The 130,754-nt window shown below is 44.1% G+C and overlaps 2 protein-coding genes across 2 annotated transcripts; one reads left to right on the top strand and one right to left on the bottom strand.

Annotated features, from left to right (window-relative positions):
- Nucleotides 1-44,024: 44,024 nt before the first annotated feature.
- LOC120985610 (SH2 domain-containing protein 2A-like) lies at nucleotides 44,025-64,044 on the top strand. Its single transcript, XM_040413642.1, has 6 exons — nucleotides 44,025-44,146; nucleotides 53,744-53,833; nucleotides 54,849-55,014; nucleotides 56,829-56,957; nucleotides 58,738-59,451; nucleotides 63,465-64,044. Exons 1-6 carry the CDS (start codon nucleotides 44,034-44,036, stop codon nucleotides 63,507-63,509), a joined length of 1,257 nt encoding a protein of 418 aa, XP_040269576.1. The 5' UTR covers nucleotides 44,025-44,033; the 3' UTR covers nucleotides 63,510-64,044.
- A 5,098-nt stretch (nucleotides 64,045-69,142) lies between these two features.
- On the bottom strand, nucleotides 69,143-125,950 carry CIB2 (calcium and integrin binding family member 2). The gene is made up of 6 exons (XM_040413641.1): nucleotides 125,627-125,950; nucleotides 104,531-104,565; nucleotides 99,477-99,588; nucleotides 87,602-87,749; nucleotides 78,756-78,951; nucleotides 69,143-70,319 (listed from the first exon to the last, which is right to left on the bottom strand). The coding sequence occupies exons 1-6, from the start codon at nucleotides 125,675-125,677 to the stop codon at nucleotides 70,298-70,300; spliced, it is 564 nt and encodes a 187-aa protein (XP_040269575.1). The 5' UTR covers nucleotides 125,678-125,950; the 3' UTR covers nucleotides 69,143-70,297.
- Between the last annotated feature and the right edge of the window lie 4,804 nt (nucleotides 125,951-130,754).

The raw sequence follows: 130,754 nt of genomic DNA, 5'->3' as shown, positions 1-130,754 counted from the left end.
GGATACACTCTTTTTTTTTAGAACTTATGTCTGCAAAGTCGGATTCAAGGATCTTGATTACTTTTGCTGGACTTACAGTTTGTAACTCTTGGACAGATATTCGATGACACAATCCTGTGACCTGTCTTGAGTTTGCGATCTGCTGTTTTCCTCCAACAACACCCCATCCTAGATCAGTTTGAACAGCGTAGGGTTCACCCTTTCCTCCTGTGATTACCTTTTCGTGGTACCAAGGCTTCTGGACAATCGTAGCCTATCAACAGTCCAACACCAAACTCCTTCAGCAGAGACATTTCATAAGATATAACAGATAGGTGCTCCCATTCATTGGCTGTTTCACAGTTAGGTATGCGATCTCCATCTAGAGCAGTGGTTCTCAACCTTTCTAAAGCTGTGACCCCTTAATACAGTTCCTCATGTTGTGGTGACCCCCAACCATTACATTTTTTTCCTTGCTACGTCATAACTAATTTTGCTACTGTTATGATGACCCACCAAAAACACGCACAGACACCAATACACCAAATGTTAAAGGGAACCTGTCACCGGGATTTTGGGTATAGAGCTGAGGATATGGGTTGCTAGATGGCCGCTAGCACATCCACAATATCCAGTTCCCATAGCTCTGTGTGCTTTTATTGTGTAAAAAAAAACGATTTGATACATATGCAAATTACCCTGAGATGAGTCCTGTCCCTGACTCATCTCACTGACAGGACTCATCTCAGGTTAATTTGCATATGTATCAAATCGGTTTTTTTTACACAATAAAAGCACACAGAGCTATGGGGACTGGGTATCGAGGATGTGCTAGCGGCCATCTAGCTACCCATGTCCTCAGCTCTATACACAAAATCCCGGTGATAGGTTCCCTTTAAATCAAATACACAAGTATTCATTCATAACCACAGAACTTTAGCATAAATACAAAATATTTGTAAACCAAATAAATAACTTTAAAATAAATAATAAACAACAAATACCCCCTCAAATAAATAACTCAGTGGTGCTTCAAGTCCCCCCCAAATAAATAAATCAGAAGTGCTCAGGGTCCCCCAAATAAATAAATCAGCGGTGCTTCAGGTCTCCCCCAAATAAATAAATCAGCGGTGCTCAGGGTACCCCCAAATAAATAAATCAGCGGTGCTTCAGGTCCCCCCCAAATAAATAAATCAATGGTGCTCAGGGTCCCCCAAATAAATAAATCAGAAGTGCTCAGGGTCCCCCAAATAAATAAATCAGCGGTGCTTCATGTCCCCCCAAATAAATTAAGCCTTGCTCAGCCAAATAATTAGAATAAAATTAGCCAGGCTCAGCCAGGCTCAATTAAATCATTGGTGGCAGTGGTGCTCAGCGGCGGTGTCATTAACGAAAAAACTCGGACCTCAGCAGACAGGCGGCCCGACTTACCCGTCCAGACGTCAGGCTCCTTCAAGCACAGGCAGTGATAGGACATCACTTCCTGTGCGCGAGGATAAGGGGCCGCTGCCGTTGTGCGGGCGACCCACAATAGGAAGCCTCAGACGACCCCCCCGGAAAGGGCCGATCGACCCCCAAAGGGGTCGCGACCCCTAGGTTGAGAACCGCTGATCTAGAGGTATATCGTCTTTTGTATAAGCTGGAGGTAGATCTAATATACAGTTTGAATGAAGTCCTCTAACTCTCAGTCCTTTGACCCTTTGACTGTTCACTAATGTGTCTCTCCCCATCATTGTTGTGAGTTTGAGCATCACTGATTCTGTAGCCACTTGTAATTTCTTGCAGATTTCTTGATCAATGAAGGTGACGTCACTCTGGGCATCCAGTAGCGCATAGGCATATACCTTCTTGTTCCTCCTTTTAGGATTTTAAATGCACACTGGTACAACCATTGATGTGCCATTGCTTTCTCCTTCCCTCACTCTGCAAGAGAATACAGATACTTTATTTTCTTCCTTAGTATCTTTAGGTATTGAGGATTTATCCTTCTTTGGACGTTCTTCATGTAGTGGTGTAGGATGGTGTCCTGTATGTGGCCTTTATCTTACACTCCTTAGTAACATGGCCTTTTCTTAGGCATCCGAAACACAGTTGGTTATCCAGCACAAATTTTTTCTTTTCTTCTGGGGACTTCGCCTTCAATTGTTGGCACTTATGTATGGAGTGGTTCTCTCCACTTGAAGGTAGACTGAAGATTTGTCGGTTCTGTCTCTCTACTGATCCCAGTAGTGACTTTGGACTTGCTCTCGTAGCTATCTGGACCTTTAGCTGCTGTGTTGGTTGCAAAGCTAGTTGCTCTTGCACGTCTTATCTCTCTTGCAGGCCTTTCTTCTAAGGATTTTAAGACGTAAGATGATGTTACTGGATTACATGCTATCCGTGCTTCCTTATTGGTGAACTATTTAAAACTTGGGAAATTCTTGCCTAGATCTAACTGTTCAGTCACATAGCGATTCAATCTAGAAGCCACTTCTTCAGGTAGCTTAGTTAGCATCCTGTGGTTTTCTAGATAGTCGTTCAGTACTTCCAGTCCTTGAACATGTGGGATGGCATTGCTGCATGCTTGCAGGAAGTCACCGTACTCTTGGAGTCTGAAGTGTTCTTTAGGACCTATTTTAGGCCAGTTATTATATTTCTCTCTAAAAGCTTTTTGTATTAAAAAAGGATGACCATATCTTGCATTTCATTTTTCCCAAACTTGCTTGTAGGCTTCTTCGTCTTTTCTATAGAAGTTACCTTCAAGAACTTTCTTTGCTTCCCCACCAACATATCTCTGAAGGTAGAATAACTTGTCGATTGGACTGAAGCAATGATGCTCAATGATCATTTTAAAGCTTGCCTTCCACTCTATGAACTTCAGTACATCTCCTGAAAATACAGTGGGTTCCGGAACAGGAAGTCTAGCTAGGACTGTTCTCTGTGGTCCTGCTGGGACAATGGTTGTAACACTCTCCTGAGCATTGTCATGACATCTAGGAATCAGGGGCGTAACGATCGCGGTCGCAGGGGGTGTGACTGCAACCAGGCCCGGCGGGGGGAGGGGCTCGCTGTACTAACATGTGATGAAGAGCTGTGACGGGGCCTGGCATGAAGTACAGTGACAATTCCGGGCCCCGTCAGGGCGCTCCTATACATGTTTAATATGAGGCAAGGTGGGGGAGGTCTGCGCAGAGGGGGGGGGGGGAAGAGGGGGGACGCGCAAACTCACTCACATACACTCGGCCCGGCAGTTCTTGTTCTTGTCTCCAGATCATCAGTGAAGCAGGAGCTCTAGCGCTCCCTCTGCTGGCAGCACATCGCGCTGCTGGCTGTGGGAGGAGCTCTGAAGGCCCGGGAAACTGTCTTCAGTACAGCCAGCAGCGCGATGTGAGTGTGGCAGCACAACATCAGGGAAGAGGGTAAGTATGTGTTTTTTTTTCTTTTCCTAACACTGCAGACTGGGGGCAAAGGGGAAGGTTGATGGGCACAACTAGAGTGAGGGGGCAGAAAAGTGGGCATCTCTACTGCCATAACTACTGTGATGGGGGCACATATAAAGGCATAACTATGAGGGGGCACATATATCAACTACTGTGAGGGGGGCACATAATCTGGCATAACCACTGTGAGGGGCACATATGTGGGCATATCTAATGTGAGGGGCACATAATCTGGCATAACCACTGTAGGGAGGCACATATCTGGCATAACTACTGTGAGGGGGGCACATATAAAGGCATAACTATGAGAGGGCACATATGAAGGCATAACTACTGTGAGGGGGGCATATAATATGGCATAACCACTGTGAGGGGCACATATGTGGGCATATTTAATGTGAGGGGCATGTAGAGGGAAGTCAGGTGGGCGTATGACACTTGGGTGTCACATGCCTGAGGTGGGGGGGGGGGGGGGGGTGTTTCTGAGGCTGATATATCAGCCCCAAGCCAGGAACAGGGGGCTCTTGGAACTGGACTACAAGGGAGAGAGCAGCTCCATGACGTGCCCCTGGAGAAGGAGCCTGCAGCCCGGATCAGAAGGACCCCCCTAGAGACGAGCACCCCCCCCCCCCATGGAAAACGAGCATAAGTATCATTAACCCCTAACTACCCTATCCCACCAACGAATACCTACCCTATACCTGTAGCCCCCACGGACATATATACCCCTATTCCCTATACCACCAACCCTCCCTATACCACCAACGATTTAACCCTATACCAACCCTTACCTGTGGCCCCTACCTACCCCTATTACCCCTGTTCCCTGATATACCCTTATCCCTGTCACCTGTACCCCTGTTCTGCACCCCTACCCTTAACCCCTGGACCACCAATCCCCCACCCTAACCCTATAGGAGCATCTCCGCTCCCTATTCTGGGTTAATCCCTGCAACCCTGTGTCTGTGGCCTGCATTTACCCTTGCAGCGCCACTGTAAACCCTTCGTTCTTAGGGATAGTTTTTAGTCCAGGTTGGGTGGGCTGCTAATGTGTGTGTGTGTGTGTAAGTGTATTGTATAGTTAGTTTGTGGGTGGAACTTGGGATTGTGTAGTGTAGTTTAGTACTGTATATTTAGTGCTGTATTGTTAGTACTGTATTGTTAGTCCTGTATTGTTAGTGCTTTGCGTACGTTGTGTACTGTAGGTTAATAAATGCTGTGTGTTATTTGTACCTACTGTGTAACGTGTTGTTATTAGCGGTAGCTAGCTCAGTTAGGCGCTTGCAGCTAGCTTAGTGATTAGCGTAAGGCAAGGTGAAAGTAGTGTTATTAGTTTAATATAAAGGTATAAATAGGCGGAGTCATCTGTAGACGGCTCCTCCTATTTATGAATATGAATTATTGATATTTGCATAAATATTGGTAATTAATATTCCCCCTTTACAGGGCACATAATCTGGCATAACTACTGTGAGGGGGCACATAACTGGCCATAACTACTGTGAGGGGGCACATATCTGGCCATATCCACTGTGAGGGGCACATATCTGGGCATAACCACTGTGAGCGGGCACATATCTGGGCATAACCACTGTGAGCGGGCACATATCTGGGCATATCCACTGTGAGCGGCACATATCTGGCCATAACTACTGTGAGGGGGCATATATCTGGCATAAATACCGTGAGGGGCACATATTTGGCATAACTACTGTTAGGGGGCACATATTTGGCATAACTACTGCGAGGGGCACATATCTGGGCATAACTACTGTGACAGGAACAAAGGTGGGCATAACTGCTGTGAGGGGCCACAAGAAGGACATAACTTTTGTGAAGGGACCACAAGGTGGGCTTAATTACTGTGAAAGGCAACAAGGTGGGCATTAGTACTGTGAGGGCCACAATGTGGACATTAGTACTGTGTGGTTTCACTTAGGGGAAATGTCCTAAATTACCCTGCTATACATTGGCATTGCTCAGTCTTACAGGCCAGCACAGCGCCCCCTGCTGGTAGTTTCATAGGGGCAGTCACCATCCCTTCCTTATGTGATTATTCTTTTTCTCTATCACCACAGGGACCTTGTTCTGGATCCAGCGGACATCACGCCGACGCCAGCGACACCCTGGATGAGGTAGGACCAGATTTTATTAGGACTGGGTGAGTGTAGCCATGCATTGGTCTTAGGGCTCTTTCACATGAGCGGATCCTGTGTGGGTAATACGCTGCGTGAAAGAGAGCCAAGCCCCGCTCCGGACAGCAGAGACACGGAGCAGTAACATGATTGATAATGCTCCGTGCCTCTCTGTGATCTTTTTACTACAAAATTCTTACAGGCCAGCACAGCGCCCCCTGCTGGTAGTTTCATAGGGGCAGTCACCATCCCTTCCTTATGTGATTATTCTTTTTCTCTATCACCACAGGGACCTTGTTCTGGATCCAGCGGACATCACGCCGACGCCAGCGACACCCTGGATGAGGTAGGACCAGATTTTATTAGGACTGGGTGAGTGTAGCCATGCATTGGGCTTAGGGCTCTTTCACATGAGCGGATCCTGTGTGGGTAATACGCTGCGTGAAAGAGAGCCAAGCCCCGCTCCGGACAGCAGAGACACGAAGCAGTAACATGATTGATAATGCTCCGTGCCTCTCTGTGATCTTTTTACTACAAAATCACGATGACAACTTTATCTCACTGTGATTTTGTAGTAAAAAGGTCACAGAGAGGCAAAGAGCATTATCAATCATGTCTCTGCTGTCCGGAGTGGGGCTTGGCACTCATTCACGCAGCGGACTAGCCGCACGGGAAAGAGCCCTTAGTAAGAAAATCTGCCGCTTCTTTGTAAAAATGAGGGGGGGGGCCCCGATCCAAAGTTTGCACTGGGGCCCATAACACTCTAGTTACGCCACTGCTAGGAATAGAATCACCGAGTTTTATTTTCTCACTTAGTTCTGAATTCGGTGAGTCCTTTTCTTCATCTTTTCAGGTAGCGATAGAGGGTAAATTCACACACCTTTTTCCTAACACTGGACTAGGCCTCTTTGTTTTTCTGAGCAGAGATGGAAGGATAATAACTTATTCTCTCACTTAATCCTGGATATTCCCTTCCATTCTCATGGGCATAAGTAGGAAAGTAGGAGTCTGCTTCTTCACTTAGAACAGATCTAAACCTATGACTACTCTGATTCATATCCTCTTCGTGTACTCTGAGTCTGGCTTCTATAATCTTAATTTCTTTTTGCCTTTCCAGACTTTTTATCTGTTGGCGCTGTGCATCCATTTCAGCTTCTATCTTATGGCATTGTGCATCCTTTTCAGCTTCCTTTTCAGCGATCAGTTGGCGCTGCGCCTCGATGGCAGCTTCCATTTAAATTTCTGACAAAAAAAGAGGGTCAGACAGGATAGGCAGTGGAGCCCACCTGAATACTGCTCCAAAGAATGCAAAAAAACTTATTGTAAGGGGGCAGTGAACTAGAATAAAATATCACTTTTAATAAGATAGGATATAAAAAAGCCCCTACAGACAAACAAACATATAAGGCTGGGTTCACACCTGAGCGTTTTACAGCGCATTCCTACACGCTGTAGTACGCTCAACAGGCAAGAACCAATGATTCCCTATGGGCATGGTTCTCACCTGAGCGTTTTACAGCGCGTATGAACGCGCTGTAAAACGCCCTACGCCCAAAGAAGTACAGGAGCTTCTTTGGGGCGTATTGTCGCGCGTTCCCGCCCATAGACTTCAGCGGGAACGCGCCTAAATGGGCGTTTCTTGTTTGCTCATTTAAAAACGTGCGTACGTACGCTTGATTATATATGAAGTGGCCCCGCGCACATAACTGGCTTTGTGTGTAAAGTATTTTACTACTGTCTGAAACAAGCTCTCTCCTATTGATAAAATTGCCAGCCTCTGTACTCACTTTCACTATGAATGCACTGCAGCGAGCGGTAGCGAGCTGGCCGGCCGGCGCGTGACTGACGTCACTTAGTAACGCTCCTGATTCCTGAATTAAAGAGGACCTTTCACCTATTATGACATTGTGAACTAAGTATACAGACATGGAGAGCGGCGCCCGGGGATCTCACTGCACTTACTATTATCCCTGGGCGCCGCTCCGTTCTCCCGCTATGCCCTCCGGTATCTGTCACGGAACCATGAACCAGACGTACAACAAGAGATAAGTGAAAATAAGAAGGCTTTATTGAAAATAAAGCTGTAAAGCAAAAGTCCAAACGGATGGTGAAACCGAGCAGAGTCTTTGCGAAGCCAGAGGTCAGGAACCAGAAGGGTAGTCAGACGAAGCCAGGATCAGGAACCAGCAGGGTAGTCAGACGAAGCCAGGATCAGGAACCAGCAGGGTAGTCAGACGAAGCCAGGATCAGGAACCAGCAGGGTAGTCAGACGAAGCCAGGATCAGGAACCAGAAGCAGCAGCAGTCTTAGAAGCATGTGAACACAAGAGGACCAAGCAAGGAACTGAAGCCACAGACCTCCTATATATATGAGCTAGGCATCTAGCTCCTCCCAGGGGAAGGAGGAGCCGCAGGGTGGAAGGCTACAAGAAACCCAGAAACCAAGATGGCCGCCAGCACATGTCAAACGAAGGAGAGCAGCAAGCAGGTAAGACCATGACAGTACCTCCCCCTCAAGGGCCCCTCCTCCGCGGAGCACAAAACGGTTTCTGAGGGAAGCGTGCGTGGAAGGCTCGGAGCAAGGCAGGAGCATGGACATCTGCGGAGGGAACCCAGGAACGCTCCTCTGGACCATAACCACGCCAATGGACCAAAAACTGCAACCGACCGCGGACCAGGCGTGAGTCCAGGATATTGCTCACCTCATATTCCTCACGATTGCCCACTTGGACCGGACGAGGCCGAGGAACCGAGGAAGTGAAACGATTACACACCAGTGGCTTCAACAGGGAGACATGAAACACGTTGGAGATCCGCATGCCAGGAGGAAGCGCAAGGGCATAGGCTACCGGGTTTACCCTGCGAAGCACTCGGAAGGGACCAACAAAGCGAGGCGCCAGCTTGGGAGTGGGCACTCGAAGGTTGAGGTTGCGGGTGGACAACCATACACGGTCTCCGACCTGGTAGGAAGGAGCAGGCGCTCGTCTGCGATCAGCCTGGAGTCTCTGGCGCTGCGCAGAGACCTCAAGGGACTTCTGGATCTGTACCCAAGAAGCACGTAGGACGGAAAGGTGATCCTCCACAGCCGGAATATCCTGGGGAGAGAATACCTCCGGTAACACGGCAGGTTGGAACCCATAATTGGCCATGAAGGGAGACGTCCCAGAGGAAGAGTTCACCGCCGTGTTCCTGGCAAACTCAGCCCAAGGCAGGAGGTCAACCCAATTGTCTTGGTGATCGGAGACATAGCAACGAAGGAATTGCTCCAAGGCCTGATTGGATCGTTCTGCGGCCCCATTGGACTGAGGGTGGTAGGCCGAGGAGAAGGAGAGATGAATCCCCAACTGGGAGCAAAAGGCGCGCCAGAACCTGGACACAAACTGACTCCCCCGATCCGACACAATCTCCTTAGGCAAACCGTGCAACCGGAAGACCTCCCTGGCAAAAATCGTGGCCAACTCTTGTGCAGAGGGTAACTTCTTGAGAGGAACACAGTGGCACATTTTGGAAAACCGATCCACAATCATGAGAATGACCGTATGGCCTCGGGATGCAGGGAGGTCCACAATGAAATCCATCCCCAGGTGTGACCATGGGCGCTCCCCGGTGGCTATGGGTTGCAGAAGGCCCAACGGAAGGTGCCGAGGGGACTTACTCTGGGCACAAACGGAGCATGCCGCTACATATGCGGCGATGTCGGAACGTAGGGAAGGCCACCAGAACAGACGTGAAACAGCCCAGGACAGCTGATTCTTTCCAGGATGCCCCGCGGTCTTGGAGTTATGGTAGGTTCGCAACAACCGAGTGCGCAACTCCTCAGGCACAAAACATCTGCCGTTGGGTCTCCCAGAGGGAGCACCAGATTGAGCCGCCAAAATCTGCTCACCCAGGGGAGAGGTCAGGCTGGTGCGAATGGCGGCCAGGATCTGATTCGGAGGTATGACCGAAGTCGGAATCGACTCCTCCCTGGACAGCTCGGAGTACTGCCGTGATAAGGCATCCGCCCTGATGTTCTTGGAACCGGGTAGGTAGGAGACCACGTAATTAAAACGTGACAAGAACAGAGCCCATCTGGCCTGACGTGGTGTCAATCTCTTGGCCTCAGAAAGGTAGGTCAGATTCTTGTGGTCCGTCAGGATGAGAACCGGAACCACCGAACCCTCGAGCAAGTGCCTCCATTCTTTAAGGGCCTGCACGATGGCCAATAACTCCCTGTCACCAATCTGATAGTTGCACTCCGCGGAAGACAGTTTCCGGGAGTAAAACCCACAAGGAAGCAGAGGACCCTCTGGTGTTCTACGCTGAGACAGAAGGGCGCCTACTCCCGTCTCAGACGCGTCCACCTCGAGGACAAAGGGCAACCCAGGGTTGGGATGCGACAGAATCGGAGCCGACACAAAGGCGGACTTTAGGGCCTCAAAAGCTCGGATGGCCTCGAGCGGCCAGACCTGGGAATTACTGCCCTTCCTGGTCAGATCCGTGAGAGGCTTGGCCAGCATGGAAAAGTCCCTGATGAACTTCCGATAATAATTGGCGAAGCCCAAAAAGCGCTGCAGGGAACGAAGACCACTGGGCTGGGGCCACTGTAAGACAGCCGAAACCTTCTCAGGATCCATGGAGAACCCCTCAGCGGAAATGATGTAACCTAAGAAGGTTACCTGGGATCGGTGAAATTCGCATTTCTCAAGCTTACCGAACAGCTTGTTCTCTCGTAACCGTTGCAACACTCGTCTGACATCCAGAATGTGGGCCTCCATGGATTCAGAATATACCAAGATGTCATCCAAATAGACTACCACACACTGCTGCAACAGGTCACGGAAAACATCGTTGATGAATTCCTGAAAGACTGCGGGCGCATTGCACAACCCAAAGGGCATAACCAAGGATTCGTAATGACCGGTCCTGGTGTTAAACGCGGTCTTCCACTCATCGCCCGCCTTGATCCTTACCAGGTTATATGCCGCCCTCAGGTCGAGTTTGGTAAAGACCGTGGCCCCTTTAAGGCGATCGAACAGCTCGGAAATCAAGGGTATCGGGTAAGCGTTCTTGATCGTGATGCGATTGAGACCCCTGTAATCGATGCAAGGCCTCAACTCACTGCCCTTCTTTTTCACAAAGAAAAATCCAGCCCCTGCCGGGGACGAAGATTTGCGAATGTGTCCGCGTGAAAGCGCCTCCCTCACGTACTCCTCCATGGCCTCATTCTCCGCTACCGACAGTGGATAGACTTTGCCACGAGGAGGAACGGCACCAGATTGTAACTCTATGGCACAATCGTATGGGCGGTGCGGAGGTAGGGCAACCGCGCGCACCTTATCGAATACATCCCGGTACTCCTCGTATTCAGGAGGCAACAGAGAGTCCGAGGAAGTACACAGCAACTTGACAGACCCATGGATGCAACTAGCCCCACACTGCGGTGACCACGAGAGGATCTCGACCGATCTCCAATCGAAAGTCGGATTATGCTTCTGGAGCCAGGGGTACCCCAAGACCACCGAGTAGTGTGGAGACGAAATAACCTGGAGGCAGACCGACTCTCTGTGAACGGCACCAATGGCTATCCCCACTGGAAGGGTCTCATGAGTCACGTGTGGCGGCAGAAGGGGTCTGCCGTCTATCGCCTCAAGAGCCAGTGGGGAACCTCGAGCCTGCAGAGAAATGGAATTGGCGGCAGCGAACACACTATCAATGAACAAACCACCAGCACCAGAGTCCACCAACGCCTGGGTCGTCACCGAGCCCCCGACCCAGGAGAGGACAACAGTGATCAGTGGTTTGTCAACACGGGAAACCGGGGACGAGGAGACTCCACCCAAGATCTGCCCCCGACAGGATCTCAGGGTACGAGCGTTTCCCGGACGGTTCGGACATGCCAACCGAAAATGCCCACCGAGACCACAGTACATGCATCGGCCCTCGCGTCTCCGGAGTGCCCTCTCCCCCTCGGACAGGCGAGCAAACCCCAGCTGCATGGGTTCACCCCCAGACAAGTCATCCCCAGGAGGCGTGGGAGGAGAGGGAGGCACGGGTGGGACAGCAAACGTAGGCACCAATCTGTTAGAAGACCTCCGCAGGTTCTCCTTAAAGGAAGGTCTCTCCCTGAGTCTGGTGTCAATCAAAATCAGGAAAGAAATAAGAGACTCGAGCTCAACTGGTAGGTCCTTAGCTGCAACCTCATCCTTCAAGGCATCCGAGAGACCATGAGAGAAAGCAGCGACCAGAGCCTCATTATTCCAGCCCACCTCTGCTGCCAGGGTACGAAACTCAATGGCGTATTCAGCTACGGATCGTGAACCCTGTCTGATGGACATAAGGAGCTTCGCAGCAGAGGCAGCACGAGCCGGCACATCGAATACCTTCCGAAGAGAAGCAACAAAACCGGAAAACTCGGCAACCACCGGATTGTTGTTCTCCCATAAAGGGCTGGCCCAGGCCAAGGCCTTGTCCGAGAGCAGCGAGATCAAGAAGCCCACCTTTGATCTCTCAGTAGGAAAGGCATGTGGCAGCAACTCAAAATAAATGCCCACCTGGTTAAGGAAACCTCGGCACTGAGTTGGCTCTCCCCCAAAGCGCTGTGGAAGAGGGGCAGAACCGGTCATACCCCGAAACACCGCAGGCACAACAACAGGTGTCGGGGTAGACTCTGGCGCAACAACCGGAGCGGCAGTAGGAGCGAGCCCAGGAGCGACAACCGACCCATCGGCAACGGGAGCGAAATGAGCCGTGCGTTCAAGCAGGGTTTACAACGCCACAGCGAACCGACCCAACAGGTGATCCTGCTGATCAAGTCTGGCAACCAGCGTGGGTAGCGAGGATGGCCCTGTACCGTCAGAATTCATGGCTTGGTCCTAATGTCACGGAACCATGAACCAGACGTACAACAAGAGATAAGTGAAAATAAGAAGGCTTTATTGAAAATAAAGCTGTAAAGCAAAAGTCCAAACGGATGGTGAAACCGAGCAGAGTCTTTGCGAAGCCAGAGGTCAGGAACCAGAAGGGTAGTCAGACGAAGCCAGGATCAGGAACCAGCAGGGTAGTCAGACGAAGCCAGGATCAGGAACCAGCAGGGTAGTCAGACGAAGCCAGGATCAGGAACCAGCAGGGTAGTCAGACGAAGCCAGGATCAGGAACCAGAAGCAGCAGCAGTCTTAGAAGCATGTGAACACAAGAGGACCAAGCAAGGAACTGAAGCCACAGACCTCCTATATATATGAGCTAGGCATCTAGCTCCTCCCAGGGGAAGGAGGAGCCGCAGGGTGGAAGGCTACAAGAAACCCAGAAACCAAGATGGCCGCCAGCACATGTCAAACGAAGGAGAGCAGCAAGCAGGTAAGACCATGACAGTATCTTCGCTCAGTAAGTTATGGTAGGCGGAGATTTCAGTCACTAAGTTATAGTAGGCGGAGTCTGCCCATGGTCTGCTGTAGCGCTGGCCAATCGCAGCGCAGAGCTCACAGCCTGGGAGGTTATTTTCTCCCAGGCTGTGAGCTCTGCGCTGCGATTGGCCAGCTCTACAGCAAAACAAGGGCAGACTCCGCCTACCATAACTTAGTCTCCGCCTACCATAACTTGTGACCGAAGATACCGGAGGGCATAGCGGCAGAACGGAGCGGCGCCCAGGGATAATAGTAAGTGCAGTGAGATCCCCGGGCGCCGCTCTCCATGTCTGTATACTTAGTTCACAATGTCATAATAGGTGAAAGATCCTCTTAAGGTGGGAGGAGCGTTACTAAGTGACGTCAGTCACGCTCCGGCCGGCCAGCTCGCTACCGCTCGCTGCAGTGCATTCATAGTGAAAGTGAGTACAGAGGCTGGCCATTTTATCAATAGGAGAGAGCTTGTTTTAGACAGTAGTAAAATACTTTACACACAAAGCCAGTTATGTGCGCAGTTTAGGACACATGAGGGGACACATAGGGCCATGAGGGGGACCAGCATAAAATGCTATATGTGTGTCTTATGCTGGCCCCCCTCATGGCCCTATGTGTCATAGCACACATCCCCTATAACAGTGCCATCCACAGATCCACCCTATAACAGCGTCATCCACAGGTCCCCCATAAGTGTCCTCCACAGATCCCCCATAACACTGTCCTCCACAGATCCCCCATAACACTGTCCTCCACAGATCCCCCATAACACTGTCCTCCACAGATCCCCATAACAGTGTCCTCCACAGATCCCCCATAACAGCGTCCTCCACAGATCCCCCACATAACAGCATTATCCACAGATCCCCCACATAACAGCGTCATCCACAGATCCCCCACATAACAGCGTCATCCACAGATCCCCCACATAACAGCGTCATCCACAGATCCCCCACATAACAGCGTCATCCACAGATCCCCCACATAAAAGAGTCATCCACAGATCCCCCACATAACAGCGTCATCCACAGATCCCCCACATAACAGCGTCATCCACAGATCCCCCACATAACAGCGTCATCCACAGATCCCCCACAACAGTGCCATCCACAGATCCCCCATAACAGTGCATCATCCACAGATCCCCCATAATAGTGCATCATCCACAGATCCCCCAAAACAGTGCCATCCACAGATCTCTCAAAACTATGTCATACCCAGCTGCGTCAGCTACACAGGAAATAGCTCCGCAGGAAGTCTCTTTTCATTGGACACCTCAAGGCAGTTTTTCATTGGATGCCTCTGTTGTCAATCACAGAAACGCGCATATTACGAGCGTTTCCTAAATACAAAAACGCCCCAAAATACGCCTCAAAAACGCCTGAAAAAACGCCTGTAAAATGCGCATACCCAATACGCTCAGGTGTGAACCCAGCCTAAGACACACACACCCTCAGCCTGGTATCAACCGATACCATGTAGGGCTGGGATATCAACGTTGGTGCTAGTGGTGTGCTAGGCAAGAATAAAAACATGAGGGATAGAGTAGGGTATTCTCATGGTAAGTGTGCTGACCCTAGTAAATCCCTACTTGTCCTAGTCCACCCTATTAGTGTATCCAAAGGACGGGGTCCAAAAAGCCCCGCAAGGGGTGGCCCAGACTGGAACTCTGATCCTCCGCTGGAAGCCCTAATACGGCCCTAACCAGCGATAAAAAGACCAAGTATCCAATGGATAATACAAAATTGTAACCATACATTGATTAGGGCTGTAGGAAAAAAGAAAACCCCAACCAGACCCAATCAAGTGAAACAAGAGAATACTCAAGTGTCCCGACGCGTTTCCTCAACATAAAGCCCCAAGATTCTTCAGGGGACACGGGGCGTAGTGATGGTTGCCCCAGCTGGCATATGGCCCAACAGCCAGTGTGTGGCTGAGCCTGAGCACTGACTGCAGCCACTATACAGTTATTCTCTAGCTGTTGGGCCATATGCCAGCTGGGGCAACCATCACTACGCCCCGTGTCCCCTGAAGAATCTTGGGGCTTTATGTTGAGGAAACGTGTCGGGACACTTGAGTATTCTCTTGTTTCACTTGATTGGGTCTGGTTGGGGTTTTTCCTACAGCCCTAATCAATGTGTGGTTACAATTTTGTATTATCCATTGGATACTTGGTCTTTTTATCGCTGGTTAGGGCCGTATTAGGGCTTCCAGCGGAGGATCAGAGTTCCAGTCTGGGCCACCCCTTGCGCGGCTTTTTGGACCCTGTCCTTTGGATACACTAATAGGTGGACTAGGACAAGTAGGGATTTACTAGGGTCAGCACGCTTACCATGAGAATACCCTACTCTATCCTTCATGTTTTTATTCTTGCCTAGCCCACCACTAGCACCAACGTTGATATCCCAGCCCTACATGGTATCGGTTGATACCAGGCTGAGGGTGTGTGTGTCCTATATGTTTGTTTGTCTGTAGGGGCTTTTTTTATCTCCTATCTTATTAAAAGTGATATTTTATTCTAGTTCACTGCCCCCTTACAATAAGTTTTTTTGCATTTCAATTTCTGCTCTCTTGACAGCAAGTTGTTCAGCTAATTCCTTGCTTGCAATTTTTGCTGGAAATGTAAAGGCTATTTATTTTGCGGTTTGTACCACAATAAAGTGGAACCTTATTTGAACTTTATCCTGTTGTCTGCACAAGAATCTGTCATCGCCACCCTGCTTGAGAGAGCAATCCCTGACCGGGGACAATTGTGCCATATTCCTTCCATTTTCAGATGATGGATTGAACAGTGCTCCGTGAGATGTTCAGAGCTTGGGATACTTTTTTATAACCTAACCATACTTTACATTTATCCACAACTTAATCCCTGTCCTGTCTGGTGTGTTCCTTGGTTTTCATGATGCTGTTTGATCACTAATGTGTGTGTGATGCGATGTCGCGCCACTGTCCGGACCTTACTCATAAAAATGTCTTTATGACTGAGGTCCGATTGACCGTCCGTTTAATATGAACCACTTCCAGTGAGAATTAGAGTTCTACCTTAGCCAGGGAACAGGATGTCCATATATGGTCATTCCTGTAGCTATGATTACTCTATTACCCCGCTGCTGAGACTATCTGACACTCGGGGCAAGCTTAAAAGGAGAGAATCGACACCTAGACTACACGTTAAGTGTAGAATCAAAGGAAACCCTCAGACATGTGTCTCCCAACTGCTTTGATAGGCACCCAGGGTAAATGAATGCTCATTCCCCACTCCCCTCCACTGTCCACTTTAAAGGAATGGCATGTGATGTCCGCAGGGAGGGCCTGGGAGCCAATCTCTTAGTCACCCAGGAAAACATATTTGGCCATAACTCGGGCTGGAATTAGATTAACGGCATGGGAGCCCACTCAAAACGATTCAAGGGGAGCAGACAGAACGCAGACATGACAGAGCTAGGGCCCCCCTCATATGAGAAATGGGGAACCGGTCTCCTGTAGGGCAGTGGGGTGGCATGTCACCCACGGAATTGTTCATAAATTCATGGGGAACCCAGCCCAAGCTCCCGATTTTCCATAACTATTGCGCAGGCGAAATTATGGGCCCTTTTGGTAAAAATTGCAAAATTGTGTCCGGGGCCGGCAGGGAGGCGAAACAGACCCGCCTTAGGAAACACCCACTGAACAGCCTCCCCTGTTCAGTGACTGGCCGGGCCAAACCCCTGCCACTCCCAGAATATGGAGCTTAAAAGGAGAGAATCGACACCTAGACTACACGTTCAGTGTAGAATCAAAGGAAACCCTCAGACATGTGTCTCCCAACTGCTTTGATAGGCACCCAGGGTAAACGAATGCTCATTCCCTACTCCCCTCCACTGTCCACTTCAAAGGAATGGCATGTGATGTGCGCAGGGAGGGCCAGGGAGCCAATCTCTGAGGCTACTTTCGCACCTGCGTTAGGTGCGGATACTTCTGGTATCTGCACAGACGGATCTGCACCTATAATGTAAATGATTGTATCCGTTCAGAACCGGGGCTGATCTGTGAGTTCCCTCACAAACGTGGTGGCAGCAGAAAATAAGGGGGGTCCAGGATTGACTGTTTGGGTAATTCTGTACCCCCCCCCCCCAGTCTCGGTCCACCGCCGGTTGGGCTTTTCTCCCTGCTGGGGCGTCCTGGTGGTCGTAAGTCTGAATTAAGCAAGGGTGGTCGTGACAACTAATGTTCACTAACAAACCTCTGAGGCCTTCACAGAACAGCTGTAGTTATACTAAGAAGAAATTACACACCGTTGGACTCTATTTACTAATTAGGTGACTTCTTAAAGGGGTATTCTCATCTTAATGATCACTGTTAAATCTGTTAATGATTTGACAGTGATCATTTTTCTAAATACATTTTATTACCCAATTCCCACCCTTTTTTAGAAAATAAGTCACCTCTTACCTGATGTTGTCTTTGGTCTCCCCTGGTTACGGCCACCTCTCCTGTCGTATCCCGCCAGGCCGCGCTTGCGCAGAAGACTGAAGATTCTCTCCCAGCCGGGTCGCGCAATGCGCCATGATGACTTCCTCCTGGCCAGTATAGTACAGAGCCGCGAACGCGCACGCCGACCCTGTAATATACAGGCCAGGAATAAGTCACCATGGCACATGCGCGGCGGCGTGTGCGTTCAGGACATTGAGCGGCCCGGCCGGGAGAAAATCTTCAGTCTTCTGTGCAAGCACGGCCCGGCCGGGAGAAGAATCCAGGAAGTGAACGTCGCGCTCAAGGAAGGCAAGTATGAAAAGGGAAGATGAGAATACCCCTTTAAGGCAATTGGTCACACTGGATTTTAATAAGGTGTCTCAGAGTACAGGGGGCTTAATACAAATGCACACCACACTTTCCAGATTTTTAGTTATTAAACATTTTAAAAACCATGTATCTTTTTCTTTTCACTTCACACATACTTGCTACTTTATGCTGATCTGTTACATAAACCACTTTTAACCACTTAATGACTAGAAAAATTTCCATTTTTTCATTTTTGTGTTTTACTCCCAGCCTTCCCAAAGCCATAACTTTTTTATTTTTCCACTTACATAGCCATATAAGGGCTTGTTTTTTTGCAGCACAATTTTTACTTACAATGTATTGGGAAGCGGGAAAAGAATTCCAAATGGGGTGGAATTATAAAAAACACACAATTCCGCCATTATTTTTATTGGTTTTGTTTTTAGGGTGTTTCCTATGCGGTAAAACTAACCTGGTACTTTCATTCTCTGGGTCAGTATGATTTTAACGATAACCCACATGTATAGTTTTCATGTTTTTTTTATACTGAAAAAAAAAAAACTTTGGAAAAAGTAAAAAAAAAAAAAACACAAATATTAAAAGTTTAACCACCTCAGCCCCCAGTGCTTAAACACCCTGAAAGACCAGGCCACTTTTTACACTTCTGACCTACACTACTTTCACCGTTTATTGCTCGGTCATGCAACTTACCACCCAAATGAATTTTACCTCCTTTTCTTCTCACTAATAGAGCTTTCATTTGGTGGTATTTCATTGCTGCTGACATTTTTACTTTTTTTGTTATTAATCGAAATTTAACGATTTTTTTGCAAAAAAATGACATTTTTTCACTTTCAGTTGTAAAATTTTGCAAAAAAAACGAGATCCATATATAAATTTTGCTCTAAATTTATTGTTCTACATGTCTTTGATAAAAAAAAATGTTTGGGTAAAAAAAAAAATGGTTTGGGTAAAAGTTATAGCGTTTACAAACTATGGTACAAAAATTTGAATTTCCGCTTTTTGAAGCAGCTCTGACTTTCTGAGCACCTGTCATGTTTCCTGAGGTTCTACAATGGCCAGACAGTACAAACACCCCACAAGTGACCACATTTTGGAAAGAAGACACCCCAAGGTATTCGCTGATGGGCATAGCGAGTTCCTAGAACTTTTTATTTTTTGTCACAAGTTAGTGGAAAATGATGATTTTTTTTTTCCTTACAAAGTCTCATATTCCACTAACTTGTGACAAAAAATAAAAACTTCCATGAACTCACTATGCCCATCAGCGAATACCTTGGGGTGTCTTCTTTCCAAAATGGGGTCACTTGTGGGGTAGTTATACTGCCCTGGCATTCTAGGGGCCCAAATGTGTGGTAAGGAGTTTGAAATCAAATTCTGTAAAAAATGGCCTGTGAAATCCGAAAGGTGCTCTTTGGAATGTGGGCCCCTTTGCCCACCTAGGCTGCAAAAAAGTGTCACACATGTGGTATCTCCGTATTCAGGAGAAGTTGGGGAATGTGTTTTGGGGTGTCATTTTACATATACCCATGCTGGGTGAGATAAATATCTTGGTCAAATGCCAACCTTGTATAAAAAAAATGGGAAAAGTTGTCTTTTGCCAAGATATATCTCTCACCCAGCATGGGTATATGTAAAATGACACCCCAAAACACATTCCCCAACTTCTCCTGAGTACGGCGATACCACATGTGTGACACTTTTTTGCAGCCTAGGTGGGCAAAGGGGCCCACATTCCAAAGAGCACCTTTCGGATTTCACCAGTCATTTTTTACAGAATTTGATTTCAAACTCCTTACCACACATTTGGGCCCCTAGAATGCCAGGGCAGTATAACTACCCCACAAGTGACCCCATTTTGGAAAGAAGACACCCCAAGGTATTCGCTGATGGGCATAGTGAGTTCATGGAAGTTTTTATTTTTTGTCACAAGTTAGTGAAATATGAGACTTTGTAAGAAAAAAAAAAAAATCATCATTTTCCACTAACTTGTGACAAAAAATAAAAAATTCTAGGAACTCGCCATGCCCCTCACGGAATACCTTGGGGTGTCTTCTTTCCAAAATGGGGTCACTTGTGGGGTAGTTATACTGCCCTGGCATTCTAGGGGCCCAAATGTGTGGTAAGGAGTTTGAAATCAAATTCTGTAAAAAATGGCCTGTGAAATCCGAAAGGTGCTCTTTGGAATGTGGGCCCCTTTGCCCACCTAGGCTGCAAAAAAGTGTCACACATGTGGTATCTCCGTATTCAGGAGAAGTTGGGGAATGTGTTTTGGGGTGTCATTTTACATATACCCATGCTGGGTGAGATAAATATCTTGGTCAAATGCCAACTTTGTATAAAAAAATGGGAAAAGTTGTCTTTTGTCACAAGTTAGTGGAATATGAGACTTTGTAAGAAAAAAAAAAAATAAATCATCATTTTCCACTAACTTGTGACAAAAAATAAAAAATTCTAGGAACTCGCTATGCCCATCAGCGAATACCTTGGGGTGTCTTCTTTCCAAAATGGGGTCACTTGTGGGGTAGTTATACTGCCCTGGCATTTTCCAGGGGCCCAAATGTGTGGTAAGTAGGTAAATGACCTGTGAAATCCGAAAGGTGCTCTTTGGAATGTGGGCCCCTTTGCCCACCTAGGCTGCAAAAAAGTGTCACACATGGGGTATCGCCGTATTCAGGAGAAGTTGGGGAATGTGTTTTGGGGTGTCATTTTACATATACCCATGCTGGGTGAGAGAAATATCTTGGCAAAAGACAACTTTTCCCATTTTTTTATACAAAGTTGGCATTTGACCAAGATATTTATCTCACCCAGCATGGGTATATGCAAAATGACACCCCAAAACACATTCCCCAACTTCTCCTGAATACGGAGATACCACATGTGTGACACTTTTTTGCAGCCTAGGTGGGCAAAGGGGCCCAAATTCCTTTTTAGGATGGCATTTTTAGACATTTGGATACCAGACTTCTTCTCACGCTTTGGGGCCCCTAAAATGCCAGGGCAGTATAAATACCCCACATGTGACCCCATTTTGGAAAGAAGACACCCCAAGGTATTCAATGAGGGGCAAGGCGAGTTCATAGAAAAAAAAATTTTTTGGCACAAGTTAGCGGAAATTGATTTTTTTGATTTTTTTCTCACAAAGTCTCCCTTTCCGCTAACTTGGGACAAAAATTTCAATCTTTCATGGACTCAATATGCCCCTCAGCGAATACCTTGGGGTGTCTTCTTTCCAAAATGGTGTTATTTGTGGGGTGTTTGTACTGCCCTGGCATTTGAGGGTCTCCGCAATCATTACATGTATGCCCAGCATTAGGAGTTTCTGCTATTCTCCTTATATTGAGCATACGGGTAATGAGATTTTTTTTTTCCGTTCAGCCTCTGGGCTGAAAGAAAAAAATGAACGGCACAGATTTCTTCATTCGCATCGATCAATGTGGATGAAAAAATCTCTGCCAAAAAAAGAAAAAGGAGGGGAAAGGCGTCTGCCAGGACATAGGAGCTCCGCCCAACATCCATACCCACTTAGCTCGTATGCCCTGGCAAACCAGATTTCTCCATTCACATCAATCGATAGCCAAAGTATATGAACACCGCCACCTCCTCAGCTCATATGCCTCGGCAAACGTATCTTTTACTGCAGAGGAGAAATCTCGTCTTGCTGCGCCGCATACACCGACTTGCGTGTAATCTGACAGCAGCGCAATGCTTCTGTCAGAATGCACATCAGTGCTGCAGCTAGTCGATCGGTTGGTCCTCCTGGAAGGTAAAAAAAAAAAAAGAAAAAACCAGGCCGCAACGCAATAAATTTATTAACTTTGGAAGAGAACATCTAAACTTTAACTTTTTGAACTGAACATTAACCTTTTTGCTTACTGGTGTTTTTTTTTTTTTTTTTTTACCTTTATAGAGCAAACCTCTCCTTCCCCATGGGACAATGTGCAAAGCGCAAATCGCCCAAAGATGTGGCGAAGTACGTTATGCACTTTATCCCAGGTGAAAGGAGAGGTTTGCAGCAGCTGTGAGAGAAAGGGCCCTAATAGCCCTGTGTGCCTGTCCTGGTGAGATGTGATCCCTATGCTAGGTGTACCTGTGTGTGGTACTTCCGGAAACACTCTCCTAAGCATAGGGCAGGGTGGTCAGGACAGTCAGGACAGAAATAGCGGGTGTCACGCCTTATTCCACTCCTGCTACAGACACGACATTTTTTTTGGGGTGGCGGTTGGGTTGAGGTACCAGCAACGACACTGGGGAAATGTCACTCGTGTAGACGGCTAACTACACTGGTGGATGGGGCCACGGAACCTCCTGGATAAAGGAGGTTCTCGATGATCTCTTCCTGGAATTTGAGGAAGGATCGTGTTCTCCCAGCCTTACTGTAGAGAACAAAACTATTATACAGCGCCAATTGAATTAAATATACAGACACCTTCTTATACCAGCGTCGGGTTCTGCGGGAAACTAAATAGGGAGCCAACATCTGGTCATTGAAGTCCACCCCTCCCATGAGCGCATTATAGTCGTGGACTGAGAGGGGCTTTTCAATGACACGGGTTGCCCTTTCAATTTGGATTGTCGTGTCTGCGTGAATGGAGGAGAGCATGTAAACGTCACGCTTGTCTCTCCATTTCACCGCGAGCAGTTCTTCGTTACACAAGGCAGCCTTCTCCCCCCTTGCAAGACGGGTGGTTACAAGCCGTTGGGGGAAGCCCACGCGACTAGTTCGCGCGGTGCCACAGGCGCAAATCCGTTCTATAAACAAATGCCTAAAGAGGGCCACACTTGTGTAAAAATTGTCCACATAAAGATGGTACCCCTTGCCGAATAAGGGTGACACCAAGTCCCAGACTGTCTTCCCACTGCTCCCCAGGTAGTCAGGGCAACCGACCGGCTCCAGGGTCTGATCTTTTCGCTCATAGATCCGAAATTTGTGGGTATAGCCTGTGGCCCTTTCACAGAGCTTATACAATTTGACCCCATACCGGGCACGCTAGCTTGGGATGTATTGTTTGAAGCCAAGGCGCCCGGTAAAATGTATTAGGGACTCGTCTACGCAGATGTTTTGCTCAGGGGTATACAAATCTGCAAATTTCTGGTTGAAATGGTCTATGAGGGGCCGAATTTTGTGGAGCCGGTCAAAAGCTGGGTGGCCTCTGGGACGGGAGGTGGTGTTGTCGCTAAAGTGCAGGAAACGCAGGATGGTCTCAAAACGTGCCCTAGACATAGCAGCAGAGAACATGGGCATGTGATGAATCGGGTTCCTGGACCAATATGACCGCAATTCATGCTTTTTGGTTAGACCCATGTTGAGGAGAAGGCCCAGAAAAATTTTAAGTTCGGAAACTTGGACTGGTTTCCACCGGAAAGGCTGGGCATAATAGCTTCCCGGGTTTGCGGTTATAAATTGTGTGGCATACCGGTTTGTCTCTGCCACGACTAAGTCCAAGAGCTCCGCAGTCAAGAACAGCTTTAAAAATCCCAGGGCCGTATTGATCTGAGCCGTCTCAACCCGAACTCCAGACTGGGCGGTGAAAGGGGGAACTAATGGTGCGGCTGAAGTTGGTGACTGCCAATCAGGGTTTGCCAGCACCTCAGGGATTCTAGGGGCTCTACGGGCCTGTCTGTGCGGTGGCTGCGACGGGGTAACTACTGCACGTGCCACCGTACCAGCTTCAACTGCCCTTCTGGTGCTCGCTACTTCGCCATGTTGTACGGCAGTGCTGGTACTAGGTCCAGGGAGGGCTGCGCTGCTGGTGTATGCCTCACCACGTGATCCGGCAGCGACAGCCCCACTCTGCTGCTCTTGAAGCGGATCCTGCGTAACCTGTGGTCTAGCGACACGGGGCCGGGTACGCCTGGTGCTGCCAGTGACCTCAACCTCCTCGTCCGAACTTTGGGTCAGAGAGCCACTGCTTTCTACAGGTTCATATTCTGACCCGCTAGATTCGTCAGATGAGGGTTCCCATTCCTCATCCGACTGGGTCAGAATCCTGTAGGCTTCTTTAGAAGAATACCCCCTGTTTGACATTTTGGACTACTAAATTTAGGGGTATTCCCTGAGACTACCCAAGAAAAAAAGCAAGCCTGTCTTACAAAGGGGAGGCTAGCGAAGTACCGGAGGCCGCTGCGGTTGATAAAAAATATCAAAACAGATTTTTTTATCGCCGCAGAGCGTGTAAAGTGAATGTGCAGTGATCAAAAAAAATTTATTTTTTGTCACTGCAGTGGGGCGGGCGTGGGTGAACGCACGTGTGGGCGACCGATCAGGCCTGATCGGGCAAACACTGCGTTTTGGGTGGAGGGCGAGCTAAGGTGACACTAATACTATTAAAGATCTGACCGTGATCAGTTTTGATCACTTACAGATACTATAAAAGTACAAATGCTGATTAGCGATACGCTAAACAGCGAATAAGTGACTGCGGTGCGGTGGGCTGGGCGCTAACTGATCCCTAAACTACCTAACCAAGGGGCCTAAACTAATCCTAAAACCTAACAGCCAATACTAGTGAAAAAAAAAAGTGTCAGTTTACACTGATCACTTTTTGTCTTTCACTAAGTGATTGACAGGGGGCAATCAAGGGGTTAATTTGGATGATGGGGGTGATGGAAGGTGATCAGGGGCTAAGGGTAGTGTTTGGTGTGTACTCACAGTGATGTCTGCTCCTCTGCTGGATCCAACCGACGAAAAGGACCAGCAGAGGAGCAGAGAAGCCATATAACAGATCATATTTATTAATATGATCTGTTATCTGGCTTGTGATTCGATTTTTTAAAAATCAGCAACCTGCCAGCGACGATCATTGGCTGGCAGGTTGCTGATGCAATAGTCCTTTAACTTTTGCCGGCCCGCGATGCGCATGCGCGGGCCGGCTGTGACCGAAATCTCGCGTCTCGCGAGAGGACGCGCCGGCGCGTCCAGGTGGAATTAAACAACCACCTCCAGGACGCGTCTGTGCGTACAGCGGTCCGGAGGTGGTTAAATAGCCCCCCTTTTCCAATTTTAGATATAAAAATATATAAACAATAAAAAATAAACATATCAATTGCCAATGGAAACTGGAAAGAAAACTGTTAATTTTGAGGCTTCTGGATATAGCTGCTACATGCACAGAATATTGTCATCCAGCATAGAAATAACAGCAGATTCTTCAGTTCCTCAACCTTCAGAATCTGGAACAAATTTTAATGCAGTTGTCTTCCTTCCTTGTTATCATAGCAGTTACAAGTTGTAAATCAGCCAATTGAACCCATAGTAAAGTCAGCAACTTTATAACGTCCTCGAAACAAATCTCCAGGGTCGAATGCATGTTGCAAGATGAACAAACATTCTTAACAAAAAATACACTGGGGCAGATTTACTTATCCTATAGATGATGTTACACTGGCTGACCAGACCTGCACCAGATACCATATTTTTCGCCCTATAAGACGCACCGGCCCATAAGACAAACCTAGGTTTTAAATGAGGACAGTAAGAAAAAATATTTTTCATTACTCCTCAGGTCAGACCACCAATCAGACCCCCAATGTTAATCAGACCTCAGCTGACAGCCCCAATCAGACCCCCAATGTTATTAACCTCTTGCGGACACATGACGTACCGGTACGGCATGTTGTCCCGGTACTTAAGGACACATGACGTACCGGTACGTCATGTGTATTTCCGATCACCGCCGCCTGGCGGGCGGTGATCGGAACCTTGGGTCAATGCGCGCGGGGGGGGGGGGACACCTGCGGTTTGAGGCCTTTACATGGTGCGGCGGCGGCGGTGCCATCGGGTCCCCGTGGGGCTGTAGGGGGGACCCGATGGCATGGAAGGCAGCGCAATGCCTTCCTGAGGCATCGGCGCTGCCTTCCTGTGACGAGCCTGTGAGATCCAGCCCACTCATACAGCCAATGCATTCCAATACAGAAGTATTGGAATGCATTGTAAAGGATTAGACCCCCAAAAGTTGAAGTCCCAAAGTAGGACAAAAAATTAAGTGAAAAAAAAGTTTAAAAAATAAAGTTTTCCCCCCAAAAAATTAAAAGTTTCAAGTAAAAATAAACAAAAATGTAATTTTCCCCAAATAAAGTTAAAAAAAATTGGTAAAAAATAGTGGGGGGAAAGTTGACATATTAGGTATCACCACGTCCGTATCGACCACCTCTATAAACATAACACATGACCTAACCCCTCAGATGAAAACTGTGCTAAATAAACCTTTTTTTTTTCGTCTTACACCACAAAAAGTATAACAGCAAGCGATAAAAAAGGCGTATGCCCACGAAAATAGTACCAATCTAACCGTCACCTCATCCTGCAAAAAATGAGCCCCTACCTGAGACAATCGCCCAAAAATTTTTAAAAAATATGGTTCAGAATATGGAGACACTAAAACATATTTTTTTTGTTTTAAAAAAGCTGTTATTCTGTAAAACTTACATAAATAAAATAAAAAAGTATACATATTAGGTATCGCCGCGTCCGGATCGACCGGCTCTCTAAAAATATCACATGACCTAACCCCTCAGATTAACACCGTAAAAAATAAAAAATTAAAACTGTGCTAAATAAACAATTTTTTTTGGTCACAAAAAGTGTTATGGCAAGCGATCAAAAAGTCATATGCACCCCAAAATAGTGCCAATCAAACCGTCATCTCATCCCGCAAAAAATGAGACCCTACCTAAGATAATCACCCAATAACTGAAAAAACTATGGCTCTCAGAATATGGAGACACTAAAACATGATCTTTTTTTATTTTTTTTTAAAATGATATTATTGTGTAAAACTTACATAAATAAAATAAAAAATATACATATTAGGTATCGCCGCGTCCGTAATAACCTGCTCTATAAAAATATCACATGACCTAACCCCTCAGGTGAATACCGTAAAAATAAAAAATAGTGTAAAAAAAGCCATTTTTTCATCACCTTACATCACAAACGGTGTAATAGCAAGCGATCAAAAAGTCACACGCACCCTAAAATAGTGCCAATCAAACCGTCATCTCATCCCACAAAAATCATACCCTACCCAAGATAATCGCCCAAAAACTGAAAAAAACTATGGCTCTCAGACTATGGAAACACTAAAACATGATTTTTTTTGTTTTAAAAAATTAAATCATTGTGTAAAACTTACATAAATTTTAAAAAAGTATACATATTAGGTATGGTGATTTTAACTGCATGCAGGATACATCATGGAGGCCCAGGTATCTGTTAAGCAAGATGCTACTGCAGACCCCCTCGTCCAGGGAAATGTAAGTGATGTCCACATACTTAGGATTAACACCGGCATGCCCTGTTCTATATCTCCCTCTCCCCCTTGTCTTTTTTAAGGTGGAGAAGGAGGCTGGACACAAACCACATGGTGACTCCAGGAAAAAAACAAAAAAATGCTGAACCTTCACTAAAAAGCTTGCGGAGTCATACAAAAAACCCCTGTGCACGGATTGTTTGGCGAAAATCCTAAAGGAGGAGCAACCATCCTTTCTGGCAGAATTAAGAGCCATAGTGAGGGAAGAAGTACAGGCGGCAGAAATGAGTCAGCCCCCTTCCCTTCCGGTCCCCTCTTCCCCACCTTCCAAACGACCCAGAGTACAGTTTGACTCGGATTCCGAGGAAGAACCAGCGTACTATTCGGACGAGTTGGAGGAAGACCGTCCCCCCTCTTTAGCGGAGGAACCAAGAAGATTTCTGTTTTCAGCAGAAAATCTGGATCCGCTTCTGACAGCGGTTAGACAGACTATGGCGGTAGAAGAAGAAGGACGAGATGTTCGGGGGTCTAAGAGCTAGAAAAAGAAAACTCTTTCCCGTCAATTCTAACCTGAGAGATCTAATCAAAGATGAATGGGAAGAGATACCGAAGGTGGACATTCAGGTGGCCAAGGTGGTGAAGAAGACTTCCATACCTTTTGAAGATTCCTCACAATTAAAGGATCCCATGGATCGAAAGATGGATGGGCTTCTAAAGAAGGCCTGGGAATCATCTGCGACCACCATAAATACAAATATTGCAGCTACCTCGGTGTCCCGAGCCATGTGTTTATGGCTGGATCAGTTAGAAAATCATCTTAGAATGAAGACATCCAGGGAAGAAATTTTTGAATCCTTACCATTATTGAAGATTGCGGCAGATGCCTCTGCAGAATCAATACGGTTCGCAGCAAGGAATGATGCACTCACAAACATGGCAAGACGAGCCCTCTGGCTCAAATCTTGGACGGGGGACATTGCTTCTAAGAATAAACTCTGTGCAATCCCCTTTACTGGGGCTTATCTTTTTGGACAAGTCCTTGACTCCATTCTAGAAAGTGCGGCAGATAAAAAGAAAGGCTTCCCAGAGGAGAAAGTAAAAAAGTCACAGCCCTTTCGTAAGCCCTCAAAACAGTTCCCAACCTCACAGAGGGGAAAGGGTAAGACGGGAAGATGGAGCTACCCCAAAGGAGGAAGAGTAAGGGGTTTCCTCTTCAACCCAAATACTAGCACAAACAAGCAATGACATCAGGCCGGTCGGGGGCAGACTCTGCTTATTCTGGGAATCCTGGACCCGGGTCACTCAGAATCAGTGGATCCTCAACACAATCCGGGAAGGAGTGAAAATAGAATTTCACGGTCCCCTGCCGCCCCCCCCCCCCTCCCCCGCAAAGATTCTTGATTACAGAGTTTCAATCAGCAGGTCAACAGAATCAACTAAGTCTGGACTTACAGAAGCTGATAAAACTAAATGCTATAGTACAGGTCCCAGAGGATCAGAAATGCTTAGGCCATTATTCAAGGCTATTCCTAATAAATAAAAAAACTGACGGAACCTTCAGGACGATTATCAACCTGAAATCCCTGAACAGGTCATTGGTTTACCACAGATTCAAGATGGAATCTATAAAAACATCAATCCCACTAATATCTGTAGGGGATCTCTTATGTACCATGGACTTAAAGGATGCCTATTATCACATCCCAATACATCCCATTTACCAACAGTATCTCAGGTTTGCGATCAACCAGGATGGAACGATTCTTCATTACCAGTTCCAGTGCCTACCCTGTGGAATATCCTCGGCACCTCGCATTTTCACAAATGTAATCACAGAAGTCGTGGCATACCTAAGACAACAACAAATAAAAATTATTCCGTACCTAGACGATTTCCTTCTTATTGCAGAGACAAAGCAGAGTCTAGAGAGCAATGTCCAACAGACCCTCGCCCTTTTCAAGGATTTAGGCTGGATAATAAACTACGCCAAGTCGGACCTAGTACCAAGTACCAGGAAACAGTTCCTGAGAGTCCTCTTAGATTCAGAGAAACAACATTCCTTTCTTCCACAGATAAAACGGGAAAGGATAAGGAAGAAGATAAAAACCTTTCAAAAGAGAAGGGACCATACACTAAGAGAAGCTATGCAGGTTCTAGGCCTAATGACATCCTGTATCTCAGTCATACCTTGGGCTCAGTACCATTCCAGGATCCTACAGAACTCAGTCCTGACAATATGGGACAGAGACCATCAATCCTTGAACGCAAGAATAATCCTATCAAGGCAAAGTTTAGATTCTCTATCCTGGTGGACCAACCCAGAAAACCTAAGAAAAGGAGTCGCCTGGAATCTTTCACCGTCCATAGTGATCACCACGGACGCAAGCCAGTGGGGTTGGGGAGCCCATCTGAAAGATCATTACTTTCAGGGGAGATGGTCCAGTCTGGACAGTCGCAGATCCTCAAACTTCAGAGAACTGAAGGCAGTATGGGAGACTCTGAAGAAGGCAGAGCAGATACTCTCCAACCACCATATCAAAATCCTATCGGACAATGTGACGACGGTCTGTTACCTGAAACGTCAAGGTGGAACCAGGAACCCTCATCTACAAGGATTGACAAACCAAATATTTTGTTGGGCAGAGAAAAAAGTTCTCTCAGTATCAGCAGTCCACATAAAAGGAGTAGAAAACTCCACCGCAGACTTCCTAAGCAGACACAGTCTCAACCCAGGCGAATGGTCTCTAAACAAGGAAGTCTTTCTACAGATCTGCCGCCAGTGGGGGTTCCCACAAGTAGACCTATTCGCGTCAAGAGAGAACACCCAGTTGAACAGTTTTTTCTCTCTAAATCCAAGAGACAACCCGCTAGGAGTAGACGCCTTATCCCAGGATTGGGACATGGAACTGGGGTACGCCTTTTCTCCATTTCCCCTGATTCCCTCGGTCCTAAAGAAGCTGAGAACATGCTCAATGACCCTAATTCTCATAGCGCCTGCCTGGCCGAAGAGAGCCTGGTTTTCTCTGTTGAAGGAAATGGTTATAGGGTATCCAATAACCCTTCCGGGAAGGAGGGACCTTCTCCTACAGGGACCCCTGGAACATCCGAACCTCGAGAAGCTGAGGTTAACAGCTTGGATCCTGAAAGACAGATCCTAAAGATAAAGGGTCTGTCAGATAAGGTAATATCTACCTTACAGCAAAGCCGCAAGCCCATAACCTCGGCCATGTATTTGAAAATATGGAAAAAATTTACTTCATGGCTGTCACACACACATCCAGGGGTCTCCGACCCATCTATAGGCTGCATTCTGGATTTCTTACAGATGGGGTTCGATTTGGGCCTAAAACCCAGTACCCTTAAGGTCCAAATTTCAGCTTTGAGTTGTTTTTTGGACACCTCCTTAGCAGACCACAGATGGATTAAGAGATTTATAAAATCTATTTCCAGAATGAGACCCACTATTAGGCAGACAGTACCACCATGGGACCTAAATATAGTTTTAGAGGGTCTATGTAATCCCCCGTTTGAACCAATTGAGCAGTTATCAGATAAGTTGCTTTCTCTTAAGACAATTTTTCTTCTAGCGATAACCACAGCACGCAGAATAGGAGAAATTCAGGCCCTTTCCATCAGGGAACCATATTTAAAAAATTTGGACGATCGGGTTATATTAAAGTTGGATCCATCCATTTTAACAAAAGTTGTCTCTCCATTCCATAAAAATCAAGAAATAATTCTTCCTTCCTTTTGTGCCTCCCCCAAAAATGTGCAGGAAGAAAAATTTCACTGTTTGGATGTAAGAAGATCGGTTTTAGCCTACTTACAAAGAACAGCTTCTTGGAGAAGATCATCAAACCTCTTTATCTTGTTTGGAGGAAAGAACAGAGGCAATAAGGCCTCAAAACAGACTTTAGCTCGTTGGATCAGAGACACGGTTCGGCAGTCTTACGTGCTGAAAGGACTACCTTGCCCTTTATCCATAAAGGCCCATTCCACCAGAGCCGTGGCGACTTCATGGGCAGAAAAAGCGGAGGCTTCAATTGAACAAATTTGCAGGGCTGCTACATGGTCCAGTTTTTCTACCTTTGTTAGACACTATAGACTAGATTCTCTTGCCAACCAGGACCTAGGGTTTGGTCGTAAGGTCCTCCAGGCAGTGGTCCCCCCCCTAAGTAGTAAGCTGGTAGTCCTCCAGTGGGTGCTGTCATGGAGGGACATCCTGGAAACTAAGATTTAGTCTTACCGGTAAATGGTTTTCCAGGAGTCCGACATGACAGCACCCGTTAATACCCCCTTCTTTTTGCTTTTATTTCTTTGGATCCGTATATAATTTCCAACGTGAGGATAAAATGGAAGTTCAAATAAAAAGTTTGGATGCTATCTGGTGTAGTAATTTGGAAAAACACTGGTAGGAGGGGTGGGGAGGGGCCTTTTAACCTCTCACGCTTCCTGTCCCTACAGAGATCCAATAGGACATCCTCCAGTGGGTGCTGTCATGTCGGACTCCTGGAAAACCATTTACCGGTAAGACTAAATCTTAGCTTTTGTCACCTTACATCACAAAAAGTGTTATAGCAAGCGATCCAAAATTCATACGCACCCCAAAATAGTGCCTATCAAACCGTCATCTCATCCTGCAAAAATCATACCCTACCCAAGATAATCGCCCAAAAACTGAAACTATGGCTCTCAGAATATGGAAACACTAAAACATGATTTTTTTTGTTTCAAAAATGAAATTGTGTAAAACTTACATACGGTAAATAAATAAAAAAGTATACATATTAGGTATCGCCACGTCCGTGACAACCTGGTCTATAAAAATACCACATGATCTAACCTGTCAGATGAATGTTGTAAATAACAAAAAATAAAAATGGTGCCAAAACAGCTATTTCTTGTTACCTTGCCTCACGAAAAGTTTAATATAGAGCAACCAAAAATAATATGTACCCTAAAATAGTACCAACAAAACTGCCACCCTATCCCGTAGTTTTTAAAATGGGATCACTTTTTTGGAGTTTCTAGTCTAGGGGTGCATCAGGGGGGCTTCAAATAGGACATGGTGTCAAAAAAACAGTCCAGCAAAATCTGCCTTCTAAAAACCGTATGGCATTCCTTTACTTCTGCGCCCTGCCGTGTGCCCGTACAGCGGTTTACGACCACATATGGGGTGTTTCTGTAAACTACAGAATCAGAGCCATAAATATTGAGTTTTGTTTGGCTGTTAACCCTTGCTTTGTAACTGGAAAAAAAAAAATTATTTTTTTATTGTATCTCTATTTTCCATTATTTCTTGTGGAACACCTAAAGGATTAACAAAGTTTGTAAAATCAGTTTTGAATACCTTGAGGGGTGTAGTTTCTAGAATGGGGTCATTTTTGGGTGGTTTCTATTATGTAAGTCTCACAAAGTGACTTCAAGATTTGCTTCTAAGCCTTGTAACATCCCCAAAAAATAAAATGTCATTCCCAAAGTGATCCAAACATGAAGTAGACATATGGGGAATGTAAAGTAATAACTATTTTTGTAAGTATTACTATGTATTATAGAAATAGAGAAATTGAAACTTGGAAATTTGAAATTTTTTCCAAATTTTTGGCAAATTTTGTATTTTTTTTACTCCATTTTACCAGTGTCATGAAGTACAATATGTGATGAAAAAACTATCTCAGAATGGCCTGGATAAGTCAAAGCATTTTAAAGTCATCACCACATAAAGTGACACTAGTCAGATTTGCAAAAACTGGCCTGGTCCTTAAGGTGAAAATGAGCCCGGTCCTTAAGGAGTTAAGACCCCAATAACACCTCTAATCAGACCCCCAATCAGATGTCAGCTCAGAGCCCAATGTAAATGATCCCCAATCAGACCTCAGATAAGAGCCCCATGCCTTTCATCAGCTTCTATGCCTCTCATCAGCCCCCCATATCAGCCCCTATGCCTCTCATCACCCCCATATAAGCCCCATGCCTCTCATCAGCCCCCATATCAGTCCTTATGCCTCATATCACCCCCAATTATCAGCCTTATGCCTCTAATCAGCCCCAATTATTATCCCTATGCCTCTCATTAGCCCCATATCAGTTCTTATGCTTATTATCAGCCCCCATTATCAGCCTTATGCCTTTCATCATCCCCAATATCAGCCCTTATGCATCTCATCAGCCCTCATTATCATCTATTATGCCTCTCATCACCCCCATTGCAACCCCCCCCCCCCCATATCAGATCAGCCCCAAGCAGCCTCATATTTTATAAAATAAAAAAACACTTACCTCTCCTGCTCCTGGACTCTGCTGCTTCTCACCGCCTGCGATCTTCTTCCTCCTGCTGTTGGCTGTGCTGTGAACTGGCACACACAGCGTGAGGTCACAGCCCTCACGCTGTGCGCAGCCGAGGACCAGGAAGCGGTGAGTACAGAGCCTTTACCGCTTCCTGGTCCTCTGGTACTAATGAGCGCTTCCATAATGGAAGCGCTCATTAGTATTCGCCCCATAAGACGCAGGGGCATTTTCCCCCCGCTTTGGGGGAAAAATGTGTCTTATGGAGGGAAAATACGGTATATCACAGGGGCTCAGGCATCAGGTACAGGTAACAGGTTTCTGAATGCCATTTTGGAAGCCAAAACCAGGAGTGAATTCAAAAAAGAGGAGATGACATATCTGACTGTGTGGCCGTACCCTTATGCCTCATTCACACGTCAGTGTTCGGTCAGTGATTTTCATCAGTGATTTTGAGCCAAAACCAGGTGCGGCTCTAGACACAGAACAGGTTCAGATCTTTCCGTTATACCTTAAGTCTGTGGAGGCTCCAGTCCTAGTTTTGGCTCACAATCACTGATGGAAATCACTGACCAAAACACTGACGTGTGAATGAGGCCCCGGCAGGGCACAGCAGGAGATGAGCGCTGCGCTTCCATTGTGGAAGCGCTCACTCATCTCCAAAGTCATCTCATCTGTATCGCCGTCCTCAGGACGGCAATACAAATGTCTGTAATGCGGCAGGGCAGGGAGAGGTGTGTCCCCTCCCTGTTCCTCTGATAGGCTGCCAGCACTAGGCCGGCAGCCTATCAGAGGCCGGTGCATGACGTCATCGCGCCGCCTGAGCCAGCGAGGGACACAGGCCGGAAGAGGCCTGCATCGCATCCTGGAGGAGGTAAGAAGTATAAGTTTATTATTATAATTTTTATATGTAAAAATGACAATCCTGGCACATAAGGGGGGCTGCTGGGCTGGCACAGACATAAGGGGGGCTGCTGGGCTGGCACAGACATAAGGGGGGCTGCTGGCACATAAGGGGGATACTGGCTACTGGCACATAAGGGGGGCTGCTGGCACATAAGGGGGGCTACTGGCTACTGGCACATAAGGGGGGCTGCTGGCACATAAGGGGGGATTCTGGCACAGACATAAGGGGGGCTGCTGGCACAGACATAAGGGGGGCTGCTGGGCTGGAACAGACATAAGGGGGGGCTACTGGCACATAAGGGGGGCTACTGGCACATAAGGGATAAGGGGGGCTACTGGCACTTGATAGGGGGCTACTGGCACTTGATAGGGGGGCTACTTGCACTTGATAGGGGGGCTACTGGCACATGATAGGGGGGCTACTGGCACATGATAGGGGGGCACTCAGGCTACTAGCACATGATGGTGGGGGGCTCTTATTACTGGCACATGATTGGGGGGCATCTATGGGGGCACATCTTACTGGCACATGATATGGGGGCACATCTTACTGGTACATGATTGGGGGGGCATCTATTGGGGCACTTATTACTGGCATATTATTGGGTGGCACTATAGGGACATCTACAGAGGCTAAAAAGAAGGGGTATTTTATATGGGGGCTCTGTATAGGGGCATTTTATACTGGGAGGGAAGGAAGGGGCCAGGCCAGGCTGCGCTGCCCATGTGTGGACTAGGGCGCCGGCGGCCGCGGGCACTGGCAGCCTGGCTGTCACGACCGTCACTGGCAATTTTACTTGCACCCCTGTTCTCTAAAAAGGCGGTTTTAGGGGGCGGTCCTAGGGGTGGGTAGGGGAGTGGCCAGGGGAGGGGGGGTGAGTTCCACCACCTTTTCTCTGAGAAAAAAAGCCCTGGCTATACATAAAAACAAATGTTGAAACATAACATAAAATCAAAAACAGAGAGGTCACAGATAAAACACTATCCATAGGAATACTCCTAAGTCATTTCTGTCATTTAGGCCTAATGGGCCCATAGCTTCGGATCTCAGTATCCATCTTGCCTCTCTTCTCAAGAGCTCTCGATGTCTATCACCTCCTTGTGGTGAATTACATACTGACTCAATCCCAGCAAACCTCGAAACCTTATTGTCACTATTGTGTTCTGGTCTCACATGTTCTATTAGTCGTGGGCAGCCTTTCTCTGTGTGGATAGAATTTAGATGTTCCCTAAATCTTTCATTCATATTCCTGATGGTCTTACGTATATAGAATCTACCACATATACATGAAATGAGGTATACAACATATTATACCTATTGGGGGCACCACAGGAGGGCATTATTACTACTGGGGCACTACAGGAGGATATTATACCTATTGGGGGCACCACAGGAGGGCCTTTTTACTACCGGGACACTACAGGAAAGTATTATACCTATTGGGGGCACTACAGGAAGGCCTTATTACTACTGGTGCACTACAGAAAGATATTATACCTATTGGGGGCACCACAGGAGGGCATTATTAGTACTGGGGCACTGCAGGAGGGCATTATTCCTATAGATGCACCACAGAAGGGCCTCCTTACTGCTAGGGAAGCACAGGAGGGTATTATACCTATTAGCGGCACCACAGGAGGGCATTAAACTACTGGGGCACTACAGGGGAGCACTATAACTACAGGGGCACTGTAGGGGGCATTAGACAGTAACCACTGGGGGTCTTATAGGGGAAATTTTATGTTCTGCCCAGCAGACATGCAATCACATGTACAGGCAGCCATTTTACCATGTGCTTCAGTGTTAATGTAATGTTATAGTACATGCTACGCTATGCTTAATACTTACACATGTTATTTGTATTCTTGTAGTTTTACCGCACACTTGTACAATCTCTCACTCACGCGCATCGCGCAGAGATGCCCTGCTGTGGTGACCCCAACATTATAACTACTGGAGACACTATAATGGTGGATAAGTACTACAGGGGGGCCTTATTAATATTATAGAGAGCCTTATTACTGCTGGGTGCACTATGGTGGCCAATATATGGAGGGCACTATGACTAACAGGGGCACTCTTGGGGAGTAGTATCATTATTGGGGGCATTGTAGGGGTCAGTATTCCTAAGAAGGGCACTCTGGGAGGGAATTATTGCTATAAGTAGTATTTTTTTATTACTATAGGTGGACTAATCTGTATAGCAGTATAATTTCTGTGGTATAGTATTTAGGGGCATTGGGGAGCACAGTAGGCACAGTATTCTGGGCAGCACCAGGATAATACTGTTGGGGTAGCAGGGTGGGGAGGATGATGATATTAGAAAATTCAGGAACCTAAGATGACTGTTTGGTAAACTCAGCAGAGACAAGATGCGGTTGAAAGAAGTTGTCTGGCCCGAATGGAGAAGATGGGGAAGCAAAACATCGAAATCAGAGGAGACATCACCTAGGAGGTACTGGATGTGAAAGGTATATAGTGCTGTATGTTTGTTAGTGTCCATGCAGCAAGTAAAATATGTCTTTAGTCCTAGGACGAGCTTGTGTGTTTAGGGCAGATACTTTGAGAATATGGCACATACAGTATGTATTGGGGCTTGGGCCCCGGATCTTTTGAGATCCTAGCAACGCCCCTGTCTCTGACTATTGTCCTTTTTTATTCTCTTTCTTTGCTATATTCCGGTTGTAACAAGTTAACTATTATATCGGTAGGGGTCTGACTGCTGGGACCCCCACAGATCGCAACAGGGACCTCTTACCCTATGAAGACTCCGGCACCACTCATGGGTTTGCTGAGGGTTACAGGGTCCCCATTCTCATAATCAGTTGCGATCCCAAAAGTCGGCCTTTTACCAATCTATGCCCTTAGGCCTCATGCACACGACCGTTGTTCTGTCCACATCCGTTGCTCCGTTCCGTGGTCCGCAAAAAAAATATAACCTGTCCTATTCTTGTCCGTTTTGCAGACAAGAATAGGCAGTTCTATCAATGGCTGTCCGTGCCGTTACGCAAATTGCCTTCCGTGTTTTGCGGATCCGCAATTTGCGGACTGCAAAACACACAATGGTGTGCATGTCACCTAATTCACACAGTCAGTGATTTCCATCAGTGATTTTGAGCCAAAACCAGCTGCGGCTCTAAACACAGAACAGGTGCAGATCTTTCCCTTATACCTTATGTCTGTGGAGGCTCCAGTCCTGGTTTTGGCTCACAATCACTGATGGAAATCACTGACCAAAACACTGACGTGTGAATGAGGCTTAATAGTTATCCCCAAACCTGTGGATAGGGAATAACTTGTTACAACTGGAATACACCTTTAAATAAAAAAAATATACAAAAATGCTGTAGAGATAACACTTTGACTATTGGCAGGGTGAAACATTGAACTAGAAATGTGTGCTTTTTATTTGACTTGCAAATTTGCATTTTTCCATAATGTTTGCAAGTGATGTAATGTGCACCTAAGTATACAGTGAGAATTTACATGACTGATGTAAATTTAGTAATTTTTCCATTATTTCAACTGTTACAAAGGCTTCTAATTGCTATTACTGTCTATTTCATTTTTACACTTAACCCCTTAGTGACCAGTCTGTTTTTGGGCCTTTACGAACAAGTGATTTTTTTTTTCATTGTTGCCTTCCAAGAGCTATAACCTTTTTATTTTTCAGTCTATGTAACCGTATGAGGGCTTGTTTTTTGCACGACAAGTTGTAGTTTTTATGGTAGATGTAACTTACCGATTAAGGCCTCTTTCACACGAGCGTGACGGATTGGCTCCCGATGCATTCAGGGTGCGTTTAGTGAAACTCACACCATTTTGCAAGCAAGTTTAGTCAGTTTTGTATGCGATTGCGTTCAGTTGTTCTGTTTTTTTCACGCGGGTGCAATGTGTTTTCATACGTTTTTCACGCATGTGATAAAAAGCCGAAGGTTTACAAACAACATCTCTTAGCAACCATCAGTGAAAAACGCATTGCATCCACACCTGCTTACGGATGCAATGCGTTTTTCACTGATGCCCCATTCACTTCTATGGGGCCAGGGCTGCGTGAAAAACGCAGAATATAGAACATGCTGCGTTTTTCAAGCAACGCAGAACTGATGCTTGAAAAAAAATGCTCATGTACACAGACTCATTGAAATGAATAGGTTAGGATTCAGTGCGGGTGCTATGCGTTCATGTCACGCGTTGCACCCACATGGAAAACTCACTTGTGTGAAAGGGGCCTAACTTATTAACTTTCAGGGGGTGTGGGAAAAAACTGCAAAACTGCCACTGAGGTTTTACTTAATACATTTTGAGGTGTTTATTTTCCTGCATACCGGTAAATAACAAACTTTACTCTCTGGATCAGTCCGATTACAGCGATACCAAATACATTTTTTTTATATATATGTTTCACTACTGTTACACAATAAAATATCTTTAAAAAAAAAAGAATTTTTTTGCATTGCCACATCTTAAAACTTCTTTATTTTTTTATACGGAGCTGTGTGAGGACTTTTTGCAGGACTACTTTTCAGAAATAAAAGTCGGATGAATGTTAGTGAAGGTCAAGAGATAACACCAAACAATTTAAATACCCCGCTTCCTGGATGAGTAGGTCCAGGGCAGAATCCAATTGGCCCAGTGGATCATGTGACCCGTCACTGACGTCATCTATCTCAGGTAACTTTGCTGCAACACACGCTACCCAGCGATGACGTCATGGCGCTTGGGTCACAAGGTCCAGCTTTGATTGGTGTCTGATCTGTGATGCTGCGCAACAAGACCAGGCCCTGCAAGCAGCCTGAAGACAACGCAATGGCCCAGTACTCAGCCCTGATGTGGGATTGCAGATGGGCAAGTACTATACTTACAGGCACTATCATGCAGGTATGGGGATCTTCATTAGGCCCCCAGCTGCCATGCTAAGCCATCAGCACCCCACAATCTCATTCGTGGGGGTACCAATGCCTAACATAGGGAACTCTCTCTCTCGGAACCGCTTAGATGCAGTGGTCGTTATTGACTGTGGCATCTAAGGAGTTAAACAGCCAGGATCAGCGCTTCTGCCAATCCGGGGCATTAGAGCAGGAGCCTGGATTCCTTGCCACAGCCAAGCTCCTGCTCATTGTTGCACAGTAGAACCGCGCAGCACTTAGACTAGGCCTCCATAAAAAGGCAACAGCCTAGCCGAAGGCCCCTTAGTGACTACTGTAAAAAGGTGTATTGGCTGTCACCAAGGGGTTAAATGTACAATATTATATACAATAATGTATGGTATTTTGGGAGGGGGGTGGGGGTAAGCAGGAAACTAACGTTGTTGGCAACAATGAACTTTGTTTTACAAACCAGGCACAACACGCAAGCTGGACTTGCTATCTAACTCAGCCCTACCTACTATAGCCAGCCTATGCCTTTATGGAATGTTGTGGGATGATGTTGATGAATGTTAGCAAATACTTGATTGTGCACTGAGTCTTCTAATTTGCGGCATCTCCAATACCCTATTAGTTATCTGTATTTATGAGTCTATGTTAATACCACCAAATATTGAGATATAGTATTGTTGCAGCTTCATCCAATCCCATCGGATTCTTTACACTCTGTGTATTGTGGGAATTGGACATAGATAATCATATTCATTCATCTCTTTTGTGTTGGAATTAATATATATCCACTAATGTTTCATGTGTCATAATTGGGAATGAAGTGACTATGAATTTTTATTTTTTTTATTTTATATTCTGTAATTTTATATTTCTATATTTCTTTATATTAAACTAGTCATCCTATATGCAAAACTAGAAGGAGTGCATACCTTGTTTTTCTTTATTTACATTTACAAAGATCATGCAAAAAAAGATGACGCTTTGGGCTGGTTTCACATCTGTGGCTGTCCTCTCTGGCAGGCTGTTCCGGCAGAGAACAGCCTGTTGCAGTTCTCTGGATACAGCATTGCCAGATTCTGCCGCCTGCCCTCCAGACCTGTGATGGGGTCCAGCAGAGAGCTGGCGACTACCCGGCAAATATGCCAGGAATCGATTGGACAAAAACACGTTTTTTGTCCGGTCGATTCCCTGCATTCTACCTTATGCCGGAACAGCCTGCCGGAGAGGACAGCCGCAAATGTGAAACTAGCCTTAGATAAAGAATCTAGCTGTGATTTTACCACACCTTACTAGATCAATTACTAAAATTGCTCAAATTTAAAGGGGTATTCTGGTTATATTAAGTCCACAGGATTAAGGATAAATATTAGATCGCTGGGACCCACAGTGATCATGAGAACTGAGGCCCCAAACCATTTGGAGCTGACCTGAAATGGTCAGAAATGCACACAGTCACACCATCCAGAAACAGCCGAGTACAGCACCAGATCCTATAAGTCTGCCGGATCAAAGATATGAACATAGCCTTAGCAAGTAAGGTCGTTTTTAATTATTTCTACAAAGGGGACGCCATTTGCCTAATCTGCCTATTGCACCAAAATGCCTTGTTCTGGCCCTGAGTATGTTCCGATTTTAACTGTATCTGGCTCTTCAAGGCATAGATACAGTTAAATGGTGAAGCAGGGAGCTGTCTGCTCCACGGGCCACTGCTCTCCCCAGCAGCAGGTGCAATGCGGTGATGCTATCGCACCTTCTGAACTGGGCAGGAGACTAGACAGTGTGAATGGAGGCGTGGCCACACATGTGCGGCTTGCTCTCCATACACTTCAGGGCCCCATTCTTGAGATAGGAGCGGCTCCTAGAATTGTTATTACATGGGGAATGCAAGTACTTACTAAAACAGATATATCAGGTGGGTTACAGGTCCATGTTAAATATGCCTAGACCTGTTACTCCCCCCACCTACTGGAGTGAGACTGAGCAAAAATGTTGCAACATTTTTAGTCAGTGGGGGAGATTTATCAAAACTGTTGTAAAGAAAAACTGGCTTAGTTGCCCATAGGAACCCATGGAATCTGCTATGGGCAATTAATCCAGTTTTCCTTTATACCAGTTTTGATCAATCTCCCCCAGTATCCATAAATATGTCTAAATCCAGGCCAAGCAACAAGCAATGGCTACTTTCCACTCCACTTTTACAAGCTCATGTACATGGAGCAAATGGCCAGCATAAAATGCACCAAAATAAAGCTGCACATGTAGTCAGTTCATCCACCCTTGTAAAATTCCCACTGGGTTGAATGAGAAGAGCTCCTGTATTTGTTACTTATTAACTGACTTAAAGGATAAGGTATCAATAAATGATGTCTGAGAACAGGGGTTGTAATTGATGGGCGACAAGGAAGTATAAGATCTGCTGCATGATTGACAATCCTTGTGCCTGCACCACTCCTCGGAGTAGCGGCGGAAGTGCAGAGGCTCTGGCTACGATACCGGAGCAGGGACTCTGCATGTACCGGTACACTTCCAGGCAGCAGCGCATGAACAGTCGCTGCTCTGGATGCAGAAGCAGAGCCTCTGCACTTGAGCTGGCGCAGGCTTTAGTTTGGCAGGGCCCACCGAGCTGTCCGGCCTTGTCAAACAAGGGGCAGGGGAAGCATCTTCAGCTTCGGGGAACCCCCCTGGCTGGTGTAGAACTACATAATGAGACAAATCAATTCGTAAGGATCAATTTGCTCATCTCTAGTTTCATCCACTTTATTTTGTGTGACATTAGATAGGGGTGCACACATGAGCCAAATTCCCATAATTCACCTAATGGCTATTTATTTCAAGTTCTAGTGGATCAAACAAGAAAAACATTGGGGCAGATTTACTAATCCTGTCAAATATTTAGACAGTATAAAGTTAGACAGTCTAAAGATTCAGCAGATTTATTACATTGACTCATGTTGGATGGTCAGGGGTGTAGCTAAAGGCACATGGGCCCTGGTGCAAGAGTTCAGCTTGGGCCCCCCTTCCCTTGTTGGCAAGGGGCATGGGAGCACATAGCCTTCCTGCTGCCAGAAGCAAACATTGAAAGGGCACCCCCTCAATCTAAATTCTTGACCTAACCCCTTCCCTCCAGCCAGAGGTGTAAATTGACCAGCATGCACTTTCTATAATGCCAGTGTCTTATGTGGCACAAGGGTTTTTGGGCCCCCTCAGGCTCCTGGGCCCGGTAGCGACTGCTACCTCTGCACCCCCTATAGCTACGCCCCTGTGGATGGTAAATTTGGTGTATCATAAGACACGTTAGACATATTTCTCTAACTTTATACCAGCTATTGGTAGGCTTACTTTGTGCCAACATTTTGCATTTCAATCTACGCCCTTCTCGGTAATCTGTATACCATTCTCTCTGTGTTGCACCAATTTGTCTAGTGAGGCACCAAAAAGTGAAAGACCAGCTTTTAAAAGTGATTGTTATGTCTGTGCCCTCTGCTGCCCTGCTACTTTAGGCAAAGCTCCACTCACCCTGTGTCTGTCGCAGTTCCGGTGCTCTGGCAGTGGGTCTGGCTACCTGTGTCCTGTGTGTCTATTGGACACATTCTTCATTGAACTTCACCTCATTTTGCAGTATTGCAAAGGTAAACCCTCCTTTGGTTCTGTGTGCACCTGCTTTCAAAGTTTTAATCAGCTCTACTATATTTGCTGTGCTGTTTGTCTCATTGACTGCCTCAACAATAGGTTTAGTAGCTTGCAAAGGTGCTATAGTCTGCTTGTCTGCCCATGTACCGACTTTCACTTCATTACTGGATTCTGACCCCCTGTCACCTGAACTGACCTGTGCCGATCACCGTACTGACCCTTTGCCTGCCCTTGGTTTTGCACAAATTCTGCCTGCCCCACATTGACCTGTTACTGACTATGAGTTTTACCTGATCTTTTTGCCCTTTGCCCTAGTGTCTCTGACCTCAGTGGGTCAGCTGTCAACCACGGGAGTTAGCGGCATGGTGGCTCGAGCAGCCCGGCTTCTCTTCTGTCTCCTTCTTTGCTGATTGCAGGAAAAGGACCTTTGATGACGTCACTCCGGTCATCACATGGTCCATCACATGATCTTTTACCATGGTGATCATGTGATGGACCATGTGATGACCGGAGTGACGTCACCACAGGTCCTTTTCCTGCAATCAGCAAAGAAGGAGACAGAAGAGAAGCCGGGCTGCGCGAGCAAGTGGATTAAGGTGAGTTAAAATATTTGTATTTTTTTTTAACCCCTCCAGCCCTATTTTACTATGCATTCTGTATTCAGAATGCTATTATTTTCCCTTATAACCATGTTACAAGGGAAAATAATAAAATGATCGGGTCTCCATCCCGATCGTCTCCTAGCAACCGTGCGTGAAAATCGCACCGCATCCGCACTTTCTTGCGGATGCTTGCGATTTTCACACAGCCCCATTTACTTCTATGGGGCCTGCGTTGCGTGGAAATCGCACAATATAGAGCATGCTGCGATTTTCACACAACGCTGAAGTGATGCGTGAAAATCAACGCTCATGTGCACAGCCCCATAGAAATTAATGGGTCTGGATTCAGTGCGGGTGCAATGCGTTCACCTCACGCACTGCACCCGCACGGAATACTCGCCCGTGTGAAAGGGGCCTAAATCTCCCCCACTGGATTTTTAAATGTTACAGTAGTCCCAAAGTATCCAAAAAGATGTTTATATTTTCCAGCCAAGGCTACGTTATATACTTTTAAAAAAATTTGTAACTATTTGCATGCATGAAAAACACTATGTGCTTATAAACTTTCATATAATGTTTTTAACTGTTGTTGAATAGGACTCAATGTAAGAGCCTATTTTAGGAATAGATTCATGTTCTGTTTCTAAAACAATAGATGCATTGATGGTTTTCTCTCACTAGATGGAGAAGTAAAATAGGCAAATCATGCATACCCATACCTGTATATATACAGGAGATGTTACCAGTGTAGAGATTCTAACACAGAACAAGGAACCCATCCAGGAATGTCAAAAAATGACAAGAAAGGGACATTAAGTAGAAGACCAATGGAAATGCCAGTGATGCAGGGTTCAGATGATGGCCTTCCTGACTGGTTTCATGGAATTATGTCACGTAGGTAAGTGCACAGAGAGAGGGATTAAGTGGAAATATTGGAACCATATTTAAAGCCTCATTCACATGTCAGTGTTTTGGTCAGTGATTTCCATCAGTGATTGTGAGCCAAAACCAGGACTGGAGCCTCCACGGACATAAGGTATAAGGGAAAGATCTGCACCTGTTCTGTGTTTAGAACCGCACCTGGTTTTGGCTCAAAATCACTGATGGAAATTCCTGACCGAACACTGACGTGTGAATAAGGCATTCACTTCAATGGGGCCGCAAAGATGCGGACAGCACTCCGTCTGCTGTCCGCATCCATTCCTCTGTTCCGCGGCCCCGCAAAAAAAAAATACTTGTCCTATTCCTGTCCGCGCTTTGCGGACAAGAATAGGCATTATATTGACGGCCGCCCATTGCAGCTTCCGTTTTTTGCGGATCCGCGGTTTGCAGACCACAAAAAACGGCACGGTCGTGTGCATTAGGCCTAAGGTATAACTTAGTAGAATACTGTAGACCCCTCACAAAAATTGAAAAAGAAACATAGCCAAGTAAACGTGCATATAGAGTATGTGTGTCAATGAGTGTGTATGTATTTTACTATATTTACATAGTTATAGTAAACTTGACGTTACTTTATGGTTCAAGTATCTGTCAGTACAAGAATTTTTGCAATGTACATTATTTACTCAACAGCTACAGTTTTACAAAAACCGATATCCAAAATGGTCATATCCACCATTGGCAATGAACACGAGCTGCATGTCAAAAGAATTCCCTACAACACTAGAAACTTTTTAACGATTATGCATACATACAGTCCTAGTTTTTTTGTTAGGCTATCCAATGTCTGCATCTTTTTTTGTGACAGACAGGACTGTGTATACCATTTTTTTTTAAGTATTCACATTTGTTGTTATTAAAGTGTACCTGAGTTTTCAAAAAAGTTAGCATAATGGCTTCCTTACAATCATATCTGTGAAGGTATAGTTACGTTTGGACTTCCATAATGTTAGCTAATAAAGATCCAGGTCAGTGGTTTTCAATTCATAGACAATTTAGTCCATAAACAAAGTACAGTAAAACACAAAGGTAGACTGAAGCGCATCGAGCACTTGTGCGACGTTTCAGGGACGTTCCCGTTTTCCAGGCATGCCATGTGTTTCTTGTTCTGTGATTGTACTACAACTTTGAAGGTTTGCGAGAGGACCTCACATAGACATTATGGTCAGTGCCTGAATGCTTCTTATGATTATTGAATTGGCCATTTTGTTTTTTGTTTTTTTGCAAAGATGGCATAAAAAAAAAGGTAGAGTTTGGATTGTGTGACCTGTTATTGGTTGGATTGTTGCCCTTTTTTGGAACGGGGTGTTTCAGTGGGAAGAAAAAAGCAAAAGCAAAAAAGAATACGGATTATTAAACACATGGAAAAACGGATACTATTGCAATCTGGTTTTGGGATCCGCGTATTACTTTTTTTTGCCGGATTGTCCTGGAAAGCGATGCATCCGTTTTTCTGCTTGATGGAATAGCACGGACATTTGCGCTTTTGCATCCAGTAAAAAAAAAAATGACAGGAAAGCAAACTAGAGAAAATGTATGCACTTTTGGCATACATTATTTATATAGCAGACTATGTATCTGTTAACTGTATGAGTATTTCTAATGTTTCTGCGTAAAAATCCCCTTAGTGACCACCAATACTCCTTTTTACAGGGGCCTAGCCTAAACTCTGCTTGAGTTTCTCGTGCAGCAAAAAACCAGAGTTCATCTGTCTTATGACAGCTATGCTTTTGCTCATAAGGTTCAGATCATCAAAAGTGCTGACCCTGGCCTTTTAACCGCAGTCAATATTGACCATTGCAACTAGGTGGTTTCAGAGGGAAGGGGCTCCCTCTGTAAGCCATTAGTACTGCTGCAAATGAGATCACAGGGTGCCGTTGTCTGTACATGACAGCAGGGGGTCCAGTGAAGGCCCCTAGGTCTGCCCTCTGTGCATGCCTTTGGCACAGCTTAATAGACTGCCTTTCAGTGTCCTATTGACAATATAATACACTGTACTACATATATAGTACACAGTATTATGGAAGCAATCAAAGGATCACATGTCAAAGTCTCCTTGTGGGACTGATAAGTGGGAAAAAAATATTTAGGAAAATCCAATAAAAAACAAAATATACCTTTTTCCATTGAAAAAAATGTTTTTCAATGGAAAAATTTGAAAAGGGTATTGCCGCATTCGTAATGACCTGAACTATACAATTATCAAGTAATTTGTCACACATGGCGAATGATGTAAATAAAAATACAATGCTAGAATTGCTGTTTTTACCAGAGATAATGGAATAAAAAACAATCAGAATGTCATATGTATCCCAAATTGATACCAATGAAAATGGCAAATCATACCGCTTAAATCAAGGCCTCACACAGCTCCGAAGAAAAATTAAAAAGTTATGGTTCTTGTGATGGTTTTTTTTTACGTTTTTTTTTTGTGCAAAGTAGTAAAACCTAAAAAATAAAAACAATATGTATTTGGTATCGCTGTAATCGTACCGACCCAGAGAGTAAACTGTGCAAAGTAAAAAGACAATGGAGGTATTGCTGTTTTTTTCCCATGCAAAGAAACTTTTTTCCATGTAAAGAAACTGAAGATTCCAATCACACATAATCAATTAACGTGAAGCCCATGATATGTACCCTGATCCTGGACCAGTACCCCAGACGTCCCCAGGAGTTGACGGTGTCTGCTAGATGCAAAGTGATGCTGATTATTGCTGACCAAGAGCATAAACACCAACATCACAAAACAGCCAGGAGGACATCTGATAGAAGAGGAAATCCCACAACCGACAATTAGAGATTTCCTCTGAGAAGCCCTGTGGTCACGGACTATACAGAATAGAATTCAAGGACATAGACAAAGGTCAGATAGAGCAGAGCAGCCGCTCACAAGCATACTGACTAGTATGGCTCATGTTCCTTTATATGCTTTCTAAATGGGGATACTCTAACAGGTACTGCTATGGGGTCACTGTGACCGACCTTGCTATGAGGGCACTAAAGCTGCGCTCTTAGGACAGCACTGTGACCATTATTGTTACAAGCATTAGTATGTGGGTAATGTTGATCTCTTTTTTTGTAATTGTCGCTGTTCTGGGGTACTATGGCTGACTCTGTTACAGGATCATTGAGGTTGTCAGAGGTATTGCAGCTGCCCTGGTTATTGGATTTGAGCCCAGCAGAACACTACGCCTAGATACTGCATAGTTCAGGACCTGTGCTCTGGAGTTTTTAAGACTCTCCCAATGTCCATGCATATAGACCCAGTCATTTTGTTTTGTGTTTGTGACCCATTTTTACATGTGTTGAAAAACGACATGTAAAAGCCAATTGTTGTATTGCAGTAAAGGTTTACTCTAAGAGGTAATGCACATAGCAAAGCTGTGAGACACTCTGTGTGCCGCCAAACCATTCTCTACTAGAAGTGTGAGATGAAGCATACCACTTACAGTATAGGCCATTCACAGACTATGGGTGCTGTCTTACTGATCCATACAACAAGCTAATAACAGTATGGCTGCACAACATTTCACATACAAACAATAGAAATGAGAAATGGGGATCATTCTAAATTAAAATATTATACCTACTATAAATGAAAAAATAGAAGCTCTTTGCGCAAATTTTTGATCAAATGTGTGTTGGGCCCATCTACCAGGCGTCAAGGTGGCTTCCGCAGATGGGTGCCTAACACTAATATATACCGCCTCTCTTGGATTTACCTAAGCCTACAATATTCAGGGCAGTGTAGGAACCAGCTACATTTATACTTTGCTCAGAAGCCCCATTTATACTCTGTTCAGAAGTTGGTTCCTACCCATCTGCGGAAGCCACCTTGACACCTGGTAGATGGGCCCGACACACGTTTGATCAAAAATGTGCGCAAAGAGCTATTTTTTTAATTTATAGTAGGTATAATACCATTTTATGCGTTTTTTCGGGTCTGCACGATTTTCCACTAATTCCTCCTCCCTCAAAAAGATCTTCCAATTATGCAAGCACTAGTGGGATGCCGTATACTCCAAATATTCCTCTTTCCACTACAGCTCCTGTAGGAAAAGCGCACCAATAGTGTAGCACAGTAAATGCTTCTCACCTGCACCTTTCCCTATTATACTCACAAGGGCAGGTGGAAATCAGGCACCTCAGACACAATAGACACCACAATTGGGCAGGAGCAATAGGCTGCTATTTGTTTTATTCGCTTGTGTGTCCACCTACATTTGTGTGTATTATTAAAAAAAGGTTTTATCTACTGAATAGCGGCTCATCACTATTGGAGCTTTTATGTTTTATAGAACATAGTAACATAGTAAATAAGGCCGAAAAAAGACATTTGTCCATCCAGTTCGGCCTGTCATCCTGCAAGTTGATCCAGAGGAAGGCAAAAAAACCTGTGAGGTAGAAGCCAATTTTCCTCACTTTAGGGGATTAAAAATTCCTTCCCGACTCCAATCAGGCAATCAGAATAACTCCCTGGATCAACGACCCCTCTCTAGTAGCTATAGCCTGTAATATTATTACACTCCAGAAATACATCCAGGCCCCTCTTGAATTCCTTTATTGTACTCACCATCACCACCTCCTCAGGCAGAGAGTTCCATAGTCTCACGGCTCTTACCGTAAAGAATCCTCTTCTATGTTTGTGTACAAACCTTCTTTCCTCCAAACGCAGAGGATGTCCCCTCGTCACAGTCAAAGTCCTGGGGATAAATAGATGATGGGATAGATCTCTGTACTGACCCCTGATATATTTATACATAGTAATTAGATCTCCCCTCAGTCGTCTTTTTTCTAACGTGAATAACCCTAATTTTGATAATCTTTCAGGGTACTGTAGTTGCCCCATTCCAGTTATTACTTTAGTTGCCCTCCTCTGGACCCTCTCCAGCTCTGCTATGTCTGCCTTGTTCACTGGAGCCCAGAACTGTACACAGTACTCCATGTGTGGTCTGACTAATGATTTGTAAAGTAGTAGGAATATGTTCTCATCACGGGCATCTATGCCCCTTTTGATGCAACCCATTATCTTATTGGCCTTGGCAGCAGCTGCCTGACACTGTTTTTTGCAGCTTAGTTTGCTGTTTATTAAAATTCCTAGATCCTTTTCCATGTCAGTATTACCGAGTGTTTTACCATTTAGTATGTACGGGTGACTTGCATTATTTCTTCCCATGTGCATAACCTTACATTTGTCAGTGTTAAACCTCATCTGCCACGTATCTGCCCAAGCCTCCAATCTATCCAGATCCCTCTGTAGTAGTATACTGTCCTCTTCAGTGTTAATTACTTTACACAGTCCCTCACAAGACAGATGTCCTCTGGAGCTGTAATACTATTTGGATGCCGATGAAAGAACCAATCGAGGACAGAATCAATGCCCAGAAGGAGGTCTAGATAAACCTACAATGTGCTCCTAGAATTACTGGAGATGTTGCCAGGACCCCACTGTATGTGTCCTTAGCAAACAGATCATAGGAAATTCTTCGTCAATGCCCTCAATTGTAATGACCTGGGGCTGTTCTTCACCGCAGAAATCCATGACAACTGCATCACTTTCGTGGACTTACGGATCAGCAAAGAAGGGGATGGGAGAATGTCGTGGATATCTTTCACAAACTTGTACCAACAGTCTACTCAGGTGGGATAGCTGGCACCCACACCCTCTTAAGAGGGGTGTCCAAAAAGTCAGTTCTTGTGGATCCGACAGAATTGCTTCACGTAACCTGACTTCCAGAAAGCAGCAGAGGATCTGAGAAAAGGATTTAAAAAACAGGGCTATCCTAGACAGATCCTGAAAACCGCATATCAACACTAAATCCAAAGCCCAGACCCGAAGAGTCAGGCCCTGCCCTCATCATTGCGACCTTTGAGGAATATCCTCAAGAGATACTGGGGCATTTTACAAGCAGACCCAGACATTGGCCATTTGGTCAGACATGCTCCGTCATCACTTTCATGCGAAGACGTAATCTAGCTAGTACACAGCTTTTTTTTAGATGTGGAAATTGCATAGCCTGTGATTTCATTGGGTCGGGCAAAACCGATGACATACACTCATTCATTAATTGTAAGAGCACTGGTCTGGTTTACGTGTATGCGGAACAAAATATGTCGGAAAGACCATCTGGGAATTGGCAAACACCTATGGAAAATCCGCAATAATACGGATGCCCCCCAAGGGTCCTAAGGTTTAAGGGCATTGAACAGATCAGACGCCCTCCAAGAGGAGGAGAATTTGATAGAGTCATGCTCCAAAAAGAAGCCCAGTGGATCTTGCAGTTACACACCACACAACCAATGGTCTCCATCACCAGATTTGCTACACATGTTTCATATAGGATTTGACATGGCAATCCATGCAGCTCCCCATCTAACCATTGGATAATAACACAAGGTTGCAATGCTATGACATTCCAGGATGTGGGAGTATTTTTGGTTCAGGGGATGAACTCATCAGCCGCACCTTCCTCTAACCTCTGGTCAGGGACAATGTATGTAAATACCACTTTTGGTGCCACTGCACCCTGTTTGGGTGGCATGCCCCCTATCCCCTACCCATGCGCTCCGTTTATACATAGGAGCTGAGGGCCCATTTCCTAGTGGCGGTTTCTTGCCAACCCACACCCCCCACACACAGAGGTTAATCCATACACACGAGCCGCACCTCATGGACCAGGATGTGATATCCCATATACAAGCGCTCCACCTATACACAGGAGAAGAGGGATATTATCTTGTGGCAGTTCCTCTGCCCACTGACAACCCTCACATAAGCGATTTATACGCACATAGGAGCTGCGAATTGTTTACCACAATGTCATCAACCCACATTGTGCAACGTTACAGGGGTCATCCTACCCCGGCACCCTGGTTCAGTGTCATCAACATTATGTCATGATTGCGACCAGCTTAGCCTTGGCATATCAATGCTTCTGATCCCACCACTGTCCTAACCCATGTTCTGTCTTATACTTAAGCTGCTTGGACTTTCCGTGTATACTTATACCTGCAGCGGCATCAGGGGCGGGATCTCCCACTGGTTCCGAGCTGTCAAGTGACGGAGGAGGAGCTACTGGTTGGTATGTCCTGCTCCCCCTTTCCAGTGGTGGCTGCCGAGCCTCCAGCCCGCCGAGCCTCTATGGGTGGAGTTTCCTCTCATATTAACGCCAGCTGGAAGCGGGCGCATCACGGCCATATAAGCACTGGATACCGCGCCACACGACCAGTTGTGGCCTCGAGTGCTCTCTTACAATATCACACTGCATAGGCTCCTCATGAGACAATACTTGAAACATGTACAGCGCATGCAGAGTTACTCAGTTAGTGGTCGTCTACTTGCCAGGCATGGACAAGCAATATGGTTATGCAAGTGTGGGTTAATGAGCGGTGTGTCTCTGTAGGAGGAACAGAGAGCGTGGACAATCACTAAGCTCTGTATACTACCAAATGTATACAGTCGTGGCCAAAAGTTTTGAGAATGACACAAATATTAGTTTTCACAAAGTTTGCTGCTAAACTGCTTTTAGATCTTTGTTTCAGTTGTTTCTGTGGTGTAGTGAAATATAATTACACGCACTTCATACGTTTCAAAGGCTTTTATCGACAATTACATGACATTTATGCAAAGAGTCAGTATTTGCAGTGTTGGCCCTTCTTTTTCAGGATCTCTGCAATTCGACTGGGCATGCTCTCAATCAACTTCTGGGCCAATTCCTGACTGATAGCAACCCATTCTTTCATAATCACTTCTTGGAGTTTGTCAGAATTAGTGGGTTTTTGTTTGTCCACCCGCCTCTTGAGGATTGACCACAAGTTCTTAATGGGATTAAGATCTGGGGAGTTTCCAGGCCATGGACCCAAAATGTCAACGTTTTGGTCCCCGAGCCACTTAGTTACCACTTTTGCCTTATGGCACGGTGCTCCATCGTGCTGGAAAATGCATTGTTCTTCACCAAACTGTTGGATTGTTGGAAGAAGTTGCGGTTGGAGGGTCTTTTGGTACCATTCTTTATTCATGGCTGTGTTTTTGGGAAAAATTGTGAGTGAGCCCACTCCCTTGGATGAGAAGCAACCCCACACATGAATGGTCTCAGGATGCTTTACTGTTGGCATGACACAGGACTGATGGTAGCGCTCAACTTTTCTTCTCCGGACAAGCCTTTTTCCAGATGCCCCAAACAATCGGAAAGAGGCTTCATCGGAGAATATGACTTTGCCCCAGTCCTCAGCAGTCCATTCACCATACTTTCTGCAGAAGATCAATCTGTCCCTGATGTTTTTTTTGGAGAGAAGTGGCTTCTTTGCTGGCCTTCTTGACACCAGGCCATCTTCCAAAAGTCTTTGCCTCACTGTGCGTGCAGATGCGCTCACACCTGCCTGCTGCCATTCTTGAGCAAGCTCTGCACTGGTGGCACTCCGATCCCGCAGCTGAATCCTCTTTAGGAGACGATCCTGGCGCTTGCTGGACTTTCTTGGACGCCCTGAAGCCTTCTTAACAAGAATTAAACCTCTTTCCTTGAAGTTCTTGATGATCCTATAAATTGTTGATTGAGGTGCAATCTTAGTAGCCACAATATCCTTGCCTGTGAAGCCATTTTTATGCAACGCAATGATGGCTGCACGCGTTTCTTTGCAGGTCACCATGGTTAACAATGGAAGAACAATGATTTGAAGCATCACCCTCCTTTTAACATGTCAAGTCTGCCATTTTAACCCAATCCGCCTGACATAATGATCTCCAGCCTTGTGCTCGTCAACATTCTCACCTGAGTTAACAAGACGATTACTGAAATGATCTCAGCAGGTCCTTTAATGACAGCAATGAAATGCAGTGGAAAGTTTTTTTTGGGATTAAGTTAATTTTACATGGCAAAGAAGGACTATGCAATTCATCTGATCACTCTTCATAACATTCTGGAGTATATGCAAATTGCTATTATAAAAACTTAAGCAGCAACTTTTCCAATTTCCAATATTTATGTAATTCTCAAAACTTTTGGCCACGACTGTACACACAGTGCACACTGAATACCACTCTGTGAGCGCCCAGGTCCTCTGTTTCTTGCCTACAGTATACCTTCTTGATTGTCCATGTCCACCCTTTAATACCAGGGTGTTTGCTAAGGACACATACAGTGGGGTCCTGGCAACATCTTCATAACTTCTTGAATCACATTGTAGGTTTATCTAAACCTCCTTCTGGGCATTGAGTCTGTCCGCGATTGGTTCTTCCAGGGGCACCCAGATGGTATTACAGCTCCAGGGAACATCTCTCTTGTGAGGGGTCGGTCACGAGTACATGCCTGAATTGGGTGTTACTCCACTTTTAAAAAGTATTTCTGAATGAAGTTTATTATTTTGTTTTTTAGCGTCTCCTCAGCCAGTGATATATTATTCATTGGGGCCCAACTACTTATCTGATATTCTGTGAAAGTGTATATAGGTCTGGCAACACACAACTATGTATTGTATTCCATCTACAGTATGTAACAATTGATTTATTTATTTTTTATCTATGTTTGAACATCATTAATGCTGAATTTCATTTCAGAGATTGTGAAGAGCTTCTGAAAAACAAGGAGATAGGACATTTCATTATCAGATTAAGCCCGAGAACTTTTGGCTACATTCTGTCATACAAGTAAGTTTTATTTTTCACATTACAGATGGTTCAGAGGTAATCATCTCAGAAGATCATCAGATCTGGAGAGGATTATGTAGTGGCAATGATTGCTATACTGTATGTTTCAACTCTCTCTTTCTCTCTGTCTCTTGCTCTCTCTCTCTCCCTCTGTTTCTCGCTCTCTCTTTCCCACTCTCTATATAAGCTGTAAGGCAGCACCAATTTTGTTATATCCTTGGAAAGCATTTCAGTAAATGCTCCCAGTTTAACACATTTGACATTGATTTATGTGCAGTTTTTCTGCTTGTTTTGCTCTTGCACACTTCCTGCACCCACAGGATTACTGTAATATAATTCCATTCTTGGTTGCTAATGGTTTAGAGAATGGTATTATCTGTGGTATAGGAGACACTCAGGCTGACAGGCCAAACCACCCTAATACAATAATAACCTCTATACACTAGGGACACCGATTTCAAAGAATAGAGCATAGTTGACATATCTGTGCAGTAGACTCTCCAGCCAAAAAAGAGGATAATTACATTCTGTCTGTCTGTCTATCTAGATTTGTGTCTTGGTCATTGTCATTATGTATTTATCTATCATGATGGGTCACAGACAATACATCTAAGAGAAGTTGCAGCATGCCAAAAAGTCCTATGCAAATAATGGTTTATTCACCCATGTAGCTGGTGTAAGCTTAGACCGGCTGTCTAGACCGGCACCAGATTTATCACAGGGGCTCAGGCTGGATGATAAATCTGGTGCAGGGACAGACACTTTTTTCTGACTCTATACCAACTATTGGTTGGCTTAATTTGTGAAAGATTTTACGCCAAAACTGTGGCACAAAACATTGCATTGTAGGCCACTCCCCTTCTCCCACAATGCCACGCCCCTTTCTATTAAGCCATGCCACTTTTTTGGACTAGGTGAAGAAACTTTCTTTAAAACTAGAGGTGCAATTTATGCCAAAATCTAAGTGCACTGACATTAGTAACTGAGGCCCACTGTATTTTTTTTTTTTTTACAGGGGGAAAGACAGATGCCGACACTTTGTTATAAACCAGTTGTCAAATGGAGAATTGGTCGTATCGGGGGATTCATATTCCCATGATAGTTTGCCTGGTTTGATAGCTTATTACCAAAATACACCTATTGAACCATTTGGAGAGAAGCTGTCGCTAAATTTTATTAAGGTATGCTCTGACTTAAAGGGGAACTATCAAAAACAGCCTAACACCCTTTCCCCCATTTAACTGTACATTACAGATGTGTGGAAATATCAGTGTTAGTGTCCATTTACACGTCCAAAAGTGTTTTGCAGATCCGCAAAACAGGGATACCGGCAAAATGCGGAACGGACATGGCTATCCCTATGATGGAAATGCCTATTCTTGTCCGCGATTGCGAACAAGAATAGGACATGCTCTATCTTTTTTGCGGGGAAGCGGAACAGAGCTACGGATGCGGTCAGCACACGGTGTGCTGTCCGCATCTTTTGCTACCCCATTGAAATGAATGGGTACACATCTGACCCGCAAAATTGCAGAACGGATGCGGACCCAGAACTACGGACGTGTGAATGGACCGTAGCTATGAAAGCACTTCTTGTTTTTATGGTTCCATCTTGTCACAAAGATACTGTGTAGATCCAAAATTAATCTGTTTGATTTTGTATGGGGACTTCAGATCTATCAGTGAAAAGTGCAGATATTACCAAAATAAATGAAAGGGGAAATATGGTATTGTACTCCTATTTTTTTTACAGCACCAGCAAGTTTTTCAAATTGATATGCTGGTCATGACTATTATGCTGGGGTCATTACTAATCATGAGGTGTCTGATGGACCTTTGACTCCTACCAGACATATAGGGGGAATGGATCACGTTTGTATGGCAGTTTTCTGGTTTACAAAAGTTGCAAATTTTGATCACATATTCATGCTACATGCTAGCAACATGTCATCTGTACAGAAACCTTTATATAAGTTCCTAACATGTTTGTCTACAGTCAGATAATTAACTTCATTAACTTTGGACATAAATCCAGTTTCAAAAGCAACAGGTTCATTATCTCTATTTATATTCCTCTGTACTTTGTGGTTACGGATCATACATTTTATTATCATATTATTTATGTTATCCGTATATGCCGGCGTATAAGACGACTGGGCGTATAAGACGAGCCCCAACTTTTACACTGAAAATATAGAGTTTGGGATATACTCGCCGTATAAGACTACCCCTTTTTCAACACACACCAAAGAAAAATGTAAAAAGCATTAGATCTGATTCCAATATGGTAATTTTAATTCAAATAAGTATGACATGCTGTTTGCATGCCATCCCTGCATCCCACCACCATCCCTAGGTACCACCGCCATCCCATGGTATCACCACCATCCCTGCATCCCACCACCTTCCTTGTCCTCCCTCCCTGCCTCCCAGACCCTAAACATGTGCCACCTATACCCTGAACATGTTTTTGTTATGTTATTCTTCATATTCACATTCACATATGCACATCTGCGCCGCACTTAGATACGCCGCACGGAGATCTCGCACATGCGCAGGAGCGAGATGCGAGCGGCCGTGAGGATCCCGTGTATCCACGCTCGCCGCTTGAAATCTCGCACATGCGTAGAAGCGAGATGCGAGCGGCCGGGAGGATGGCGGTACAAGGAGCATACAAGGTACAGAGCAGGGGGGAGGCATACAAGGTACAGAGCAGGGAGCGGTATACAAGGTACAGCGCAGGGGGGGGCATATGCCGTGGGTTACATCGCAGCTGGGGATACAAGGCAATAGCCCGGGCTCTCTCTGTTGATAATTCGGGCGTCCCGGCACTGCAGCGCCCGCCATACCCGGCGTATAAGACGACCCCCCACTCTAGAAAATATTTTCTAGGGCTCAAAAGTCGTCTTATACGCCGGTATATACGGTATTTATTTATTTTGACACTTTTGTTAATCACAATGATTATGAATGTATTAAATCATTTATTCTACAGTTTTCTGAAAATAACAAGTACGACAACATTCAGGGACCAAATTCAAAGGTAGAAAAATCCCGGCATAACGCAGACAATCCTAAGAAAAACCCACATGGACAAAAGAAGAAAACTGTGGCTAGTGCACAGGTATGTTTCATATACACCATAGTATTAATCACATAGACTCTTCCAATGACAGCATTTTATTTACTACCCCCACCAATCGCTAAAATGAAGGCTCAGGAGCTTTCAGCTGAGCTCTGTGTCCCCTTGTTTCTGCTTGGTTCTGCCTGGCTCTCCTTGGAGCACAGAGTGAGCGATGTACAGATTCATAGAAGGTCAGTGGATTTGTTATGAAGCTGTACACCGTTCACTTCGAAAGCCAAGCACAGCCGACCAAAAACAAAGTGGCACAGCGGTCAGCTCAGCACTCTCAGTGCCTAGACTCCCGCAAATCAAACCTTCAGAAACGTGACTATAGGGCTACTTTCACACCAGCGTTTTTGCTGGATCCGTCATGGATCAGCAAAAACGCTTCCGTCATAATACAACCGTCTGCATCCGTTATGAACGGATCTGGTTGTATTATCTTTAACAAAGCCAAGACGGATCCGTCATGAATACCACTGAAAGTCAATGGGGGAAAGATCCGTTTTCTATTGTGTCCGAAAAAACGGATTAGTCCCCATTGACTTACATTGTGTGTCATGATGGATCCGTCTTGTTCTGCACCACATCGCAGACAGGAAAACGCTGCTTGCAATGGGGACGCAAACAAACAGAACGGAATGCTTTCTGGTGCATTTTGTTTAGTTCAGTTCAGTTTTGTCCCCGTTGGCAATGAATGGGGACAAAACTGAAGCGTTTTCCCCCGCTATTGAGATCCTATGACAGATCTCAATAGCGGAAATGGAAAGCGCAAGTGTGAAAGTAGCCTAACACGTAAGACATTTGTTAAAATAATAGGTGCCCTTTAAGCAATAACCACATATTTCTATAAAATGTTAAAGCGATGACCAAATGTATACAATACATACAGCCCCCAAACAGTGGTGGCAGAATATTCAATGGCTTCGTGGCTGCTGTTTGGACAACTTTCCAATACTTATATTTTAATTGAAGTGAATATCTACTTTTAAACAACAGTATAGTAGACGCAGTTGTAGATGCTTAAACGGGCTGTCTGGCCTTCTTTAATTAATAGCCTAGTCTCAGGATAGACCATCACTAGCCGATTGGCCTATTCTAATCAGCAGCACCCCTACCGATCATCTGTTCTGGCAGAGTTGCGGGGTGTTGGACCGCTGCCAATCAGCTAGTGATGGCCTATTTAAGACAACTTAAATATTCATTGTAATACATGACTAAGAAAGTTTATTAGTTACAAAAAGTATAAATTTGCTTAAAGGGGTTGTGAAGAAATCTATATATACCTGCTCCCCACCGCTTTGTGGCTCTCAGACTGTCTTCACTGCAACTCTGGTTCCCGCCTGGGAATTTCCACATGGATGGGTTCATGTGCGCCACTGTAGCCAATGACTGGTTTCAGTGGTGACGTGCTCCCAAGCAGTCTGCCACTGCATGGTCATGTGCCTCTTGGGGACATGTCACTGCTGAGGCTAGTCATTGCTCACAGCAGCACGTGAACCTGTCCATGTGGAAGCTGACAGGCAGGTTACAGAAGTGCAGTGAAGATAACCTGAGAGCCACAGAGCCAGAACGGAGCAACAGAAAGCAGGTATACATCTCTTCAGAGATACTGCTACATGGGGTGGGAATAAAAAAAAAATCCTGGACAGCCCCTTAAATTCATCTATGAAGCAAAACCATATAAAGTTAGGTTCCATAAAATAGTTGATTGTATTCTAATCAGTACATGTAGAAATATAAGCACTAACAAAAAATATATTGTCTAAAATTATTCTAGGACATTGCACCACCATTACCAGAGAGAAATAGGTCACTAAATACAGATGATGATGAGCAAATCTACGCAAAGCCTAAAAAAGAGACAAACGGAAAAACATATTCTCCAAGTAATAACCCAGATGTTTATTATTCTGCTGTAAACGAAACACCCATCAATCAGAAGGATATCGTAAAGACCAATCCCCAAAATGTGCTTTATTCTGTTGTTAAATTTGATAATAGTTTACCTTCTGCCCTGGGCCACCTGCAAGGCTCATCACAAGAAGTGGACACTAGAAAATCCAAACTAATTTCCAGCTTGAATGAGCTTTCAGGATGTGAGATTTTGGAGATGAGGTTTGCAACATCTATTCAGACAGCTAACAGTAAAACATTAAGTGGTCAATTCATACATACTGGGGCTGAAAGTCCCGGCAGCTCATTTTTGTTTCCAGCTGATATATCCCTCTCTGAAGGTGAAGACATCTATGCACAAATACCATTTAGGGACCCCCACTACAAAAATGAATACCATACAGTGGACAAGACATCAAACTACTCTATGCAAGCTACAAACACTGTTGATCATATTTCCACACGGATATCCAAGGAGGTAACGTCTAGAGAAATTAACAAGAAAGTGACCCATGTAAGCACTGCACAAGACAATGTGTACGAAACGATCTCAACCGATTTCACCAAACTAGCCATGAGAAAACAGAATGCTGCTAAGGTATGTATTTTCTTGAGTATTTCTTTTTTTTGCTAAGAACTAATACTGGGTTTATATATACCTTATATACCTCAGAAGCTTCACAGATGGTGGCAAAATTCCCGTATGTCACAGAATTGACCTATCCACCATCAGTAAGCACTTAATATGCTACACACTGGAAGTCTCAAAACATTATGCATGCTTCTTCACATGGAAACTACAGTACCATTAAAACTTAAAGGGGTTCTGCAGTTTTTTCTTTCTGTTGATCTATCCTCTGGATAGATCATCAGCATCTGATTGGTGAGGGTCCGACACCTGAGACCCCCGCTGATCAGCTGTTCAGAAGGTAGCGGCACTCCAGTAGTGTCGCGGTCTTCTCTATGTTTACCGCAGGCCCAGTGATGTCACGACTAGTATCACTGGCCTGGGAGCGTATAAACCCTGTTCACTTGAATGGATCTTAGCTGCACTCAGGCCAGATGATATACAGAGGATAGATCATAAGAAAGAAAAACTGCAGAACCCCTTTAAAGTTGGTTCACTTTTTGATGTACAGTATATATTATAAAGGTTAAAGGGTTTGTGCACTAATTTCAAGACCTCTCAGACTGGCGGGACCGATGTTGGTGATCATACTTACCTGATTCCCAGTGCCGAGTCTCAGCTTGTTCATTGCTGGCCTCCCCTGCTTGTCTGGTGTCTCTTCATGTAAACTTCAGTTTTGAAGCCACTGCAGCCAATCACTGGCCTCTGCTCCCCTTGTGCCAGGTCAAATGGTCATGTGACGCAACAGAAGCAGATTGCTGATGCAGCCAATCACTGTCAAAATGGAAGTTTACATGGAGAGACCCCAGACAAGCAGCGAAGGCCAGGGACCCAGCACCGAGAATCAGGTAAGTATGATCACCATCGAGGTCTGGAAATTAGTGCGCAACCCCATTAACCTTTATAATCTATACAGTACAGACCAAAAGTTTGGACACACCTTCTCATTCAAAGAGTTTTCTTGATTTTCATGACTATGAAGGCATCAAAACTATGAATTAACACGTGGAATTATATACATAACAAACAAGTGTGAAACAACTGAAAATATGTCATATTCTAGGTTCTTCAAAGTAGCCACCTTTTGCTTTGATTACTGCTTTGCACACTGTTGGCATTCTCTTGATGAGCTTCAAGAGGTAGTCCCCTGAAATGGTCTTCCAACAGTCTTGAAGGAGTTCCCAGAGATGCTTAGCACTTGTTGGCCCTTTTGCCTTCACTCTGCGGTCCAGCTCACCCCAAACCATCTCGATTGGGTTTAGGTCCGGTGACTGTGGAGGCCAGGTCATCTGGCGCAGCACCCCATCACTCTCCTTCATGGTCAAATAGCCCTTACTTTCAAAGTTTTCCCAATTTTTCGGCTGACTGACCTTCATTTCTTAAAGTAATGATGGCCACTCGTTTTTCTTTACTTAGCTGCTTTTTTCTTGCCATAATACAAATTCTAACAGTCTATTCAGTAGGACTATCAGCTGTGTATCCACCTGACTTCTCCTCAACGCCACTGATGGTCCCAACCCCATTTATAAGGCAAGAAATCCCACTTATTAAACCTGACAGGGCACACCTCTGAAGTGAAAACCATTTCAGGGGACTACCTCTTGAAGCTCATCAAGAGAATGCCAAGAGTGTGCAAAGCAGTAATCAAAGCAAAAGGTGGCTACTTTGAAGAACCTAGAATATGACATATTTTCAGTTGTTTCACACTTGTTTGTTATGTATATAATTCCACATGTGTTAATTCATAGTTTTGATGCCTTCAGTGTGAATCTACAATTTTCATAGTCATGAAAATAAAGAAAACTCTTTGAATGAGAAGGTGTGTCCAAACTTTTGGTCTGTACTGTATATATATATATATATACATATATATATATATATATACTGTATATCAGAATGTGAACCAACACAATACAGAGAAGAAAAGCAGAGGGAAAGAGATTTTGTCCTGTACTTTCACTAGTTATTCCCCATCTAGAATTAAATACATACCCTGATACAAGTGATCCCGTATCAGAAACCTAGCCTGGTTTATTCTGAGCAATCCCTGGTATAGTCACCACCACCACACCAAGAATATAAACAAGACCACAAGTCAATCAGGATACAGGCATGGTAGTGAGAATGAAACCAAATGTACATCAACATTGGTCATATGACTTTCAAAAAGCAATGCGCAAAAACTCAGATTTTGTAGGTAATCAGTCTTTAGAACAAAAGTGCACCTACAACATATTAGTCTCACTGTGTTTCCCTATGGTATCTGCTATATTTCATTAGGGGAAGCTTAACAACTACATTGACTTATAGGAAAAATGCCTTCCAACAGGTGGCACTAGAGCCAGAACTTTTTTTTTTAAAGGGAACCTGTCATCAACTTTATGCTGCCCATACTAACGGCAGAATAAAGTAGCGACATGTGAGTTGATTTCAGCGGTCTGTCATTTAAGTTGAAAGTAAGTGGTTGCCGAGAACCAAAATCACAATCATTGCAGACTGGGCCTGGAAAAGAGTCATGGCCACCTGAGAAGAGTTATGGTTATCCATGAATTCCTGCTCTCCTGCCCACCTGCTGATGACTGACAGACTTCTACCTAGTTTTCTCCCTTTCTCTCTAGGAGAGAACTGCCAATCATCAGCAGACGGGTGAGAGAGCAGGAGATTAGGAATAACCATGACTCTTCTCAGGTAGATTTTACTCTTTTCAAGGCCTGGGCTGCAATGATTATGATGCTGGTTCCCGGCAACCACTTACTATTAGCTCATTAGTGACACCCCACTGAAATCAGCATTTCTGTCACTATTTTATGCTGCCCTTGGTGAGGTCAGCATAAAGTTGATGACAGGTTCCCTTTAAATAGCTAATTTGCATGCTTCTTCCCAGACAAGCATGATGGCCATATCCTAGCAGAAATAAAGGCATAAGCATGTACAATGGTAGAGCTGCAATTTGGTGGCCCAGTCATGTGATGATACGTGTCAGGAAGATGCCAGTGACCAAGTCAGAACCACTAAGGTAAATTACAAAGCAGTAGACATGCAAGAACCACATCAGTGCATGTCTCCCTGAAGTACGGAAGAGCACCAAGAGCGCCAAGCTCTCTTTGGACTGAAACAATGTCCCCACCTTTCCTATAATCACATAGAAAGAAAAGGATGGAGACAGCCACAATGACATTCAAGGAATGTTAACAATGCATCCCCTTGTCACAGAAACTAAAATGCCGCCCCCCGATCCCAGTTTATGTTGAGCAAAGGGAGGCCACAAAAAAATAAAAATCCCCTATAAAGTATCTGTCAATCTATCATGGCCTCAGGTGACATCTAGACATACATATAAATACAATAAAGTAGAAAAAAAAATCAAAGAATTCAGCCAAAGAACCAGAACATATTGTGTTTCTTGTATCAATAGGAACAGCAAAGACACCAACCAAACCAATACAGTGACATAGCACAGCCCCAATTCTTTAACAGGTTTCATATACAGTACACTGGAAGGTAGACAAGGAGACTAAGATCCAAAGTGTTCAGACAGTAACCCACTAAAATGGAACTCATTATCAAACCAAACCAGTTACCACCCTATACCAGTCCATCAAATAAAATACTTCAAGACCCGCTGACTGTTCAGCTCCCTAGGATGTACCATAATCAAACAGTAAATATTTAGCCTCAAATTTGTATCTCCTCTGTGACTCAAGCACTTCACTACCTCAAAAGTCATGCATTTTAAAAATATTGTATATATTAATGAAGGTCAAGTGAATAAATACAGAACTAGACCGCAATGTATGTTGTGGAGGGTGACAATATTATCTACTTATAAAACTAGCAGTACCATACAGCTAGTGACATATAATCATGCAATCATTAAAAATATTTCATTATACAAGGAAACTCAGGAGGGAAAAATTAGATCAAGTTCATCAGTGTGACAAAACCAGCCATACTTATATAATTTTTCTTTATTTTTGGCACAGGTTGAAAAGCAAAAAAGATTCCTTTTTGGGGACAAGAAAAAATAACACTTTCATCTGAAATAAAAAAAAAAATTGAGGATAGAGGATCCAGCCCCAGCATCGAAGTGGCTCACCAGAGTACCAGAGATTCCTCCATGGGCTCAGGCTCTGAAACCTTGGTGGGCCTCTAAGCTCCTAGATATAAAAAAAAAAGCTGCCTTTGGAGCCAATAACTTGCCACTAGGGTCTATTTCTTTGAATCAAAATTTATTAGACTGTATTAATGATATGAGGTTTGGACACTGAGAATAATTTCCTCTGGTGGGCCGAAAAACTCTGACCCTGCACACTCCTACATGTTTGTTTTTTACATTTGACTTTTGAAGTTCTGGAGATTAATATTTAAAATATGCACAGTTAGGAACTTCACTCAAGAAAACAAAAGCGCAGAGAAATTACCAGTACCATAACGAAAACCCAACAAACCCCATTATCGTCAGAGGGGTCTGTCGGGCAGCATTGATGTCCATCATCTAAATCTGATGTATTGGCACTTCCATCATTTTTGCAGTTCTGCACCTATGATGGAAATGATTAGACGTGTGGAGGTGGTGTGAACAAGCCCTAAGTGTAGGTTATGTGTATGGCAGGCTATAGGTTGTGTAAACTATTTAAGAAAAAGTGTTGCTGTGCATATTGCTGTAGTTTATGGTGCATGTTGTTACAGTGTAAACACAGAGAAGATATGCCTTATTAAAGGAGTTTTCTGGGAGTTCATCGATATCTGATCTGTGGGGGTCCCAATGGATCAGATGATTGAAGAAGTTGTGGCATCCTTACAGCTAACCAAGCACAGCGCTGTTTTTTTTTGTATAGCAGCTGTGTTTGGTATTGCAGTCCAAGCCCATTCACTTGAATGGGATTTAGCTGCAGATAGGCCATGTGACCGATGAACGTTACGTCACAGGCCTAGAAAGAGCCACAATGCTCACCAGAGCACCACGGTCTCGTCAAACAGATTATTGGTGAGGGTGTTGGGTGTCTCACTCCCCACGATCAGATATTGATGACTTATCCTGAGGATAGATCATCAGTATTGAAGTCCTGGATAATCCCTTTAACTACCTGCATCTTGTCTACAGAACATTTCCACTTGGTACTGTACTGTACTCTGTAGTGACTGTGGAAGCATATTTGGTATGAAAGTGCTGGGGTCTTATAAATATGTCAGGTGCATCATACCCATGATGTCTAAGTCTTACATATTATGCTTTGAGATAGGCTTGATTTATTACTGTAATTTATTGAATATCTTGCTCATCTCATTTTGACACTGCTTTAACATTTTGGTTATTTCATTAAAGTAGCAAGAATGGACTTCATAAGTGTTTGTATTGAACTTTAAAAATGGGCAAATGTACATTTTAAGGTTATGGGTTTTAATTATATTCAGTGAGTAAGTCAATGTGTATGGTTGTGTAAATTCCCAGCTGAGACACAGGGGGACAACTCAATCGGAAAGACTTCACAAATGTGTATAACTTTACTACCAAACATACAGTCCTGATCAAAAGTTTAAGACCACTTGAAAAATGGCAAAAAATCATATTTTACATTGTTGGATCTTAACAAGGTTCCAAGTAGAGCTTCAACATGCAACAAGAAGAAATGAGAGTGAGACAAAACATTTTTTGAGCATTCAATTAATTGAAAATAAAGATTAAAGAGGACCTTTCACCGATTATTACACTATGAACTAACTATACAGACATGTAGAGCGGCGCCCGGGGATCTCACTGCACTTATTATTATCCCCGGGCGCCGCTCCGTTCTCCCGTTATGCCCTCCGGTATCTCCACTCACTAAGTTAAAGTAGGCGGAGATTCCAGTCACTAAGTTATGGTAGGCGGAGTCTGCCCTTGTTCTGCTCTAGCGCTGGCCAATCGCGGCGCAGAGCTCACAGCCTGGGAGGTTATTTTCTCCCAGGCTGTGAGCTCTGCAATGCGATTGGCCAGCGCTACAGAAGAACAAGGGCAGACTCTGCCTACCATAACTTAGTGAACGGAGATACCGGAGGGCATAGCGAGAGAACGGAGCGGCACCCGGGGATAATAGTAAGTGCAGTGAGATCCCCGGGCGCCGCTCTACATGTCTGTATAGTTAGTTCATAGGGTAATAATCGGTGAAAGGTCCTCTTTAAACTGAAACAGGCTGTTTTTCAGCTGATCAAAATTTTAGGACCACATGCCTTTAAAAGGCCAAATCTGTGCAAAGATGTGGATTCATTGTCATTTTCTGTCAGGTAGTTGTGATGGCAAAAGCAAAAAAACTCTCCCTTTTTGAACGTGGTCGGGTTGTTGAACTGCATAAGCAGGGTCTCTCACAGCGTGTCATCGCTGCTGAGGTGGGACGCAGTAAGACAGTCATTTGGAATTTCTTAAATGATCCTGAGGGTTATGGAACAAAAAAGTCAAATGGAAGACCCCAAAAAATGTCACTGAGCCGGAGGATCCAATTGGCTGTCCGTCAAGACCCTGGACGATCCTCGACCCAAATTAAGGGCCTTTACTGGTGCTGACTGCAGCTCCATAACCATCAGACGGCATCTGAGACTGAAGGGCTTCAAAAACAAAAAACGTCTTCAAAGACCTCATCTCCTTGAACGCGACAGAACTGCTCGTTTGGACTTTGCAAAAGAGCACCAAACATGGGACATTCAAAGGTGGAAGAAAGTTTAATTCTCTGATGAGAAAATTTTTTAACCTTGATGGTTTCTAACATTACTGGCATGACAAGCAGATCCCACCTGAGATGTTTTCTATGCGCCACAGTGGAGAGGGCGCCATAATGGTCTGGGGTGCTTTTTCCTTCAGTGGAACAATGGAGCTTCAGAAAGTGCAGGGGCATTAAACGGCCGCTGGCTATGTCCAGATGTTGCAGAGAGCATTCTTCATGACTGAGGGCCCTCGTCTGTGTGGTAACGACTGGGTTTTTCAACAGGACAATGCTACAGTACACAATGCCCGCAGAACAAGGGACTTCTTCCAGGAGAATATCACTCTTTTGGCCTATCCTGCGTGTTCCTCTGATCTAAATCCAATTGAGAACCTTTGGGGATGGATGGCAAGGGAAGTTTACAAAAATGGACAACAGTTCCAGACAGTAGATGGCCTTCGTGCGGCTGTCTTCACCACTTGGAGAAATGTTCCCACTCACCTCATGGAAACGCTTGCATCAAGCATGCCGAAACGAATTTTGGAAGTGATAAACAATAACAGCGTTGCTACTCATTACTGAGTTCATGTTTGGAAGTTGGATTTCTGTTTTGGGGGCGTTTAGTTTTTTTTGGAGGTGTGGTCCTAAACTTTTGATCAGCTGAAAAACAGCCTATTTCAGTTTATTCATTGTTTTCATTAAATTGAATGCTCAAAAAATGTTTTGTCTCACTCCCATTTCTTCTTGTTGCATGTTGAAGCTCTACTTGGAACCTTGTTAAGATCCAGCCATGCTAAATATGATTTTTTTGCCATTTTTCAAGTGGTCTTAAACTTTTGATCAGGACTGTATCAGTTATCAACTTGCATTTATGAAAGGATCATCTAGTGATGCAGAAAGTTAGTGGACCCCTGTCAGTTTAATATGCTGCCCCATGAATGTATTCATGAGGATGTCGCTCCCCCTTCCCCTCTCTGCAGACTCTGACAAGCTTGTCAATCACCACCTTTTTTTGTTGCTTTGGGTACTATGAGTATGGACTTGTAGCTGTAATATGCTGCCCTTCCATAGGAAGGCATATTAAGCTGACATATCTGCTTTAACACCATTATAAGGTATAATGCTTGTATGAACTGTAATATGCAAGAAGCTATATTACAATGGAACTAAACAATTTTAGCAAGACCATGTGCAAATGAGAAGGTAGCATTCAACCAGTGGTCATTTCCCTCATCCATAACTTAAATAACAAAAAACAACCATAACCAGAAAATAGAACCGGAAACCATTGTACAATTTTTGAGGGATTCCATTACAATTTGCAGTAATTCTAGTAATTTCTGGCAGAGGGCAAGGGGCCCAATCTACTGTTGCACTGCCTACGTTTGCCCCTGTAGTATAATAATAAGTGTAACTGCCATTCTATTTTTATTTTTGTAATGTGTAGGGGCAGTGATACTGACCACTTTTGTAATATACTTTTCTATTAGAAAAATAGCTGTAAAGTGGCCCATTTTGAGCCTTAGCAACGCTCCTGTTTACATAACTGTGGAGACTCGCTCCACACTGACCATGTTATGTAAACAGAAGACAGAGGAGCGTTGCTAAGGCTCAAAATGGGCCACTTTACAGCTATTTTTCTAATAAAAATTTATGATTTCAGTAATTAAAGTATATTACAAAAAAGCGTTCAGTATCACTGCCTCTATACATTAAACAAATAAAAATAGAAATGCAGTTAACACTTTAATAATACATATAAAAAAAAAGTTTTACCTTTATTTTTATCTAGTTATATCCCAGGAAACTCAATCAGGAGCTAGTTACTTTCTGCCGTGAACTACACCTTTCCAAAAAATTCCATGATGGACAAATAAAAAAGTGGTCACTGATAAAAAATTGTGTTGGTCAAGTACGGTATGTCTCCAATGAAAGGAATGGGAGAAGGGAGGCTAAAGCTGGCCATGGTCATTAGTGTCAGTGGGACCAACTAATGTGCATATGGTGTCCCAACTTCCCCCAATGACAGATGCCGTGGGATAAAAAGACTGGGTTGATAGATTTCTGCATGCCTGATCCTTTAGTTCTCAGAGGAGATTAGTAGCGGCTCTCTTCCCTTTCCCCATTGAGAATACATGTATGCTTGGCCAAGCACATATTTGTATGGGTGGAGGAGGAGAAGTTGTGAGAAATAGCTGCCGATCAAGCCATCCATCGGTTGACAGCTATCTAAAGTATAGCTCTAGCCTCAGAGCTGAACCCGGACATATCCCCTTCTTTACCCAGGCAGCCCCTCTGAGTTGAGCAGTGTTCCCTGCCCTAGCTGATTTACAGGCTAGGGCAGCGCTAAATCCTGCCCATTAGTGCCAGTGACGTCACCTGGAACACTGCTAGGCAGAAGCCTCCGGCCTAGCAGAGACCCGATACGTCACTGGATCTAATGAAAAAGCCCTTTCCATACGTGGTTCAGTGCCTGAGTGAAGAAGGAGTTATGTCCGGGTTCAGCTCTGAACCCGGACAACCCCTCTAAGGTCCCTTTACAGGGCTAGATTTAGCAGACGAGTGTCAGGAAGGAACTGTTACTTCCCGGCAAGTGCCTGCTCGTCAGTGCAGGAAAACACTGTATTTACATGCTGCCATCTCCTTCACACTATGGGAAGGAGTAATGGCTAATGCTATCGCTCATCCTCATACTCAATCATTGTTTGCTGGCGAAACTATAATACATACATTCAAGTGGATAGAGCAGTGTTACAGTCCTTTGCACAGTGTCTACGGAAGAAGAGCTGTGAAGCAGTGGAATGCTTGCTTAGCACTGTGGCCCCTTCACTCTGATCAGTGGGGGCTCGGTATTCAGATCCCCGCTAATCAGGTAAGCCATCACCCCTAATTATAAAACCAATCAAGCTTATGGAAAAACTCTTTTTCTGGAGTTTTTCCAGATCAAATGTATGATGAAGAAAAAGAGCAGCAATCATGGACTGTGCAACAGATTTTTCTTTACTTACAAGTCATATTTCATGTATTTAAGTGAATACAATTCTTTTCAGAACAAAGAAACAAATGTTATCCATTGCTTTAAATGCACGGAAACTCACAATGATTATAAAAGGCACCATGTTAACTCCAGGAGAATCCCTAATACCTCTACGTACAGCTCCCACATCCAGCAATGTTCATTAGAAATTCACTGATTTGTCATTGAAGAGGCCTTGTTATTTTGTGACCTTCCATTTTCATAGACTGCATGGATTAGAAGAACTGTCCTTGCTGTCAAGCTAGCCCTTATAATTGTCCTTTCTTCCGTCATAGAATGAAGCTCCATGAATTTTTTTACTAAAAACTAAAAGCAAGTTCATGCGTCCACTTGGAAATATCCATTCACTGCATTTTGACAGACAGAGGATATCTGAAATTGTTGGGAACACCAATAGTCTTCAGGGTATTCAATACTGGTTTCCATTACATATACGTGACTACATTAGGCCACCATATCTCCCCAGGTTCTAATTTGTAATGTAAAGTTGTTTAGCCCCATTATATCTCTATATTAACAATGTTTATAACTTTTATTTTTTTTTACTTTTTTCACTCTTTTTCTCTAGCAATACATTCTTTAGTAGCGTACCTCTATCCTCTACCATTCCTGAGACATCCTGAATGCCAGTCAATGGCACTTCAAAGTGGCATTTTGTTGTAATCTACATCACAGTTCTTTTCTCCACCAGATATAAGCCCTTTGTATTCCATGTAATTGAGAGTAGATATATAGACTAACAGGAATATAAAATAGTCATTAAAATAATGTTGAACAGGTGGATGGTTTATGTAATATATTACGCAGTTCTGTATGAACATCCGTGTCTTAAGGCCCCGCATAGTCAGCTTTCATCCTTTTTCTGGAGTAGTGACATTCTCTACAAAATCCTTTTTTGCTTTAACAATAACAAAAGTTCCACAATACAAAAAATGCAGGCCAATTCATCATTCAATTTTTAAGAAGACTGAACTTCCTGTTGTGATACTGGCTTCCTGTGAAAAGACAGCCATGATATTTTTTGCAGTTTAGAGAGGCTGGGTCCTGTGGATGCCTGAGATCCATTGTTCTGAACCAGTGATTCCATTTAATCATAACATATTCATATTCTTATATGAAAGGTACTAAAAGAAAAAGAAAGGGGTAAATGAGTAACAGCAAATACTAATAATTTAAAAAGGTAATAAAAACCAACAATCCTGCAAACAGAATAGCAAAAGTGGTCATTGCAAGTAACTTGTACTCTAACCATCTAAACTAATGGGAAAGTTTAAAGAATCTCTGAACTTTTTATTTTTAAGAAATAAAAGTACTGTATTTTTCGCTTTACTATACGCACTTTTCCCCCCCAAAAGTGGTCGAAAAATGACAGTGCGTCTTATAAAGCAAATACTAATGAACGTTTTCATTATGGAAGCGGTCATCAGTATGCTGGAAGTGCAGGTAGCGGTGACTGCTGCGCTGCTAGAGATTGCTAAACACATTGCTCCCTGGTCTTTTCCTGGGCCCCGCACTGCACTGTCCTGACTGAGTACCGTGTCACATAGGCAGCACTATGACCTGATGCTCTGCGTCATCAGGTCACAGTGCAGCGAGGGGCCCGGAAGAAGACCAGGGCGCGGTGAGTGCAGGAAGAGCACGTGGTCCGAAGCAGGAGAGGTGAGTTCACTTACTGTATTTATTTTATGTCTAATATGAGGTCTGATGAGGACTGGGGGTCTGATCTGAGGTCTGATAAAGTTTGTGGGCTGCTAAAGAAAGAGGGGGCTGATCTTATATCTAATAAAAATTAGGGGTCCGATTAGGGGGGGGTCTGATCTGAGGTCTGAAAGTTTTTGACATCTGATTGGGGGTCTGATCTGAGGTCTTATAAAGATTGGGGGGTCTAAATGGGGGTCTGATCTAAGGTCTGATAAAGCCTGGGGTTCTGATTGAGGGTGTCTGAACCGAGGTCTGATAAAGATTGGGGGTCTGATCTAAGGTTTGATGAAAAATATTTTCAGATTTTCCTCCTCTAAAACTTAGGTGCATCTTTTAATCAGGTGCATGTTATAAAGCGAAAATACAGTTATTTAGTACAATAAAAAAAGAGGTAACATTCTGAATACAAGGAAAATAATTTAAATTATAACCTGACATCACTGTGTACAGTTATAGGGATATGGGATACATATATATATACACTGCTCAAAAAAATAAAGGGAACACTTAAACAACACAATGTAACTCCAAGTCAATCACACTTCTGTGAAATCAAACTGTCCACTTAGGAAGCAACACTGAGTGACAATCAATTTCACATGCTGTTGTGCAAATGGGATAGACAACAGGTGGAAATTATAGGCAATTAGCAAGACACCCCCCAATAAAGGAGTGGTTCTGCAGGTGGTGACCACAGACCACTTCTCAGTTCCTATGCTTCCTGGCTGATGTTTTGGTCACTTTTGAATGCTGGCGGTGCTTTCACTCTAGTGGTAGCATGAGACGGAGTCTACAACCCACAGAAGTGGCTCAGGTAGTGCAGCTTATCCAGGATGGCACATCAATGCGAGCTGTGGCAAGAAGGTTTGCTGTGTCTGTCAGCGTAGTGTCCAGAGCATGGAGGCGCTACCAGGAGACAGGCCAGTACATTAGGAGACGTGGAGGAGGCCGTAGGAGGGCAACAACCCAGCAGCAGGACCGCTACCTCCGCCTTTGTGCAAGGAGGAACAGGAGGAGCACTGCCAGAGCCCTGCAAAATGACCTCCAGCAGGCCACATGTGCATGTGTCTGCTCAAACGGTCAGAAACAGACTCCATGAGGGTGATATGAGGGCCCGACGTCCACAGGTGGGGGTTGTGCTTACAGCCCAACACCGTGCAGGATGTTTGGCATTTGCCAGAGAACACCAAGATTGGCAAATTCGCCTGGCGCCCTGTGCTCTTCACAGATGAAAGCAGGTTCACACTGAGCACATGTGACAGACGTGACAGAGTCTGGAGACGCCGTGGAGAACGTTCTGCTGCCTGCAACATCCTCCAGCATGACCGGTTTGGCATTGAGTCAGTAATTGTGTGGGGTGGCATTTCTTTGGAGGGCCGCACAGCCTTCCATGTGCTCGCCAGAGGTAGCCTGACTGCCATTAGATACCAAGATGAGATCCTCAGACCCCTTGTGAGACCATATGCTGGTGCGGTTGGCCCTGGGTTCCTCCTAATGCAAGACAATGCTAGACCTCATGTGGCTGGAGTGTGTCAGCAGTTCCTGCAAGACGAAGGCATTGATGCTATGGACTGGCCCGCCCGTTCCCCAGACCTGAATCCAATTGAGCACATCTGGGACATCATGTCTCGCTCTATCCACCAACGTCACGTTGCACCACAGACTGTCCAGGAGTTGGCAGATGCTTTAGTCCAGGTCTGGGAGGAGATCCCTCAGGAGACCGTCCGCCACCTCCTCAGGAGCATGCACAGGCATTGTACGGAGGTCATACAGGCACGTGGAGGCCACACACACTACTGAGACTCCTTTTGACTTATTTTAAGGACATTACATCAAAGTTGGATCAGCCTGTAGTGTGTTTTTCCACTTTAATTTTGAGTGTGACTCCAAATCCAGACTTCCATGGGTTAAAAAATTTGATTTCCATTTTTTTATTTTTGTGTGATTTTGTTGTCAGCACATTCAACTATGTAAAGAACAAAGTATTTCAGAAGAATATTTAATTAATTCAGATCTAGGATGTGTTATTTTTGTGTTCCCTTTATTTTTTTGAGCAGTGTGTATGTGTGTGTGTATATATATATATATATATATATATATATATATATACACACACTGCTCAAAAACACAAAGGCGGAGGTAGTGGTCCTGCTGCTGGGTTGTTGCCCTCCTACGGCCTCCTCCACGTCTCCTAATGTACTGGCCTGTCTCCTGGTAGCGCCTCCATGCTCTGGACACTACGCTGACAGACACAGCAAACCTTCTTGCCACAGCTCGCATTGATGTGCCATCCTGGATAAGCTGCACTACCTGAGCCACTTGTGTGGGTTGTAGACTCCGTCTCATGCTACCAATAGAGTGAAAGCACCGCCAGCATTCAAAAGTGACCAAAACATCAGCCAGGAAGCATAGGAACTGAGAAGTGGTCTGTGGTCACCACCTGCAGAACCACTCCTTTATTGGGGGTGTCTTGCTAATTGCCTATAATTTCCACCTGTTGTCTATCCCATTTTCACAACAGCATGTGAAATTGATTGTCACTCAGTGTTGCTTCCTAAGTGGACAGTTTGATTTCACAGAAGTGTGATTGACTTGGAGTTAGGCTGCATTCACACGTCCGTGTGTGTGGATCCGCAAAACACTGACATTGGCGATGTGCGTTCCGCATTTTGCGGTCCGCACATCGCCGGCACTTAATAGAAAATGCCTTTTCTTGTCCGCAATTGCGGACAAGAATAGGACATGTTCTATAATTTTCGGGATCGGAATTGCGGACCCGGAAGTGCGGATCCGCAATTCCAGGTCCCATAGAAATGAATGGGTCCGCAATTCCGTTCCGCAAAATGCGGAACAAAATTGCGGACGTGTGAATGGACCCTTACATTGTGTTGTTTAAGTGTTCCCTTTATTTTTTTGAGCAGTGTATATACAGTGAGGAACAGAAGTATTTGAACACCCTGCGATTTTGCAAGTTCTCCCACTTAGAACTCATGGAAGGGTCTGAAATTCACATTGTAGGTGAATTCCTACTCTGAGAGACAGAATAAAATAAAAAAAAATCAGGAAATCACATTGTATGATTTTTATAGAATTCATTTGTCTTGCACTGCTGAACATGAAGTATTTGAACACCTGAGAAAATCTGTGTTAATATTTGGTACAGAAGCCTTTGTTTGCAATTACAGGGGTCAAACGTTTCCAGGACCTTGATATGCTTCTTACGGAGCCACTCCTTGGTTATCCTGGCTGTGTGCTTTGGGTCGTTGTCATGTTGGAAGACCATGCCATGACCCATCTTCAATGCTCTGACTGAGGGAAGGAGGTTGTTGTGGTTGTTGATGAATGGCCACATTCATCCTCTCCTTAATACAGTGCAGTCGTCCTGTCCCCTTTGCAGAAAAGCACCCCCAAAGTATGATGTTACCACCCCCATGCTTCACAGTAGTAATGGTGTTCTTGGGATGCAACTCATCCTTCTTTTTCCTCCAAACACGACGAGTGAAGTTTAGACCAAAAAGTTCTACTTTAGTCTCATCTGACCACATTACTTTCTCCCATGCCTCCTCTCGATCATCCAGATGGTCATTGGCAAACTTCAGACGGGCTTGGACATGTGATGACTTGAGCAGGGGAACCTTCCGTGCAATGCATGATTTTAAACCATGACGGCGTAGTGTTCTACCGACAGGGACCTTTGAAACTGTGGTCCTAGCTCTCTTCATATCATTGACCAGCTCCTCCCTTGTAGTTCTAGGCTGATTCACCTTTCTTATCTTCAGTGATACCCCACGAGGTGATATCTTGCATGGAGCCCCAGTCCGAGGGAGACTGACAGTCGTCTTTAGCTTCTTCCATTTTCTCACAATTGTTCAAACAGTTGATCTATTTTCACTAAGCTGCTTGGCAATTGCCCCGTAGCCCTTTCCAGCCTTGTGGAGGTCCACACTTTTGCCTCTGGTGTCTTTTAGTAGTTTAGTAGTTGGCGTCTGACTGACTGTGGGGTGGACAGGTGTCTTTAAAGAGCTCAGACAGGTGCTACTAAGTTAGATTGATGAGTGGAGTAGAGGTGGACTTTTTAAAGGCACAGTAACAGGTCTTTGCGAGCCAGAATTCTTGCTGTTTCTCAGGTGTTCAAATACTTATGTTCAGCAGCACAAGACAAATAAATTCTTTAACCCCTTAAGGACTCAGCCCTATTTCACCTTCTGGACTTGGCCATTTTTTGCAAATCTGACCAGTGTCACTTTAAGTGCTGATAACTTTAAAACGCTTTGACTTATCCAGGCCATTCTGAGACAGTTTTTTCGACACATATTGTACTTCATGACACTGGTAAAAAAAATACCAAATTTACCAAAAATTTGTAAAAAATTGCAATTTTCCAAGTTTCAATTTCTCTACTTCCATAATACATAGTAATACCTCCAAAAATTGTTATTACTTTACATTCCCCATATGTCTACTTCATGTTTGGATCATTTTGGGAATGATATTTTATTTTTTGGGGATGTTACAAGGCTTAGAAGTTTAGAAGCAAATCTTGAAATTTTTCATAAATTTTCAAAAACCCAATTTTTAAGGACCAGTTCAGGTCTGAATTCACTTTGCGAGGCTTACATAATAGAAACCACCCACAAATGACCCCATTTTATAAACATAGTAATACCTCCAAAAATTGTTATTACTTTACATTCCCCATATGTCTACTTCATGTTTGGATCATTTTGGGAATGATATTTTATTTTTTGGGGATGTTACAAGGCTTAGAAGTTTAGAAGCAAATCTTGAAATTTTTCAGAAATTTTCAAAAACCCAATTTTTAAGGACCAGTTCAGGTCTGAATTCACTTTGCGAGGCTTACATAATAGAAACCACCCACAAATGACCCCATTTTATAAACTACACCCCTCAAGGTATTAAAAACTGATTTTGCAAACTTTATTAACCGTTTAGGTGTTCCACAAGAATTAATGGAAAATAGAGATACAATTTAAAAATTTCCCTTTTTTGGCAGATTTTCCATTTTAATCATTTTTTTCCAGTTACAAAGCAAAGGTTAACAGCCAAACCAAACTCAATATTTATGGCCCTGATTCTGTAGTTTACAGAAACACCCCATATGTGGTCGTAAACTACTGTACGGGCACACGGCAGGGCGCAGAAGGAAAGGAATGCCATACGGTTTTTGGAAGGCAGATTTAGCTGGACTGTTTTTTTTTTACACCATGTCCCATTTGAAGCCCCCCTGATGCACCCCTAGAGTAGAAACTCCATAAAAGTGACCCCATCTAAGAAACTACACCCCTCAAGGTATTCAAAACAGATTTTACAAACGTCGTTAACCCTTTAGGTGTTCCACAAGAGTTATTGGCAAATGGAGATGAAATTTCAGAATGTACATTTTTGGCCAAATTTTCAATTTTAATCCATTTTGTCCAGTAACAAAGCAAAGGTTAACAGCCAAACAAAATTTTATATTTATGGCCCTGATTCTGTAGTTTACAAAAACACCCCATATGTGATCGTAAACAGCTGTACGGACACACGGCAGAGCGCAGAAGGAAAGGAATGCCATACGGTTTTTGGAAGGCAGATTTTGCTGGACTGTTTTTTTTTTTACACCATGCCCAATTTGAAGCCCCCCCTGATGCACCCCTAGAGTAGAAACTCCAAAAAAGTGGCCCCATTTTAGAAACTACGGGATAGGGTGGCAGTATTGTTGGTACTAGTTTAGGGTACATATGATTTTTGGTTGCTCCATATTACACTTTTTGTGAGGCAAGATAACAAGAAATAGCTGTTTTGGCACCGTTTTTATTTTTTTGTTATTTACAACATTCATCTGACAGGTTAGATCATGTGATATTTTTATAGACCAGGTTGTCACGGGAGCGCGCGATACCTAATATGTATACTTTTTTTATTTATGTAAGTTTTACACAATGATTTCTTTTTTCAAGCAAAAAAAAAATCATGTTTTAGTGTTTCCATAGTCTGAGAGCCCTAATTTTTTCAGTTTTTGGGCGATTACCTTGGGTAGGGTATGATTTTTGCGGGATGAGATGACGCACTATTTTGGGGTGCGTGTGACTTTTTGATCGCTTGCTATTACACTTTTTGTGATGTAAGATGACAAAAAATTGTTTATTTAGCACAGTTTTTATTTTACATTTTTTACGGTGTTCATAGTTTTTTCATTTTTCGGGCGATTATCTTAGGTAGGGTCTCATTTTTTGTGGGATGAGATGACGGTTTGATTGGCACTATTTTGGGGTGTATATGACTTTTTGATCACTTGCTATTACACTTTTTGTGATGTAAGGTGACAAAAAATGGTTTATTTAGCACAGTTTTTATTTTTTATGGTGTTCATCTGAGGGGTTAGGTCATGTGCTATTTTTATAGAGCTGGTCGATACGAACGCGGCGTTACCAAATATGTATACTTTTTTTTATTTATGTAAGTTTTACACAATAACAGCTTTTTTTAAACCCAAAAAATTATGTTTTAAGTGTCTCCATATTCTGAGCCATAGTTTTTAAATTTTTTGGGCGATTGTCTCAGGTAGGGGCTCATTTTTTGCGGGATGAGGTGACGGTTAGATTGGTAATATTTTGGTGGGCAAACGCCTTTTTGATCGCTTGCTGTTGTACTTTTTGTGATGTAAGGTGACAATAAAATGGTTTATTTAGCACAGTTTTTATTTTTTACGGTGTTCATCTGAGGGGTTAGGTCATGTGATATGTTTATAGAGCCAGTCAATACGGACGCGGCGATACCTAATTTGTATACTTTATTTTTTTTCCCTATTTTTTACCCATTTTTTTTAACTTTATTTGGGGAAAATGACGTTTTTGTTTATTTTTACTTGAAACTTAAAATTTTTGGGGGGAAAACTTTATTTTTTAAACTTTTTTTTTCACTTTCTTTTTTGTCCCACTTTGGGACTTGAACTTTTGGGGGTCTAATCCTTGACAATGCATTCCAATACTTCTGTATTGGAATGCATTGGCTGTATGAGTAATACTGTGTGTATTACTCATATAGCTACCGGCCTGTGAGATCCAGGGGGCTGGATCTCACAGGCTCGTCACCGGAAGGTAGCACAGATGCCTAAGGAAGGCATCGCGCTGCCTTCCATGCCATCGGGTCCCCCGATGGCACCACCGCCGCCGCCGCACCAGGTAAAAGCCGCAAACCACAGGTCTGAATTGACACGGGACCCCCCCCCCCCCCCCCCCCCCCCGCGCATTTAGCCGAGGTGCCTGCTCAATGATTTGGGCAGGCACCGGGTTCCGATCACCGCCCGCCGGGCGGCGGTGATCGAAACTATACATGACGTACCGGTACGTCATGGGTCCTTAAGGACTCGGGAACCATGCCGTATCGGTACGTCATGGGTCCCTAAGGGGTTAAAAATCATACAATGTGATTTCCAGATTTATTTATTTTTATTCTGTCTCTGAGTGGGAATGCACCTATAATGTCAATTTCAGACCCCTCCATGATTTCTAAGTGGGAGAACTTGCAAAATCGCAGGGTGTTCAAATACTTCTGTTCCTCACTGTATATATATATATATATATATATATATATATATATATATATGGTCATTTCGAGAGGGAGTTTTAAAATGTACCAGATTTATCACAGTGGCTCTGATTGTATAATAAATATGGTGTCAGATTTTAGGCCACAACATTCCCCCCCCCCTTCTTGACCCAGCCTTTAAAAATTTAAGAAAACCTACAGTAGTTGTGCCATATTGCACCACTTTTTTGGACAGGGTTGAGGTGCAGACACACATTAGTAAATCTGGACCATTATTTTGTTGTTCTTCTACACAGAGGTTCAATTACCTGAGAAAATCTGGTGCTTTGGAGATCATATTCTCAAAGTCTGCAAATGCCAGTTTTCCATCACCATCCATATCTGCCTCCTCGATAACCTTTTCACAGACCAGTGTCACCTCTTCCTCTTCAAGTTCTTCTCGTGTCAGCTTATTGAGAGTTTTCTCCAGATCGGATTTACAAATAAAGTTATCTGTATTGAAATCTAAGACAGAAGGAAAAAAAACAAATCTTCAACATTGTTAGGCATCACTGCATAATGAGAGGGCTGCCCCTCAGATTCACTGTAACAGATCATAAAAAAGAAACAATATTTGCTATGTAAATGTTGTTAAAAACTGATCTAGTGCAGAGTTATGACATTTACTTACACAGTATGGCACCACCTGGTGTTCAAAGTGCATAGCAATGTGCACGCCCATCTACTAGGCAGACTGCTGCTGTTCATGCACTGTCAATGTCTCCACAACCAGGTCTCTGCACAATGATCTGCTCTTGGCCAGTTTCCAATGTAATGCATGCTCCATGCAAGGAAAAACACTTACCTGTCACCCTCTGCATCAGTGGCGACCTCCTCCTCTAGCTGCTCCTGATTACCTTCTATTCTGTGCAGATACTGAACGGCAAATGGACACATTCGGCACACGCGCAGATACAGGCAGCAGAATCCCATGCATCTGCGCATGTGTCCATTTTCCGTTAAGCACCTGCACAGAATAGAAGGAACTTAGAAGCAGCCAGAGGAAGCAGTCACCGCTATCTTGCAGAGAGAGAGACAGGTAAGTATGTATACTTCAATGACACCGGGACAGCTAGAGTCCTCCATTAGGTCAGCCGGGAGACAGTATACAATATGCTTGTATCGACTATACATGACTGTATATAGCATTTTGACAAATTACTTTAGAAACTGGCCTACCCCTTTAAAATAAATAGTTTTCTGTCCTGCGTTCAATGCAGCGGAGCTAAGAAAGACTTCTTCTGAAGGGGAGGAAAGAAGGGACTATATTGTCAGCTGCCAGAAAGGGAAGGAGGCCAGAGTCAGCCTCCAGCAGCAACATGGAGGATACGTGGAAGCAAATAGCAAAGAAAACACAATTTTTATGCTAGAAACTTACTGTAAATCTATTAGCAGGACTTTTGTTAAGAAAATGATTTTTTTGCGGATTAGATGCTGACCCATTCACTTCTATAAGGCCCTTTTCTATTCCACAGTTCCGCAAAACAAATGAAACATGTCCTATACTTGTCCGTGAAAATCAGGACATGGCCCCACTGAAGTCTATGGGTCCGCAAAAATCCTAAATGCTATCCGTTTTTTTGCGGATCCGCAAAAAAAAGGATAGCATTCAGTATTTTTGCGGACAGCATACGGCCGTCTGAATGAGCCCTTACTCTTTCAGAAAACAGGACTGGTTATAATCGATTCCACAGAGAAATCAGTTCCAGAGAGAAGTTAATTGTACGATTCAACCAGAGCCAGTTATATTGTATGCAAGGACTGTGGAGGACATTTATAATTTGCAGTTGTTTTTGTGTAATTTTCAAGTCTGTATTTTATTTGTGTGTCTACGCCGAATTTATGAAATGGCGCACCTTAAGGGTCCATTCACACGTCCGCTATTTCGTTCCGCATTTTGCGGAAGGGAATTGCGGACCCATTCAGTTCTGGGTCCGCAATTTCGTTCCCTAAAAAAATAGAACATGTCCTATTCTTGTCCGCAATTGCGGACAAGAATAGGCATATTCTATTAGTGCCGGCAATGTGCGGTCTGCAAGATGCGGAACGCACATTGCCGCTGTCCGTGTTTTGCGGATCCGCAAAACACGTTACGGACGTCTGAATGGAGCCTAATAATATATTTTTGCCGTGGTTTACATCTAGATGTGTACAAGTACAACAGGAGGTTGCCTGGCGGGGAGATGTGACTTTTGCAAAAGTCGCACATAGTGAATGTGCCATAAGCCAGATCTAATCTAATCTTTTTGTCCCTTAAACATAGACCACTGTGAAAAGTGGCAAGGCTCACCAAATGTAAAAAAAAAAAAAAAACAATAGACATAACTTGCGACATTTTTAAGCCAAAAAAACAGACTTATCTGATTTGATAAATACCCAGCTTTCTATGATGTAGCAAGCAACAAGCTCAACCAACAGCCTTGATTTGTATTGCAGAATTGAAACTGCAGTTGTCACTAATTTGGAGACATAAAAGACTGTCCAGAAATCTCACACTTGGGCCTCATGCACACGAACGTATTTTGTTTCCGTGTCCATTCCGTTTTTTTTGAGGATAGGATGCAGACCCATTCATCTTAATGGGTCCGCAAAAAATGCGTACAGCACACCGTGTGCTGTCCGCATCAGTTTGTTCGTCCCGTTGCCCCGCAAAAAAAATAGTGCATGTCCTATTTTATTTCCGGATCCGCAATTTGCAGACCGCAAAACACATACGGTCGTGTGCATGAGGCCTTGCTCTGTCTTCAATGATTTGTCCTTTCCAGTGACTTGCTTCACATATTCATTGACTGTTTTTGCAACACTGAGGCAGATTTACTAATCCAATACTAATTTTTAAACTGTGTAAGCTCAGACTAGTCAGTCTATAGATGCGCCTCATTTATCACAGTGGTTGATGCTGGTTAATAAATCTGGCGCACCTATAGGCTCTCTAATATAACTTTATACCATGGATTAGTTGGCTTACTTTGCACCAGAATTTTGCACCAAAATTGCACTTGTGCGCTACAATTTTTATAATGGTAGTCTATGGTGTCGTACTGGGACATGCAGCATGCTGCGACTGCGACACGACAGTTGCAAAAAACCCACTCAAGATGAATTTTTCTGCGACTGTCGCGTCGCAGTCGCAGCATATCGCACGTCGCAGTGCGACAATAGAGACTTCCATTATAAAAATTTTGTTGCACGACATGTTGCAGTGCAGTTGTGCCCTATGTGTCGCGCGACTTATTGTCATCGTGTAGACCTAGCCTTAACATCCTTGGGCGGTCAGTTTATCTCTCAATGGATGTTCTGGAACGTCCATTCAGAAATCGCAGCTGGACGCTACTCGTGCAGCTGCTGAGCGGGTTGCCTGCTGTCAGAGCAACCCAGAGAGAAGGTAGGGACTGTTCCTGGGTGTCCCTGCCTTCTAGATCGCTGTATACACAGCCCTCAATGAGCGCTATGTATACAGATCAGGAAGCACTATGCTGCTTCCTGTCCCTGCCCGGTGGTCATGTGACCGTCGGGGCCGGGAGAGTGCAAGAGCTGTTGGGTCTTCCATTGACCACGATCAGCCCTGCACTGAGGCTGTACAGCACTGTATTATGCTGTACAGCCTCTCTGGGGGGGGGGGGGGGGGGGTATTTCCCCTGTAACTGGGGCTACTATGTCAGCCCTAGTTACAGGACAAATCAATAGTGGGAAAAAAAAAATGAAGTTAAATGTCCCCCAGAGGTCTTGTATGATCTTATGGGGGACGTAAGGAATGGGATGGGCTGCACCTCGATGGGGAAGGGGCAGCTGTGTTGGGGGGGGGGGGGGAGAGATGGCTAGAAGGTTGGAGGAATGTTTAAACTAGGGACTGTGGGGGGGGGTAATTACATTATAGGATGGGAAGATAGTGCAGATAGAGACTGGGGGAAAGGTAGTGGGACTGGGGGAGGAATTGAAGGAGGGACTAGAACAGTTCATAAGGAAAAGTGTAGGGTAAAAAATATACATAAACCTCTTAATTGTGTGTATACTAATGCTAGAAGCATGACTAATAAAACCGGGGAACTGGAATTAGTGATGTGTGAGGAGAGCTATGACATAGTGGGAATAACTGAGACATGGCTGGATGATAGCTATGACTGGGCAGATAATGTACAGGGTTACAGTCTGTTTAGAAAGGATTGCCAAAACCGGAGAGGGGGAGGGGTCTGCCTTTATGTAAAGTCCTGTCTAAAGCCCATAGTCCAAGAAGATATAAGTGAGGGACATGAACATGTGGAGTCACTGTGGGTAGAAATACATGGAGGCAAAAACAATAATAAATTGCTAATAGGAGTTTATTATAAACCACCTAATATACCAGAGTCCACAGAAAATCTACTAAACGAGATGGACGAGGCGGCAAATCATAATGAGGTAGTTATTATGGGGGACTTCAACTACCCAGATATAGACTGGGAAACTGAAACCTGTACATCTCATAAAGGAAACAGGTTCTTGGCAATAACCAAAGACAATTACCTTTCCCAACTGGTTCAGAACCCGAATAGAGGGACGGCCATACTGGACTTAATATTAACTAATAGACCTGACAGAACAACAGATGTGCAGGTCGGTGGACACCTGAGAAATAGTGACCATAAAGTAATAACCTTCCAATTATCATTCAAAAGAGTGTTTCTTCAGGGAGGAACAAAAATACCAAACTTCAAAAAAGCTCAATTTAGCCAACTAAGAGAGGCGTAACTAACTGGGACAAAGTCCTCAAAAATAAAAATACCGCCAAGAAATTGGATATTTTTAAAAGCATCCTAAAATCTAATTGTGAGAGGTACATACCATATGGGAATAAAAGGTTAAGGAACAAAAAGAAACCAATGTGGATAAATAGAACTGTAAAGAAAGCAATAAATGACAAAAAGAAAGCATTTAAATCACTAAAACAGAAGGGTAGCGAGGAAGGACTGAAAAACTATAAGGAAAAAAATAGAATATGTAAAAAACAAATAAAAGCTGCCAAACTAGAGACTGAGAGATTAATTGCCAAAGAGAGCAAAACTAACCCTAAAATGTTCTTCAATTATATAAATGGTAAAAAGTATAAATCTGAAGGTGTCGGCCCTCTACAGAGCAATGAGGGGGAAGTTGCAGAGAGCGACGAGGAGAAAGCAAAGCTATTAAATATTTTTTTCTCCACTGTATTCACTGAGGAAAATAAACTGTTAGATGAAATGCAGTATGTAAAAGTAAATTCCCCATTAAAAGTGCCCTGTCTGACCCAGGAAGATGTACAACAGCGACTTAAAAAGATCAAAATAGACAAATCGCCAGGACCAGATGGCATACACACCCATATCCTAAGAGAATTAAGTAATGTCATAGCCAGACCCTTATTTCTGATATTTACTGACTCTATACTGGGAGTGTTCCACAGGATTGGCGCATAGCAAATGTGGGGCCAATATTCAAAAAGGGTGCAAAAACAGACCCCGGAAACTATAGGCCGGTAAGTTTAACATCTGTTGTGGGTAAACTGTTTGAAGGTTTTCTAAGAGATGCTATCTTGGAGGATCTCAATGAAAATAAGCAAATAACACCATATCAGCATGGCTTCATGACGGATCGGTCATGTCAAACTAATTTAATCAGTTTCTATGAAGAGGTAAGTTCTAGACTTGATAGTGGTGAATCAATGGATGTCGTATATCTGGACTTCTCCAAAGGTTTTGACACTGCACCACATAAATGGTTAGTATATAAAATGAGAATGCTCGGACTGGGAGAAAACGTCTGTATGTGGGTAAGTAACTGGCTCAATGATAGAAAACAGAGGGTGGTTATTAACGGTACACACTCAAATTGGGTCACTGTCACTAGCGGAGTACCTGAGGGGTCAGTATTGGGCCCTATTCTCTTCAATATATTTATTAATGATCTTGTAGAAGGCTTGCACAGTAAAATATGAATTTTTGCAGATGACACTAAACTGTGTAAAGTAATTAACATTGAAGAAGAGGATAATATACAGCTACAGATGGAACTGGATAGATTAGAGGCTTGGGCAGAGAACTGGCAGATGAGGTTTAACACTGACAAATGTAAGGTTATGCACATAGGAAGGAATAATGCAAATCACCCGTACATACTAAATGGTAAAACACTCGGTAACACTGACATGGAAAAGGACCTAGGAATTCTAATAAACAGTAAACTAAGCAGTAAAAACCAGTGTCAGGCAGCTGCTGCCAAAGCCAATAAGATAATGGGTTGCATCAAAAGGGGCATGATGATAACATTGTCCTACCACTTTACAAAACACTAGTCAGACCACACATGGAATACTGTGCTCCTGTGAACAAGGCAGACATAGCAGAGCTGGAGAGGGTTCAGAGGAGGGCAACTAAAGTAATAACTGGAATGGGGCTACTACAGTACCCTGAAAGAGTATCAACATTAGGGTTATTCACTTTAGAAAAAAGACGACTGAGGGGAGATCTAATAACTATGTATAAATATTTCAGGGGTCAGTACAGAGATATCTCTAATCATCTAGTTATCCCAAGGACTGTGACTGTGACAAGGGGACATCCTCTGCGTCTGGAGGAAAGAAGGTTTGTACACAAACATAGAAAAGGATTCTTTACGGTAAGAGCAGTGAGACTACGGAACGGTAAGAGCAGTGAGACTATGGAACTCTCTGCCTGAGGAGGTGGTGATAGTGAGTACAATAAAAGAATTCCAGAGGGGCTTGGATGAATTTCTGGAGTGTAATAATATTACAGTCTATAGTTACTAGAGAGGGGTCGCTGATCCAGGGAGTTAGTCTGATTGCCTGATTGGAGTTGGGAAGGAATTTTTTCCCACTGGATCAACTTGTAGATCCCCCTGCCTTCCTCTGGATCAACTTGTAGGATAGTAGGCCAAACTGGATGGACAAATGTCTTTTTTCTGCCTTATATACTACGTTACTATGTTACAAAGTGTAAAATAAAAAATTTAAAAAAATTAAAAAATAAAAAGTTTTGAAAATAAAAATAAAAAGTTTCACATAAAAAAAAGTCCCCCCAAATCCATTATTTTAAAAATTTAAAAAAATAGAAGAAAATAATAAAATAGACATATTTGGTATCACAGGGTCCGCAACAACCGGCTCTATAACAACATCATATGATCTACGTTATTGGGTGAACTCTGTAAAAAAATTACAATAATAAACATTGGCCAAAACGTGAGCTCACCTCCAAAAAAACATAATGTTAATCAATCAAAAAGTTGTATGTACCTCCAAATGGTAGCAATAAAAATGTCACCTCATCCCGGAAAAAATCCAGAAAAAAATAAATAAATGGCTCTATGAAAATTGCAACACAAAAACATGATTTTTTTTTTCTAAAAGTGCTCTTATTGTGTAAAATGTAAAAAATATATATATATACATATTTGGTATCGCCGCGTCCATAACAATTGGCTCTACAAAAATATTACATGATCTACCCCATCAAGTGAACAGTGTGAAAAAAAATAATAATGCCAAAACAGTTTTTTCACCTCACAAAAAACTGAATATCAAAAAGTCGTATGTACCCCAAAATGGTAGCAATAAAAACGTCACCTCGTCCCGCAAAAAACAAGTCCTCACACAAGACTATAGCCATAAAATCTTAAAAAAATATGATTCTAAGAATATGGAAACACGAAAACATGATATTTTTTCTAAAAATGTTTTTATTGTGTAAAACGTAAATAAAAACTAGACATATTTGGTATTGTTGCGTCCGTAATGACTGGATCTATGAAAATATCACATTATCTACCCCATCAAGTGAACGGTGTAAAAAAAATATAGAAAAATAACACCAAACAGACTTCACCTCCCCAAAATTAGATAAAAAACAACTAGAAAGCCAAATGTACCCCAAAATGGTGCCAATAAAAACTACAGCTTGTCTCGCACAAAATAAGCCCTCACGCAGCTCATTCAACAAAAATTTTTAAAAGTTGACAGAAAATTCCATGTTCCGCTCCTTCCCTTCTGAGCCCTGGCGTATATCCAAATAACAGTTTACGACCACAATTGGGGTGTTACTGTGTTCAGGAGAAAGTGGATGGCAAATTGTGGGGGATATTCTCTATCTTTTGTGAAAAAGAAAGTTTGGGCCAAATGCACAATTTTCTTGTAAAAAAAAAAAGATGTATTTTTCATTTTCACACCAAGTATTAGAAATTCTATGAAACAGCTGTTGAGTGAAGTGCTCGCTACACCCTTAAAAAATTCCTTGCGTGGTGTAGTTTACAAAATGTGGTCACTTTTTGGGGGTTTTCACTGTGGGGATACCTCAGGGCCTCTTCAAATGCAACATGGTGCCCAAAGACCATTCCAGCTAAATCTGCCTTCCAAAAACCATATGGCGCTCCTTGCTCTCTGTGCCGTGTCGTGTGTACCCAAACTGCAGAATCATGGTAATAAATATGGAGGTTTGTTTTGTTGTTAACCCTTGATGTGTTACAGAATTTTATTTTAAATTTCACCTCTTTTGCTTTAATTCCTGTGGGATTAAAGGGTTAACAACATTTCTAAAACCAGTTTTGAATAGTTTGAGGGGTGTCCTTTCTAAAATGGGGTCATTTATGGGTTGGTTCTATTATGTAACTCCCACAAAGTGACTTCAGAACTGAACTGGTCCTTAAAAAGTTGACTTTGGAAATTTTATAAAAAATGTCAAAAATTGCTTCTCAAATTCTAAACCTTCTAGCGTCCTAAAAAAATAAAATGACATTACTAAAATTAAGCCAAAATAAAGTAGACACATGGGGAATGTTATTTCATAAATATTTTATGAAGTATCACTATCTGTCTTAAAAGCAGAGAGATTCAAATTTAGAAAACTAATTTTCGTTAACTTTTGGATTTCTTTTATAAATAAATGTAAAACATATTGACTCAAATTTACCACTAACATGAAGTACAATGTGCCACAAGAAAACAATCTCTGAATGGCTTGGATAAGTAAAAGCGTTCCAAAGTTATTACCACATAAAGTGACACATGTCAGATTTGCTAAATTAGGCCTGGTCGGGAAGGGAGAAAATGGCCCGCATGTGAAGTGGTTAATACATGCTACCTCTAAATTACCATAGATCTTAAAGGCATAGATTGCTTTCAGCTCACGGGGAGCCATCTCGCTCATCACAGAGAACATATCCACAAAGTCATTGAAGCTAAGGTTCCCTTCACCATCTTCAGAAAAAGACTGCACAATTCTCTCCTTGAAAGGATTTTCCTGGAATGAAAAGAAAAGGTTAGTTAGGTATCTCGCTAATGAATGACACAGATTGGTGTCACTTTTGTTTTAAGATCTCATGCAGCAGTTACATGGCCTCTCTGTGCTGCTGTAAGGTGCCTTTGGTGGGATGCTTCTTCTTTTGTACATATGGCGTCTGATGCGCCATGCACATCTATGGGAGGTCTATTAAGACTTTGTAAAAAAAAATGGAGCATACAACATTTTTACAATTGGAAAGGCAGTTTTACTTTTATCTGTTTATAGTTTTTGGCAGTGATGGTCAGTTCGCAGTGTTCGCCAGGGAACACATGTGGGCTGCCATCTTTAGTAAGGTAGACTCACCTTACCTGTGCCTGTGCCGGGAGCCAGTCTGAAATCAAATGCAGTCGCCGTGAGCAGGCAGTTCTTAGAACAGCCGCTGGGGGCCTTCATCAGGCTGTTCTCGGAACTGCCTGCTCCCGGTGACTGCATTTGATTTCAGACCGGCTCCCGTCAAAGGCACATCACTGGTTTTTGGCCTTCTTTGGACATTTTAGACTTTTCTTGAATAGTCATAGCTTGAATGACATTCCTTATAAGAGTCAGAGACCTACAAGAACATTTTAAAGCAGTTATCTGGGATTTTGATATTTATGGGCTCAGGATAGGTCATCAATATGAGATCGGATCGGAGTCGGACCCCCACTGATCAGCTGTTCAAAGTGGCCTCGGCGCTCCATGAGCACTTAGCCTCATACGAGGCCAATGACTTCACTGTACATCAGTCACATAGACTAGGCGCAGCTCAGTCTCATTCAAGTAATTGGGACTAAGCTGCTGTGAGGAGACAGCTGATTGGTGGGGGTGCCTGGAGTCGGACCCCCACCAATCTCATATTGATGACCTATCCTGTGTCATGTGGTTTAAGTTTTTTAACTGGTTTGAAAGTGATCTTTTAGCCGTCCTGTCGGTATTAGTTAATACCATTACTAATATGGCCTCTCCTCCATTATTCTTCCTGATATATTTCATGCCAAATACTATAAGGACCTGTCACCTCTCCTGGCATCTCAGTTTTAGTAATTACTTGCATTCCCCGTCTAATAAGAATTCTGGAGCATCCATTCTTGTGATGCTATGTTGTACCATTCCTTTATTATTCCTGTTAGAAGTTAGGAATAGATTACTAGCAGTTTATGAAGGTCCAGAAGGATGTTACCAGTTGGGGGTATGTCCATGCACGGTCTGACTGTAAAGGGGCAAGCTATCAACTGGTAATACTCAGATAGACATTTGCAGCAGACTGCTAGCAATTCATTAGTAAACTTTTAGCAGGAATAATAAGAGGAATGACACAACATAAAATTCCAGCAATATCAATATACATGGATATATAATGGGGTAAATAGTAGTAAACAATTCCAGCATATAGAGTAACCCCTAAAACAATAATTTTATTGGTATACCTTAAAAAGGATCCCACTTGGGTCCACTTGTTATAACGCAAATAATATGAAAACAGAATGGTGTATCCTATAATTGCATCCAGTATACTTGGTAACCTGGGGTATGGGGATATTTGTCCCTATAGCTACCCCTGTCCTATTGTCACAACCAGACAGCTGAGAAGCTCTGACAGGAGCCGTCCAGATCCTCCTCCTTGAGTTTCTTTGTTTTGGTTTCTGTTCCTCACCTCGTTAGTCTATCTCAGCTGTCATGCAGTCGGACTGATTACTTCCCTTTAAATTCCTACCCATAAGGCAGTAGTGTGCGGCTGATACAACTTCCTGGAGTGTGTGTGCATGCTGTCCCAGTTCCCAGCTCCCAGCTCCCTGTCCACAGTCGTCTGCAAGATAAGTTCTGTTTATGTATTTATGATTTTCTGTTTTCTGGATCCAGGTGACCCTGACTCCCTCCGTGTCTGTGTAGGGAGCCGGTGGTCGTGTCCCCTCACTATTGTAGGGCCTTCAGGTCTAAGATAGCCGAGGTACGTGGATATGCGCCCATCCACCTTTGGGGTGGTCGCATAGGCTGAGCAATAAGGGAGAGCGGCAGGTCGATTGCAGGGGTCTCCCTTTTGTTCCTTAGTTGTGGGTCCAGTGAGTCATTGTTTGTATTGTATTATCTTGTTTCCTGTACACCATCCGTGACATTATCAGCCGCCAAAACCGTCTCAAGCATGGATCCGGTTACACTTTTGGCTGAACGCTTTCAGGGTCTTGCTTTGGAGGTAGCTGATCTCCGTAAGACTTTTTCTCAGTTTCAAGTGACCGGTTCAGCTTGCGTTCATGGAGTTTGTGCTGAGCCTAAGATTTCGCTCCCGGATACGTTTTCCGGGGGTAGTGAGAATTTTGTACGTTTTAGAGAGGCTTGCAAACTCCATTTTCGCCTTCTTCCCCATTCTTCTGGTGATGAAGAACGAAGAGTGGGTATCATTATATCGCTGCTCAGGGGTAACGCTCAGTCCTGGGCCTTTTCGCTGCCGGAGGGGGCGCGGCCCCTCCGTTCAGTGGATGAATTCTTTTTAGCCCTGGGTCAGATATATGATGATCCGGATCGTATTGCTCTGGCTGAGTCTAAACTACGTCTGTTATGCCAGGGTAAACAATCTGCAGAGATTTACTGCTCAGAATTTCGGAGATGGGCAGCAGATACGGGTTGGAATGATGCTGCACTCCGAAGTCAATTTTGCTATGGTCTTTCAGAGGGATTGAGAGATGCATTTGCCTTTCATGAAAGACCTACCTCCTTGAATTCTGCTATGTCTCAGGCTGTTCGTATTGACAGGCGTCTTAGAGAGAGAGGAGAGATCTCTCCTTCCTGTCATACTCAGTCCCGGGACAGTGCAGCGGTCTCATTCTGTGCACAGGGGTCTCAGTCGCTGTCAGACCCTTCTGAGCAGGAGACCATGCAGCTGGGGTTGATTGCCTCTGACAATAGAAGATTCAGCCCGCAGGGGAGGGTTTGCTTTTGTTGTGGAGGTATAAATCATCTGGCAAATGTTTGTCCCTCTAGGAGATTCAGGCAGTTTTCTGGGAGTAATAAAGAGACAAAAAGGAAGAAATCTTTTAAGAATGTTCCGTCTGTTACTATTGGCAGGGTTGAGGCGGAAATTGAAGGTTTTCCTTTTGCTTGTAGTTCCCGTTTTGTCCTGCCTGCTAGGGTGGCGCTAGAGAGCAAGAGCATTTTTTGTGAGATTTTTGTGGATAGTGGAGCAGCTGTCAACCTCATTGATAATCAATTTGCAATAACTCATGGTTTTCAGGTATGCACTTTGGGAAGAGATATTCCTGTTTTTGCTATTGATTCAGCTCCACTTTCTCAGAAATCATTAAAGGGCATAGTTCACAATATCCGTTTAATTGTGAATGATGCTCATGTTGAGGATGTGTCATGTTTCGTCCTTAGCGGTTTGCCTACTCCTCTAGTGTTGGGGCTACCCTGGCTCACTAAACATAACCCCACCATTGATTGGCAAGCGAGGCAAATAAATGGTTGGAGTAACTTTTGCAGAGAGAATTGCCTCATAACATCTATTTCTGAGGTTTCTACTAAAACTGTACCACCTTTCCTCTCTGAATTTTTGGATGTCTTCTCTGAGAGTGGAGTTCAGGGTTTACCTCCGCACAGGGAGTATGATTGCCCTATTGATCTCATCCCAGGCGCCAAGCTGCCTAAATCTCGTTTATACAATCTTTCCCAACCTGAGAGGGTCGCTATGCGTGCTTATATCTCTGAGAGTCTGAGAAAAGGACACATACGACCCTCGAAGTCACCTGTTGCCACTGTTTTTTTCTTTGTTAAGAAAAAAGATGGTTCTTTAAGACCTTGTCTGGATTTCAGGGAGCTGAACAGTATCACTATTCGTGATCCTTATCCGCTTCCTCTGATCCCGGACTTGTTTAACCAGGTTGTTGGGGCGAAAGTCTTTTCCAAATTAGACCTAAGAGGGGCATACAACCTGGTTAGGGTCAGAGAAGGAGACGAATGGAAGACGGCTTTCAATACCCCTGAGGGCCATTTTGAGAATTTAGTTATGCCTTTTGGTTTGATGAATGCCCCAGCCGTTTTTCAGCATTTCGTCAACAGCATTTTTTATCATTTAATGGGAAAATTTGTATTAGTGTATTTGGATGACATTTTGATTTTTTCTCCTGATTTCAAGACTCATAAGGAACACTTATGTCAGGTCTTACTCATCCTGTGGGAGAATAAATTATACGCGAAACTGGAAAAATGTGTGTTTGCGGTTCCAGAGATCCAATTTCTGGGGTTTCTTGTCTCCGCTTCTGGTTTTCGCATGGACCCCGAGAAGGTTCGCGCTGTGCTTGAGTGGGAGCTTCCTGAGAATCAGAAGGCGCTGATGCGTTTTTTGGGCTTTGCTAATTATTACAGGAAATTTATTTTGAATTATTCCTCTGTTGTTAAACCACTCACTGATATGACCAGAAAGGGGGTAGATTTTTCTTCCTGGTCGGTAGAGGCGCGTAAGGCCTTTTCTAATATCAAGGAGAGTTTTGCTTCCGCTCCCATCCTAGTACAACCTGATGTTTCGTTACCCTTCATAGTTGAGGTTGATGCTTCTGAGGTAGGGGTGGGTGCGGTCTTGTCTCAGGGTTCCTCTCCTGCCAAATGGCAACCGTGTGCCTTTTTCTCAAAGAAGCTCTCCTCCGCAGAGAGAAATTATGATGTGGGAGATAGGGAATTGTTGGCCATCAAGTTGGCTTTTGAGGAATGGCGCCATTGGCTAGAGGGAGCCAGACACCCTATTACCGTGTTTACTGACCATAAAAATCTGGCCTACTTGGAGTCAGCCAAGCGTCTGAACCCGAGACAGGCCAGATGGTCTTTGTTCTTTTCAAGGTTTAATTTTGTTGTTACGTTCCGCCCTGGGTTTAAGAATGTGAAGGCAGATGCCCTATCACGTTGTTTCCCGGGAGGTGGGAATTTTGAAGACCCGGGTCCCATTTTGGCTGAAGGTGTGGTGGTCTCTGCTCTTTTTCCTGAATTGGAGGCAGAGGTGCAGGCAGCTCAGTCAGAAGCTCCTGATCTTTGTCCTCCTGGGAGGTTGTTTGTGCCTCTCGCTTTGAGACACAAGATTTTTAAAGAACACCACGATACGGTCCTTGCTGGGCACCCGGGGACAAGAGCCACACTGGATCTCATTGCCCGGAGATTCTGGTGGCCTGCGCTTCGTAAGTCGGTTGAGGGTTTTGTGGCAGCTTGCGAGACTTGCGCTCGTGCCAAGGTCCCTCATTCACGGCCATCAGGTCCTCTCCTTCCTTTGCCCATTCCTTCCCGTCCTTGGACACATCTGTCCATGGACTTCATAACGGACTTGCCTCGTTCCTCGGGGAAGTCTGTGATTCTGGTGGTGGTGGACCGTTTTAGCAAAATGGTGCATTTTATCCCTTTTCCTGGTTTGCCCAATGCTAAGACACTGGCGCAGGCATTTGTTGACCACATTGTCAAATTGCATGGGATTCCTTCAGACATAGTCTCTGATAGGGGCACGCAGTTTGTTTCCAGATTCTGGAAGGCCTTCTGTTCTCGCTTGGGGGTTCGCTTGTCATTCTCTTCTGCTTTCCATCCGCAGTCGAATGGCCAGACAGAGCGTGTCAATCAGAATCTGGAGACATATCTGCGCTGTTTTGTGGCGGAGAATCAGGAGGATTGGTGTTCTTTTTTGTCCCTTGCTGAGTTTGCTTTAAATAACCGTCGTCAGGAGTCCTCTGATAAGTCACCATTTTTTGGTGCATATGGGTTTCATCCGCAGTTTGGGACTTTCTCTGGAGAGGGCTCTTCTGGTTTGCCTGATGAGGACAGATTCTCCTCGTCTTTGTCATCTATTTGGCAAAAGATTCAGGATAATCTAAAGAACATGAGTGAGAGATATAAGCGTGTGGCGGATAGGAGACGTGTGCCTGGTCCGGACCTGAATGTTGGTGATTTGGTGTGGCTGTCTACCAAGAATATCAAATTGAAGGTTCCCTCCTGGAAGTTGGGTCCTAGGTTTATTGGGCCTTACAAGATCCTGTCTGTCATCAATCCTGTTGCCTACCGTCTTGATCTTCCTCAGACTTGGAAGATCCATAATGTTTTCCATAAGTCCTTATTGAAACCTTATGTTCAACCTATTGTACCCTCGCCTTTGCCTCCTCCTCCGATTATTGTTGATGGAAATCTTGAATTTCAGGTCTCTAGGAGTGTGGATTCTCGTCTTGTCCGCGGTTCCCTCCAGTACCTCGTTCATTGGGAGGGTTATGGTCCTGAGGAGAGGATGTGGGTCCCAGTGACGGACATTAAGGCCTCTCGTCTCATCAGGGCTTTCCATAGGTCCCATCCTGAGAAGGTGGGCCCTGAGTGTCCGGAGTCCACTCCTAGAGGGAGGGGTACTGTCACAACCAGACAGCTGAGAAGCTCTGACAGGAGCCGTCCAGATCCTCCTCCTTGAGTTTCTTTGTTTTGGTTTCTGTTCCTCACCTCGTTAGTCTATCTCAGCTGTCATGCAGTCGGACTGATTACTTCCCTTTAAATTCCTACCCATAAGGCAGTAGTGTGCGGCTGATACAACTTCCTGGACTGTGTGTGCATGCTGTCCCAGTTCCCAGTTCCCAGCTCCCAGCTCCCAGTTCCCTGTCCACAGTCGTCTGCAAGATAAGTTCTGTTTATGTATTTATGATTTTCTGTTTTCTGGATCCAGGTGACCCTGACTCCCTCCGTGTCTGTGTAGGGAGCCGGTGGTCGTGTCCCCTCACTATTGTAGGGCCTTCAGGTCTAAGATAGCCGAGGTACGTGGATATGCGCCCATCCACCTTTGGGGTGGTCGCATAGGCTGAGCAATAAGGGAGAGCGGCAGGTCGATTGCAGGGGTCTCCCTTTTGTTCCTTAGTTGTGGGTCCAGTGAGTCATTGTTTGTATTGTATTATCTTGTTTCCTGTACACCATCCGTGACACCTATAACCTCAGCCCAGGGAGAGCTCCTGATGGTGGAGGCCCCCTGTCCACGTACCTAGACTTCTACCCCTCACAGGTCCCTATGGGGGTACAGCAGGGATATTCCTAGTTTACCAAGAAATAAGGCGAGGATATAAAACACTAATGGATATACATATATATATATATATATATATATATATCGACTGGATGCAAAAAGAAAGAAAAGAAAAAACAATAATAACGTGGTACAGACATATACAAAAATACAATCAGTCAGGGTTGACTATATAGTCATACACCTAAACTACCTCGACGCGTTTCCCCCATAAACAGTGCCATGGGATCATCAGGAGGTATAATATAACATTAGTCTATACAAAGTAGATGCAACCATATAGATACTGGCATATAGCCAGGTCACATAGAAAAGTGCTACACGATGTACACCAGCATAAAGCCAGGTCGCACATATGAAAAAAGATAGTCGCTCTACATAAATTGATTGAGGGGGAACGTAATCAGGCCAGTAGATATGTTTGATAGCATCATATCCGGCTAGTTATGTGCACATTTTGATGATCGTGCCTGCAGCGGACTCCTTCAGAGGTAGACAGTATATTCCGCATCGGTTTAGATGGTAGGGAAGATCCCAGTAAGAGATTACTCCTGTTGTCCCCCTATCATGAAGTCCTAGTGAGACCCACAATGCTGGAGTCCTTCCCTGTGTTCATGTTCCCCCTGGTAGGCGGCCTACCAGGGGGAACATGAACACAGGGAAGGACTCCAGCATTGTGGGTCTCACTAGGACTTCATGATAGGGGGACAACAGGAGTAATCTCTTACTGGGATCTTCCCTACCATCTAAACCGATGCGGAATATACTGTCTACCTCTGAAGGAGTCCGCTGCAGGCACGATCATCAAAATGTGCACGTAACTAGCCGGATATGATGCTATCAAACATATCTACTGGCCTGATTACGTTCCCCCTCAATCAATTTATGTAGAGCGACTATCTTTTTTCATATGTGCGACCTGGCTTTATGCTGGTGTACATCGTGTAGCACTTTTCTATGTGACCTGGCTATATGCCAGTATCTATATGGTTGCATCTACTTTGTATAGACTAATGTTATATTATACCTCCTGATGATCCCATGGCACTGTTTATGGGGGAAACGCGTCGAGGTAGTTTAGGTGTATGACTATATAGTCAACCCTGACTGATTGTATTTTTGTATATGTCTGTACCACGTTATTATTGTTTTTTCTTTTCTTTCTTTTTGCATCCAGTCGATATATATATATATATATATATATATATATATATATATATATATATGTATATCCATTAGTGTTTTATATCCTCGCCTTATTTCTTGGTAAACTAGGAATATCCCTGCTGTACCCCCATAGGGACCTGTGAGGGGTAGAAGTCTAGGTACGTGGACAGGGGGCCTCCACCATCAGGAGCTCTCCCTGGGCTGAGGTTATAGGACAGGGGTAGCTATAGGGACAAATATCCCCATACCCCAGGTTACCAAGTATACTGGATGCAATTATAGGATACACCATTCTGTTTTCATATTATTTGCGTTATAACAAGTGGACCCAAGTGGGATCCTTTTTAAGGTATACCAATAAAATTATTGTTTTAGGGGTTACTCTATATGCTGGAATTGAATGACACAACATAGTCATAAGAATGAATATTTCAAAATTATTATTACATAGGGAATACAAGTACCGGTAGTTTTTAAAATAGACTTGTTAGGAGAGGTGACAGGTCCTCTTTAATAAATTGTGCATTAGGCAGTACAAGCTGCCCATGGGGAGGGCATATCCTTACATCACTCTGATAGTGATCTAGTATCTTTCTAATATATCAATAAAATGCAGACAGAAGATGGGATTTTGCTGAATATTACAAATTCTACAGATCACATTCTGGTACAGTCAGAGAGGATTTGGACAATGGAACAGTGATACAAGGAGAATGCCCCATTCCAAGTTATTTCTAGATTAAAATTACTTGGAGCTAAAATGACCAGGAGTATTAACAGCAGGAAGCAGAGCACTACTAAAACCCCGTCACTAAGGCCTACTGCACACTACCGCATCCATTTTGTGGGCCCCAAATCATGGATCAGCAAAATACGCATGTGGTCCGTGAGCATCCTGTCATTTTTGTGGAACCCACTGTAAAAAAAAGGGACAGGTTCAATAATTTGCTGCCCAGGGACGCAGCACATGGGTGACATCTGTGAGCTGTCCGGTTTTTTTTGTGGGCCCGTAGAAATGACAGGGTCTGTTTGCAATCCGCCAAAAATGCGGATCGGACACAGACCAAAAATACGGTTGTGTGCATGAGGCCTAATACAGACCTGTCAGGACAGTGTCCAGAACCTCTTTCTGCACTTTCACGAAACTTTTGACTTTTGTCAGAGACCTGTTAGAAGTCTTGATCGATGGAGCTGAGAGCTGCGTCTCCTTGTTAGGGCTCATGCACACGAACGTATTTTCTGTCCGTTCCATTTCTCTTGCGGACCGTATGCGGAACCATTCACTTCAATGGGTCAGCAAAAAAAACGGAAATTACTCAGTGTGCATTCCGTGTCCGTATTTCCGTTCTGCAAAAAAATAGAACATGTCCTATTATTGTCCGCATTACGGACAAGGATAGTACTGTTCTATTAGGGGCCAGCTGTTCCATTCTGCAAAATACGGAATGCACACTGATTTCATCCGTATTTTTTGCGGATCCGTTATTTGCGGACTGCAGAATACATACGGTCGTGTGCATGAGCCCTTAGTTGAAGACAGGGTCACAGTAAATCTATAAGCCCGTCTTCAACTAGCAAGAAGAGACAGAGGACCGCTTCTGCCCTTTATTTCAGCAATTGGCGGTGGTATCGGTACCCAGACCGCCACCAACATGTCAAAAGTTTTGTGCAAGTGCAGTTAACTTTAAAGCGCTTAGCCACCTGTTGGGCAGTTTTGGGCAAACCCTCCCTCCTGGCCAGACCTGGAAAAGGGAGGCATACTTACCTGCTCCCTGCTGTCGGGTCCTGGCTCCCTTGTTCAGGTCCCCCGCTGTAAACATCCACTGCTGCAGCGGTGACCTGACCACCTTGCATCATGTGGCCAATTGAGATGACGCAAAAAAAAATAAAAAAAAATTGGCCAACCCCTTTAAAGATACCTATAATTTTTTATTTTACATTCATGCTTTTGGTATTAAGTAGTCACTTGAATATTATTTCACATATTTAAAAAGTCAAACAAAAACATTTTCTTGATAGGAAATAGATGGCTACTTTTTTTCTTTAAAGGGCTATTCCTATGTAAGGGCGCCTTTACACATGGCTTATTTTACTGTGGAAATTTCCGTGGAAAATCCGTTCCATTCACCTGAATGGGGTTGTTTTGGCAGCAAATTTCTGCAAGCCCAATTCAGGTGAATGGAACTGATTTTCAGTTGCGCAAATTTTTCCAACAAAATCTGCTGCATTAGAAGTTGCCTTAGACACAGGATACGCCATAAATGTCTCATGAGTTGTGTTCCCACCTCTGGGACCAACATTTATCTCCAGAACATAGGGGCCCCGCACCCTCATGCCACCTGGTGAGGCGGCTGTAGGCTGATGCATGAATGTATGAAGAGGTGGCTGTGACAGTTACTACTATAATATATCCTTCACCTTTTTACTATTTACTTTGCAATGGTCCATGGTACCGTTCCAGGAACCATTAGTGGTTTCACACCATAAAGGGTGGAGCACTGGTATTTATGTTTCTACGTGGCCGTGTTTCCATGTGTTAACAAAGCAATGCATATGTGTGACATTTGTCTTTCCTTCACTTGCATGACTGACCAAACAAAGGATACTTTTATTAACATCTATTTTACTTTCCTTCATTTTCTGATTAATTAAATATTGGCTTTTCAGCTGATCTTAGTAATGGCAGACATTCTCAGAAAGCTTGTTATGGCACAGCATGGTCTTCCTCTAGTCTACTGATGGCTAACCTGCAGCTCTCCAACTGTTGCAAAACTACAACTCCCAGCATGCCCATACTGCATACAGCTGTCAACCTACAGCAGGGCATGGTGGGAATTGTAGTTTTACAACAGCTGCAGGGCCGCAGGTTGGCCATCCCTGATCTAATCAATAATTCTGTCTCATGTTGGAGCGACAGTTATCCATACATAATAGTAAAATGAACAAACCAAAATCATTATAAGATGACACTTTGTGTTAATGGTATGCAAAACATATTCATGGCATGCAATCACGGTCATCGATGAATTATATGGATTTTAACTGTAGTTCCTTAAAGGGGTTGTCTGAGTGTTTAATACTGATGACTAATCCTCAAGATAGGTCATCAGTATCTAAATGGTGGGAGTCCAACACCCGGGACCCCCGCAGATAAGCTGTTTGAGGATACCTCTTCCTAGGCCAGTGATGCCATGTTCATCGGTCACATGGCCTAGGCACAGAGCATTCCAATTCAAGTGAATGGGACAGAGATGCAATACCAAGTACAGCCGCTATCCAATGTATGTCACTGTGCTTGGAAAGATGCGAGGAGAGCTTTAGCCTCTTTAAACAGCTGATCAGAGGGGGTACCGGACATCAAACACCCACCAAGCAGATATTGATAACCTATCTTGAGAACCTCAGGGTAGGTCATCAGTATTAAATACTTGGAAACACCTTTAAATTGTGTAAATCACAGCAATTCAACATTATTTTTCTCCCTTTTTATGACATTCAATCATGTTTCAGTGGCTAAATCTCACCATCAGTTCAGGCATATTAATGATAAGTTGTATGGGTAGTTTGACATCCGGGTCATCTGTATAATCCATTGGAACTATACTAGGAGCCAGTTCATAGAACCTTCCGTGTAACCTGCAAGAAACCCGTCAACATCTGCTCTGAAATGTTAAAATATATTAGCTAATTCATACACCTTCAATCAATCATTTGCAAATATTATAACCTAAAGAGGAATTCAAAATTCCAGAAAGTGATGTCCAGACACGGAGCAATATGCTATAAACTACTGTATGTTTCTTTTGTATCACCCTAATAGGACTATTTATCTTACATAATGGAAGCTATGTCAGATGCCTTCTGCAGCAGACTCCCATGCAGTAGATGTCAATAACAAAGAATTGCTGTCTATTAATTTCATTGTCATCCAGCAGATTTGAGAATGTGTCCTTGTCCGGTGTCAAGGTAGCAGTGACCTGGTAGAAATATGATATGCCCACACAGAGGAATGTTATCTGCATTAGATTTTTGTGATGGCTACAGTATTTTCTAGTGACATGAATCCTGATTTTCCACAATTATATTTGACTCCTTTTAGCTACCACTTACATTATATATATATATATATATATACACACACACATACACTGTATATATATATATATATATATATATATATATACACAGATACATACACACACACACACTCCTCAAAGCTGAAATTGCAACACCAAGAAGGAAAAATTGTGGAATGATGCTATTCAAATTACAGGATCGATAGACATGTTAATGATATGCAAACGATAAAAAAGGTAGAAACAAAATATTCCAAACATCTTGATTTATTCTGTATCGAGTATGAGTGGCACCCGCAGAAATACACGCACTTAAAGAGGACCTTTCACCAGGATACAGGTATAGAAATAGTTATATTACCTAGCCCCCAGTGATGTATTTCCGCTTATTATTATTTTTTCAAAGGACCCCCCCTTTCGTCCGCTGTGGTCTCCGGTAGTTCTGGAGCCTCATATGCTAATGAGGCGATTCAGTTTAACTAGACGGCGACTTTAATTTGTCCTGGGCGCGGTTATTTTCTCCCTGGCTAAGAGCGCATCCAATCAGAGCGCCGCGCTCTTAGCCAGGGAGAAGGAGCTTAAGTTTTTGCGAGATTCGCGAGATCTTGAGCCTTTACACATCCCGAGCCGTGCACCATCTTGGAATCCCCATGCTCTCCGTCGCACTGTTAGGTAATATAACTATTTCTATACATGTATCCTGGGATTTTAATATTGCTGGCCTATTCTTAGGATAGGTCATCAATATCAGACCGGTGGGGGTTGGACATCCAGCACCCCCACCGATCAGCTTGTTGAAGAGAAGTCTGTGCTGTAAAGGAACCAGTCATCTCAGAGAAGTAAATGGGACGGCATGTAATTACACCTGCTCACCACTGTGATGTCGACGGTGAGCAGGTAAACAATGAGGGGAAGACTGCGCTCGCACAGAGCTCAGCCTTCTCTTCAACAAGCTGATCGCCATAGGTGCTGGGTGTCTGATATTGACGACCTATCTTGAGGATAGGTCATCAATATTAAAATCCCGGAAAACCCCTTGGCATACTAGTATGACGTTATAAATGGTTTTCTGAGGAATGTTCTAGCACGCTGAATGCATTTGAGCAAGCTGCTCACAGTAGCACAAGCAATATGCGGCCTGGTGTTGTCCTGTTCAAAAACGTCTGCTTGGACACTTTGGAAAAATGGCCATACCAATGGTTCCACAACAAAATCAATGTAACACCAAGCTGTTAGTGTACCAGAAATAAAGATCAGAGGCGTCTGCTACTGTACATTATGCCAACCCTCACCATAATCCCGGGAATAGGACCTGTGTGATGTTCCCTTGTGAAGGTCTCTTCATGGTGTTGCCCACATGGTCTCAGGACAAATCTCCAGCTATCATTGCATTCGAGACAAAAGCAGGACTCACCGCTGAAGAGGATAAACCTCCATTCTAACCTCCATTACCTTCTTGCTTTGCACAATGATGGCCTTTGAGAGCAGTGGCATGGGATCAGTGGAACACTGGCTCATAGCCCAATGTCGTGCAAATGCCTTCTGATGGTTTGTGTAGACACTGTTTACCACCCTAAGCTTGGGATGTGACGTCCAATTTCACTTGCAGTACAGAATGAATCACTACACGCCATGCTTCTAATCAGACAATCCGTCCATGCAGAAGTTCACCTCTATGCACCTCTTGCGGTCATTCTAGTTCATCTTTGTTCTCCGAACCACCAGGACATGTAACTTGAACAGTGCTGACATCTTGGCCTAGGCGTGTAGTGATCTGCTGGAGTGATAAACCAGATCTCTCAGTTCAAGGATTCTGTCCCTCTCAGTTTGGGACAAGTGGTGATAACTGGCATGACGACAAACAGAAGGCATCACAGAATCATCCTACATGCCTTGATCTGATTCTTGAAGTTTCATGTGGCTAAAAAAACTTTTCAGTCTGGCTTTTTTGCACCTCCTACATGGCACAGAATAGAGCTGGGTAACAGAAAACCTGCTACTTCCTTTTTTTCATAACCTTATGGCTTGTCCTTCTTGGTGTTGCTTTCAAGCACGTTTTAAATACCCCCCCCCCCCCCCCCCCCCCCTTCCCAGACACACCTAGAGGGACCTGTAGATGGAAGCAAACTCACTCACTGGTCAAGTGCTGCTTGGTTGACACACCACTGGGTCAGGGGCACATGTGACTCCGTCCGTGGTGAACGTTTAAATCCACGAACTGGAGCGGGGTGAGGAGCGGCAGACCGAAGTTGCCAGAACCAAGTGTCAGGGAGCAGGTAAGTATACTTCCCTTGACAGACCCTCCTTGGTGGATGGGGTGTTAATTAAAACACACTCAGAAGTTTGACAGCCCCCTATTGAGAATGTAGTTAATCTAAGACTGTGTACACCAGGAAGGAAACGTTTTCCTGAGATGTAATAAGAAAGCTACAAAAGTAAAAGGAGGATATCATGAGTTTCAGTACACACAAAGGTTGTCACAAGCCAAACCACATAGTTACATAGTACATATGTGATTCTTTGCAAGATTAAGATCAATAAAGCGGAATTTCTGTAAACGTAGAGTACTCAGCCTCATGTAAGCACAGAATTGGACAGGAATAGCAGTCTGACCATAAAGACATCCCTGGCTGTACCTTAAAGCAAAGGCTTATTCCCATTATGCCCGCCTTGATGATCTCTGATTAATCTCCCTTGTCTCCATTTTGAATCAGCTGCACCCAGAGACTTACAAAGAATGTAGATGGCTGCATTGGTTCCCTCCACCACATATACTCTGGTATATAAAACTCTGGTGCTTGTTTACCCCCATCTATCCCCTCTAGGTCAGAAGGACCCCCTGACAGGTTCTTCCGTGATATTCACTCAGTGCAGTGCACATGAAAAAGCAGGATTTTTCTAAAGGGGTATTCCAGGATTTTAATATTGATGGCCGATCCTCAGGAGAGTCTATCAATATCAGTTCGGCAAGGATCTGACACCCTGCACACCCAACGATCATCTGTTTCACAGTAGTTTGGCCGGCGCCGGATTTGGTTAACAGAGCTGATGTCTACAGTGCAGCTTCCATTGAAGTCATGTATGTATATATATATATATATATATATATAGCCTTTATGCCATTAGCCCCCATTATCAGCCCCTTATGCCTCATTAGCCCCCATTATGCCTCTCATTAGCCCCATTATGCCTCTCATTAGCCCCCATTATGCCTCTCATTAGCCCCCATTATGCCTCTCATTAGCCCCCATTATGCCTCATTAGGCCCCATTATGCCTCATTAGCCCCCATTATGCCTCATTAGCCCCATCTTCAGCCCTTATGCCTCATTAGCCCCCATCATCAGCCCTTATGCCTCATTAGCCCCCATTATCAGCCCATATGCCTCATTAGCCCCCATTATCAGCCCTTATGCCTCATTAGCCCCCATTATGCCTCTCATTAGCCCCATTATGCCTCATTAACCCCCATTATGCCTCATTAGCCCCCATAATGCCTCATTAGCCCCATATGCCTCATTAGCCCCATCATGCCTCTCATTAGCCTCCATTATGCCTCTCATTCGCCTCCATTAAGCCCCGAGCAGTCTCATTTTTTCTAAAATAAAAAAAACACTTACCTCTCTGCTACTGGACGCCGCCGCTCCTCGCCGCCCGCGATCCTCTTCCTCCTGCTGTCGGCTGCCGAGGACCAGGAAGCGGTAGGTACATAGCATTCACCGCTTCCTGGTCCAAAATGTAAGCGCTTCATTAATATTCGCTGGCCAGCACGCCTATGGTGGACAGTGCTGTGTAATTCTGGCACTGACTTCCAGGCTGGTGCTACTCTGCACAGCTGATCAGCGGTGGTGCAGGGCGTCAGACCCCCAATGATCGGATATTGATATAGGCTATCAATATTAGGTTCTCATCCCACATTGAGAACCAGGAGATAGCCAACCTGTGCTCGGACTCTCTTTCTCCATCGGACTTTTAGCATCCCCTGGTGTGCTTCTATGGTTTGGCTGAACCTTTGTAAGGTGTTCACCTTAGAATTTATCACTTTCTCCCCATAAATCTGAAATGTCTTTCCTGATCTTTTCTCCAAATGTCAAATATGGTTAATTACCTGTGAAATTTATAGTTTTTAGTCGTGGTAGACTGTTAGTTTTGGAGGCTACTTGTGTGCCACTATTGCTACCTGTAGTCTCCACTACGGAAAGCTCATTGCAAACAGATTTATCCTGTACGTCCCCCATTGGGTTCAATTCTACCTGTATAAATCTACATGCAGTTAGATTCCCCTGTGTTGTCCTGATATGGCCAGAAAAATATCATTTATAAAGTCAGAAAAGCAGCGCTTCCCTATATGTGCATATTATGAAATTAATCAGCACAGAATTTTACTCTTATAATCAAGCTATCGGCGTTCATTTTATTAAAGGTATAGCTTATTTGGAGGAGCTCATTCTGAGTTCTGCTATAGGGCCCTATGACTTCTGTGAATATGTGGTCATTACTTACCGGAGGATCTCTTTGCGTGTGAAAAAAGTACAGTCCTAAAAGAGAAAATAGAAAAAAAAAATTGTATTAAATTACAAAAAAATACAGTAAATAAATTGTGTTAAAGGGCATATATCAGCAAATTTGTACCTTTTCTAACTTTCTGACCTGTATCATGTGCACTTGGCAGCTGGAGACATCTGTGTTGGTCCCATGTTCATATGTGCCCGGATTGCTGAGAAAGATTATGTTTTAATATATGCAAATGAGCCTCTAGTAGCAACGTGGGCGTTCCCATTACACCTAGAGGCTCTGCTCTCTCTGCAACTGCTGCCCCCTCTCCACTTTGATTGACAGGACCAGGCAGTAGGAACATCATCACACCTGGCCATGACAATCAGAGAGCACGGCAGTAGAGAAAGCAGAGCCTCTAGGTGTAATGGTAACGCCCCTGTTGCTCCTAGAGGCTCATTTGCATATATTAAAACATAATTTCTCTCAGCAATGTGGTCAGCATATGAACATGGGATCAACACAGATGTCTTCAGCTGCCAAGTGCACATGTAACTGGTCAGCCAGTGTCATATGTACAAATTTGCTGGCAGATGCCCTTTAAGACTGATACTTCATACATCCTTCCACTAAAGGTTACACATTACTGAGGAATATTTTTACTAACAGAAAAGATTAGTTAATCTTGCCACATCACTCCAGAACCAAGCATCATGCCATCTGGTGATTTACTGTGGACAAACAGTTGAACAGTAGCAGAACACATGAAAACGTGAGTGTGGCTTAACGGCAGACTACTGCACTTGCCAAATATTGTCATAAAGCAGTAAAATAATAATGCCATACAATGCCCATAAAATACCAGCATATATCTTGCAAATAAGGCTACTTTCACACTGGCGTTTTGGCTTTCTGTTGGTGAGATCCGTCATGGGATCTCACAAGCGGTCCAGAACGGATCAGTTTTGCCCTAATGCATTCTGAATGGAAAAGAATCCGCTCAGAATGCATCAGTATGCCTCCGATCAGTCTCCATTCCGCTTCGGAGGCGGACACCAAAATGCTGCTTGCAGCGTTTTGGTGTCCGTTTGAGGAAACTGAGCCAAACGGATCCGTCCTGGCACACAATGTAAGTCAATGGGGACGGATCCATTTTCTATGACACAATCTGGCACAAACGGATTGACTTTCAAGAAGCCCTTAAAGATAATACAAACGGATCCGTTCTGAACGGATGCAGACGGTTGTATTATCTGAACGGATCCGTCTGTGCAGATCCATGAAGGATCCGCACCAAACGCAAGAGTGAAAGTAGCCTAACACTGCGCCTATTGCTCACTGTGTTCAGATAATGCCTACAGCTACATACATCCGCTGCTCAAATATTAATAATCATAGTAATAGAAGTAATAATAATATGCATCATGATATCCTATATATATATATATATACAGTGGGATGCGAAAGTTTGGGCAACCTTGTTAATCATCATGATTTTCCTGTATAAATTGTTGGTTGTTACGATAAAAAATGTCAGTTAAATATATCATATAGGAGACACACACAGTGATATTTGAGAAGTGAAATGAAGCTTATTGGATTTACAGAAAGTGTGCTATAATTGTTTAAACAAAATTAGGCAGGTGCATAAATTTGGGCACCACAAAAAAGAAATGAAATCAATATTTAGTAGATCCTCCTTTTGCAGAAATTACAGCCTCTAAACGCTTGCTGTAGGTTCCAATGAGAGTCTGGATTCTGGTTGAAGGTATTTTGGACCATTCCTCTTTACAAAACATCTTTAGTTCATTCAGGTTTGATGGCTTCCGAGCATGGACAGCTCTCTTTAAGTCACACCACAGATTTTCAATTATATTCAGGTCTGGGGACTAAGATGGCCATTCCAAAACGTTGTACTTGTTCCTCTGCATAAATGCCTTAGTGGATTTTGAGCAGTGTTTAGGGTCGTTGTCTTGTTGAAACATCCAGCCCCGGCGCAGCTTCAGCTTTGTCACTGATTCCTGGACATTGGTCTCCAGAATCTGCTGATACTGAGTGGAATCCATGCGTCCCTCAACTTTGACAAGATTCCCAGTCCCTGCACTGGCCACACAGCCCCACAGCATGATGGAACCACCACCATATTTTACTGTAGGTAGCAGGTGTTTTTCTTGGAATGCTGTGTTCTTTTTCCTCCATGCATAATGCCCCTTGTTATGGCCAAATAACTCAATTTTAGTTTCATCAGTCCACAGCACCTTATTCCAAAATGAAGCTGGCTTGTCCAAATGTGCTTTAGCCCACCTCAAGCGGCACTTTTTGTGCTGTGGGCGGAGAAAAGGCTTCCTCTGCATCACTCTCGCATACAGCATCTCCTTGTGTAAAGTGTGCCGAATGGTTGCACGATGCACAGTGACTCCATCTGCAGCAAGATGATGTTGTAGATCTTTGGTGCTGGTCTGTGAGTTGACTCTGACTGTTCTCACCATTCGTCGCTTCTGTCTATCCGAGATTTTTCTTGGTCTGCCACTTCGAGCCTTAACTTGAACTGAGCCTGTGGTCTTCCATTTCCTCAATATGTTCCTAACTGTGGAAACAGACAGCTGAAATCTCTGAGACAGCTTTCTGTATCCTTCCCCTAGACCATGATGGTGAACAATCTTTGTCTTCAGGTCATTTGAGAGTTGTTTTGAGACCCCAATGTTGCTACTCTTCAGAGAAAATTAAAAGAGGAGGGAAACTTACAATTGACCCCTTAAATACTCTTTCTCATAATTGGATTCACCTGTGTATGTAGGTCAGGGGTCACTGAGCTTACCAAGCCAATTTGAGTTCCAATAATTAGTTCTAAAGGTTTTCGAATCAATAAAATGACAACAGTGCCCAAATTTATGCACCTGCATCCAATAAACTTCATTTCACTTCTCAAATATCCCTGTGTGTGTCTCCTATATGATATATTTAACTGACATTTTTTATCATAACAACCAACGATTTATACAGGAAAATCATGACGATTAACAAGGTTGCCCAAACTTTTGCATCCCACTGTATATATAAGTGCAAACACAGATGCACACCCCACCGGTTCAAGAAAAAATTAAGAGCTTGTTCACACGAACGTATTTTGCGTTCCGTATACGGGTCGTTTTATGAGTTCCGCATACGGTCCGTATACGGAACCATTCATTTCAATGGGTCCACAAGAGATGCGGACAGCACTCTGTGTGCTGTCCGCATCCGTTGCTCCGTTCCGTGGCCCCGCAAAATTATGAGTCCTGTCCTATTCTTGTCCGTTTTGGGGACAAGAATAGGCATTCCTATAATGGGCCTCCTGGTCCGTTCCGCAAATTGCGGAAGGCACACGGGCGGCATCCGTTTTTTGCGGATCGCATAAAAAAACGTCACGGTCATGTGAACAAGCCCTAACTGGGGAACAAACTGAACATTTACCTGGTGACTTCCTTTTCATATTTTTTAGTTGACGATCTGCTAAGTCTCGGGCTCCTCTTCTGTCATTCAACATTTGTCTATATATATATAGGGTATCATGATGCACATTATTACTTTTATTACTATAAGTATTATTGTTGTTATTACTATGATTATTAATATTTGAGCAGCGGATGTATGTAGGCATTATCTGAACACAGTGAGTAATAAGAGCAGTGTTGCATTATATTTGCTGATATTTTATGGGCATAGCTGTACAACATACAGTAGCTATCATGGTTGGCATATAGAAATGGGTTAAATGTACGCCAGGTCAGAACCAGCTTGAAACTGTTTCAGTATTAGAGACGTCATCAATGGTCGTCACCATAATTTCAGACTACTACAGTCTAAAACAGCCCCAAATGACTGCTCTGAGACAGCCTCCGAAGTGCTGATGCCTAACATTGGAAGTTAGCGCAGTCTCTCCGATGGAGCAAGTGGGCAGAGGCTGAAGAGAGCACGTCACAAAGACTTAGGGGGTATTTATCATTCTCCCCAAGCCAATTTTCTGGCATAAAAAAAAGTTGTGCAAACCTCATATTTGTGAAAAGGGGCATGGCAAGGACAGGAAGGGTATGAGGCCAATGGGCCATACAAATTTATCTTCTTTAATGCCAGTTTTTTCCAAGCTGCCATAGATTTCAGTCTAGGAGCATGGACTGCTGGAGGATGCACCTGATACCTGTCTTATGAAAAAATACATGTATTCTTTATGCAAATTAGGGCATCAGTGCACCAAGGGGTGGAGCCGGGCCAATCAGTGCACCTCGGCTCCCCAGCTTTCCAGTTCTGGTCACACCCCTCAGTGCACCTCGGCTCTCCAGCTTTCCAGTTCTGGTCACACCCCTCAGTGCACTTCGGCTCCCCAGCTTTCCAGTTCTGGTCACAACCCTCAGTGCACCTCGGCTCCCCAGCTTTCCAGTTCTGGTCACACCCCTCAGTGCACCTCGGCTCCCCAGCTTTCCAGTTCTGGTCACACCCCTCAGTGCACCTCGGCTCCCCAGCTTTCCAGTTCTGGTCACACCCCTCAGTGCACCTCGGCTCTCCAGCTTTCCAGTTCTGGTCACACCCCTCAGTGCACTTCGGCTCCCCAGCTTTCCAGTTCTGGTCACAACCCTCAGTGCACCTCGGCTCCCCAGCTTTCCAGTTCTGGTCACACCCCTCAGTGCACCTCGGCTCCCCAGCTTTCCAGTTCTGGTCACACCCCTCAGTGCACCTCGGCTCCCCAGCTTTCCAGTTCTGGTCACACCCCTCAGTGCACCTCAGCTCCCCAGCTTTCCAGTTCTGGTCACACCCTTCAGTGCACCTCAGCTCCCAAGCTTTCCAGTTCTGGTCACACCCCTCAGTGCACCTCAGCTCCCAAGCTTTCCAGTTCTGGTCACACCCCTCAGTGCACCTCGGCTCCCCAGCTTTCCAGTTCTGGTCACACCCCTCAGTGCACCTCGGCTCTCCAGCTTTCCAGTTCTGGTCACACCCCTCAGTGCACCTCAGCTCCCAAGCTTTCCAGTTCTGGTCACACCCCTCAGTGCACCTCGGCTCCCCAGCTTTCCAGTTCTGGTCACACCCCTCAGTGCACCTCGGCTCCCCAGCTTTCCAGTTCTGGTCACACCCCTCAGTGCACCTCGGCTCCCCAGCTTTCCAGTTCTGGTCACACCCCTCAGTGCACCTCGGCTCCCCAGCTTTCCAGTTCTGGTCACACCCCTCAGTGCATCTCGGCTCCCCAGCTTTCCAGTTCTGGTCACACCCCTCAGTGCACCTCAGCTCCCCAGCTTTCCAGTTCTGGTCACACCCCTCAGTGCACCTCGGCTCCCCAGCTTTCCAGTTCTGGTCACACCCCTCAGTGCACCTCGGCTCCCCAGCTTTCCAGTTCTGGTCACACCCCTCAGTGCACCTCGGCTCCCCAGCTTTCCAGTTCTGGTCACACCCCTCAGTGCACCTCGGCTCCCCAGCTTTCCAGTTCTGGTCACACCCCTCAGTGCACCTCAGCTCCCAAGCTTTCCAGTTCTGGTCACACCCCTCAGTGCACCTCGGCTCCCCAGCTTTCCAGTTCTGGTCACACCCCTCAGTGCATCTCGGCTCCCCAGCTTTCCAGTTCTGGTCACACCCCTTAGTAGACCAAAGCCCCCGTTTGCCTAAAGAATGAAAATCTGAAATGCTGCAACCGATCTTCATCATTTTAATTAGCACGATCACCCCTACTAGGCAGTATGTCTTTTTTAATAGGGTTAATCCTGCTGATAGGTGCTCTTTAAAGGGTTGGAAGAAGTTATTCCCTATCTCATATCTTTAAAAAAAAAGATCATAAAGAGGTTTATCACACATGCATACAAAGTAAAGTGCATTTGGGGACAAGGGCTGCTGGCTCACTGCACTGCACCTTAAACAGGCAGGAAGGAAGAAGGGATTGGTGAATGCCGAAAATATAGATTTATTGCTCATTTCTTTCCAAATCCCCTTCTCTGTAATGGCCTTTTCCAAGAACTGAGAAATTAAATGCATGCAGTGCAGCAAGAACTCCCGGTGACCTTAGAGGCAGCAGTGCATTAATCACAGCACGACCCACTGAGAAGTCATCATCCTCAGAAGACACTCATTGTGCTGCCGCGGCAAAAGTTAAATGAGCAGGTCAAAAAATACCTTAGATTTGAACAGCTTACTTGATTGTGTTGACGGAGTGGACATGGTCCACTGGTGAATCTCCAAGGAAGTGGTCAGAAATGAAAAAAAAAAAAAGGCTGAATCCAAATAATTGCTTATGGGAACATTTCTCAGAGCTGAAGCATTGCTGTAGGCTCTACATGGCCATATCACAGAGGGTGCATTATTCTTCATTCTTGGATTATAGTTGGCAGGTCTAACACTTTTTTTTTGCAGTTTTGATACAGTTTTTTGAGCCAACACCAGAAGTGGTTTGCAAGGGAATGAGAAATATAAAGGAAGGACTTCTACTTCGCCTTTCTGCTGGATCCACGTCTGGCTTTGTCTCAAAAATTGCATCAAAAACTGCCACAAAAAGCTGGGTGTGACCAGACCACCCTTATACAATAAAAAAAAAAGGAAAATTCTGCAAAAAATATGACTGCTCTGCCAATTTTCTAAAATGGTTTATTTATTAATAAAGGGAGGTATTCTGTTTAGGATTTTGTACATAACTGTACATGTACAAGATATGGTACATGTCCCATATGCGGTGGTATAGCAACAAGTCAAAAAACAGTTGTGAACCAAGAGCGTCACCCTAAGGTCTTATGCACACGACTGCATTTTTGGTCCCACTGGACCAATTCATTTTTATGGGGCGGCTAAATATGTGGACAGGACACGTATTTCTTCTATGTGATGTCCGCATCCGTGAGGCCGTGCTGCAAATGATAGAACATGTCCTATTCTTATCATTTTTTCGGACAAGAATAGGCATTTCTACAATGAGTGGGATGCACATGGACCGCAAAACGAATCCGGTCATGTGCAGGAGGCCTAAAGGTCACAAATGCAAGTCGCAAAAAATGACCACTTATGTAATCTTAATCAGGTTGGACACTGTATAAGAATATTACCTAAAAGGTAATGCATGCTGTGGCATAATAAACTCACAGTATGCTTTTAGTTTACCGGAGATGCTGCTCAGAAGCCCACCAGCTGACCGACTATGGGCTGTGTAATACACGCAGGACGGCGGCTACCTCCTCCATGGGAATCAAAATACCACTGGCCACATGGTTTTATCACACCACCACTTTCCACTTTCTTAGCCGTCCACGGCTGCATCTTCTGCGCAGGTGCTGGACAGTAGCTGAAGCAGTCAAGTGCGTGCACAGAAGAGGATACACGGCAAAGAAAGTGGTCACATGAGTAAACCATAGACAGGCAACCGGGGCCTTCTTAACAGGAGGTGAGCTAAAAGCTAAAATAATTTGGGTAAGTATTTTCATCTTGTATGATATTCTACTACTTTGTGATTAATGGAGTTTTGACCTCTGTGTCAGCCCCAGTTACAGGAGAAATCATAAAAAATATAAATAAATAAAGAATGTAATGTTAAATGTCCCCCAAAGGTCTTGTAAGACCTTATAGAGGGCACAAATTGTAAAATAAAAGAAATACCATAATAAAGATATATTCAAATAAAATATATAATAAAACCCACACCACATGCAAACACCACAGCTTCTAGCCCTGCCACCATAACCTGTGCATCTCATAAATCAAAATGACCATTAAGGAAAGGGGACATAAGAAAAAATATATTTTAGTTGCACAAGGTACTATTAAGAAAAATAAAAAATAAATCTTAATGTGAAAAACAGACTATTTTATCCTCTTTTTATATATATATTATATTTTTTTCTTTATAATAACAAATAGCAAGCCAAATGAAACGCCTTAGGTTTAGGACTCATGCCCACTGGCATGGGGCCTGTGCAGAATTGGGTAGTGCCCTGCTCCATGTTCTTAAACGGAAAAAAACGGAAAGTACTCTGTGTGCATTCTGTTTTCGTATGTCTGTATTTCCGTTCCGCAAAAAAATAGAACCTGTCCTATTATTGTCCGCATTACGGACAAGGATAGGACTGTTCTATTAGGGGCCAGCTGTTCCGTAAAATACTGAATGCACACGGATGTCATCCGTATTTTTTGCGGATCGCTAAATTCATACGCTCGTGTGCATGAGGCCTTATGCATATGTTCTTTATTTTGGTCCTCTGCTCCATGTACTGGCCTACAGGCTGCATTGAGTACCATGTGTTCCATGGCTCTGTACCAACCAGACCTATAGCATAGTTCTGGTTAAGGCCTCATGTACACAGGCATAGTTTCGGTCCACATCCCATCCGCATACTTTAATGATCAGGTGCAGACCAATTAATGTCAATGGGGTCGCAAAAGTGTGCTTTCCGCATCTGTATGTCAGTTCCGTGGCTGCGCAAAAAAAAAAAGAAAATCTCCTATTCTTGTTTGTTTTGCAGTCAGGAATAAGCATTTGAGACATACTGGGGGATGCACATGGCCATGTTTTGCAGACCGCAAAATTTGATACGGCCTTGTGCATGAAGCAATACTAAGTCAAAAAAACAAAAAACGGATCCGGTGCCCATTGACTTACAATGGTTTTAGTGCCGTCTTGTTCATTTTCGAGATAATACAACCGGATCCGTTCTGAACGGATGCAGGCTGTAGAGGGAAGTGCTAGATTTAAATATATATGTATATGTGCCTTCATATATATGCATATATATTAGCCCTTTTACATGGGTCTGTCCAGGTGGTCTGTATATACATAGAGATGTGTGTATGCCCCTTGTCAGCATGCATGTCTATGTATATAATATATATATATACTGTATATATATATATATATATATATATACACAGTACAGACCAAAAGTTTGGACACACCTTCTCATTCAAAGAGTTTTCCTTATTTTCATGACTATGAAAATTGTAGATTCACACTGAAGGCATCAAAACTATGGCATCCACACATGTGGAATTATATACATAACAAACAAGTGTGAAACAACTGAAAATATGTCATATTCTAGGTTCTTCAAAGTAGCCACTTTTTGCTTTGATTACTGCTTTGCACACTCTTGGCATTCTCTTGATGAGCTTCAAGAGGTAGTCCCCTGAAATGGTTTTCACTTCACAGGTGTGCCCTGTCAGGTTTAATAAGTGGGATTTCTTGCCTTATAAATGGGGTTGGGACCATCAGTTGCGTTGAGGAGAAGTCAGGTGGATACACAGCTGATAGTCCTACTGAATAGACTGTTAGAATTTGTATTATGGCAAGAAAAAAGCAGCTAAGTAAAGAAAAACGAGTGGCCATCATTACTTTAAGAAATAAAGGTCAGTCAGTCAGCCGAAAAATTGGGAAAACGTTGAAAGTAAGGGCTATTTGACCATGAAGGAGAGTGATTGGGTGCTGCGCCAGATTACCTGGCCTCCACAGTCACCGGACCTGAACCCAATCGAGATGGTTTGGGGTAAGCTGGACCGCAGAGTGAAGGCAAAAGGGCCAACAAGTGCTAAGCATCTCTAGGAACTCCTTAAAGACTGTTGTAAGACCATTTCAGGGGACTACCTCTTGAAGCTCATCAAGAGAATGCCAAGAGTGTGCAAAGCAGTAATCAAAGCAGAAAGTGGCTACTTTGAAGAACCTAGAATATGACATATTTTCAGTTGTTTCACACTTGTTTGTTATGTATATAATTCCACATGTGTTAATTCATAGTTTTGATGCCTTCATAGTCATGAAAATAAAGAAAACTCTTTGAATGAGAAGGTGTGTCCAAGTTTTTGGTCTGTACTGTATGTATATATAGGTATGTGGGCTTATAGCTGCCCATTTATGCCCAAGTTTATACTAAGTATATATATACATACAATATTGATGTGCCCCAAGCATCTATATGGATATACTGTATATGCTTAAATGTGGCCAAATCTTTGCCCCCAGTCACGCCCCCCAGCGTCCTCCTGCATTCCAGTTCCTGCAGGAGGTGGAAATTTCCCCAGATGGCTGGACAATTATGTCCAGTTTCTGGTGACTTAAAACGGCAAGGGATCAATAAGATCTGGTTGGAGGGCTGGAGATAGTTAACATAACAGAGATAGGGGAACAAATGTTCCCCTCCCTCTATTTGTTGCATATCCCCGGTGCGTAACTACAGCACCTGGGATATACAGGCACTTTACAAGCGGGAGGATCAAAGCGAGCACCGCTGGATTTAAATAGTCCAGCGGCACTGCGCTCTTCAGTTGAGCCGTGCAGCCCGATACAAGAGAGGATCATCCCCCAGAGAGACGAGCATATACAAGCGGGAATTAACCCCTGGACAACGAGCCTTCTTTGCTGAGTATCCTCATCCCCATTATACCACCAATGCATTTAACCCCTTATTCCATACTGCATTAACCACCTTTCCTCCCTATACCACCAACGTCCTAACTCCTAATTAACCCCTGATAATCCCTGCCTAGCCCTCTACCTGCCTGCATTAACCTCCACAACCCCTAATTCCCCTGCAATAGCCCCTTTATTCCATATCCCATTGCCACCAATCCCCTGCCCTGCATTATACCCTGCTCATTTACCCCTACACCTCTGTTCCCCTGAAATAGCCCAGTATTAACCCTTTACTGGGCTAATCCCAACTGTTATCCCCATAGGGACAATATAGTGCCAGGAGGGTGGGCTGCTGATATTTGTGTGTATGTAAGTGTGTTATATAGGTAGATTTGTGGGGTGGAATTGTGTAAATTATTGTACTCTGTAGTGTAGTTAGGTGTAATATTATATTGCTGTGTTGTAGTGTTGTATTACTGTACTGTGATGTGTGCGTCTATATGTATATATATTTATAACCATTGATATATATATATATATATATATATATATATATATAGATATAGCGTATTAGTAGACTGTAAACGTGTTATTGTTCATAACGCAGTGTATAGTCGTTTATAGTCACCGCTGTAGTAGCAGCAATAGTCGGATATAGTCCAGTAAATAGGTAAGGCAACAGAGATAGTTTCTTTTAAGGTATAAATAGGCGGAGTCATCACTAGACGACTTATGCCTATTTATGAATATTAATTATTGAGATTAACCCAAAATATCAATAATTAATATTTCCTTTAACACAGACTATTGTATTATTGAACGGATATGTTTTTGCTGATCCTCTGCCGCATCCATCAAAAACACAGATGTGAAAATAAGAATGTGGCTTATTTAAATAAGTGTTTATGACTTCTTAGTAATAAGATAAGGGTTATTAGATGAGCAGCACAACGTGAAAGTACCAGTCACACAGCTAGAAAAACAGTTAGCTCTTTGTGACAGAACTGCTCAATATTTTTAATAAAGACCAATAAAAAAAATGATTTTTAGCCCAAAATGAGTAAAATACAATCATAAAAAATGCCCCTGAAGGTATACATAGCCTTTAAGGTGGATTTACACGGCCTAATTATCGGGCTGATTATCCTACAAACGCTCGTTCCTGATAATCGGCCCATCTAAAAGTGCCGCAGATCACCCGAGTGAAACACCTCAATCACCCCGGGCAGCAGATCATGCTGTCTAAATAGCGATCTGCTGCCTAGGAGTAATGAATATGTATGAGGATGAGCGATAGCAGTACTCATACTGTGGAGATGATCGCTGTATGTAAATGCAATGCTTCACCTCCATTTAGCGAGCAGACGACTGTCGGGAAGCATAGACCTGTGCCTTCTATGCTGCGGATTTTCCGTGACTTAAAATCAGTTCCAATTACCTGAATGGGGATTTCAATGCAAATAAATAAAACTGAAATCTGCAGCGTGTGAGTGCAACCTATAATTTTATGCTACAGAGAAATCCTCCACAAAATCTGCATGTCTTACATGAGAATTTTGATGTGGATTTAGGCTAAAATCTGAAGAGCTTCCAAGGCAAATCTGCATCTAAATCAGCGACAAAATCTCTAGTTAAAGAGGATCTGTAACCTCTCCTGACCTCTCTATTTTAGCCTGATGCACGCGACAGTATACTTTTTGTGGTCTGCAAACCACAGATCTGCAAAATACGGATACTGACCTTGTGCATGCCACAATTTCCTTATAGAAATGACTATTCTTATCCGCAGAACAGACCCACATCCATGTGCTGTCCATATTTCTGTGGACCTATTGAAATGAATGGGTCCATGTGCGATCTGCAAAAAATGTGGATCAGACACAGATCCAAAATACAGTTGTGTGCGTGAGAGATGCAAGTACATAAGCATTTATGGGGACTGTTGAAGAATTAGCATTCTGTCACAGTGTATGGGGAGGGGAAGAATACCAGAATGACAACAGAAGGAAAATGACCAGGAACTAGGCATCAAGGCTAGGGAAAGGGAAATGGTGACCACCTAAGGAAACCCTAAACCTAGCCCTAACTCCTGTCAGTATGAATAGACCCTGAAGGTGGGACTATTCATACACCGTAAACCTAGGCCCCAGAAACTCTGAAAATCCCTAGGATTAGTGATAGGGTCTGAGACTACTGGTTCCTTCCCAGATGAACGAAACAGCGTCTCCCTGAGGCCTAGTAAACAATGAGCAAATGGGAACAACAAAATACATAAGTACACTTATCTTTAATAGAAAATGGAAGAGCAGGAACTCAGAGGAGGACTACACACTAGCTCTTCCAACTCCAGGCAGATAATATCAACCGCATGGTATGAAGTGTGAGTCCAGACTAAATAGAGGAGCAGTAATGACCACAAGCTACACTTGAGACAAGAGGTGTGGTCATTACCAACAACAGCACTGCAACAAGTGAAAACAGATGTCAGATAACCTAACGTGCAGCCAGTCTCTCAGATCTTCTAACCTCTGTCACTTGAGGGACCGTGACACATTCAGTACTATCAGCACTAATTTTCATTTTCAGTAATGATCACAGAGTTTTGGACCCCACAGTACCAAGAAGGTTTACTATGAAATTGATCCTACACTGTCTGTGTGATAGAGGAAAATTAGATTGTGAGTCCACTGATAGAGAAAAATATGGGTGCACTTTGTGTAAAGCATTGCAGTAAATATATTGCTTTAGGTCACAGAAAAACTGAAAAATGCAAATGTACGTACTAGAATCTGAAAAAGGCCACGTTCAGATGGCTGTAATCTGCCTAACACTCCTTTGCAGCAGTGCATGCTTAAATGATTTAATTACTACGACAGATATTACTGTGCTATGTGTAGTATTATTTAACATAGGTCACCAGCAGCCACGGGGTTAATCACCCGAGGGGGATGGGGACAGAGGCCGTCAGAATGTTCTGGAGGATATGTTATCATTCATGTCTAGAGTTCCAGGCTTGTTCTCTAGAGTCTCTGGGATGAATAATTCAGGCCTGTGCTAAGGATAAGATGGCACTCGGTATATACATGGCAGGGCATTGTGGCTCTAACATGTCCTATCTGTAATCAAGAATCCCACTTTGTCCACGTGGTTTAATAACACCCCTCAAAATCACACTGTATGGGTGTCTAGCTGTAAGGAAAGATACAGGACAGGAACATGCAATAACATAAGGTATAAGAAAAAACATGGTATCTAATAGAAAGAATATGTGTTTTATGATATGATCATCAATAAATTAGACAGCATAAGGCCTCATGCACACGACAGTATTTTTTCACGATCCGCAAAACGGGGTTCCGTTGTTCCATGATCAGTTTCCGTTTTTTTTTTCCGTGTGTCTTCCTTGATTTTTGGAGGATCACCAGACATGAAAAGTGAAAAAAAAATCTAAGTCAAGTTTGCCTTGAAAATGATAGGAAAAAAACAGACACGGATCACGGACGCGGATGACAATCTTGTGTGCCTCCGTGTTTTTTCACGGACCCATTGACTTGAATGGGTCCGCGAACCGTTGTCCGTGAAAAAAATAGGACAGGTCATATTTTTTGGACGGACTGGAAACACGGATCACGGACGCGGATGACAAACGGTGCATTTTCCGAGTTTTCAACGGACCCATTGAAAGTCAATGGGTCCGCAGAAAATCACGGAAAACGGAACAACGGACACGGAACCCAACAACGGTCGTGTGCAAGAGGCCTTAAAGAGTAAATGTAACTATATAATGAATTTCATCGGACAGTTGGATGCTGCAGTGTTAACCTTTTCCTTCTCAAATGTCCTGAGCAGTGAGGTCCCTGCACACATGACATGTGCTGAATTTCACTTACAACAGCGTCTTAGTCATGAGGAGATTGAGTGTGTAAAATTCCTTGCTGATATTGAGAACAAATCTGATACTGTACCTGAGCACCATGTAGGGTTTTTGGGTGGCATCAGGTTCACTTTCCTCCCTCCTATGCCGGTAGGCTCTGCCATTGACCTCTTCCATAAAAGAGTACTTAGGGATGTACGTGCACTGATTTAACCAGTGGCACCTCCTAATATTACTCGTGAGGAATGGATGGCTTTAAAGTGGCTTGATGGGAGGAAACGTGGTCCTGATGACCAAGGTTTACTACCTGGAGGAAGCAGCTAGACAGCTCGATGACAGAAATGTCTATGAGAAATTGAGTGAGAATCCAGTTCCTTCTATACTTGTCAAATTGCAGTCGCTCCTTGACAAATATATAGATATACAGTTTTTTCCTAAAAATATTCTGGAAAAATGGAGCCCCAAGTTTCTAAAGAAAGCCATTGGTATGGTTTTGAGTCATTCCGACAAGGGCCCCATGTTCTCTAGATCCATACAGGAATCTTTGGATCTGATACTCACTAATAATGTGTTCCAATTTGACCGGCAGTGGTACCGCCAGATACTAGGTACAGCAATGGGCACACCGGTGTCGTGCACTTTTGCGAACCTGTATCTGGCGGTATTTGAGGAGATGTACGTCTTTTCACTGGGGAACCCCTTTCTGAGACATATCCATCTCTACTTACGCTATGTAGACGATGTATTCCTGGTCTGGTCGGGCAGCGAGGAGCTTTGTCAGCAGTTTGTACATCATTTAAACAGTACTAACCACATGAATATGAGATTCACTCTCAATTTGGGTGGTGACTCCTTGGATTTTTTAGATGTAAGGGTCACCACAGAAAATGGTACTCTTCATACCACAGGCTTCCCCGTAAGCCTACTGCAACGAACTCGCTGCTCCACCAGACCAGCTTTCATCTATCTGCGGTGAAGGATGCAGTCCCGTTCGGGCAATTCATCCGTCTCCGCAGAATTAATAGCACGGATCAGGGCTATTTTAGTCAGGCCCATCAGCTTAGGGAGAGGCTCTTGGAAAGGGGTTACTCCCGGAAAGACATCGTCGAAGCCTTACATCGTGCTAGCCACTATGCACGTCAGAATCTCCTCAATGACAGGATCAAACAATGCGATAATGATAGACTTTCTTTTGTCTTTAAAGAGGACCTTTCACTACAATAAAAAATCTAAACTAAGCATACAGACACGGAGAGCGGCGCCCAGGGATCTCCCTGCACTTACTATTATCCCTGGGCGCCGCTCCGTTCTCCCGGTATAGGCTCCAGTATCTTCATATGTTTGGCTCAACTGGGTGGAGCCTGCCGGCGTCTCCTTCTCCCAGGCTGTAGCGCTGGCCAATTGCAGCGCTCAGCTCATAGCCTGAGAGTTTTTTTTTCTCTCAGGCTATGAGCTGAGAGCTGCGATTGGCCAGCGCTACAGCCTGGGAGAAGGAGACGCCGGCAGGCTCCACCCAGTTGAGCCGAAAATCGGAAGATACCGGAGCCTATACCGGGAGAACGGAGCGGCGCCCAGGGATAATAGTAAGTGCAGGGAGATCCCTGGGCGCCGCTCTCCGTGTCTGTATGCTTACTTTAGATTTTTTATTGTAGTGTAAGGTCCTCTTTAAATTTAGTCCAGCAGCTAGTATAGTGAGACAGGCAGGGTTGAATAATTGGGACCTACTAAAGGGTGAGTCCGTTTTAGGGGACCTGGTTTCTAGAAAACCCTTAATTACGTTTAGAAAATGTCATACTCTGAGAGACAAATTGGTCCATAGCGTGGTGAGACAGTCTAAGCAAATTAATTGGTTGCAGAGCAGGAAACCGCAGGGAAACTATAAGTGTGGAACATGTTCATTTTGCCCCCATAATTCACAGAGTAAAATGTTAAGTATAGGGGAGGTCACCCATAGAGTTAAAGACTTTATTACCTGCCGTACGTCCTACGTAGTCTATGTCATAATGTGTACGTGCCAGAGGTTTTACATTGGCAAGACCATTAGACCCCTTTTTGAAAGAGTCCGGGAGCATTTGAGTTCCATTAGAACGGGACGGGGCTCTCCCCGCCTGATTGATCACGTCCGTGCAGTCCATGGCAGTGATCCATTGAGCCTCTCTTTTGCTGGTATTGAGGCCGTGGGACCCATCCCGAGGGGTGGTGATCGCCACCGCCTCTTGCTGCAACGGGAGGCCCGATGGATCATCAGAACCAGCGCTATGGGTTAACACGGTCTTAATGATAAAAATGATATGGCAGTATTTCTATGAATATTCCTCTGTCTTTATGCGCTCCTATACTTGTTCATGTCCCACTTACAAAATGTAACTTTTTGCCATGATTATGATATTGTGTTGCTCATATACTCTGTTGCGCTTGTGTGTACGCGCACAGGATATCCTTTTTGCTATTTGATTTTAACTACACAGTCGCGCACCTGTGGGAGCGTCTCCTGGTTACCTTGGTGATGATCGGGTGGACGCCCATATATAGCACGGCGGTGTGCGTGTGTGTCATAGCGGTCCGAGGAAGCGCAAATTACGCGCGAAATGGCCATCACCGCCGATTCACACTGAAGGGCCATCCCGCTCCCCAGCCTGCGAACTTATTGCATGAAATAAAGCATTGAAGTTTTTCCAAGACAGTGGTGAGTGCCGCGAATTCTTTCATCTATTTCCATGTTATATCCTGAGCAGTGATGGTCAGTTCGCAGTGTTCGCCAGCGAACACATGCGGGCTGCCATCTTTAGTAAGGTAGACTCCCCCGTCCGGCGATGCACAGGTAGGCCCTTCCCTTTGCCTGTGCTGGGAGCCGGTCTGAAATCAAATGCAGTCACCGGGAGCAGGCAGTTCCGAGAACAGCCTGATGAGGGCCCCCGGCGGCTGTTCTCGGAACTGCCTGCTCCCGGTGACTGCATTTGATTTCAGACCGGCTCTCGGCACAGGCACAGGTAAGGGCTTACCTGTGCATCGCCGGACGGGTGAATCTACCTTACTAAAGATGGCAGCCCGCATGTGTTCGCTGGCGAACACTGCGAACTGACCATCACTGGTCCTGAGTAGGTCATGAATTGTGTCTTGACAGTCAGAATATAATCAGTTATCAGCTCCAAATCCCAATCAATTGTAATGCTAGGTTCAATAACCCAATCACTGAAACTTAGCCAAGCTCGGTGACAATTTTCCACCCTGTACCTGTAATAAAAAACTATTTTAATATAAAGATGAGAATGATAATAAAGTCATATAATATAAAGGCAGAATATAAGTATTATTTGCTACTGTGATACACATTGTATGGCCGCTTAGGCTTCAGCCACCCTGGATAGCGAGTCACGTGGCAAGCAAAATTTAAGAGGGTGTCTAATTTGAACAACTCCACTGCAAAACTGCCGTTTCCAAGGGGTTGAAATGATAGTGAAGGACACAACTGTTGGGACCCCCAGCAGGATTGCCAACCAGAATTTTCCTTTTTTGTGGACAACTGATCCCAAAATCACAGACATTCAATATTTTTTACGAACAAATTAGAAAACCATAATGAATAATAAAGACTACAGTAATGCATGTCTATAGCTCTATATACTGATAACACCTCATTACCACCAGCATTTACTGTGACCAGTAAAATGATGATAATTACCATCAAAATAATCTAGTCAGGTACCACCATCCTCAAAAATAATCACGGTAATCATGGTACCACCAGCCTCAAAATCATCTATTTTCTTCACAGACACAGGAAAAAAGTTGCTTAATTTTACAGACTGTCCAGAAGTTTCTGGACAGTTGACAACCCTGACCTCCAGTGATCAGCAGCCAACAAAACTACAATGTAAATCTTCATTGCATTTTTAAGAAATAATATCAATGGGTAGCCATAGATTTCAATAGATGCTGGAGCAAAGGGATGCAGGAAATCTCTGCTCTGGATGGTGGAGGACATTCCTGATTTGGGACAAGATACAGATACACAATCAATCAGCTCAAGATGCCCTAATAGGGCCATTAAAAGGGGCTGTTCATGGAATAGTTATTAATTAAAGTGAACCATTATATTAATTATCCCTAATCAGTGCTTAATAATTAAAATGTCCCATTTCTCACACAAATGTCTCAGTCTTCTTTACCATTCCCTGGTATCCGTAGGCTACATATTCGATGCTCCACACAAGTCCTGTCATTCAAACTTTATCCACAGTGCTGGTATAACCCGGTCCACAAGCTCACACCTTGAGAAGGTCTTTTTTTCGGCTTGCAATCTTTTTGCCGTCGATGTGGTTGACACAAAGCACCGTTAGGCTACGACCACACAGTGTGGTGCTTGCAACATGGCTGAGCTTGAGTACCAAGTGACCGTACAGGCAGCAGTGGGCTCTAATTAAACTAATGAGACCGCACTGTTTAGTCGGTCTTTAATGTCAATGGCTGCATGGCACCTTCCATACCGCACAGCCATTAACAGTACAGACCGACTAAACAGAGCGGTCTTATTAGTTTAGTTTGAGCCCACTGTTTGGCCATGCGGTACTCTACGCAGGGCAGTAGTGTCGCAAGTGCCACGCAACTGTGCTATGTGGCCACACTCTAAGGTTACTTTAACATCTGTGTTTTTACTTTCCAGTATTGAGATCCATCATAGGATTCATTGTCAATGAGGACAAAACTAAACTGAAGGGAATGGAGTGCACCAGAATGCATTCCGTTCCATTTGGTTGCGTCCCCATACCGGACAAAAAAACGCTGCAAGCAGCATTTTTCTGTCGGCATGGGATGCAGAGAAAAACGGATCCGGTATGACACAGAATGCAAATTTATGGTGTCGGATCCATTTCCTCAGATACAATAGAAAACACATCTGTCCACCATTGACTTACAGTGGTTTGAATGCTGGATCCGTCATTAGTGTTGAGTGCGAATATTCTATTTGCAAATTTTTATCGCGAATATCGACACTTCGGGATTTCATGAAGATCTAGAATATACTGTAGTGTTATATCTTCGAAATCGCAAATATTCTAGATTTTTTTTTTGCACTAGATGAACCTATAATCTTTTTTCACTTATTGTATATAGCTTCTCTTTATCCTTATTATGCTATCTATTATCCATACCTTTTTAATTTACAGTTATTATTTTACGTATCATTAATAAACTTTTATTATAAGTATTTTCCTACCTATCATTAATAATTTCTTTTTATAGATGCTATATTATTTTTAAAATAAATCATTACCTATAACATACAATAGACAACATATAACAGAAAATCATACAAAGACTGTATGCCAAAAGCTGGGTATTTGCAAGCCAACAACCTATCCATGAGACAGGTACAGTCAGCAAACCTTACAATGGCAGCCTTGTGTGCAATGAGACATTCAAGACCAGCTCTCATCTGACTGAAAGCCAGTAGGCCTCAAAGTTGCTTGACTTTTGTCGGATGGCTTGGTGGACCTGTGCACCTAGGTCATTATCATTAGGTAATTTTTTTTTGGATGCCAGCTAACTCTTCTCTCACTGCTTAGGAGAGGAGGGCTGGATAAAAGTTTTAAATTTTCTAATTGTCCTAACATTTATATTCAATAACCTTCCTATACTGTTTTGTCATGTAAACTTATTTGCATAAACATAGGCATATGGGAAAGACATGCAAATAGTGTTTAAGCTGAAAGACAAGACAGATTCTGCTAAGGTCCCCCAAGCCACCCGACAAAAGTCAAGCAACTTTGAGGCTTACTGGCTTTCAGTCAGCTGGTCTTGAATGTTTCATAGTGCACAAGGCTGCCATTGTAAGGTATGCTGACTGTACCTGTCTTATGGATAGGTTGTTGGCTTGCACATACCCGGCTTTTGGCATATAGCCTTTGTGTGATTGTTTGCTATAGGTAAGGAAATTGTGTGTGCAATACCTGCATATTACATTGCCGATTTTTGCAATTGCGAATATTTAGCTAAAAATTAGCAAAATATCGCAAATTTGAATATTGCCTATGCCGCTCATCATTATCCGTCATGGCTATTTTAGAGAGAGATAATACAGTTCATCAGTTCATAACGGATGACTAATGGAAGCGTTTTTGCTCAGTGGGATCAGGCAAAAACGCATATGTGAAAGTAGCCTAAGGGCCCTTTCACACAGAGTCTTTTGGTGCAGATTTTGGTACATTTTTAACATCAGAAGCAGTGGCAAAAAATGACTCCAAGCAGCCTCCCATTTTTTTTTTTTTCTGGTGTGGTTGATAAAAGAAGATGCATACCCTATCTGGCACGGAATCTGCGCTGAATCTTCCGCTAATATGAACATTCCAAGGCATCAAAAATGTGCCAAAAAAGCAAAACAAAAACGCACCTAAAAGCACGCTTTTAAAATCAGCACGGATTCTGTGCTAATTTTTGGAGGCTGATCTTTAAAATCTGTTGTGTGAACGTAGCCTAATGATGTCATCCCCTCACCGTGGCCTTCCTACACTGTTACTGATGCCATTCTGCCATCTCCTAAGTGATCATTCTATGTGAGTCACACAACAGTAAGATACCATTTCCTGTCGGTCTGCTCATCACAGCAACTTAATGAAGTTTCGACATAGTTCATGCAAAATATGAACGCTTACCACACTATTTACAAGTAAAAAATGATATATTAATGAAGGTAAAATGATGTATACAATAAATAGAACACATGATGTACTGTAAAACAATAATTAAATGCTTACTATATATATATATATATATATATATATATACACACACACACACACACAATCATTTGGATAAAAGCAGATGCTCTATGAGCAAAGCTAGAGCTGATCTCCACTATCAGATGTTATATAAGGTGCATCATGCTTACCTGGTAGGCATCTAACTGTTCATCAGTAAATATAGTTTGCTTATTTCCCATGATAGATGAGGGATCCTTGGTCTCCTGAAATGCATCACACAGGGAGGAGTAGGAGGGCTACCTAGTGTAGGCATTGGCATTTACACTGAGGCAGAAGGGGCAATAAGGGGCATTGGCTGCATAAGGCAGTTTCTTCTAAGCAGCAATGTGCAGCAGGGCCTCAGGAACCATCCCTAGAAGTGTCCTCGGTCTGCTGTGGAAGGGGTAAAGTGGTTTCATTGAAGGCTTGCAGCTCCTCTCCTCCTGATCTCCTGTGCCTGTTCCATCAGCTTCTTCTCTGAGCATGGATAGGAACAAGACACTCCCTCTGAACTGACACATCTCTGCAGACCTACAGGGGGCCACAAGGGGGCGCTAAGAAAGCAGATGACAAATAGGGAATTGCAGTGCTTGGGAGTTGGTAACATTAATATAGCTATAAATGGCCAGATAAAGAAACGTATTGCAGAACATTAGGGCCATAGTATACGTTGTGTTAAGTATTTCATTTTAAAATCAATAAATAGAGGAGCGGAAATGGCTGATACACAATATTTCTGCTCAATTTACCAACACATTTGCGGAATGACTTCAGGCCATGAGTTTCATTGACTCCAAAATCAATACTGTCAGGCCCCTTTCACACGGGCGAGTATTCCGCGCGGATGCGATGTGTGAGTTGAACGCATTGCACCCTCACTGAATCCTGACCCATTTATTTCTATGGGGCTGTGCACAGGGCCGATCCTAGGGTCACAGGCGCCTGGGTGCAGAAATATTTCTGGCGCCCCCACATGGGCGTGGTTATCTTACTAACTCCTCCCCTTTACAATGTTTCTATGGCAACAACTTCAGCCCCCAACTTCAGCCCCACGAATCGGCGGCTCGGCTTAAAAAAAAAAAAAAGTAAAAAAAAAAAAAGTCCCGGCGGCTCGCTCGGCCAGGGCCGGACTGGGGATAAAAACCAGCCCTGGAAAAAGTTGCACACCAGCCCCACAGCATTGCGTCATTATTTACTTGTTTATAATAGGAGAAAGCATTCATTTTAAAACACGCGTGTAAACACGAATATGAACTTTGCCCCACAATAGCTCTTTTGTAGAACCCCCATAAAAACTTACAGTTACTTGACTTGGCCCTTGGGGATCTCGGACGCCATTTCAACACTTTGGCCGGGGGCTCGGCGGAGCTGATGTTGTGCTTTAACCTAATGAGAAAGATTTCATAATAAGGATTTGGAGAAAGGGCAGAGGGATAGCAGAGCAGGGAGAGGCTGGTGCTGCTACTAGGGGTCATACCATGGGGGAGTAATAAAGCCCACCATAATGCCCCCCCAGTAGTAATAATTCTCCTTATAATATGCAAAACATTTGTAATGCCCCCAGTTGAGCTAATGTTCCCATAATGTGCCAATATAAAATACCCCTTCTCAGTGCCCCCGTAGATGACCCCCATAGTGCCCCCCCCTTCCCCATAGTACCCACCATAATGTGTCCCAGTATAAAATGCCCCTATACAGAGCCCCCATATAAAATATCTTCTTTTTTAGCCTCAGTAGATGCCCCTATAGTGCCCCCCAATAATCTGCAGTAAGATGTGCCCCCATAGATGCCCCCAATCATGTGCCAGTAATAAGAGCCCCCCCACCATCATGTGCCAGTAGCCAGAGCCCCCCCATATCATGTCAGTAGCCAGAGCCCCCCCATATCATGTGTCAGTAGCCAGAGCCCCCCATATCATGTGCCAGTAGCCAGAGTGCCCCCAATCATGTGCCAGAAATAAGAGCCCCCCCACCATCATGTGCCAGTAGCCAGAGCCCCCCATATCATATGCCAGTAGCCAGAGCCCCCCCATATCATGTGCCAGTAGCCCCCCTTATGTGCCAGTAGCCCCCCTATGTGCCAGTAGCCCTCCTTATCATGTGCCAGTAGCCCCCCTTATCATGTGCCAGTAGCCCCCTTATCATGTGCCAGTAGCCCCCCATATCATGTGCCAGTAGCCAGAGCCCCCCCCCATATCATGTGCCAGTAGCCAGAGCCCCCCCCCCCCACCATCATGTGCCAGTAGCCAGAGCCCCCCCATATCATGTGTCAGTAGCCAGAGCCCCCCCATATCATGTGTCAGTAGCCAGAGCCCCCCATATCATGTGCCAGTAGCCAGAGTGCCCCCAATCATGTGCCAGAAATAAGAGCCCCCCCACCATCATGTGCCAGTAGCCAGAGCCCCCCCATATCATGTGCCAGTAGCCAGAGCCCCCCATATCATGTGCCAGTAGCCCCCCTTATGTGCCAGTAGCCCCCCTATGTGCCAGTAGCCCCCCTTATCATGTGCCAGTAGACCCCCTTATCATGTGCCAGTAGCCCCCTTATCATGTGCCAGTAGCCCCCCTTATCATGTGCCAGTAGCCCCCCCATATCATGTGCCAGTAGCCAGAGCCCCCCCCCCTTATCATGTGCCAGTAGCCAGAGCCCCCCCCCATATCATGTGCCAGTAGCCAGATCCCCCCCATTATCATGTGCCAGTAGCCAGAGTGCCCCCATATCATGTGCCAGTAGCCAGAGTGCCCCCATATCATGTGCCAGTAGCCCCCCATATCATGTGCCAGTAGCCCCCCTTATCATGTGCCAGCCCAGTAGTCCCCCCTTATCATGTGCCAGCCCAGTAGTCCCCCCTTATCATGTGCCAGCCCAGTAGTCCCCCCTTATCATGTGCCAGCCCAGTAGCCCCCCTTATCATGTGCCAGCCCAGCCCAGTAGCCCCCCCTTATGTGCCAGCCCAGTAGCCCCCCTTATGTGCCAGCCCAGTAGCCCCCCTTATCATGTGCCAGCCCAGTATTGTACCTATATAAAAAAATTAAAAAAAATAATACACTTATACTTACCTCCAGCAATGCGATGCGATGCAGGCCGCCTCTTCCGTCTGTGTCCCTCGCTATACGGCTCAGGCGACGCGATGACGTCATCGCGCCATCACCGGCCTCTGATAGGCTGCCAGCACTAAGCCGGCAGCCTATCAGAGGAACAGGAGGGGACACACCTCTCCCTCCTCTGCCGCAGCACAGGCATCTGTATTGCCGTCCTGAGGACGGCAATACAGATGACTATGGAGATGAGCGCTTCCGCAATGGAGGCGCTCATCTCCTGCTCTGCCCTGCCGCCGGCCGCGGCCGCCCCCACTTGTCACCAGGGCCGCAGCGCTGGGGTGCGGGGCACCCACTGCACCCCGTGTAGGATCGGCCCTGGCTGTGCATATGAGCGGTGATTTTCACGCATCACTTGTGCGTTGCGTAAAAATCGCAGCAAGCTCTATTTTGTGCGTTTTTCACGCAACGCAGGCCCCATAGAAGTGAATGGGGCTGCGTGAAAATCGCAAGCATCCACAAGCAAGTGCGGATGCGGTGCGATCTTCACGCACGGTTGCTAGGAGACGATCGGGATGGGGACCCGATCATTATTATTTTCCCTTATAACATGGTTATAAGTGGAAAATAATAGCATTCTTAATACAGAATGCATAGTACAATAGGGTTGGAGGGGTTAAAAAAATAAAAAAATAATTTAACGCACCTTAATCCACTTGTTCGCGCAGCCCGGCTTCTCTTCTGTCTTCTTCTTTGAGGAATAGGACCTTTGATGACATCACTGCGCTCATCACATGGTCCATCACATGATCTTTTCACCATGGTGATGGACCATGTGACAGACCATGTGATGAGCGCAGTGATGTCACCACAGGTCTTTTTCCTGTGCACAGCAAAGATGAAGACAGAAGACAAGCCGGGCTGCGCGAACAAGTGGATTAAGGTGAGTTAAAAAAAATTTTTAACCCCTCCAGCCCTATTGTACTATGCATTCTGTATTAAGAATGCTATTATTTTCCCCTATAACCATGTTATAAGGGAAAATAATAAAATCTACACAACACCTAACCCAAACCTGAACTTCTGTGAAGAAGTTCGGGTTTGGGTACCAAACATGCCGATTTTTCTCCCGCGCGTGCAAAACGCATTACAATGTTTTTCACTCACGCTGAAAAATCGCGCATTTTCCCGCAACGCACCCGCATCTTATCTGGGCTAAAAACATGACGCCCCTGTGAAAGAGGCCTTATTCTTCAGGTTTTTTTTCACGCGCGTGAAAAACGCATCAAAAACTGATTGCACCTGCGTGGAAAAGACTGAAACACTGAACGCAATTGCAGACAAAATTAACTGAGCTTGAATGCAAAACCTTCAGTTTTTTCCTGAACAGACTGTGAGAGAATCCATAACGCTTGTGGGAAAGAGGCCTCAAAGTCAGACAGATGCAGGTCCCACCTCAGGGACTGGCTCCTATCTCCAGAATGAGGGGAGGGGACGTCGTTATTTTCATTTCCTAAGTTCAGGTACGTTACTTACAAAGTACTATGGTATTTGTCTTTCTCATCTCCACATCATGTATTAGAATGTATGGACGTATAAGTTAGATGTGAGGGATATTCACTGTGGCGATACTTTACCGCCCTAATACACTTTACGACATATCCCTTTACCATAAAATAAACAGGTATATTATATAATAGATGTAGGATATCTGCCATTATTATTATTTTTTCTAGTACTAATGGACTTTTTCATGAACATTATTTAAATACAGAAGATGAGATATATATTTGCCTCCCTGCTGTAATTATGATATAATCTTTTTAATTGTATTTAATAAAAAGTGAATTTTTCAAGGAACCTGACAGTACTCATTTGTTTTTGGTTTATAGTATTCAACCGAGTATTCCGGTTAGTTGTGGAGTTAGTGACATTGTGGATCTAATATAGTGTGAATAATAATTAAAGGGGTTGCTCAGGATTAGAAAAACATGGCTACCTGCTTCCAAAAAAATAGTGCCTCACTTGTCCATTTGTTGTGTGTACTATTGCAGCGTAGCTCTATTTGCTTCAATGGAGTTCAGCTGCAATACCACACACAACCCATGGACACATGTGAGAAGAAAGTAGCCATGTTTTTCTAATCCTGGACAATTCCTTTAAAAGGTTGTCAAGGTTTTACTAAGTTATGGACCTAGCCTCAGGATAGACCATCACTAGCTGATCGGTGAGGGTCTG

Source organism: Bufo bufo, chromosome 1 (genome assembly GCF_905171765.1).
Source record: "Bufo bufo chromosome 1, aBufBuf1.1, whole genome shotgun sequence".
In the NCBI taxonomy this organism is placed as follows: Eukaryota; Metazoa; Chordata; class Amphibia; order Anura; family Bufonidae; genus Bufo; species Bufo bufo.
The sequence above is the reverse complement of the archived record's forward strand: the minus strand, read 5'-3'. Positions and strand labels throughout refer to the sequence as shown.

Bases quoted from the DNA above. Each gene is read 5' to 3' on its own strand.
- CIB2 (XM_040413641.1), bottom strand. From the start codon at position 125,677: ATGGGAAATAAGCAAACTATATTTACTGATGAACAGTTAGATGCCTAC. The intron at 104,566-125,626 runs GTAAGCATGATG...TTTCTCTTTTAG, and splicing joins AACAGTTAGATGCCTACCAG to GACTGTACTTTTTTCACACG. The intron at 99,589-104,530 runs GTAAGTAATGAC...GGTTTCTTGCAG, and splicing joins ACACGCAAAGAGATCCTCCG to GTTACACGGAAGGTTCTATG.
- LOC120985610 (XM_040413642.1), top strand. From the start codon at position 44,034: ATGTCAAAAAATGACAAGAAAGGGACATTAAGTAGAAGACCAATGGAA. The intron at 44,147-53,743 runs GTAAGTGCACAG...ATTTCATTTCAG, and splicing joins CATGGAATTATGTCACGTAG to AGATTGTGAAGAGCTTCTGA. The intron at 53,834-54,848 runs GTAAGTTTTATT...TTTTTTTTACAG, and splicing joins GGCTACATTCTGTCATACAA to GGGGAAAGACAGATGCCGAC.